Source organism: Erinaceus europaeus, chromosome 4, assembly GCF_950295315.1.
Source record: "Erinaceus europaeus chromosome 4, mEriEur2.1, whole genome shotgun sequence".
Taxonomy (NCBI): Eukaryota; Metazoa; Chordata; class Mammalia; order Eulipotyphla; family Erinaceidae; genus Erinaceus; species Erinaceus europaeus.
In genome coordinates, this window is record NC_080165.1 from 27,107,897 (window position 1) to 27,220,983 (window position 113,087).

General features: G+C 48.6%; 3 protein-coding genes and 1 pseudogene across 7 annotated transcripts; 1 reads left to right on the plus strand and 3 right to left on the minus strand.

Annotated features, from left to right (window-relative positions):
- Positions 1–7,455: 7,455 nt before the first annotated feature.
- SULT4A1 (sulfotransferase family 4A member 1) lies at positions 7,456–31,873 on the minus strand. 4 transcript variants are annotated; one of them, XM_060189123.1, is made up of 8 exons: positions 31,631–31,873; positions 17,294–17,424; positions 16,880–16,960; positions 16,224–16,350; positions 12,996–13,090; positions 11,582–11,720; positions 9,400–9,467; positions 8,890–9,026 (listed from the first exon to the last, which is right to left on the minus strand). In XM_060189123.1, exons 1-7 carry the CDS (start codon positions 31,797–31,799, stop codon positions 9,427–9,429), a joined length of 783 nt encoding a protein of 260 aa, XP_060045106.1. In that variant the 5' UTR covers positions 31,800–31,873; the 3' UTR covers positions 8,890–9,026; positions 9,400–9,426. The 4 variants fall into 4 exon arrangements, 2 of the variants coding, with proteins under 2 accessions (XP_060045105.1, XP_060045106.1); XR_009549426.1 differs by having other exon boundaries at positions 8,946–9,026; positions 9,400–10,400; positions 31,631–31,872; XR_009549427.1 differs by lacking the exon at positions 8,890–9,026 and adding an exon at positions 10,268–10,400 and having other exon boundaries at positions 31,631–31,872.
- Positions 31,874–49,898: 18,025 nt separating this feature from the next.
- Positions 49,899–59,121, minus strand: PNPLA5 (patatin like phospholipase domain containing 5). Its single transcript, XM_060190877.1, has 9 exons — positions 58,732–59,121; positions 57,874–58,106; positions 57,067–57,132; positions 56,719–56,928; positions 56,280–56,340; positions 53,776–53,961; positions 52,739–52,871; positions 50,734–50,850; positions 49,899–50,296 (listed from the first exon to the last, which is right to left on the minus strand). Exons 1-9 carry the CDS (start codon positions 58,973–58,975, stop codon positions 50,191–50,193), a joined length of 1,356 nt encoding a protein of 451 aa, XP_060046860.1. The 5' UTR covers positions 58,976–59,121; the 3' UTR covers positions 49,899–50,190.
- A 774-nt stretch (positions 59,122–59,895) lies between these two features.
- Positions 59,896–70,244, minus strand: LOC132538174 (patatin-like phospholipase domain-containing protein 5; annotated as a pseudogene).
- A 12,108-nt stretch (positions 70,245–82,352) lies between these two features.
- PNPLA3 (patatin like phospholipase domain containing 3) lies at positions 82,353–108,940 on the plus strand. 2 transcript variants are annotated; one of them, XM_016187714.2, is made up of 9 exons: positions 82,353–82,706; positions 85,497–85,729; positions 86,700–86,765; positions 91,496–91,705; positions 94,467–94,527; positions 99,364–99,585; positions 100,969–101,095; positions 105,294–105,392; positions 106,655–108,940. In XM_016187714.2, exons 1-9 carry the CDS (start codon positions 82,538–82,540, stop codon positions 106,890–106,892), a joined length of 1,425 nt encoding a protein of 474 aa, XP_016043200.1. In that variant the 5' UTR covers positions 82,353–82,537; the 3' UTR covers positions 106,893–108,940. The 2 variants fall into 2 exon arrangements, with proteins under 2 accessions (XP_016043200.1, XP_060045107.1); XM_060189124.1 differs by having other exon boundaries at positions 106,978–108,940.
- Positions 108,941–113,087: the final 4,147 nt, after the last annotated feature.

The following is a 113,087-nucleotide window of genomic DNA, read 5'->3' on the forward strand; positions in this document are numbered from 1 at the left end:
CCCAGGACAAAGAGACCACTAGCCCCAGATACCAACCCTCCTCATGCTTCTGGTGAAAATGGAAGGCACAGTATCTATGGGATGGCAGGGCTTGGGAGTAAGATTCATTCTTGGTGGCTTCCTAGATATTGAACTTGAGGGTCAATTCAAGGCAGGACATGAATTAGCATCACTTAAACTTAGCAAGGAAAGGTTCCCTAGAGGACAACCAACCAACCCAATGATGTTGGAGACAAGGATATGAGGTGCGTAGGTCAAGACTGCAGAGCAGCCTGGCCCGAGAAGGCCCATGTGCTGAGTCAAACCATGTCTTGCAGACTTGTCGAGATAACCAGGTAAGGGCAAGGTTCAGTGGACAGGGTGAACATCGTGGCCATCCGTGCTTCTCTGGCCATCTCCTATAAACTATCTGCTTGACAGCAAGGACAGGTAGAAAGGGAAGGAGACGAGTGTTGAGACTCAACACAGTGGCACAGCTGGTAAAGTGCAGATATTACTATGTGCAAGGATCTGGGTTCAAGCCCCTAGTCTCAATTTATAAGGGTGAGGGGGGGCTTCACAAGTGCTGAAGCAGTGCTGGGAGCGTTTCTCTGTCTTCCTCTTTATATTCCCCCTTCCTTCTCAATTTCACTGTCTCTATCAAAAAGAAAGAAAAAAGTAGGAGCCAGGTGGAAACCCACTGGGTTAAGCACACATAGTGTGAAGCGCAAGGACTGGTTCAAGTCCCCAGCTCCCACCTGTTGGTGGTCGCTTCACAAGCTGTGATGCTGATCTGCAGGTGTCTTTCTCTCTCCCTGTCTTCCCTTCCTCTTTCAATTTCTCTTTGCTTATCCAACAATAGCAGCAACAACAATGGAGAGGAGCAGTGGATTCGTAGTGCAGACACCGAGTCCCAGCCATAACCCTATAGGAAAAACAAAGAGGAGCAGCAGCAGAAGAAGAAGAAAATGGGGTGGGGGGAGACAGGCTACTAAAAATGGTGCATTTATCATGTAGGTACCAAGTTCCAGGAATAATCCTGGTGGGAAAAATAAAATAAATAAAAAAACTTTATAAGCAAGTGGGAAGAAGATATCAGCCTTAATCAGCACAATCCTAGTTAAAGAACGTCATCACTGAATGGCCACCCAGGCCCTGAGGCAGGCAGGGGGACTTGCACAACAGGGCTGTGAGGCCCCTACAACTTCCTGAATGGTTCTCCCCCAGCAGAATAAGATAGGCTCCAAGCATTTGAGTTTTAAAAAAAAAAAAATCTGTAAGCTGTACATCCAGTGGATTGTAAAGGGAAGCACTGAGGACAGGAACACCACGAAAGTCTGTGGATGGTCAAAAAAGTCTTGTTGGCTGCTGGGAGTCATTCCTTCTGCAGAGATGGACTTGCTTGAGGTATTTTAAGACTTCCGCACCCAGCTGGTGCCTAGCACCGCAGAGATATGTAGGGATGACGACTTTTGAGAGGAGAAAGTGCACTTTCTGGTGGATTTTTCATCCTCTGAACACATTTAGCAGTCCTTGGTTTTTAAAGACAGCTTTTAATAGAGCACAGACTCCTTCTGTCAATGGTGAGGGGACAGATTTAGCAGCCCAGACATCCGGTACCAGCTTACTTACTGGGATGCAAGTGTGAGAAGCAAATTGTCATTTGATGTGGTTATTTGGCACGTGCTTACCACGCCTTGGTGCCTCTGGGATTCTCATTGCCGTGGCTGGCCAAATCCATCCCAGGGGGAAAACATCAGCTCCCCCTACCCTCAGGGGCTGAGGCGATGGGCAGTCTGACCCCTTAAACCAGAGGGTGGAGGGGTGGGAGGAGGAATGCCAGGACCACAGGCTGAAATCATTTGGTCTGGTCCTGCCCAGGCAATCACTGGCGGACCTGAAATTCAGTAAGTGCCAATTTTCAATATTATATGGCCCTCAAATGATGGTATAAATGTCCAAATGGCCTTTGGCAAAAAGGAAGAAAAACGAAAGAAGGAAGAAAGGAAGAAAAACAGAAAGGAAGGAAGGAAGAAAGAAAAAAAGAAAACTTCCCCACCCGACTTAGAGTCAGAGAACTTTATAGCTGGGTGGAATTTTGAGACATCTGATCTGAGTCCTTTTTTTGTATACTTGGGTTTTTTTTTTAATTTTTTAAAATTTTTTATTGTCTTTATTTATTGGATAGAGACAGACAGAAATCAAGAAGGAAGGGGGAGAGGGACAGAGACAGAGACACCTGCAAACCTGATTGACTTTTCTCCCTGAAGATGGGCACTGGGGGCTTTGAAACCGGGTCCTTGAACATTGTAACGTGCCTTCAACCATGCACGCCACCACCCAGACCCCACCCCCCCACCCCAGTCCTCTTTATTATGAGACTAAAAAGGGCTTTCCCCTGTGTCCCCACAATAGGACAGTGTGGCCGTCTGGCCCCTGCTTTATTTATGCTGTACTCCACACACCCCCATTTCCAACCTGGCTAATCCTTGCTCTGTGCATGAAGCCGCCTCCCTCACAGCCTATATGTGACCACTTCTGGCTCCAAATCTCCACCATGCTGACTTTCTGCACCTCTCCTTTTGTTTCCAGTTTGATGTGGAAGCACACATTTAAACTATACCCAAGCAGAAAGCTCTTGCTAAACCCTAATCAAGAGACTTTCAGATCCATTTGACAGAAAATTAAGGTTGAGAGAGGGTGGGTAACTTGCCTGAATCACACAGCCAACCAAAGACAAAACTAGAGGACTGTGAGATAGCTCACCCAGTAGAGTGCATGCCTTCCTGTGAACAAAGACCAGAGTTTGAACCCTGGTACCACATAAGAGAACCATGGATGTGACACTAGGGGGAGCCCCATGAATGGTAGAACAGTCTCCTACTGAGATAAGAATGGCAGTATCAGCCAGAGAGCAGTGGGGTCATTGTGCGTAAGCCCCTAGAGCCATGACAGAACCAGGTCCTTACATCTTCCTCCAGGTCTTTTTCCACATGTGTGGATAACAGATGAGAAGCCTGAAGGAACAAGCTCTGGGGACCTGAGCTTAAAAGAGGTTTTAGGCAGTTGGGCGGTAGCCCAGCAGGGTAAGTGCAGGTGGTGCAAAGTGCAAGGACCGGCATAAGGATCCCGGTTTGAGCCCCCGGCTCTCCATCAGCAGGGAAGTCGCTTCACAAGCAGTGAAGCAGGTCTGCAGGTGTCTATCTTTCTCTCCCCCGTCTTCCCCTCCTCTCTCCATTTCTCTGTCCTATCTGACGATGACAATAATAACTACAACAATAAAACAACATGGGCAACAAAAGGAAATAAATATTTTTTAAAAAAAAAAGGAAGAGGTTTTAAAGCTGCCTGCATCCCACCATCCAGCCAGGTGAGCTCAGGCAGAGACAGTGAGGGCAAAGGCAGGAAATTCTCACGGGCTCTGTGTTGGGCTCCAGCCTGGATCTGGAGAGACACCTAAAACAGTCTATCCCACAGCTTATCGTGATGTAGGGAGCACAGACTTCTTGAGAGGGTGTCCCCAAGAAAGGGAGGGCACAAGGCAGCACATGCCCAGGAAGTACAGGTCTAGAGAGCCAAAGGCATGGTGCTGTGGGCCAGCTCAAAACCCTCTCAAAAGCCTACTCCTAGGGCAGAAGCAGACACCCAGAGCATAGAAGGGGCAGCGTGGTGATTTTCAGAAGAAATGCAGTCCACTTGACAGTGAAAGGGACTGCTAACCCAGCAAAGGCTAGGCAGTGATTCTAGGCCAAAGGCAGACCTGAGGAAACACTGACATAGGCTGCTTCTGGGGTGTCACTATTCCCCCAGGAAAGAGAACTACAGAGCAGTGACGCAGAGGTGGAGACAAGATGGATAGCTGGGGAGTGAAGGGGCGGGGTATTCACCAGGGGAGGGGAGGGCTGGGCATCGAGGGAAAGGGAGGCCCAAGATGAGGGCAGCCCCATACCGAGGACCTGCAATGTGGCCAGAGAAGACTGCCAGCTCATTGCAGCAATAGGGAAGCTTCTCAGAGACTGGATGTCCCACCTCAAGAGGGGGCCAGTCTTCACCTGGGTTAGCTTGGAGCATTTAACCAATATGCCTCTCAATCTTAAAATACTCATTCTGGGGGCCAAGTGGTGGCACACCTGGTTAAGCACACATAGTACTAAGCACTAGGACCCACGCAAGGATCCAGGTTCAAGCCCCAGTCCCCACCTGTATGGGGGAAGTTTCACAAGCAGTGAAGCAGGTCTGCAAGTGTCTTTCTCTCTCCCCCACTTCTCTCAATTTCTCTCTGTCCTATCCAATTAAATGAAAAAAAAGACCACCATGAGCAGTGGATTTGTAGTACCAGCACTGAACCCCAGCAATAACCCTGGAGGCAAAAAAAAAAAAAAAAAAAAGACAGCAGGAATGTATAATAGCATCTGGGAACGAGAAGCCTCCCTCTGCCCACTGCAGACAGCAGTCACCCCACTCTGAAAGGAGGGAAGGCTGCCCCACATTTGGCCCCTGGACCTTACTTGTATGTGCAATGCTGTGAGCTGAGACTCAGCCACGAGGAGGTGCTCATAGGCAACACCGAGTATGGATTCTTTGTTCTATGACCCTCCTCAGAAGGGAGTTGGATGAAGACCAGTGCTGCAGATCAGGACTCCAGAGCAGAGCAGAGGTGACTTACCTGTTTGGGTATAAGGGTCCTTCCTGATACCCTCTTAGATGGAATTAGGTGCTGGGAGAGAAAGCAAGGGGTGTGTTCCCAGGGCACAGACTGACAGAGCAGGAGGAAGGGCAGATGCTCTCTGTGTGGTGGGGGGAGGGCACAATTCACAGCTGAAGGTGAGGAGTGGAGACCTCTTTTGGAGCAGTCCCCCAAATGCTCCACTGGTCTAGGAAGTCAAAGGTAAATAAGCATTGGCTTCAAGAGCCAGTCAGCCAGGAGGCCCATGGCACTTCCATACAACCGGCCACCTCGCTGCCACCTTGCCTGGGACACCTGCTCTTCTCTCTCAGGGTCTCTCCTCATGCTGATGCAGACAGACCCTCTGGCTCCTCCATTCTCCAGCCTGCTTTACCATGGCCTTCAGAGCATCTTGACACGTCTTGACGTGTCTCCTTGACAGAGCACACTAGATAAGAACATGGGGTAACAGCCCTCCTTCCCTACACACTAACACTAAGAACCAGGATGCTGGGGCCAGGTGGTGACGCACCTGGTTGAGCACACGTTAAAATGCGCAAGGACCCAGTTCAAGTCCCCCCGGTCCTCACCTGTAAGGGGAAAGCTTCACGAGTGGTGAGGCAGTGCTTCAAGTGTCTGTCTCTCTCCCTCTTCCATCTTGATTTCTGGCTGTCTCTATCCAATAAATAAAGATAATAAAAATAAATAATTAACTAAAAAATCAATAATAATAAAGACCCAGGATGTTAGGTCAGTAGGAACTGGCAATTTCTAATATCGGCCCCATTGTCTTTTTTGTGAGGTGAGTTTGTCACTCAGTTGGGTAAAGGCCCTATAGTCCACTCATAGCATAGCTAGGGTATCTTTCAAAATGCAAACCTTGCAGTTTGGTAAATGGCTCAACTGGCAGAGCATCAGATTTTAACACCTGAAGTTCCTGGTTTGATCCTAAGTGCTGCATGTATCAGATCAGTGCTTTGCTGTGTGTGTGTGTGTGTGTGTGTGTGTGTAATGTGTGTGTGCACGAGTGCGCCTCATAAACCTTAAAGGGGGGGGCACCAGGCAGTGGTGCAGCAGGTTGAACGCACGTTACCATGCACAAGGGCCCAGGTTAGAGCTGCTGCTCCCCACTTGAAGGGGAACACCTCACAAGCAGTGATAAAGGTTTGCAGGTATCTCTTTCTTTCTCCCTTCCTATCTCCCCTTCCCCTTTTATCTCTATTCTATCCAATTGAAAAAAAAAAAAGAAGTGACCCGGGAGATGGCATAGTGGATAAAGTACTGGACTCTCAAGCATGAGGTCTTGAGTTCAATCCCCAGCAGCACATGTACCAGAGTGATGTCTGCTTCTTTTTCTCTCCTCCTATCTTTCTCATTAATAAATAAATAAAATCTTTATTTTTAAAGGATTTTATTTATTAATGAGATAAGAGAAGAAAGAGAGAGAAAACCAGACATCAATCATTCTGGTACATGTGCTGCCAAGGACTGAACTCAGGACCTATGCTTGAGAGTCCAGTGCTTTATCCACTGCACCACTTCCTGGACAATAAATAAAATCTTTAAAAAAAAATTGCCACAGGGAGTGTAATCTGTAATACCAGCACCAAGCCCAGCATAACCCTAACAATAAAAACAATAAATAAAAATTAAAATGCACAAACCAGGGGCCCTGTGTTACCATGTGACCACCCAGGTTCAAAGTCATGGTACACCGCATGTAGTCCTACGGCACTGAGGGGAAGCTCAGCGTTTCTGGCCTGTGGTGTCTCTTCCTCTATCCCATTCTGACAAAGTCAACCCAGAACAGGACAAGGAAAAAAAAAAAAAGGAATGTACACTGGAAAGCATTCCTCCCAGAATGTTCCAGGGCTTCCTACTTTATACAAAATCCAAAGTCTTACAAGCTAGAAGGCTCTCATGGCTCCAGCTACCCATCCCCCAACCCCACCCTACCAGGCTGAGTTCCAGCGATTCCAGCACCAGGCCACACCATCTCCTCCCAGGTGGCTGCAGGCCTGAATATGTTGTTCTGTCACAGCCCTACTGTGTAAGCAAGTCCACCACCCCCCAACCCAGTTCAGGGCTGTGTAAGCACCCTAGAGGGCAGGGTTAACTGGATGAATGAGTCTATAAAGCAAGGTGAAATACCCACTAGGTGGGGCCCAAAACCTGGGTAAATGAGCAGTGGGAATGTGAGACCTGACTGGCCTTTGACTCTTTGCTTTTACTGAGTCTGCTTCCCCTAGTTTACAGTGCTGAGTCCTTGTGCTCTGGGACAAGGCAGAATGGACACTCCACTAAGTGACCTAGGGCCTGGGGTCATCCGTTGCCAAAAGTCCATTCTGAGACTTCCCCTGAGACCTAAATAACTAGTCCATTCTAAAGCACAGCTTCCCAGAAAGCCTGAGCTTTCCTCAGGTAAGACAATTCCTAGACTTCCTCAGGAGCTGGGAAGACAGAATATGCGACAGTGGGGGTACAACCCCCCCCAGGCCTAGCCCACTGGGCTTCACTGTGGGAAAGGGACCTTCTGGCACTGAGGCAGTGTCTGAAGAGAGGACACCTGGTCCTTGCGTGCACCCAATCCTCTCCTGGACTTTCTCCCTTCCCATCACCCTTCCTTTCATTCCATTTCATCCAAGACATGGGAGGAGAAGGCCAGTGAATGAGGGCAAGTCAAGACTTGGAATGTCAGAATCTGAGCACATGGTCCAGCTGTCACTCTGTGCTCAGCTCAGAAGATAGGTGTCAGAGTTACAGGACACCTGCCCCCCACCCCGCTCCATCAGCACACAGTGGACACAAGGTCTGGGTCACGTCTTTATTACAGATGAAAGCAAGCAAAGGGGATGGCGAGGCACTCAGTGACAGCAGTACAGTTGGTAAGGTAGAAAAATAGAAAAGCAAGCCCACGGAAAGCAGCCTCCCTCAGACACACAGAACAGGTTCAGTCAAGGCCCACACATAGTCACGCCCCCACCCCGGGCCCCACCCAACTGGGGCCCCATCTCAGCTGTCCTCCCTTATACCAGCTATGCCTGATCCAGTCAGGAAGCCACTCGGAACAGGGACCCCTGAGGGTAGCCACCCCTCTGACCACCAACTATGCCACCCAGTCCCACTGTGGTGGGGAGATGCCCTTGACTGGTCCCTCCCTCCCAGGCCTACTTTCCAAACCTGGGGTAAGGAAGTGAAGCAGGGGGACAGGGCCACAAAGACAGCACCTCTCTTCCCTCTGACACTGAGTTCAGGCCAGACAGGCTGAGGCAGGGGCCCACTGCAGCCTGTGTGGATCAGGGCGCTAGAGTGCAGTGGTTCTCCCATAGCTGAGAGTCGAGGACACAGATGGAACAAACTGAAAAGGAGTCAGAGACTCAGGGCTTGGAGACATTTACTGTTAGGCATCCGCTTGCTAGTGTAAGCAGGGTTCTGCTTTGGAGGAGACAAGATCGCCTGTACGTTCAAGCTCGGTGGCCAGTCCTCAGGTGACAGCCTTGGCCTGGCACCTGCTGGCCGTGGAGGCCGGGAGCAGTGGGTGGGGGCAGGCAGGTCACCCGCTGGCTCTTCTGTGGCAGGTGGCGGGGAGTGCCCACAGCAAGTCTCCCAAAGAGGGGCACTGTTTCTAGAAATACCCTAGTGAGCAGTGTCCACTCTATTTTAGAGAGGTTCCAAAGACCCGGGTTCCATCAGCATGAACAAGCCCCTCCCCAGCCCTACTGCCCCCAGCTCACCCCCATCCTCACCTTCATTCCAGAACCGACTACGCGGCTGTACCAAATTACAAAAATAAAGAGTCGACCCTGAGATCTTCCTGCCGAGCTGGGTGTGGCTCGCTCCAGAGTCCCCTTGGAAATGAACTTCTATTTGGTTTACTGACATTTATTTTGATATCCAGTGAAAAGCTCTATAAAATACAATAAATAATGTGGGGGGCTGTAAAAGGCAGACATTCTAGCTGCATATGTTACAGACTATACTTATGATACAGGCCATCAGAACTGCTATTCCATGTATGTGATAGAGAGAGAGAGAGAGAGAGAGAGAAAGGGAGAGAGAGAGAAGAAACTTCAGATTCCAAAGGAGAGACAGCGGCTCTGCATGGGAAATCACCCACTTCCACCCTTTCTCCCGCTGCCCCTTCCCTCCCTCAGGGCTTACAAGGTGGCCAGAGTCTGTCCAGAAGTGACAAGTGAGCGCATACGGGACTGGGAGCGAGCAGAGAGCCTGGGGACCGTGAGCATGCAAGTTTGTGGCTGCTGCTGTGATTAAAAGTAAAAGTCAAACGTGAGGTCGCACTTCCCCATCTTCTGTTTATATACCAGGTCGAACTTCTCGTTCATGGAGACGGTGAAGATGTCCTTCCATAGCCCGACTCGTCCTGAAACACAAACAAGAGCAGAACTGGATGGATCAATTGCTGCCAGACCAGCGAATGAAGCCCTTCAAAGGACACCTTGGAAGTGGCCCTCCAGCTCCATTCCTGGGACCCTCTGAATTGGGCCCACATGGGGCAGGACAGGGCTGTGAGCCAGACACACCACCGAGGCCACGTCCCGAGGAGGGTCATCCTGATGGCCAAGGACTGCTTGCTGTGCCCAGCACACAGGGGTCTGAATCTCAAGCGTGGGTCACCCCTGTTCGCTGTGGAGGCCTGTGCGGCAGGGCCGGGGGAGGCCGAGTCCCAACACCCCACCCTGAGCCTGGAGCGTGTCTATGGGGGGAAACTGGGGCTCCGTGATGCCATTACTCACAGCTCAACAGCTCCACCGAGGCGTCATTTACTTCTGGAGAATTTGGAAAGGGGGTGGGGGTGAATCATCTAAAAAGGCAGGACATGTTATGCTAGGTACAAAATCTCCTGAAACGGGTTAACAGGGGAGCTTTAGAGAAGCCTGCCCTTGCTGGCAGCGAGGACTCTCGAGGTCAATACCCAATACTCCTGGGCATGGCCCCAGGGGCTCTGCCACAGCTACAGATGAAGAGGTTTGGGCTGGAGTGAAGACTTTCCCTGGCAGAAAAGAAGGAGCTGGAGCCTTCAGCTAATGACTCTATTCTACCTGTTCCTTTGTGAAGACTTAAGGGCTGAGAGCTAAGAAGTCACTGAAGCACTTTCCTTGCTAGCCAGTAGGCCTGGCCAGCTATGAACTCACGGCCCTGAAAACATCACTAGTGGAGCCTTCACCCCACACCGCCACCAATAGAAACCATGAACACCTCACCCCAGAGCTGTCTCTAAGCTGTCTCTGGGACGGGGTGCTAATTTAGGAGTCCCCACTGCTGTCTGCCCCTCTGAGAGCAGGTCTGAGGCACCCAGAAAATCTCCTTTATTCACTCCACTGTTAACAACTGTTCTTGTGCTAGGTCTTCCGGTAGGAAACTGCAACCTCGCAAAATCTGAGCTAATATATCCAGCGTGGCAGGGCTTTTCTCTTTGATAATGAGAAATTATGTATCCATTCTCGAGAAGGGAAAAAACAAGAACAACTGTGCTTGCTACCGTCTAATGAGACCTAAGGGACAAAACCAGAAGGCTCTAGACCAAGCCCACCGTAAGCATACTTTTCCATGATTATGATGCCCGGCTGAGGCAGCCAAGAGCTCATCAGAGGAGTCACCCACCTGGTTTAGGATTTGGAAATCAAGACAGTGCAATTATGCTGTGATATGAATCAAATCTAAGCAATGCAGCTGGCTATTCAAGCCCTGCATTCTCACCAACGCAGGGAGGTCTTCTGAGCAAAGAGGCAATGTGCTAAAAGAAAACAAAATCAAAGAACTGAAATAAAGCAAAACCAAGGTAAACAATGACAAAGCAAACACATGGGCAGGCAGTATGTTCTGGACACTTCTTCACCACACACAGGAGCCAAAAGGGGGCGGGAGGGAGGGGGGAGGGAAGGTCACAGTCAAGGATAACAAAACACAGCAAAAGCAGAAATTAAAAAAAGAGCAAATAAATTTCAAATAATAAACTGTTTGTGGAGATGCAGCCAGGAACTCAACTGCAATGTGGACTGGTTTCACTTATCTCCCTGGATGAACCGACTGCTCTGCCTTGGCCGGGAGACCCCTTCCCTCCACCTGCAGATCCAGCCCTTCAGAACAAGGAGCATGGGAGCTCCAAGCCTGACCTAAGTCCTGCCCTGCTAGAAACCTGCTGGGATGGGTCCAGCTCTTCCTCCCCTCACTAGGTGATGTCCCTGCATCTGAACTGCCTTCCTGCCCCACCCCAGTACCCTTGTGCCCTAAAGAGGCTCCAGATCTGCGTGGCCAGGGCCCAGTCTGAAGTGCACAGCATCGAGTACCTGCTTCGACTCGGACTCACCAAGAGGGCAGCTTGCATGCAGCCCAGGAGTGGGGTTGCTAATGCCTGAGCCATACCCACTCAAGCTGCTTTAGGTGCCATGAGCCATAATAAGGAGGAGAGTGGCCCAGACTGACCTGGAGATTCTTGCCCAGGGAGCTGTCCCCATCTCAAGCTGCTTCAGGCCCAGAAACATCCTGATGCCTCCCTCTGGGAAGCTGCCGAGCCACAAAGTGAGGCCTGAGCCCCCTGCTCCCATACCCACTTCTCCACACTGAGCTACCAGTACCCAGGTGCCATGGAAAACCCCACCCACTTCTTCCAGCTTTCACGAAGGCCTGGGGACGGTTGAAGAAGCTATCCAAACACTGATATTTCACAGCCTTGGGCTACCCAGGGCCCTCTGCATTGCCATTTGGAAGGAACTCTGCCCTTGAAAACCAGACAGAATGCCCTGAGCTGCCCCAAGCACCCAGTGTGCAGGGCCCCACACACCAGTCAGCAGGGGATACCCACTGCTTCTCTGACCTCTCTGCCCCCCCCCTGCCCCTGGCAGAGCAGAGGGCTCTAGAGAGGCAAGTCACACGGCAGCAGGATGCAGCACAGAGGAGAGCCACCAGGACACATACCCCGGCCCACAGGCAGGGCCTCGGCATTGCAGCACTGGTCCACCAGCTGGTGGCAGTGCTCAATCAGCGACTCCAGCTGTGCCTTGTCACAGGACACCCCCAGGAATCTAGCCAGCTGTTCCACCATTGTCACCAGGTCCTGGAAGACAAGAGCAGAGAGCACAGGAGCCCATCAGACAAGGCATCTGTACTGAGCACTAGGCCGTGCACACCTCAATTCCAGCCACCTCCCTTCTCCCCTCAGCCTGGTGGGAACTGTGCTTGGACATAAACCAGAGGGGAAGAACAGCCCAAGAGCTCTCAGCTCACCAGTGTGAGATCTGAACTTCAAACCTAGGTCCTGCAGGGAACCAAGAAGCAGTGACCAGGAGATGGCCAAGTGGCTGTACCCAAAGCAACACCTCGGCATTTTCTTCTGCCCTTCCTTCCACGGTATCAGACAGAACCCAGACTAGCATGCTGGTGAGTGAGGAAGTCCCACGGGGGCCGAGAGGCCCATGCCAGCGCTCCTTACCCAACAGGAGGGGCTAACTGACATGGTTTGGCTGCTAACATGAAGCCACCTCTGGGCTCAACTAGGTCACCATCCTTGATCACAGGAGGCTCAGTCCTGGGCGTGCCAGGCACACCTGCAGGTGTCACCTTCTCCCTGGGAAATACCACCTCTCTATATAAGAGCCATCAGGTGCACTGCTGGTGCCAAGTAGTCCCCAGGCACTGGCATCACTATCTTGGTCACACTTGGGAAAAAGCTGGAGGCTGCTGCTTCTCTGGTAGGTTCCTAAGGTAAATGAGCTTGTCCTGTGTGTTGTCTTCAATATGCTCAAACACACGCCTTGGACAAATACCTAGCACACAGCAAGTCCTACTGATGCACTTATGTCAGTGGTGACAACGTGACAAGTGACAAGTGTTGTTCCTTCTTCCAGACAGTGAGCACCCAAGGGTGGGCCTTGCCTCACTGTGCCCTCGCCTGGCCTCACCCAGCCCTGCTGTACTCTGCGTGCCAGGCTCCCAGAGTCAGAGCACAGGGCAGTCCATAGGCTGGCAGTGGTCCGAGACAGGCAGGCCAAGGCTGAGGCTGTACTCTGCCCATAGCCCTCTGCTCTAAGTGGGTCACCTTTGGGGGCAGCAGAGCAATGGGGTGGGGGTGGAAGTGGGGGTGCTACTGTCCTACTTCTGCTGTTAGGATAGGATGATGAGGGCTAGGATGATGAGGGCTAGAAGCACCGCCTGCCACCCCAGCGTGAACTGCCGGGGACGACAACAACCTAGAGCCTAAAGTGCTGCTCATGAGGACTGGGGAACGTCCAGAACCGTCAGCCTCCACTTTCTCCCTAGCAGCCCAGAATCTTGTGCTTTCACTGGAGGGTGCCCCCTTCCTGCCCATCCCTTAGAAGGTCCCTACACTCACCCGATGCATGTCTTCATACTTAAGGAAAAGCACATTCGAGTCCATGCGGTGCTCCCAGAACTCCTGCACGTGCTCGAACCAAGAGCCATAGCCCACTGCCAAGGCAAAGGGACCATAAGTTGCAAAGCTGGGAAGAGGCGTGCTGTGGGGTGGCCTTGCCCCATCAGCCATACAGACAAGCTCTTCTCATACCCTGTGTGACCTTCCTTTCAGGCCACAGTTCTTGATCCTCATGCTCACTTCTAAACACCCTGAAGAGGGACTCCTGGGCAATGGCCACTGCTCATCTGGGTGCAGACAAGAGGCCAGCAGCAGCGCCCAGGAGATTCCCTCAAGAAGACAGAGTTCTCACAGGAGCTGGGACAGAAGAACATCATCTCTGCGGGGGCATGGAGGCTACAGGGCACACCAAGATGGGTCAGAGCATGGGGCCCTAACAAGGAGGAAGTCCAGGCAGAAGGCCAGCAGAAGCAGGGCACAGCTGGTGACCTGACACAGAACAGCAGGCCCCACCCACATGAGCTGGCACTTCCATCTCTCTGAGGGCTCTGGCCTGCTGTAGGGACTCACAAGCAAGTCACTGCTACACTGATGGTACAGTGTTCTCTGTAAAAACAGATCATCCTTGGGGCGGAGTGATGGTTCACCCCTTAAGTTCACGCGTTATACCATGAGCAAGAAGCCAGGTTCAAGCCACCAGCCCCCATCTGCAGGGGGGAAGCTTCACAAGCCCCACATGTCTAGCCAGCCTAGGCCCCCATTTCAGTCTGCCTTCTCACCAGCAGGTGGCAGCACAGCCACAGTCTGTACATGCCAGCCAGGCCCAGCACAGATGTGTGCTGTGCTATGAGCACTGCCCAGGTGCACTGGCCACTGTCCCCACCCAGTCCACTTATCAGTGGTGTCCCACATGAATGGCGATGACCCTCACCCTTTACTGTCCCATTAACTGTGTCTCTGTGTGAAAATTGGGGACTTTGGGGCACAGTGTTCTAGAAAAGATGGGTGGCCAGGGTTCCTCCTAGACCACTCTACTCCTGGGAGGTCACCATGCTCCATCAAGTGTAAGGAGAGTAACAGCTCCCCCTGCTCTCCCCCAGGGTGACCCTGCCCTGCCCACAGAGCACATCTCCCTCCACGTGGGCAGAGGGCCCCAGGTACCCCACCAGCCTACAGTGGCAGGCCACAGTATCTAAATTTAGGATTCTGTCAGCAGGTCCTCCAAACTCACTGCTAGTGACTGGTGCCATGCCCGCTCTCCAATTCCTCAGCACGCTGGTCGGAGCACATACACTGTACCCCCACTGAACTGCCTGGGACCACATAAGAAACTTGGGGGAGTTCAAGAGATTTGTATGGAGGCTTTCGGTGGGGGGGGGGGCATGGCAGGTGTATGTGGCCTCATCAGTGTTGGGCAGGAGCCTGTTGTAGAACTGGGCAGGGAAGCCCTGGACCATATGATGCTTTGAACCCAGTAGACACAGGTCACCCCGTGCAGGTGCTGTGTCTTAAGAAGTGAATGCATGCTGGGACTTAAGAACAGGCTCTGGAGTCACAGGAATGGCTGCTCCAAGTGTCTGGAGAAGTGTGAGGGGTTGGAGCCAGACTGGGGTGGGAAGAAGCCAGAAAAGAGCCTTTGGCTGGATCCAGGGGACATCAGGGTGTGGATGCTGCAGCCTCCTCCCCAGGCATGGCTAAAGCAGATTCAGTTACAGGGAAGAAAGCAATTCCAGACCTAAGTGTTGTGGGCTGCTCTGTACATGAGTGTACTGATTAGGGTCTGGTCATCAACCAGATTTTCAGGTGTCTTTCTCTCCTCCTCTCTGTCTTTCCCTCTGCTCTCCATTTCTCTCTGTCCAACAACAACAACACTAATAACTACAACAGTAAAACAACAAGGGCAACAAAAGTGAATAAATAAAGAAATCCAGAAGTCCAGTGTCCCAACATTAACTGGAACCCAGTGTAGCTCCAATCCAGCTACACTGGGTTCCAGTTAATGTTGGGACACTGGACTTCTGGATTTCTTTTTTTTTTTATTTTTAAAAAATATTTATTTATTCACTTTCGTTGCCCTTGTTGTTTTACTGTTGTAGTTATTAGTGTTGTTGTTGTTGGACAGAGAGAAATGGAGAGCAGAGGGAAAGACAGAGAGGAGGAGAGAAAGACACCTGAAAATCTGCTTCACTACTTGTGAAGCGACTTCCATGCAGGTGGGGAGCTGGGGGCTCGAACTTGTATCCTTACGCCGGGCCTTGCGCTACTTCTGGATTTCTGTCATGCATATTATCCAAATCTGTTTGCAGAACCCAAGTGGACAATGAGACTGTTTGCAGTCGCAAAAGGTCACCCAGAGAAGGCATAGGTGACCGTGGATGATCTCAAACCAGCAAGCTGAGCACCATGGTGAAGAAAGGCCGAGCCCACAGTGAGTGGGCGACCCTCAGGAGTGGCACGGAACAGTGGCCTCCCTGCTGCCAGGGCAGGCACATGAAAGGCGCTCACCTCCCCTAGAGGGCCACAGAAGGCGAGTGCCTTCTCCTTGTGAACAGCTTCTAGCAAAAGTATTGCTTCCTCCCACCTCCAGAGTGTGCCCCGCCCACTGATGTCATCTGGGGCTGGGGGCAAAAACTACCTGACGACAAGCTCAGCTGATAGCCTGTGGGGCTCCTACATGAAGTTCCATCCTCCCTCTGGCCTCTGTCAGCAATAACAGACTCCTGGGCCTCTGCCTGTTGTTATTATTTATTTCTACCACCAGGGTTATCACAGGGGCCCTGTGCCTGCACAATTCCTTTCTTTTTTTGATGGAGGGTGAGAAACAGAGATAAAGAGGGAAAAACAGACACACAGAGAAAAGACATTACAGCACTGCACAACATGTGAAGGCCCCCGCCCCCCGCAGAGGGATAGGGGACAGGGGCTCAATCCCAGGTCCTTGCACATAGTGATGTGTGTGTTGTACCACGTGCATTACCACACGGCTGCCCTGGGTTACTGTTACTGTTTTCATCCTCACTCTGCTCAGATTCCAACTGGAAAACTTCTCAGAGAAACAAAAGGTTGGAGTTGGATGCCTGCTCTGCCAGGCACAGAAGACACTTGGGTTGACCGTTGCGAGAACCCTCACCCCTTGGTCCCTTGCTTATCAGTGGTGAAACGGGCCTTGGTTAAGAACCGGGGCAGCATGGGGAAGTAGGTCCTATGGGCACAGACTGGAACACTTACATTTGTCATTCATAAACCTCCGACAGAACTCCTGGAAGGTGCCTCGGTAGCTCATGGTCCGCAGGGAGCGGTGGAACTGGTAATAGGACACTACGAGGTCCTTGGGGTTTCGAGCCATGTATATGACCTGTGATGAAGGGACAGGGTGAGTCACCTGTGATGGGGCTGCCCTGTGGGCCTCCTGTTTCCACCCCTGCTCTTCTGTGCTACACACAAACACTGTTTCCAGCCTCAGAGTCAGCCCCACATGAACCCTGGCCTAGTGCTGCCCTGCTCTCCCTAGCTCAGCCGAGATGCAGTCTCACTTGGGCGACAACACTTGGCTAAATAATTGAGTGTGTGTTCTATTTCTGTCTTCTAGCACTGCTTTAAAATCAGCAGAAGATAGACATTCCTAATACAGGTGATGAAACTGATAGACCTCTCAAACCTAATGCAGTTGAGAAGATAGGAACTAGCAGAGACAGCAAAATAGCTGTGAGTCCTTGGCCTTAGATGGCAGGAGGCTGGCCAGCTCCAACGTCAAAAGAGTAAAAGCCAAAAGGAAAAACAAGGCAAAAATTCTGGTGATTTCAGGTCAAAGGCTCCCAGGTTCTCTGGGAATAGGGATCCCGGCAGAACACGCTGTTAGGGGTTCTCATCCAAGAGAGGGCTACCTTGGAATCACCATTGTGGAGGTCAGAAGGCAGGAAGCGGTAGGGGAGGTGGCTCTTGATGAGACGGGGAGATGTCAGTTCCTGTGAAGGGTCAGAGAGGGAGAGGTTGTCAGAGATGCAGGGGATCACAACAGTCCTTCCTGGAGAGTGCTCAAGGGAGCCAGAACCAGCACTCATTTAGCAAACATCCCAGCTGAGACACCAGAAGCCCCTGCCTGAACCCTATTCAGCTGATATGCCTCCAGGGTCACTGCCATGGCTCTGTCTTGGTCTCTTGGAGTACCAGAAGCTCCTCACTCACACCTGCCCTCCCCCATCTGAGCCCCTGAGTCCCTCAGGACCACTGCTATTCAGGCATAACTGCAGAAACACCCCCAAAGAGGTCTGAGCGGCCAGGCCCCCTGCTCACTGTACCTTGATGATGTCCAGGCCTGGCTGAGGGTACTCCAAGACTGGCAGCTGCTCATCAATGTTCATTAGGCCAATCTCATCGGGATCAGCCCCCTGGCTCACCAAGTAGACCACCTCCTGCAGCAAGCTCGTGCCTGGAGGGAGAGACCAGTCATTCATAAACCTCCGACAGAACTCCTGGAAGGGGCCTTGGTAGCTCATGGTCCGCAGAGAGCGGTGTAACTGGTAACAGGACACCACCAGGTCATTGGGGTTTCGAGTCATGTATATGACCTGTGACAGAGGGGCAGGGTGAGTCATCTGTGATGGGCTGCCCTGTGGGCTTCCTGTTTCTGACACTCCGTGATCAGAGGCGGCCCATCTCCCGCCTGAAAATGGAACTGGAGGGCCACAGGGAGCTCCCAAGGGCACCTTGTTTCGAAAGCAAGGAACCTTGGCCAGAACCCCACTTCTCTGGGTGACCACAGGCAAGCTGAGCTTCCTGAGCTCCTGAGAGGCGGTCACAACATTTAACGCCTACCACCCCAGGGCTCCTGAACTGTCACAGAATAATAATAATAATAATAAGTAAATAAACAAATAGTGACACTTAAGACAGTGGGATGCTGGAGCAGCCCTGAAACCGGAGCTCCTGCTCTGCATGACCAGGCGAAGGCCGAGACACAGTGTGCCCCAAATAAACCAGGCACTACAGGTGGACTGTTGCATACTGCCTCTACTCAGTGTCTCACGCAGTCTATTGCTCACTCTCTCCCCTGCACTCTCTTCCCTCCCCCTCCTCCTTCCTCGCCTCTCCTCCAGGTCACTCCTGGCCTGCCCCGCCTGCCCCACTCACACTCAGTACTCACTGCATCAGATGGGTTGACTGGATCTTAGGGAGTCCCCAGCAGACCTCACAGAAGCTAGGCTGACCATCCATCCAAGAGAATGAGCAGGGACAGTGTACCCCTATGCTCACTCCCGCTCCTGTGCAGACCCCACTCTCTCCAGCCTGAGCGCAGGTCACTTGAGCACCCAGCCACATGTGCGTTCTAGGCAGGCACGAGTCCGGCTGGTCAGCTCCTCTAGCCCCTCCAATTCAGTCTCTGTGCTGGCTCTTCTCCCCATCTGTCTTTAACCAAGAACCAATGCCAGGCCTACCATGAGTGTTGGATGGCACCCTGCCCATGGGAGACCCTGATGGTCTTGCACCTGCCCAGACTAAATCGAGGTCCCCAGGTCTTACAGCTGACTGCACTCGGGGCACCCAGGCCTGCTCTGACCATCGCCCCTATTTACAGAAAGAACCCCGCTCCCGCTGCTGAGACCATCCAACCTGCAGCTCAGGCCAGCTAAACTGGGCATCCCTGCCCTTAGAAACCGGACTGTGGGCAGGGTGCCCCAAGAAGGCTTCTCCCTGCAATATCTCAGGACTCACCCTCAATGCTCCCTATCACCACCTGTGGCCCCATCAAAATGACCCGGGCAGATGTTCTCTGAACCGTAACATGCTTCACATCGACAATGACCACAACGATTCCACAGTTGCACACCGACCTCATCATGGCCTCCCTCTGGCCTTGGTAGCCTCCACCTGGCCCCTCCAAGTCAATTTCCTAGTGGAGCAACTCTTGTCCTTACCTTCTCCAGGTGACTTCACTGTCAACAGTAGGGTACAGTGTGTACCCACTAGGTGGGGACACTGGGAGCAAGAAGACATGCACTGGTCTCCGCAAGGTATCACACTGGCAGCAATGAGTGACAAAATGATGGCGGAAAACACCTGGAGAGGACAGTCACAGTGATGGGTCCCTGCCCACACAGGCTACTCTGCAGGTGTCACCAAAAGCAGTGGAGCTCTGCAGCCACATAGCCCGGAGCAGGCTGGGATACCCCGGGAGCAGCATGTCCAGCCTCACTTCCCGGTCTGTCCCCTCTAAGCACAGCACCACAGCCCTAAGCCGCCACCCTCCCCCACGAGGAAGTATCCTCTACCCACTCTCTTACAGCGCCTCCCCTGGGGCTCAGCGTCCCAGGGCCCAAGACATCAACAGGTTGCCCTTCCACCTAGCCAATTCAATTCAGGCCACTGTCCCCAGAAACAGTCCCAGTCTCATCAGGTGCCTGTCCCCAGCATATGGGGTGGGGATGGGCGCAAGAAAAAGTACACTGGGGCAGGGAACACGGCAGATGAGGTTTGCTCTTCTCTGGCTGTTCTAACAAGGCACCACTGCAGAGCCGGAGGGTGGGCCCCACACAGGGCATCACTGGAGGCTCCGGGGAGAAGGCAGTGCTGGCCTTTCTCAACTGCCAGTCACTCTGTACCATTCTGGCTTTCTCCTCCCCATAGCCAGGAGCCCTCTGAGTACAGGGTGCTGGCCTGGCCTGGAAAGACTCTTAGGAGGCTGCACAGTCACAGAAAGTGGTGCATTCACAACCTTGGGGGTCAGAATGAGGCATCTCTGGGAGCTGTAACCCAACAGGTGCTGAAGGGCCGAAGGCAACCAGCTCAGAGTCTCCATGGAGATGAGTTGGGTCTGGCAGGATGCAGGTTGAGTCTGTGACCATCTGCTTTCTCTCCTGTGGTCCTCCAACCACCCTCGACATCTTGGTCAGGTCCTCTGCTCTGAGAAGCTCCAGCCCAGGGCCATACCCCACTACACACACCCACACACACACACGCACACACACACGCACACACACACACACACACACACACACACACACACACACACACACGCAAACACACCTGCCAGGGACTCACACCAAGAGACAGTGTGGAGACATCTACTCCATAGGACCAGGCCACAGTCCTCACTCAGAATGGAGTGTCACCGCCAGGATATCTCAGCCCTTTGCTCATTCAACAGAGACACTGGAAGTGCCTCCCCTTCTGGAAAATGGGATGACATCCCTACCTTCTGCATGCAGAAAGGGGTGAAGGGGTGGGGAGTGAAAGGAGGAGAAGAGAGCAGAGAGGCTCCAGGTAGTGAGTGTCAGCTCAGCACCTAAGGGGGTGGTGGGGCAGGTTCCACTGAAGACATGCACAGAGCCCTACCACAGCCCTGCTTAATGGGGACTCCTGCTTCTTCCCCCAGAAAAAAGAAAAAAGAAAAGAAAGAAAACATGTCCAGACAGTACTAAGGAAGCTACATCTCAAGCTTCAGCTGAAAGTCACAGAGGTGTGACTGGGGACCCCTCAGGCACTTTCTAGGGAAGGTGCCTCTGCCCTCTGCCCTCTGCCCTCTGCCCTGGGGGCCAGGAGCAACCCGGAGCTGGGGTCAGGAAGGGGTCTGAGTGTGCAGTGTTTGTGTTACTGCTGACACAGTCTGTACCCCAGTCTTCAGCTGTGCTGAACACTCCCAGAGCACAGCCTGGACCAGCCACCCCCACCCAGGGAGACCTACCTTTGCCAAGGCTTTCTGCCTGTAATCCTTCCCCATGGCCATCATGCTCAGCACTGCTGGTGCATCTGCTGCTGGAGGTGCACTGTCCCTTCGGGGGGCACTCGGTCCTCTACCTCTAAATCAGGTAACATTTGGTCTCCCACCTCTCATCTCCCCAAATTCTGCCAGCTCCCCTGATCCCCAGTCATGACCTCTCCTCTATAAAGTTCAGAACTTTCTAATCAGAGATTCAAGAGGCAGAAGAGCACACATGTTCCCCCGGCCTGCCCCAAGGAACCAAACACATCCCCACGGGACCCCACCCACAAAGGCAGGACAGTCCAGCTCCCTGAGAGCCAGCAATCGCTGAGCGCTTGAAGCTGCACCCACTGAGCCTGCCCAGCTCTCCCCACTTGCAGAGACCTCTGGGACATTCCCCTCAGGAAGGCGAGCAGGGGTGGGCCACCTCACGTGACACACCTGTTCCTGTCCTCAGCTCTCACATGCCTGGTCCCAGCTCTCATGATAATCCTGTGTGCCACAGGAGCAGGACAGGATAGAAGTCATCACGATCACATGGCCGCAGATGCACTGAGAGCCCGGATGCCCATCCTGCTCACAGCAAGGTGCTCTGGAGTCACCCCTGTGACAGCCAGAGATGACTCCCAGGGCCCCAGGCTCTCACACCAGTCTCTGAAGCCTGCAGGTGGCTGCTGTCATCAGATGTCACATGTGAGGAGCAGGTTCAGAAATAAACCCCAAGGACAGAGAGATGGCACATAGTAAATGCAAAACCAGCTTTCTTGCCTGGGACCCCAACATCCCAGGTACCACCATAAGACAGAATTGAGCAATGCTGTGGTTTAAAGAAAAAATTATATATAATCACAAGACCACTGGCATTGTCAGGCTATGAACACAGGCCCCCACACTGTCTTACTTCAGAACTGGAGCGCTTTGGCACATACATGGACCTCCACATATCACATATAACATACATGTGTATACACACACCTACACACAACCCTTACATCATTGACAAATACACAGTACTCACACATACAGGCACTGCTGAAAACCCTGCAAATAGCTGCAGAAGGAACAAACAAAAATTCAAAGGGGACAGTGGTGGTGCACCAGGTTAAGCGCATGTAGTATGAAGCACAAGGACCCGTGCAAGGATCCTGGTTCAAGCCCCCAGCTCCCCACCTGCAGGGAGGTTGCTTCACAAGCAGTAAAGTAGGTCTGCAGGTGTCTATCTTTCTCTCTTTCTCACTATCTTCCCTTCCCCTCTAAATTTCTCTCTGTCCTATCCAATAAAATGGGGGGGGGGTGGCCTCCAGGAGCAGTGGATTCATAGTGCTGACACCGAGTCCCAGTGGTAACCATGGAGGCAAATAATAATAATAATAGGACAAATAAATATATATATTTTTAATTCTGCTCCTGAAGGTGGGGCAGGACACAGTGCCTAGGTCTCATCACAGCACACACACACACCCAGTGCTGGAAGAGGGACGGGAAACTCTCCTGCACAAAGTCCACCATCAAGCAGCGCTGGCTGACTCTCTTAGGGGGAAGGACCACAGAGAAAGCCCCACCAAGACCAGGAAGCCAGGCGTCTGCCTGAGGTTTCAGACGACAGGGATCTCCCCATAAAACCCTCCTCTAAGGCAGAGCACAAGCAATGGCACTCTACCCCTGGGCGAGAAAAGAGGATGTGAAGAGAACCCCTCTATACCTCAGACCAAAAACTGAAGGGGTGGAGGAGCAGGAAAGACACTCCGGAAACTCAGTCCCCTTGCTAAGCATAAGGTGATCTATAGCAGTTGAAACAGGGGCTACACAAGGTGAGCAGAACCCAAACGTAGTCCAGCTCTGAGCAGCCTGACTGGGTGCCACACAATGGCGGAGGAGGGCAGGCCTATTTCCAAGAGTAAATTTGATTGTCCTCAGTCTCTAATGTGAGCACACAATGTCCAGCATTCACTCAAGACATAAATAAAATTCTTAACAAAGTGAGAAAAAAAATCATTCCACTGTCAATAAACAAAACATAAATAAATCTGATCAATATGTTCAAAGTGTTCACAGGAAAGCTAGACAACAATGCACAAACAGATGGGCTATTCCTGGAGGAACAAGGAAGCCAGAAGAAAAACCTCTAAGGGAAAGATGATAATACCACACCATGTAACATGCTCATCAGTAGACCTGATGCAGTGAGAGAATCAGTTCCAAAAAACCCTGAAGATTGAGCAGAAATTACCTAAACTAAAAGAAAGGGGGGGAAGTAAAAGATTTTTAAAAAGACTATCCAAGAGCTAACAGGGTCATATCACACAATCCAACAAACATGTAGCTGGAATCACAACAGAGGAGAAAGAATGGCAGAGGAAGATTAGAAAAGCTAATGGTAGGGGCTGGGCATTAGCACAACCAGTTGAGTGCACATAGCACTACGTGCAAGGACCCGTAGCAAGGACCAGAGTTCGAGCCCCTGCTCCCCATATCCAGTGGGGGTACTCCACAAGCAGTGAAGCAGGTCTGTAGGTGTCTACCTCTCTCTTTCTATCTCCCCTTCCCCTCTCAATTTCTCTCTATCCTATCAAATAAAACGGGAAAAGAGAAAAACAAAAAAGGAAAAAATAGCTGCCAGGAGCAGTGGACTCATAGATAACCCTGGTGGTAATAGAAATAAATAGGGGGCTGGGCGGTAGCTCAGCAGGTTAAGCACACATGGCGCAAAGCACAAGGGCCGGTGTAAGGATCCTGGTTCGAGCCCCCTGCTCCCCACCTGCAGGGGGTCACTTTGCAAGCAGTGAAGCAGGTCTGCAGGTGTCTATCTTTCTCTCCCCCTTCTTATCTTCCCTTCTTCTCTCAATTTCTCTGTGCTATCCAACAACAACAACAGCTATGACAACAATAACAACTACAACAAGGGCAACAAAATGGGAAAAATGGCCTCCAGCAGTGGATTCGTAGTGCAGGCACCAAGCCCCAGTGATAACCCTGGAGGCAAAAAAAAAAAAAAAGTACAGGACATACATTAAAAAAAGAAAAGCTGGGGGTCGGGCGGTGGCGCAGTGGGTTAAGCGCACGTGGCGCAAAGCGCAGGGACCGGCGTAAGGATCCCTGTTCGAGCCCCCGGCTCCCCACCTGCAGGGGAGTCGCTTCACAGGCGGTGAAGCAGGTCTGCAGGTGTCTTTCTCTCTCCCCCCCTCTCTGTCTTCCCCTCCTCTCTCCATTTCTCTCTGTCCTATCCAACAACGAACTGCGTCAACAAGGGCAATAATAACCACAGCGAAGCTACAAGGGCAACAAAAGGGGGAAAAAAAAAATGGCCTCCAGGAGCGGTGGATTCATGATGCAGGCACCGAGCCCAGCAATAACCCTGGAGGAGGAAAAAAAAAAGAAAGAAAGAAAGAAAAGCTAATGGCTCAGAATCTGTCTAAATTAATGAAAGGCATGTGGGAAATCATGTGAAAGCATACTCTGCCTAAACCTTAAACAAGGACTGAGACACTAAGAGTCATGAGCTAGGCAAAAAAAAAAAAAAAAAAAAATTCATATACATACATACATACATATACATATGCATGGGTCTAAGCCAGAAAGCACACCGAGGGCGATCCTCAGAGCTTTTTATACATTACTAGGATGCAGCGACGAGCTGTCCTCTTCTCACTGGCAACTGGAGTTGGATCACAATCTAACCACATTTGGGGAGGGGGAAGGAGAGATATATGGGAAGTGAGGAGGGTGACTGGGTGGTCAAAGTTAACTTTGAAGAAAAAACAGGACATAGCTATAGTCACATAGACATACAAGGATCAGGGGTCTGCAGCCATACAGAACCAATAAACGTCTACAAAAAGAAAGGCTGAATAAACACCGAAGGACTACAAGCAAATGGGCATTTCTCACAGGCATTAAACCGCAGATCCTAGAAGTTCAAAGAACTCTAAATCAGATCATTATACTGGAGTTGGGGAGTTGGGAGGAGGATTAGACACACATATTCAAATAAGTTGAAAATTGAAGGCAGCCAAGAGTAGAAAAAATGCAAATAGGGTGTGGATACTGGTGTGCCCAACAGAGTACATATGATACCATGTGTAAAAAGCCAGGTTGAGGGGCTGGACGGTGGCACAGCAGGTCAAGCGCACATGGCACAAAGCTCAAGGACCAGCATAAGGATCCTGGGTTGAGCCCCCCACTGCCCACCTGCAGGGGGGTCACTTCACAAGTAGTGAAGCAGGTCTGCAGGTGTCTATCTTTCTCTCTCCCTCATCTACAAGTGAAACTGCACACCAAATGCTGATGCTGTCTTCCCTTCCCCTAAGCAAGGAAGCAATCTTGAACACCGGGATTTTCAAAAGTTCAGTTGGGGAAGTCAGGCATGTGCCACAGCGGGTTAAGCACATGTGGCACAAAGCGCAAGGACCGGCCTAAGGATCCTGGTTCGAGCCCCTGGCTCCCCACCTGCAGGGGAGTCGCTTCACAAGCAGTAAAGCAGGTCTTCAGGTGCTTATCTTTCTCTCCCCGTCTTCCCCTCCTCTCTCCATTTCTCTCTGTCCTATCTAACGACAACGACATCAATAACTACAGGGAAAATAAATAAATATATAAATATATATATACATATACACACACACACACAAGTTCAGTTGGGTAGAAAAGTCAGCACCGGCAACTGGCAATATCAGCCAGCCCTGTCATCCAGATCCCAGGCCACCTCTCCCATGTAGTCTTCCAGTAAACCTCCTCTGAAGCCAACTTCTGGGCCTCTGACCTGACCTGACCTAAGCCAACAGCATCAAAATTAGGGAGCTGGCATCCCACCATCATTGTAGGTCCCTAGAAAATAGCACCACCCCATGGGCCCACCTACAGAGAGAGTGAAGGCATCCAGCAAGCCTGCCACCTGCATTTCCAGGTATCCTCACATTCTCCCACCCACCCCCATTGTCAGACTCACATGATTCATTGGGCTCAATCCTCTCATTCTCCATGAGCCAGCTCAGGTCACCCCATGACAGAACAGAACCCAGCCGGGCACTCACTCCCACCAGCTGGTCACGCCTGCCTTCTCATAAGCGACAGCAAGACGTGGGTGCAATTCAGCACTGGCTGGAACCACAACACCAGGAGCCAGGCCGCATGCTACAAAGCAAAGCTCTGAGCCTTGGAGGCTTGTTGGACTAGCTTCGCGAGAGGAGACAGATGACCCGGGACTCATGGTTGAGCAGGCGAGAATTCTACCACTGAACCACCAATGCCCTGGAGGGAGGGTGGTGCTTTATGTAAATGTAGAAGTGATTTATGTAAATAGACCACAGCTTTGAGTGGGATCAAACCAATCTCTATACAGGCATACCGGTGCTTGGTTAAGCAGAAGCCAGGGGAAGCTGGCATACTACCCAACATCTCCCCCTTTCTTTTTAACTATCTGCCATAGTATCAGGAGTGTGGGGCACTTTGTGAGGCAGGGAGACTGATAAGAGGCACACCTTTTGGGGTTCTACTGTCCCTCCTTGCTCAACCTCTCCGTGGAGAGAGAGACTAACAGGATTGACACACCCCTCAGGCTCAAGCCCTTCCAAGCTCAACCACATCCTCACAATTCCCCAACATCTCCCTCTTACTTAATGTCCATATATAACTGGGTCAATGTCTGTAAAAGGCTTCATCTCTGTCAGGGAAATAGCAGTGTAGGGGTGAACAGAAACCTATATCATACAGGCGTTTTCAAAAGAACTGGCATACGACATGGATTAACAAAATAGGAGAACAGCAAGAACCAGTGTGATGCCAAGGGTAGGCCTGAGGGGGGCGTTTCCTGCCTCAAAGGGCAAGGCCTAGCAGGCGAAAGGAAATTTTTTGCCTCTGGGGGCATCTATTGCCTTTTGGGGCGCTTCATGCCTCTGTGGGCATCTATTGCCTCTTGGGGCGCTTCATGCCTCTGTGGGCATCTCTTGCCTCTTGGGGCGTTTCCTGCCTCTGTGGGCATGACCTAGTAAGGAGGGAGAGTTTCCTGTCTCTGGGAACAGAGCCTGCAGGCGAGAGGACATGGCCTATAAAGTCCCAAGGCAGCTGGCTGCAGTCAGTCTTTGAGAAACCCAGCAGCGTAAAGGGAAGCTGCTTTAAAGTTGTATAAAGTGTCCAAGAGCTGTACCAGTAAGTCCGATGGAGGAGTCAGTCCAAAGCAGATGACCACGGAAGAAAATGCCAGGGGATGAAACGCTGCACGTCTGTCTCAATGGGGAATGTCGGCCACTGGAATTCCGCTTTTCTGTAGAGAGTGAGCTTTGGAGTCTGTGAATCTGTTTCTTCAGGTCGTGCCAGGTCACATCATTGGTTTCCAGTGGTGCGTTGTAGTCATTCCATCTTGTGGGCGATGTCAGAGAACAGGGGTCCAAATGGATTTCCGGGAATTCCATTTTGAGTAGATGCTTTTACATGTGAAGACTTGACAGCTGAAATTCACTTACTTGTCAAACAAAACTTGTAGCAGATAGAAGTTTACTATAATTGATAACTCCATTATAATTGGAAGTCCTTTCTAGTATGATTTTAAAGTTGTTTAAACAGTTTAAACTCAATAAAATGCGGAAAGGTAAACAGAAGAACCACGGTTAAAAGCCTCAGGCATGAGAATCATTAACATAATCATTGCACTATCTGCCCCGCCCATAAGGATTAAATGTTTCAGATTTATGCCAAGACTTAAAAAAAGAAATCAAAGGAGGGAAAAACAATTTTTGGGATTGTTTCTGGATGTCTCTAGAAATCACGGCTGCGTCCAGCTTTTTTTTTTTTTTAAGTCACTGTCAAACAAAAATTCAGTCATTCAAATCATTCTCTTACGAAACGCAACTTGAACCAGATTATCCAGATCTCACCATGTAGCATCAAGAGTCCCCAGAGGGCGTCCTAGTCCAAAAAGCTCCTCGAAATTCCATTTAGGATGCTTCTGACTGTTCCTGCTGGATTGCTTCAGGCACCCATTTTTAAAAGCGTCTTCCCATCAAAGAAAGAATCGAATCAGGAGAGTAGAACTAACCACGTGTCTCCATTCTTGGGGACTGTCAGGGTACTGGAGAATGCTCCTCAAATTAGAGTAGTCCTTCTCAGCGGGAAACATGCGAGAAGAAGTCCAGAAAGTCCCAGGGGAAATCCCCATGCATATCCCAAGCTCTACGACGGTCATAAAGAACCAAATTGTGGCCCGGAGCAAAATGTAGTCCTTTTCCTAGGGAAACATGGGAGAGGGAATCCAGAAAGTCCAAGGAGAAATCTCCGTGCATCTCCCAAGCTCTATGATTAGGGTCACAAGAAACCAAAGTTCCCGGTCAGGGAAACAAAGTGTGGCCCAGAGCAAAATGTTCCAGAGACAGAGTAACTGTCTCATGATGAAACAGTAGAGGCTTTGGAAAACCTCTTCATAAGTAGAAAAATAACCCATGGGAGGATGGGTAGCCAAGTTTACTTATCTGGGGGATGGGTGAGTTAGGTCCCACATCAGTGCCAGTCCCTGTTCAGGCGCCATTATGTTGGACTAGCTTCGTGAGAGGAGATAGACTACCCGGGACTCATGGTTGAATTGTACGTAGTATCTCTTTATTCATGCAGGACGCAGCACAATCTAAGCCGAGCTAGACTAAACTAAACTAAAAACTAAACTAAACGAACAATGATGTCCTTATATATACTTTCCAAGTAGCGTGTGAACAGGATGTGACGTAGAGAGGGTGGAGAGAAAAGTGACTGGTGAAAATCAGGGTGTGACAAGGAGAGGGGGTGGAGCAGATGAGAATTCTACCACTGAACCACCAATGCCCTGGAGGGAGGGTGGTGCTTTATGTAAATGTAAAAGTGATTTATGTAAACAGACCGCAGCTTTGAGTGGGATCAAACCAATCCCTATACAGGTATACCGGTGCTTGGTTAAGCAGAAGCCAGGGGGAGCTGGCATACTACCCAACAGAGGCTGATCGCCAGCAGAGGCCAGGGCCATCACACACACACACCCTCATGGACAGATTCCCTCCTAGATGCTTCCAGACACAGGCTTAGCAACAGAGCCTGGGACCAACAAGGCAAGGAAAGCATACAGGACAGTGGCAAAGGGAGGGTCCTCCTAGGAAGTCTCAATGAGCTTCCAGCGTCAGGATCATGGCACAGATGAGTGCCATCCCCAGCAATGAGGGGACAGCAGGCACCTGTGTGTTGTACGCAGTGGTCACAATGGCTTCTGAGCACTTGCAACACTGTGAAATTCAGTGCAAGAAATTCAGTTCAGTGCAAGAAGCACTGAGGAACTGAATTCTGACTTTTTTAAAAATTTTTTAAAAATTTTATTTATTTATTTTCCATTTTGTTGCCCTTGTTGTCTTTTTTATTGTCATTGTAGTTATTACTGCTATTGTTACTGATGTCATTGTTGTTAGATAGGACAGAGAGAAATGGAGAGAGGAGGGGAAGACAGAGGGGGAGAGAAAGATAGATACCTGCAGACCTGCTTCACCACCTGTGAAGCGACTCCCCTGTAGGTGGGGAACTGGGGGCTCGAATCGGGATCCTTAGGCCGGTCCTTGCGCTTTGCACCATGTGCACTTAACCCACTGCGCTACCGCCTGACTCCCAAATTTTGACTTTCTATCATTTCAATTTTCATTTCAATTTTCATTTCAATTTTCATTTCATTTCAATTTTCCCCATCTTAATAGTTGTGTGTGGTCTCTACTGACAGAGGTGCCTCTACTGAACAGCAAAGTCCTGTCTAAATGCATCATCTGAGCTAAAGAGTGAGAAACACAAGCAGAAGCCCCAAGTAGTGCAGTGCTATGGGGAAGCACCAGAAACTGAGCAATGGGGTCTGATATGGGGCCTTTCCCAGCAGAAATGCCCTAGGCCCAAGGACCCTAGTTCCCCACCAGTAGGCAGTGGACCACCTGCAAGTGCGTTACCATCTCCCAGGCCTGAGCACTGGGAATCCAGGGGATCCATGGTTCCCTGCTGTTCCTGCCACTCACTCAACCCAGCACCAACCACCCATGCTGCCTGTCCCTGAGGACTGGCTCACCGAGGACCAGCACCAGATGGAGCTGTTCGCGTGCCCCCAGCTCCAACACATGCATCAGGCATAGGCGGGGCTGCCAAGTGCAAGGCTGCCCCCAACTCACCTGACCTCAAATTGCCTCAAATTGTTGGGATGGCAAGGTGGTCCCCCAGGCCCCTGTAGAGTATAGCACAGTGAGGTGTCATGTGCTCAGGCCACCCAGTTGACAGCAGGGTGAGGAGACCCTCTGGGGTTCTCCATCACCAAGAGTTGGTTTACTCTTCTTGTTAAAGAGTGGAGTGTATTTTTACTTGTCTTTAAAGAAGCAAATTACAAACAAGCGGTCAGTTGTGATTCTCTAGAAAAAGTTCTCAGAGTCTCACTTTATTCCCCATCAAGGTACACCAAAAGGTTCCCAGCAAAATTTCTGCAGGCACCCAGTGTAAGGTCCCTGTAAATCATTCCCACAAGTCACAAGCACGTCTTCCTAAGTGAGGCTTAGGCATGGGCCACCCTACCCACCGCAACTCACCTCTCCAGCCTATCTCCAGGCTGGGAATGCAGGCAGTGAAGCAGAACACTCTCTCCCTCCTCTACATCCCCCCAAGACCTGAAAAGCCCCCCTAAACTGACATGAGACTTCTGAATGCAAGGGTCCAAAGTGCAGCCACTCCCAGTAGGGGCCTACCTGTCTGCCTGACATCCGCAGCAGCTCTGAAAGCAGAACACCCCAGAATCCACAGGCAGTCCATTTGGGTTTGAGGGAGGAATAGGGGACAGGAAAGACAGCAGCAGCAACAACAAAAAAAAGGTCCCTTTGCCTGTCTCCTTCCTTTCCAACTTCCCAAGGACAAGAGTCAGAAGACAGACTTTTTTTTTTCTCCCTCACCCCCTAAATCATGGCTGACCTTTCTCCCCTGACAGCCTCTTCCCAAGATTCCTAAGAGGGTCAGGCCTTGGCCTTGGGTGCCTAGGAGGCAGCCCAGCGTCAACTCCCCAAGTACAACTCTGCCAGCACTCTGCCCCCTGCTGGTCCAGCAACACCTCAAAGCCGGCCACCTCCCGCGGTTGGCCAGATACACACTGCACAGCTTCTCCCGATGCTCATGGTGTCTCCCTTCCTCTCAACACACTGTCAACAAGGGAACCCTTTCCCCTGCCCTTCCCCAGGTGTATCCACAAAACAGAAAAGCTGCCTTGTTTCCCCACAAAACTCTGAAGGAACATCTCCTACATCAGGTCCCGGCCCCAGGCCCAGCTGGCTTTTTATCTGGACTATGCCACTCATCAGCTGTGTGACCTTGGGTATGCCACTTTCCATCTCTGAACCCCAGGGTCCAGACTGTAAAAACGGAGAGAACCATTGCTACCTCGGGTGGCTGTCATGGCTATGACGTCAGCTAATGCTGGGAAATGTGCGTGTACGGTGTGTGTGTGGGGGGGGGGGGGTCCTGTCTGACACCTGGCTGACCCAGAGTGTGAAAGCAGGAACCTTCCCTCAGAAGACCCCCCCTCCCCCACCCGCTGCCCACGCAGGAAACCCGGGTGAGCACTGGCCTGCCGCCCCTTTCATGAAATCCCATTCCGGATCATCTGCGGACTCTGCACGCCCCAGAGGCTGAACTGGTGCCAGGAACAGAGAGGTTAAGTGACTATCCAAGGTCACACAGCCAGCCAAGGAACGGACCGAGAGGATGCAGGCGGGGGGGGGGGGGGGGGGGGAACGGCCCTGGGCTGGTCCTCCTGACAGCTGCGGCCAGACCGGTTCCATCTCCACCGGACCATGTCCAGCTGGGCCGCGGGGCCCACCTCTGAAGGACTCCGGCTTCGGTTTCCCCGCGTGCTGGCCGGCCACCCCCCCCCTCTGCCCCGTGGGCGGCGGGCGGGGCGGGGCGGGGTTGCGGGGCTCACCGGACTTGGGGTAGGTGACGATCCACACGTCGCTGGGCCGCACGGGGAAGTTGGCGATCTCCTCCATCTTTCCGCGGCAGAAGGGCGGCAGCCGCACGCCGTGGAACTCGAAGTACTTGCTCTCGAACTCGCCCGGCGTGCTGGGGGTCTCGGCCTCGCTCTCCGCCATGCCGCCCGCTCCGGCCCCGCGCCTCGCCCGGCCCCGCACGCGCCCACCCCGCGCCCGCCACCGGCCTCAGCTCCGCAGGCGTGATGTCACGGCGCCGCCCGGCCGCGCCCCGCCCCGCCGGGGCTTCGCGGAGTGACGTCACGGTGCCGCCGCGCCCCACGCCGGCGCGAACGCGACCCTCCGCGAGCATGACGTCATGGCGCTGCCGCACAGTTGCAAGTGGTCCGGGCTACCCCAGATCGCTGCACCCGCCAACACCCCCTCTCCATCCCACCTGTGCTCGTTCGACCTGTTGATGCTGGCCTTCATAAGCACTCAACACCAACTCCAGAGCAAGTCCTGCAAGAGGGGACTTTAAAGATTTATTCAACAAATATTTGGGGAAATGTAGCAAGTCCTGGTCCAGTTTCCCATGGTGGGGAAGCCAAAACTCTGGAAGCTTGATTTCAGGTATTGGCAGGTGCTATGAAACGAATATGCTTCATAACATCTGAGGTGGGATGAGGAAGGGTAGCAGAAATGGGGCTTGGACTGCAGATTCCAGAACAATCCCAGGCTCAAAGAGACTCGGGATAGTACCCCCAAAGCCTGCATTTCATTAGGTATTTCTTATGGAGACTACAAGTTGGGAACAGCCAAATTTTAAAGAAGTTTATCTATCTTGTAGTCAGTCTATTAATGAACAGGTATGTGCCTGGAACCGAGTGGGGTGGGGGACAAAAGAAGACAGAAAGTAAGTCTCAGTCTAATCCTTTAAGATTCAGTGTCCTTGACTGTAAAACACGAATGGTGGGGCTCTAGGGCCAGAGGATAAACAAGATAATTCCCACCAGTAAGATTCCAGAGCAGGCCAGAGAGAGGGGTCCTATTCACACATCCCATTTTTTGCTCCAGAGTGAGATGTGTACAGTCTAGGTAGAAGGCAGAGAGGCAGGGGCCATGTGACAACCAACAGAAAAAAGAAAAAGAACAATTAGCCCTGGCTCTGCAAGCTTGTCAGTGTCTCTACAAAAATAAAAGAAGGGGGCTGAGCAGTGGCACATCAAGTTGAATGCACATGCTAAAAAATAAAAGAAGACATCCCAAGCACTGGGGAAATAGTTTAGAACAATTAGGTAGTGGCATAATAGCAGCTGACCAAATGCTGGAGAAATTGGACAGGCAAATAAATGTGCTGATGTGTCACATGAAGGCTCTCATAATGGGAGGAGGCAAGAAAGAACCCTGGCATTAGATTGTAATTTGAGATATTGCCAGGCATTTATTACTTTTTTTTTTAATTACCTGTCAGGGGAGGGGGTGGGATATGGAGACTGGGTGGTGGGAATTGTGTGAAGTTGTACCCCTCCTACCCTATGGATTTGTTAATTTATCCTTTCTTAAATAAAAAAAAAATACCTGTGTCTTCACTGTCAGGCTTTTAGTCACTAGCATTCAAGTAATGTAGATGTACCCGGTGCCCAGATCTTGGTATCTGAATATTTTGCCAACAAAAGAAATCAGTAACATGGGAAAACAGTATCATGACTATGCAAAAGACTTTAACACCTGAGGCTCTGAGTTCCCAGGTTCAACCCTAGCACTACCATAGGCCAAAGCTGAGCAGTGATATGGCATCTCTCTCTCTCTCCACCCTCATCTGTATCTCACTGACATGAATAAAATATTTTAAAAACAAAAGAAATTAGGGTTTTGGGGGGTAAGGTCAATTCCAAAGTTTTTTTGGGGCAAAAAAAGTAGCAAGATCAATCTAAAACTTTTTGTTAGGCAAAAAAGAAGAGAAAAAGTAGAAAAGGGGGTGTTACTGGTCACTTCCATCAGGAATGTCATCATAAGCCTTCTTGCAGGCTTTCCCAGGACCTTGCTCTCACCATAAAGCAGCAATGGTAGGGACTGCCTCATTCTCTGAAGGGAGGCTGGAGTATCCTACCTACCCTGCCACTGGAGGAAGACTGGTCCTGAAATGAGTGCAATCTGCAACGTTCTCAGCTGTGACCATGAGCTGCGAGCTCAGACCAATAGGGACTCAGGTTACACAGGCTCTGGCGCTAAATATATATATGCCTTGGTTGGGTGGATGAGGTAAATAGTTAATTTTACCCATAAAATTTTTTTTAAGAATGGGAGCTTCTCACTGCCCTAATCCAACTTTCTAGCCCTTTTCTCTACTCTAACACCATTTTCTCAGACAATATCTTTATACAACCTCATGTTAGCTATCAAACTCAAACAAAAACTACCTTAGTCTTGGGCTCCTAGAAACATGCCTGAAATAGACTTCTGAGCATTCTTCCACCCTAAAATTCCTAATCTCATCTGCTCTGTTCCTTCTTTTCAGTTCCTGCTCATTAACCATTTTGTCTCACTTTATATTCTGCCACCTTCCAGCCACCAAGTTGCAGATGCTATCAAGATCCCATCTTGATTTCTTTGAGCAGATGGCCTCACCAATGTGTCCTGAATATTGCCTCTCCAGAGTTCTAGCCCACTGTGGAGAGATGGAAACAGGCTGGGGGTAATGGACTGACCTGCCAATGCCCATTTTCAGCAGAGAAGCAACTACAGAAGCCAGACCTCAACCTTCTGTACCCCAAAAACATTTTTTTAATTTTTACTTATAAAAGGGAAACACTGACCAAAACCATAGGATAAAAGGGGTACAACTCCACACAATTCCCACCACCAGAACTCTGTATCCCATCCCCTCCCCCTGATAGCGTTCCTATTATTTATCCTTCTGGGATTATGGATCCAGGGTCATTATGGGGTGCAGAAGGTGGAAGGTCTGTCCTGGAGCCCTGCTTCCCCAGAATCCCGCCCCACTAGGGAATGAGAGAGACAGGCAGGGAGTATGGATTGATCTGCTAATGCCCATGTTCGGCAGGGAAGCAATTACAGAAGCCAAAAACAATTTTAATCCATACTCCCAGTGGGGGAGAAGTGATAGGAGGAAGAAGTTAAGAGGGCTCTGAACTCCAACTCCATCAGGGCCCACAGAGAAAGGGTCCTTTTTCCAAACAAAGGCAACATTTGGATGTAGTGATAGGTTTGTGTGTGGCTTGGAGGGGAAAAGAGAACTGGACCTGGAAGAAAAATGGGGGCAATTATGGACAAATGTAGATAGATAGTTGCAGAGATGATAATTAACCTTAGGAGAACTGTAGAGGCTTACAATGGAAGGATTGGGGATTCAGAACTCTGGTGGTGGGAATGGTGTGGAATTATGGCCCATTAATGATATACCCATTAATTATGACATGTAATTTTGAAAATCAATATTAAATCACTAGAATTTTTAAAGATATTTTTATTATAGAGATAGTTAAAAAGGACAAAAGAACTAGTTTACAGAGAGAGCAAAGCAGGAACAATTTGTGCTTAGTATATATAAAAAAAAAAAACTTGGAAATAACCCAAGTTAGTAGGTTAGATGTTTTCATACAATAGACTACTTAGGAGACATTTTAAAATTATTTTTAATTTTTATTTATTTATTCCCTTTTGTTACCCTTGCTGCTTTATTATTGTAGTTGTTATTGTTGTTCTAACTGATGTCATTGTTGTTGGATAGGACAGAGAGAAATGGAGAGAGGAGGGGAAGACAGAGAGGGGGAGAGAAAGATAGACACCTGCAGACCTGCTTCACTGCCTGTGAAGCGACTCCCCTGCAGGTGGAGAGCCGGGGGCTCAAACAGGGATCCTTATGCCGGTACTTGTGCTTTGCACCACCTGTGCTTAACCTGCTGTGCTACCGCTCAACTCCTGAGACAAAATATTTTTAAAAGACTATTGATATATACAATAGCGTGGATAAATTTCAGTCAAATATAGAAAAGAAAAGAAAACCAAATGCAGAAGGCAAGATGTATGCTTTTTTTTTAGGTATAGTTCAAGAACAAGCAAAACAAATGTATAATGAGTAGTGTTAATTTGGAGCATTAGGAAGAGGTTGATGGGGAAGAGGCAGGAATATTATCCAGAATGGTGAAAAGGTATTTGGATCTCAGTGATGGTTACATGATAAGACAGAAGTATAGCTAGATACAGTTTTAGGTATGGATATGGATCAGTGAATAAGCATAGATAGATACATAGATACAGACATGACTGTGACTGTATGTAGGTATAAACTTGGGAATAGATACAGGTATGGATGTAGACAAAGATGTAGCTATATAGATGTGTGCCTGCTTTGTGGGCAGTGACAAAGCACCATGGTCAGAAAAGCCCTCCACCATCTTGAAATTATTAAGAGTTTTTATTTTAGATTTTTGCTTTGGCATTGAAGTCTGCTGGACAATGGAACATGTACTGAAGGCTTGGTGCCTCACTTCACAGTTTCACCTCCTGCCACCTGCCTTGGACAAGGGCTTGATGCCAATTCCCCTAGAGTTCCTCTAGAGTTCTTGCCCTGCCCAACTCAACCACTCTCCTCTCTCCCTCCCAGCAGTCACGGACCTGGACATAGCTGTGAAGAGAGTCAAGTCCAATACACACCCTCTCGTGGCATCAAAGTATAGGATAGGGTCATAGCTATTCTTGTCATCTGTGTCCTAGACTGGCAGAACCCCAGTGCATTTGAGTCAGCAAAGGTAACCCTCCCTGCTAAACCTAGTTCATCATTTCTCTACTGACTCTTTTGCTTCTCACCTCCATCAATAAAAACCCTTGTAATTATGTCAGGCATACCCAGTAATCCTGGACAATATGTTCTTAGATCAACTGATTAATAACCTTAATTCCATCTGTAGCCTTAATCCTCTCTGACCTGTGGCAACATATTCACAGGTTTTGAGAAGTAGAATGTGTCTGTCTTTGTGAGTTACATTACTTGTAATTTCTATAGTTTTAATTTTTTCAGGAGAAAAATCTCTTATAGGAAAGCCTTACCAAAAAAGTGAGACCAGAAGAGGCATGCCAAAAATAGAAAGGAATCAAGTCCTATACATCTGCAATGAATAATTGAAAAGTGAAATTCTAAAAATGCTATTTAGAATAACATTCAAAAATCATTCATGAGGGGCAGGAGCTGGGTAGAGCACACACTTACCATGCACAAGGATCTAGGCTAGAATCCTTGGCACCACATGGGTGCACCATGCATAAGCCTAATAAATAGTGAGCTAATGCTGAGGTGTCTCTCCTCTGTCTACCTTGTATCCTGTCTCTCTCTCCCTCTCTGTTTCTTTTCTTTAATATTTGTTTACTTTATTGATGTAAATAGAAAGATTCCGGGGTGGAAGAGAGACAGAGAGACAGACAAGAGCACACTCTGCTCTGGCTTATGGTGGTGCTGGGAATTGATCTTAGGACCTTAGAGTCTTGGGCATGAAAGTTTCTTTGCATAAACATTATGCTGTCTCCCCAGCCCTATCCCACTCTGTTTGTATCTGAAGTTAAAAGAAAGAAATCAAAGAAGTTACCAGGAGCAGTGGAGTCATCCAGGTACAAAGCTCTAGCACCAGAAAAATATTACTAAATACTTATGTATATATCTAATAAAATATGTGTAAGATTTTGTATACCAAAAGCAACAAAACATTGATGAGAGAGATTAAAGTGAATTAAAGAAATTGAGACTTACACTCTGTTCATGGGCTGGAAAGTTTGTCACTGTTGAGATACCATTCTGAAATTCATCTATAGAGACTATATAATTGCAAATAAAATCCAAACAAACCCTTTTGTAGAAGCTGACAAGATGGTTCTAAAATCTATGTAAAAAAAAAAATCTCAGAATAGAAAAAACACATTGATAGAAAACAGAAAAGTTGCAAGTATAACATTACCTTATTTTGATAATTAAAAATATATATCAAGGCAGTATGGAATTGGCATATGCATAGGCATATAGGTAAATAGTCCAGAGCAGAGAGTTGAGAAATACACATAGATTTGTGAGTGTTGATAAAAGTTTCCTTAAAGGCAGGAAACGGCTTCCTATGAGCCAAAACTGCCCACCAGTTGTTCTGTCCTATGGGAGATGAATGTCCTATCTCTACAACTGTGTAGGAGGTTGGGTAGTTTTCTGTTTTGAAGAGTCTTCCTAAATAAGGTGGATCTGGAAGTTCTTTGACATCTGAGATCCTTAAACTGACTGGGAAATTTGGAAGCATGCACTGTTCACTGTCCATGGTGCTGAAAATACTCTCACTGTTAAAGCCTTCCCAGTCTAGGACTAAGTAGCCATAACTTCTGGTTGTCCTAGTTTTAATTCGTTTTATTTTCCATCTTGATACATTTTTCCTATTGTATATGAATTTATTGTTCATTATCACAATGTAAAATATTTAAACTTATAGATAATATCATAATAAACTGTGTATTCATGTCAACAGTTATCAATTCATTTCATGCCCAAAGTTTGGCGTCGTGCGAAGATTATAGTGGTTTTGAAACCAAAGAAAGACTCAACACTGGCCGCCAGCTATAGACCAATTTCTCTCCTCTCCGTGTGTTACAAACTCCTTGAGAGGCTGCTTCTGTCACGTATTTCTCATCTTACAGAGAAATTCCTATCACCCGCCCAAGCTGGTTTCCGCCCAGGAAGATCTACCTGCGAACAAGCCCTGGCCCTCTCAACTTACATTGAAAATGGATTCCAGAAGAATTTAAAGACGGGTGCTGTCTTTGTTGATCTCACAGCAGCCTATGACACGATCTGGCACTCTGGTCTCCTAGTCAAGATCTCAAGATGCCTGCCTCCATGGGTGGCCAACACTATATCATTTCTTCTCCAAAACAGAAGATTCCGGGTGCATCTGGGTGACAAGTCTAGCAGATGGAGACTTGTCTCAAGTGGCCTCCCCCAGGGCTCTGTTCTGGCTCCTACGCTATTTAATATTCACATCAATGACCTCCCAGAAACTTCTTCAAGGAAGTTCATCTACGCCAATGACATCTGCTGTGCAACTCAGGCATCCAAGTTCGATATCCTCGAGGAAACACTCACAAAAGACATGTCTCCAATATCTGATTACTGTAAAAAATGGCGACTAATCCCTAGCACTGCAAAAACGGTATCATCTGTTTTCCATCTACACCATGCCTCGGCCTCTCGTGAGCTTAATGTGCAACTTGGCGAATCCGGCATGAAGCCCAGCCGGTCTATCTTGGCGTTACTCTCGATCACACTCTGTCATTTCACAAACATCTCATAAAAACTGCAGCAAAGGTGGGCGCGAGGAATAACATCATTGCAAGACTGGCCAGCTCCTCATGGGGCGCGAGTGCTTCCACACTACGATCATCATCTCTGGCATTATGCTATTCCACTGCAGAATACTGTGCCCCAGTATGGTTCCGTAGCCCCCATGTCCACTTGGTCGATTCCAAATTATATTCCTCCATGAGGATAATTTCTGGAACCATCCGTTCCACCCTGGTTCCATGGCTGCCAGTTCTTAGCAACATCGCCCCGCCAGATATTCGTCGGGATGCGGCATCATCTAAGTTCATTTCCCACATCTACGCTCGACCGGACCTGCCAATATACGTGGATATCTTCGCCCACCCTGTCCAACGCTTGACGTCTCGTCACCCAATCTGGTCCCCTACGCCTACACTGAACTTCTCTGTTCCAGTCTCTTGGAAGCAGAGTTGGCAGTCAGCTGAGGTAAAGAACAAACACCTCATCACAGACCCCTGCAAGCGTCAACCCGGCTTTGACCTAGCACGTTATGATTGGGCCCTCCTCAATCACTATCGAACAGGCCATGGCCGGTGCGCCGCTATATTCCATCGCTGGGGAGCCAGAGACGACCCGAATTGCCCCTGCGGCTACAGACAGACTATGACCCACATAGTCAACGACTGCCACCTCTCCAGATTCAAAGGAGGTCTTGAAACTTTACATCAGGCTCAACCTGACGCTGTTGACTGGCTACGGAAGAAGGGCAAACGCTAGAAAAAGAATTCATTTCATAAACTTATCTACCACTCCCCCGGTGATTCATTTTGAAAGAAATCTCACGCATCATTCTAGTCACAAATATTTCAGTATAGATCTCTAAAAGACGAGAACTCTTTGAAAACCTATTAGCAATACATTAACACAACAATGATTATCATTGGTATCAACAAACATCTGGCTCCTGTACATGGAGATGCCTAGTGTAGAGGGATTAGGAGCTGGAGTCAAGGTTACCCCAGTAATATTACATCTGCTAGCCACAAATGACATAGAATAAGTCTGAGACACAGGGCACTGTCTCAGGTGACCACATCTGTGGAGTGGTTCCTGTGAACACTAGTGTCCATAAAGTACAAATCCACACTCCTGCTCATAATGGTCTAAGTCAGGATTGATGACATCAGAAGCTCTGCTGAAGAAGTACTTACTATGGACCACTATCAACCTACCTCCTCTGTACCATCATTCTCTCTGCTCTGGGATGATTTTCTGCTGACCCAAATTCTAGGTTCAGAAATCCCTTTAGGTTGGGAGTATGGATTGACTTGCCAATTCCCTTGTTCAGCGGAGAAGCAATTATAGAAGCCAGACCTTCCACTTTTTGCACCCCACAGTGATCCTGGATCCATACTCCTAGAGGGATAAAGAATAGGCAAGCGGGGCTGAGTGGTGGCACACCAGGTTGAGCGCACATATTGCAATGTACAAGGACCCAGGTTTGAGCCCCCAGTCCCTACCTGCAGGGGGAAAGCTCTGCAAGTGGTGAAGCAGGGTTGCAGGTGTCTCTCTGTCTCTTTCCCTCTCTGTCTCCCCCTTCCTCTCTATTTCTGACTGTCTCTATCCAATAAATAAATAAAGATAATAAAAAGACTTTTAAAAAGAACTTTGAAAAAAAGAAGAAAAGAATAGGCAAACTATCAAAGGAGGGGATTAGATATGGAGCTCTGGGGTGGGCATTGTGTGGAAATGTACCCCTCTTATCCTATAGTCTTGTCAATATTTCCATTTTATAAATAAAAATTAAAAAAAGAAACCACTTTGTTAAGGAGAGATGGGATTTATGGGTAAAGTCACAGATGGTTGAATTTCTTTCCACACTCTACACAGCACTAAAGTTCTGTGTCCCAAACCTCTTAACTCCCAAAGACAAACACTATAGTCCTCACGAGTCTTAGACACAGTTTGCTTGCTTCTACTGTTTACCAAATTCTTGTGTATCAGATCTCTAGATTCCACATATGAGTGAAACCATTTGGTAATTGTTTTTCTTTTCTTTATATATTTCGCAGGGCATAATCACCTCCAATTCCATTCATTCTATCCCAAAGAACACAATATTGTCTTTTTTTATATCATAAGAATGCTTCATGGAGTATATATATTCCATAACATTTTATTAGTGATTTAATAGTAATTTCCAAGATAATAGGGCATAGTTCTGCATCACTTCTACCACCAAAGTTCTGTGCCACCCCCAATGATAACCACCATAATTCTCCTAAGGTCTTAGTAGTGTGTGTGTGTGTGTGTGTGTGTGTGTGTGTGTGTGTGTGTGTGTGTGTGTGTGTTTCAAATGTATATGGTTCAATTATTTATTGGGACAGGTCCACTCTGTGGGGTGCCCCCTGTCACTGTGTGCCCTGGTCACTCTGCCCTTGTCAGAGAGAGACAGGAAGACAGGAGCTAAGACATATCTTGAGTCTGGAATTTCATGTGGGGGACTGTGGTCAGCAACTTCTATGAATACAAGTTCAGGCACTGCTAGTGAGCTATCTGGAGGGTACCTTGCAGAAGACAGAGAAGATGCTCCATGCTTTTCTCAGAGACTGGGAGTAAACTGAAATGATGGGGTGGGCTGTGTCTCCTCTCAGGTCCTTTCACTGTGCTGTAATAGTCCTCAGGTGATTCTCATGGTCAGCTCCACTCCAGTATCCTTCATCATCTACCTTACACTAGGTCCACCTATTATGGTCACCAGGTAGGATATGGCAGGGTGAAGAGAGAGAGAGGTGAAAACCAGATCCAGGCTGCATGGCAGTCTATGGGGACACCAGAGGCCCCTGACTTCTCTCCACATAGCTCACTTCTCTTCTCCATAGGAAAATGTGGGGTAGGCTCTACCTCCACCTTCTCCAGTCCCCTCTCTCCCACTACTCAGGAGCACTCCAGTTCTGCAGACTCCCTGTGCACCTTGCTTTCCCTGTCCTAGCCAAGCCCTGCAGAAAAACTGAGCCAAGGATGGCTGGGAGACTGGGGCAACAGAGTCTGGCACAAGGGAGGAAGAAAGTCAAGGAATAAATATGTGAACCGGGGGGTGGACAGTAGCATAGCAGGTTAAGTGCACATGGCACGAAGTGCACAAACCAGCAAAGGATCCCAGTTTGAGCCCCTGACTCCCTACCTGTGGAGGGGGGGCACTTCATTGGTGGTGAAGCAGATGTGCAGGTGTCTTTCTCTTCCCCTCTCTGTCTTCTCTTCTTCTCTAGATTTCTTTCTGTCCTATCCAACAACAGCAGCAATAACAATAATAATAATGGCAAAAATGTAAAAAATGGCCTCCAGGAGCAGGGGCTTTGTAGTGCAGGCACCAGTGATAACCCAGGAGGCAAAAATGAAATGAAATAAAGCAAAATAAAATAAAATAAACTGTGAACCAAAGAAATACTGATTCATTTGTTTAATCATTTTTCACTTATATCAATGAATCAGAGACTCAATTGTGAAGAAAACTTATAGTCAGGTGGCTATGCACTAGCATATGCTGAACAACAAACAGAAAAATGTGGCAGGCAACAGGATTATCCCTGTGTCTCAGTGCTGTGTACAGAGAGGTTGGCATTGTAGTGGGACAGGCAGGGGGAAACTGCCCTGCCCAGCCTGGGAGAGGTGAGAAAACCTGCTCAGCAATTTAAGTCCAGCCGACCTGGGAGCTCATCTCCTTCCTTTCTCTCTCTCTCTCTCTTTATCTCTATCTATCTCTATCTCTCTCTTTCTCTCTTTCTCTCTCTGTCTCTCTCTCCCTCTCTCCTCTTTGTTGTTGTTCTTGAATAATTTCATTTTAGACTTTTACTTGACTACTGTGAATGCTTGAAAGTTTCTCCAGGCATATTTCTATACATGATACACAGATATTTTCAATAGTTGTGCTAATGAATTTGCATGTTTTCTTAATTTTATATTTATTTATTTAATAGAAACAGCCAGATATTGAAAGGGAAGGGGGAGATAGGGAGGAAGAGAGACAGAAAGACACCTGTAGAACTACTTCACCACTTGCGAAGCTTTCCCCCTGCAGGTGGGGACCAGGGGCTCTAACCCAGGTCCTTGCATATTACAACATATGTGCTCAACCAGGTGTGCCACCACCCAGCCTCCATGTTTTCTTATTATGACTTTGCTCATTTTATTATCATCCTAGACAAACTGAAATACTTGGTATATTTTATTTATTTTTATTGGGGGATTAATAGTCTATAGTAAACAATAAATACAGTTGTTGGTATATGTGTAAACTTTCACAGTTTTCTGCAAAACACTCTAGCCCCCAGCCTATGTCCCCTTCAGCATTGTGCACCAGGACCTAAAACTGCTCCCGTACCCAGAATCCTTTACTTTGGTGCAATACACCAAACCCAGTCTATGATCTGCCTTGTGTTTTCCCTTCTGTTCTTATTTTCAAATTCTGTCTATGAGTAAGATTATCCCACATTCATCCTCTCTTTCTGGCTTATCTTGGTTAACATGATTCCTTTAAGCTCCACCCAAGTTATGGTGAAGAAGGCGAAGTCATCATTTTTAATAGCTAGTTGTATTCCATTGTGTATATGTACCACAACTTTTTCAGCCGCTCATCTGATGTTGGACACCTAGGTTGCTTCCAGGTCTTTGCTATAAATATGCTGCTGTGAACATAGGTATAAACAAATCTTTTTGGATGGGTGTGTTTGGTTCCTTAGGATATATCTCAGGAGAGGAATTACCAAGTGAAAAGGAAGGTCCATTTCTAGCCTTGTGAGGGTTCTCCAGACTGCTCTCCACAGGGGTTAGACCAATTTATATTCCCACTAGCAGTGCAAGAGGGTCCTTTGTCCTCACAACAGCTCCATCATTTGTTGTTGCTGTCATTTCTGATGTATGACATTCTCAAGAGGTGAAGTGGAATCTCATTGTTGTCTTTATTTGCATTTCCCTGACAATTAGTGATTGGAGCATTTTGTCATATGTCCATTGGCCCTCTAGATCTCTTCTTTGGTGAATATTCTGTTAGTACCCCCTCCCCATTGTTGGATTGGTTTTTGGGGGGTTTCTTTTTGTTGTTTGTTTGTTTGTTTTTCTTTCTGAGTTTGCTGAGCTCTTTATAAATTTTGGTTATTAGCCTTTTCTCTGATATATGGCATATAAAGATTTTCTCCTATACTATAAGGAGTCACTTTATTTGGGTGGTGGTTTCTTTCACTTCATAGAATATACAACATGCAGCGTACCTGCCCCAGCATGTGGGAGAGGTGTGCAGGGTGAGCAGCCACAGATAAACTGGGTATTGCTAATTTTGACCACTGTGGAAAGGAAGAACACTGAGGAAAGAGGACATTATAGCTGGGAGGAAGAAGAGATGGGGCAGGCTCACAGTCAGTGGATATGCCCCAGAAGTTTTCTCAGTTGAGAGCTTGACTCACCCCACCAAGCAATGCATTTGCAAGAGACAGAGTTGATAAGAAACCTGCCCATCTGGCTGCAGACCATGCCCTTGACCGCTGCACTCTGAACCAAGCCCATCAAAAGGCTTGAACTTAGATTTTTTCCAACAATTTAATTTGTCCCTTGGGCTCTGTGCATGCATAATTAATCTTCAATGCCTAGAGGCCATTTTTTTAATATTTTTTTTTCTTTTATTGGTAGAACAGAGAGAAATTGTGGGGAGAAGGTGAAATAGGCAGAAAGAAACACACACCTGCAATATTACTTCACCACTTGAAGAATGAGAAAGTTTGGGGGCAGACTCACCAGCAGTACTGTACATGCCTAGACTCTGGATTTAATCCCTGGCTCCACATAAAAGGAGAAAAACAAAAGAACACAATGAACCGTTTCAGGCAGACTGGCTATGGCTAAACTATCACTCACCAGCCTGACTCTGTGGATGAATGCATGACTCTGTGCTGTTTCTTAATTCATTCCACCTGTGAGTTCTGAGGTCCTAGCAGAGGTCAGTCCTCAGGCTATCACTGAGAACCCAATGTGTGGGTGCTCACTGGCAAGAGCTGATATTCAACAAGTGAAAGATGGTGTGAGGAAAGCCAACTTCATCCTGGTGTTAGCAACCTAAGAAGATGGCTGGCTTATGTCTCAAAGGACATTTAGTCCTCAGGTCACAGCCTGGGGTTAATCTGAGTGAGGAAATACGGGTCATGGTTCAGTGAGAGAAAGAAAAGAGGTCCAGTCACACGACCACTGGATGGACCAACAGAGCACAGTCACCTGATGAGGGTGGCTGTTCCCTTTAGAAAGAACTCTGAGACTCATTGCTATGCAACCTCTGCTGAACAATGTGCAAGATCTCTCTGATGGCAAGTCTCAGTGTTTCCTTCTCCCTCGTTCCTCTCTACACTTCGGTGGCCGCTTCCTAGTTAGGTGACACGCAGTTCATGCAAACACTCTCCCCTCCCACCCCCATTTTTTATTTGGGATTGATAGTCGGTTACAGGATTGTAAGATTACAGAGTAAAAAGTCCACATCACACCCACCACCAGGTTCTGTGAACTCACACTCCCACATTCCAAAGATAGTCACCATAACTATAAGATCATCCCTTATTAAGAGGCAGTCAGAGAAAAGTCTGAGTGGGATAGTTAGTGAGAGAGCATGGAGAACAAAATGGCGTTTCTGATACTTGTTCTCTCACGTCTTAGGGACAGGGACAACACTAACTCATCGCCAGACCCAGGCTATGTGGCACACTCATTGCAGCCAGAGAGGATCAGCCTATGTGTTTGTCTTTTCTGCTAAAAAAATCTCTCTGGGTCAGAGAGGGAGGCCTTTCAGGCCAACAGGGCACAGACAGCTAGCTGGTGCTTCCTGCCTCACCCATGCAGGGCATGTAGGGGGCAGTGCAGGGGTTGAAGGATGCAACACACAGGAGGCCAGCTCTGATGGCCTCACTCCTCATGCCTCACCCTGTGGGATGGTTTGGAGCTGCCTTTAGGGGCAATGTCCGTGTTCATCTGTTCATGGGTGAGGGACCCTTGGTGCACACTGGGTTGTTGGGTAGGAGGACCTGGGCCAGGAAACTGTGACTGTCCTTCCTGTAGGCTGTTGATATGGCTGCCTGAGGTGCCGGCTGACTTCAGGTGGATGCACTGCATGCTGACAGACGCAAGCCTGCACATCTGCTCCAGGACTAAGAGCCAGCTGCTCAGGCTGCTCAGGTGAGGCAGACATGCTGGCTCCTCGCAGTGACCCCTGCTGCGCACTGTGCAGGCAGCCCTCTGTCAGCCTGTCCCTCTGTCCAGCCACGCAGGCAGCCCCAGGTGTACAGGACAGCCCCTTTGTACTCACCCCTGCATGAAGGAGTTCTCTGGCCCCGGGCTCTATGTGGGTCAAGGTTGTCCGTCCCTCCATACTCCCTGGACACCCTTGGCCTCCCTTCTCCACCTCACAGCACCGTGCTCAGCAAGAAATGGGCACAGATCCAGGGCATAGCTGCCTGCCCCTCCTGGCTCATGCAGAGAGGGTCCCTCCACAGGGCAGAGTGATGCAGGACGGTGGCCCAGGGCTCAGAGTGGGGCTGGACTGTCCCTGTCCTTCATCCCCCCACCCCCAGGCTCTGAAGATGGACACTCACAGCCCTTTGCTTCCTGCACAGCGCCTGTTCACCAGCCCATCCTGTCTGGGGCAGCTCTGCTCTTGAACATGACCATCAATCAAGCCTGCCCATTAGACCTGAGGGCACCAGGTTGGACAGACAGTGACAGGCCTCCCCTGACACTGTCCTGGCCCCACCGACAGGTCCCCACCTCTGTCCCTAGTTCCTGAGTGCTGACCTTTCTCTGGAGCCAGTCCCCTGCTCACTGGCATTTCTGGCCATGTGGAGGACAAGGGTCAGCTTGCCTGTCCCCTGAGACTGCCCAGGCCTTGTGGGTGGCTGGCCTCCAACAGCCAGAGAGGCCCCAGAACCCATCCTCCTGAAGGATGTGCCCTGGAGCGGTGCCCTGGGGCTTGGGTACTTGTCTCCTGGAGAGGATCACACTCATGGGATGTTCCCTGTCACCTTGTCCCCTGGTCACCTGCCCTTATCCCCTCAGAGGAAGACAGAAAGGCAGGAGCTATGACACCTCTTGGGTCTGGAATTCCACATGGGCACTGTGCTCAGCATTTGCTATGAAGAGGGTGTCAGGAGCTGAGACTGAGCTATTTCCTCAGAGCCTTCATTGGAACTGTTGGCAGGCCAGGTTTAGATGACAAAGAAAAGGCTGTTTGCTCCTCTCAGAGATCTAGGAGCCCATAGAAATTATCAGAAAGGCTGTTTCTCCCCTCAGATCCTTTCTCTGTGCTACATTAACCCTCAAGTCAACCTCATGGTCAGCCCCACTCCAGTGTCCTTCATCATCAACATCCCACTGGCTCCCCAGGCAGGAGACAGGAGGATGGGAGGACAGAGGGCTTTTCTGAATCCAGCTGCATGTGTCTGGTGAAACACCCCAAAGCCTCTGGATGCCGACACCAAAACCCCACTGCTCTATTTTAATTTAGGTTACTTGTTTTGCCACCAGCACTGGGATCACTAGGGTTATTGCCTGCACTGCTCCACTGTGCCCAGCAGCCATTTCTTTTATGTGTGTGTGTATGAGAGAAAGAGAGAGATACTCAGAGAAAAAGGAAGACACCCCAGCACTGCTCCACCACTATTGAAGTTTCCCCTCTGCAGGTGCTTTCATGTGGACCCAGGGATCAATCCCTGTTCCTGGTACATGTTAACATGTTCTACTGAGTGAGGCTCCCCCTCTACCCTCTCTAGTCTCCTCTCTCCCACTAGTCTCCCACAACTCCTGCAGCCTCCCTGGGCACCCTGCTCTTTCTGTTCTGGCCAAGGCTTCCAGAAAAACTCAGCCCCCAAACTATAAATTTATATAGATAGTTATAGAAATGACTGTCAACCCATGCCTGTGACCATGGAAGAACTACTGCAGTTTCCAGTGGAGGGAATGGGGACACAGAACTCTGGTGGTGGGACTGGTGTGGAATTATACCCATTATCTCATATTTTTATAAATCAATATTAAATCGCTGAAGGGAAAAAAAAAAAACTTCAACCAAGAAGGGCCAGGTGGTTGTAGCAGCAGAAACGGGCATGAGGGAGGAAGGAAGCCAAAGAATAAATATGTGAAATAAAGAGATACTGAGTCTTCACCATGTGATTTATTTACAGTGAGTTATAGGCTTTGTGGACACACATTAAATTTAGGTGGGAGCTTGGGGAATAAATTCTTAAGTACATGCAGGAGGGGGTAACAACACTATCATCACAGGACTTGGGAAATATAACTGAATGTAACTTCTTAGTAAGGACAGAAATGAGCCCAAGGGGAAATCCTGGAACAGACACTGAGGCTGAGGCTCAGTTGTACAACAGAAATCAGTCTGAGCTTTGTCCTGGAAGAGCAGGAGCCATGTGGGCAGACTTACCTCACCCATGCCCAGAGGTGTTGACAATGTCTGGGGAGAGCCAGGCATACCCTGATGCCCTATTTCTTTCCCCTCCCCTCATCACACTTGTGCCTGAGGGTTCCGGGGAGTTCCAAGGAGGGGGATCCAATTAGGGCTTCGGACTTTATCATGGCATCCCAGCAGAGGCCTCTCTACTTGGTGCTGCCTCAGCCTCTGTTTTCAGCAGCCCCTTGGTGACCCAGGAGGGGACCCAGAGAGGATCTCCTTCCTGCCTTGCTCTACAGACAAACCCCCAGGGAAGGAATAAAGAAACCAAGGAGGTGCTTATCCACTGTGAAGAATGTGAGTGCAGTCTGTGAATAGTCCAAAGTTGCCCATGTAGACAGGTGACCTCTATATAGAAATCACAAATAATAAGAGCCAAAGAGAAGTTACCAAAGTATTATAAGCAACTTATATTCAGCCAAGTAGCATAAAAGAAGATGATGGAGAGGAAGATGGGGTGGCTGGTTATTATTCCACAGCTGAGGTACCAAGCTTGAAAAAGGGCACAAGATGGCCCAGGACAAGCTCCAAAGACCCCACAGGAAAGGCCACACAGGAAGCTTGTATACACTGATACAGAGCTGTGCCCAGGAGGGGAACATATACAGAGGAACAAGAATGCTATCAGAGACCCCTAGAGCCTCAGACTCCTAACCGAGAATTGCAGGTGGCCAGGCCTCCCGTATCCACTGGGGGGGGGACACTGAGGGACCCCCAAACTAAAAAGCAGGGAGTAGGGACAGAGACTTCCACCCATTCAGGCAGAGTCACTGGGACCTAATGTCTCATAACTCAGGGAAATTAAGCCCCTTCCTGCTGCAGGGGACAATGTCTGCCTGCCTCCACCCAGGTGATAACATTGGGGTTAGAGGCCAACTCAGGGGATCCTGGGGATGGGGGACAAGTGGAAAGCATGGGGCTCTCCTAGCCTCTCCCATTTTAATTCCTTCCCAGTGCTCACACCCTTTGTCTTCCCCTCATTGCTCCTCACTCAGCAGTGGGCTTCTCTGCTCTCAGCTCTACACTAACACCCCAGAGCAGACTCCTCTCACACTGACTGACCACCCCCACAAACCAGCCCTGCCTGCCCTGCCCACATACCCCAATTTGCTGCTCTTCTAGGGGACTCCAGTCACAATGAAAGACATGTCACCTTCCTTCACCTTAGGGCCTATGAGGTCACTGTTACCTGGACTTCCAACTGCCCATACCCACTGTTGCCTCTCCTCCTCAGACTTCAAACACCACCTCCTCAGAGACCTTGCTAGCATGGGGTTTCTTCCTGCCCTTCTCACTGCCCTGACACCCCTCAATCCACAGCTCTAAGGCCCTAGGGTGATGCTCTTGGCTTTTTTTCATGTTTGTGTTCAGCATCTGCTGGCAACACCCACTCAGATGTAAACTTGGTTCACATTATGTCCCCACAGTGACAGAGAACACTCCATCAGGGTGGCCATGCCCAGAGACAAGGTGACAGGGAACATCCCATGAGTGTGATCCTCTCCAGGAGACAAGTACCCAAGCCCCAGGGCACCGCTCCAGGGCACATCCTTCAGGAGGATGGGTTCTGGGGCCTCTCTGGCTGTTGGAGGCCAGCCACCCACAAGGCCTGGGCAGTCTCAGGGGACAGGCAAGCTGACCCTTGTCCTCCACATGGCCAGAAATGCCAGTGAGCAGGGGACTGGCTCCAGAGAAAGGTCAGCACTCAGGAACTAGGGACAGAGGTGGGGACCTGTCGGTGGGGCCAGGACAGTGTCAGGGGAGGCCTGTCACTGTCTGTCCAACCTGGTGCCCTCAGGTCTAATGGGCAGGCTTGATTGATGGTCATGTTCAAGAGCAGAGCTGCCCCAGACAGGATGGGCTGGTGAACAGGCGCTGTGCAGGAAGCAAAGGGCTGTGAGTGTCCATCTTCAGAGCCTGGGGGTGGGGGGATGAAGGACAGGGACAGTCCAGCCCCACTCTGAGCCCTGGGCCACCGTCCTGCATCACTCTGCCCTGTGGAGGGACCCTCTCTGCATGAGCCAGGAGGGGCAGGCAGCTATGCCCTGGATCTGTGCCCATTTCTTGCTGAGCACGGTGCTGTGAGGTGGAGAAGGGAGGCCAAGGGTGTCCAGGGAGTATGGAGGGACGGACAACCTTGACCCACATAGAGCCCGGGGCCAGAGAACTCCTTCATGCAGGGGTGAGTACACAGGGGCTGTCCTGTACACCTGGGGCTGCCTGCGTGGCTGGACAGAGGGACAGGCTGACAGAGGGCTGCCTGCACAGTGCGCAGCAGGGGTCACTGCGAGGAGCCAGCATGTCTGCCTCACCTGAGCAGCCTGAGCAGCTGGCTCTTAGTCCTGGAGCAGATGTGCAGGCTTGCGTCTGTCAGCATGCAGTGCATCCACCTGAAGTCAGCCGGCACCTCAGGCAGCCATATCAACAGCCTACAGGAAGGACAGTCACAGTTTCCTGGCCCAGGTCCTCCTACCCAACAACCCAGTGTGCACCAAGGGTCCCTCACCCATGAACAGATGAACACGGACATTGCCCCTAAAGGCAGCTCCAAACCATCCCACAGGGTGAGGCATGAGGAGTGAGGCCATCAGAGCTGGCCTCCTGTGTGTTGCATCCTTCAACCCCTGCACTGCCCCCTACATGCCCTGCATGGGTGAGGCAGGAAGCACCAGCTAGCTGTCTGTGCCCTGTTGGCCTGAAAGGCCTCCCTCTCTGACCCAGAGAGATTTTTTTAGCAGAAAAGACAAACACATAGGCTGATCCTCTCTGGCTGCAATGAGTGTGCCACATAGCCCGGGTCTGGCGATGAGTTAGTGTTGTCCCTGTCCCTAAGACGTGAGAGAACAAGTATCAGAAACGCCATTTTGTTCTCCATGCTCTCTCACTAACTATCCCACTCAGACTTTTCTCTGACTGCCTCTTAATAAGGGATGATCTTATAGTTATGGTGACTATCTTTGGAATGTGGGAGTGTGAGTTCACAGAACCTGGTGGTGGGTGTGATGTGGACTTTTTACTCTGTAATCTTACAATCCTGTAACCGACTATCAATCCCAAATAAAAAATGGGGGTGGGAGGGGAGAGTGTTTGCATGAACTGCGTGTCACCTAACTAGGAAGCGGCCACCGAAGTGTAGAGAGGAACGAGGGAGAAGGAAACACTGAGACTTGCCATCAGAGAGATCTTGCACATTGTTCAGCAGAGGTTGCATAGCAATGAGTCTCAGAGTTCTTTCTAAAGGGAACAGCCACCCTCATCAGGTGACTGTGCTCTGTTGGTCCATCCAGTGGTCGTGTGACTGGACCTCTTTTCTTTCTCTCACTGAACCATGACCCGTATTTCCTCACTCAGATTAACCCCAGGCTGTGACCTGAGGACTAAATGTCCTTTGAGACATAAGCCAGCCATCTTCTTAGGTTGCTAACACCAGGATGAAGTTGGCTTTCCTCACACCATCTTTCACTTGTTGAATATCAGCTCTTGCCAGTGAGCACCCACACATTGGGTTCTCAGTGATAGCCTGAGGACTGACCTCTGCTAGGACCTCAGAACTCACAGGTGGAATGAATTAAGAAACAGCACAGAGTCATGCATTCATCCACAGAGTCAGGCTGGTGAGTGATAGTTTAGCCATAGCCAGTCTGCCTGAAACGGTTCATTGTGTTCTTTTGTTTTTCTCCTTTTACGTGGAGCCAGGGATTAAATCCAGAGTCTAGGCATGTACAGTACTGCTGGTGAGTCTGCCCCCAAACTTTCCCATTCTTTAATTCTCTCTTTCTGGGGTGGGCAGGGTGGGAAGAGGAGGAAAGGGGAGAAAGACACTCAGAGAGAGTCACCACCCATGGAGCTCACTGCATGGCATTCCTGGTGCTTATGTATGAATCTGAGATTTGAACATAGGACCTCACACATGATAATGTGTGTGCTCTAATGGGGGAGCTATCAGCCAATTCCTAGGAGGGCTTTCAGTTTGAAATACAGGAAGTCAAAAGATACGGACCAAGCAACACTGTTCCCAGATATTTCCTCAAAGAAAGCAATTCCTTTTTCTTAGACTCAGGCAGGAGGAGCAAGTCAGTTAGAGACAGGAGAGGGGTCAGAGTACAGCCCAAGAGGCCTCTGTTCAATTCATGAACAGGATGATGACAGCTGCAACACCTGCTACATACCCAATTTCATATTTTGCAGAGTGGACAAGTGGACACCAGTCCCTCTGATTCTCACAGCTACCAGCAGGCTCAGCCACTAGAGCACGAGCTGACTTTCCTGCCACCACCTCACAAAATGTCTAGTCTTCCTGGGCCTGCTGGTCCTCACCTTTTGCTCCGGAAATAGATATACTCAAAGGGCAACACACATGGCAACAGCAAATAGGTCAGTGTCTTCCCAGGTCTTGATCGCCAGAAATGGGCCCAGAGGCAGGAGTCCCTGGTGCATGCCTTCTGTAGAGCTACAAGAGAAGCCACCACAGGTCCCAGCCTCCAGCCAGCCCCCCAGGTTTCCCCACAGGACAGGAATGCTGAGCTCTCTACCCCAAACACACCACACCCACTCTTGGCTCCTGCTCTTTTAAGAGTGTGAAGGGGGCAGGTCTGGCTCTTCCACAGAGGAGATTGAGAGTAGACACATGACTTGCCAAAGACCACCAGCAGCAGTGGCAGGGCCTGGAAGGCCCACCCAGGCTCCACAATTCTCTTCAGCTCTCTGGGACCTCCAGGAAGCTTGATGTGTTCCCCAGAATGGGACAAGAGTGGACACCACACATCCCTTGAAATAATGACACAGAGTGGCCACTACTAGCAGTGGGGGCTATTCCCAGGCAGCCCAGAGTAGGTGGGATGGACACCATGGCCCAGGGCAGAGCATCCGGCAGGGCCAATCCCACTCTGGTCAGTGCTGGTGGGGGCAGCACAGTGCACAGACCCAGCTGCCACTGACCTGCCTCATGTCCTGGAACATGTCCCCTCCCTCGCTGAGCTGTGTGTCCCTCCTCTGAAAATGGGGGGACCAGCAGGGCCTACCTCCCTGGACTGTAGGTAGGGCTCAGAGCAGGCCTGTGAGGCCCAGGCCAGTTGACACACCCTTTGCAGCTGGGGTGTGCTGGCATGGGCCAGGGGGGTGGTGGGAAACCCAGGCTGCTCAGGACCACCCGAGACATGCTCCTGTGTGTTTGCAGGGACCCTGCCAGCCGCCAGGACCCCAAGCTTGTAGCTGGGATCTCAGTGCAAAGCCAGGACCAGGGTGGCCAGCCATTGTCTCCAGAGCTGAAAGGGGGAGCCCCTGCACGCTGCACCCCTCCCCCCAAGGTGCAGAATCTCCAGCAGGTGAGGAAGAGCAGGAAACAGGGATAGTACCAGCCTCCAGCTCTGGGGACAGCTTCGTGAAGTCAGACACGTCCTGCACCTGCATGCTGGGCACTGCCAAGTCAACAGTCAACTCCTCTTTCTCATCTCTTCCACGGCAGGCAGCCTGGCTCCTATCTGCTGTACTCACAGGCTTCTCACACACCAGTGTCCACATCACAGGCTCCTTGGTGACTCCTGGGGTGGGGGTGCAACATCTGCAGCCTCCCAGTGATGAGGACCCCCTGGTTCTCCCACACCATCTGTGCCTTCTCACCTCAGTGACCACAGCCAGTGCTGGGCACCTGATAGAGGAAGGGTGGGCCCAGGGCAGCTCACCCAGAACAAACCCTTCCTGCTCTTTCTGCTTCTGCTGCTCTCTGTGCACTGATTCCTGTCTAAACACAGCCCAGACTGTGAAGTTTCAGTCCTGGGCTCAAGTCCTGGGCTCAACCACTTCTGATACTATGTACTATCCTGTCTGTCTGTCAGTTTCTCTCTCTATGGAAAAGTAAACCCATCCTTGCTGCAGAAATTCTTCTGTGATTCAATGAGATCAATATCTGAGGCTGAGTGCAGGTGGTGGACCACTCACAGTATCATGTGTAAAAACACAGTTTCAAACCTCATGTCTCTGCATGCAGGGGGGAAACTTCATGAGTGGTGTAGCACTGTTGCAGGTGTGTGTCTCTCTCTCCCTCTCCATATTGCCCTCTTCAATTTATTTATTTATTCATTTATTGTATTATTATCTTTATTTATTGGATGGATACAGCCATAAATCAAGAGGAAAGGGGGAGACAGAGAGGAAGAGAGTCAGAGAAGACACCTACAGATCTGCTTCACCACTCATGAAGCTTTACCTGTGCAGGTGGGGACCAGGGTTTGAACTCTGGTTTTTACGCACTGTAACATGTGCTTAACCAGGAGTGCCACCACCCAGCACCCCCTCTCTTCAATTTATCTGTGTCCTATCAATAAAAAAATCTTCCAGGCATGGAGAATTAATTGCAGGCACAGAGCCCCCATTGGTAAATAAAATGGCACACACACAGAATATCCTCAGGTTCATGCCCAGCTGGGGCATGCTGAGCTAAGGCTCTGACTTTGGTGGGTAAGGGTTATGGTGCAGGGGTCAAGGACATGACCTCTGCAGCCAGATGGTCAGGGTTCTAATCAGCTCTGTCTCCTGGAAGAGCATTGCTTGGTGGGGTGAATGAAGATCGCAGTTGATAAAACCTCTGGGGCATACTCATTGACTCTGAGCTCTTTCTCCCTCCTGCTCCCTCTTCCTCTCTCTCTCTCTCTCATTCCCTTCTCCCCCACTCCTCTCTACTTCTCTATTAGTCTTCTTCTCTTCATCTAGAATGCCCCATTCCTTCAACTCCCATTCTTTAAAAAATTTTTAATCTTTTTATTATTTATTTATTCCATTTTGTTGTCCTTGTTTTATTGTTGTAGTTATTATTGTTGTTATTGATTTTGTCATTGTAGGGTAGGACAGAGAGAAATGGAGAGAGGAGGGGTAGACAGAGAGGGAGAGAGAAAGACAGACACCTGCAGACCTGCTTCACCACCTGTGAAGCAACTCCCCTGTAGGTGGGGAGCCGGGGGCTTGAACCAGGATCCTTACACCAGTCCTTGCGGTTTGCGCCACGTGCGATTGACCTGCTGCACTACCACTTGAATCCCACACCTTTTTAAATTTTTTTACTTATTTTTTTAATATTTTATTTATTTATTAATGAGAAAGATAGGAGGAGAGAGAGAAAGAACCAGACATCATGGGAGTTGGTTGGTAGCGCAGTGGATTAAGTGCACATGACTCAAAGTGCAAGGACCGGAGTAAGGATCCCAATTCCCCACCTGCAGGGGACTTGCTTCACAGGTGGTCTGCAGGTGTCTATCTTTCTTTCCCCTTCTGTCTTCCCCTCCTCAATTTCTCTCTGTCGTATCTAACAACAACATGAATAACAACAACAATAATAACTACAACAATAAAAAACAACAAAAGGGAAAATAAATAAATGAATATAATTTTTTTTAATTTCAAACAACAACAACAAAAAAAACCCAGACATCACTCTGGTACATGTGCTGCCGGGGATTGAATTCAAGACCTCATGCTTGAGAGTCCAATGCTTTATCCACTGCGCCACCTCCCAGACCACTCAATCCTCATTGCTAACACAGTCATCACAGCTAGTCAACACTCACTTTATCTGTGGTTTCTCACCCTGCAAATCCATTCCCCACCCCTGCCATGTGTTCCTATATTCCATCATCCCTGAACCTCCCAGCATGGCCTCTGTCTGCTTGGTCCCACCCCCCCCAAACACACTGCTTAACATGTATCATGTTAAGCATGGGAACACATGTGTCTCCTGCTAGGCCCCACACCCAGCTCAGCAGCACAGAGCCCATGCTGACAGCGCTGGGTGAGGAGAGGACCCCAAAATGTCCACTCTTCATAGTAGAGTTCCCGGTGCTGGGAGGGCCATCAGCTTCTCACCTACCATGTCTCTCCAGGAACCTCAGGGTATCCAGGTAGCCTTGTCTGCAGCTGTCAGCCACCACCTGCAGGTGCAGAGAGCAGGCTGGGCTAGGGTGACCCTATTCCTTGTCCAGTGGCCACAGGCCAGACCTCAGCTGTACTGGGAGAAGCCTAGCCAGTCCCCTCACCCCCTGATGAGCTCAAGGACCATAGGGGACCCATCCCTGGGCAAGGAGGGCCATGGTTCCCTTCCCTCCACTGACATATCTTGGTTAGGAATTCTGGCTTCAAACTCTACCCTCTGCAGTTCCATGCCTTCTTCTGAATATCTGACATGACCTGGGTCCTCAGGGACACTGCCTGGTCCCCTATGGCCCAATGTCAGCTAATTCCCTGTGCCCCTGGGATGGTGCTTTCCAGAGGCCCCTCTTCAACCCCCCACAAGACAGAGGCAGACCTACCTCAAGGTTTGGGGGCATGAGGGAAGCAACCCCCCAAATGAGGTTTAAGGCATAGGCCTGAAGCTTGTTGTTTATGGTTGTGTGGTCTTTAATTAAGTTCAGGTTGCTCTCGGGACAGATGTCCACATTGCCATGGAAGGGAGACACGGTGATGGTGGCAGGACAGTGTGAAAAAGGCAGGTTGTTGCTCAGGGCCCCATCGATGTAGCGCTGCAGTCAGAGAAGGGAGCCCCACAGTGCCTGCTCATGGACTCCCTGACACCCCAGCACACCCCACTCACCAGAAGGAACCACAGGTTGCCCAAAGCATAGGGTGGGGGTTCACACATGAGCCCACAGAGTACTCACCTCCCCTCTGAATTCGGGGGGAATCAACCCACAGTAGAAAGGAAAGTACATTGAGCAGACCAAGGCCTGGGAAGAGAAGTGGGGGGAAAGTTGTCACAGTCCTGTCAGAAGCTGCTCTGGGGAGGGTGGTCAAGCTCAGAATCTGCCAACCTTGTGGAGTGTCAGCACACTGTGCAGGACAGGGAGCAGGGCCCTAAGGAGGTGGCTTGTACCCACCCAAGCGCTCCACCAAAGAAGGGAACTGAACCCCAAAGCTGGTCCTCTCTTTGCTCTCTCTGCAGGATCCTTGCTGACCAGAGATGTTGCCAGGGTTTGCATACCCAGAGACAGATAGACAGACAGACAGACAGACAGACAGACAGAGAGAGAGACAAAACCCACCCTCATCCATCTATCTGACAGGAACTGTCCCAGGCATGTTCCCAACATGAGCCCGACTCTTCTTCCCAGCAGAGGCCTCCAGAAGCCTGTGGTCTTCAGGAGGCTTCACAGATATCTGAATGCTCTTGACACTTGAGGCTGGAGAATGTTCTCTGGAAAGTGAGGCTCTGTCTTGAGCATCTTACCAGGCACACCAGCAACCCTGGCCTCTGCCCACCTGGTGTCAGGAGCTCATGCCTGGGTGTGTGTACACATGCACACACACACAGCAAGAAAGCAAGATACCACCTCTAGGCTATTCCCTCCCTCTGTGTCTCCACTGTCCTTTGAGTTCCCTGTTAGCACTCTGCCTCAAAGGGGTCTGTCCCTGCGTAGCACCAGAAGCCACTCTGGTCAGACTGCAAGCTACTCAGACCCTATGCTCACCTGGATGATCTCCTCTCGGCTGGCAAAGTCAGTGATGATCACATTCTGTCTATCATACCAGCGGGTGAGCGAGATGCCCAGGCGCTTGGAAGCCAAGATGTGCACATTGGAGGGGAGCATTTTTTGCAGCTGCTGGCGGATGTGCTCTATGGGCATGAAGGCGGGGTGGAAGATGCCCAGGCTCAGTTCCTCCACCTGTTTCTGCAAGCTCAGGAGGTGGAAGCAGCCATATTCTGCAGGAGAGACGAAAGTGGGAAGAGGAGAGGACATGCTCAGACACATAAGGGGCTGCACATCTGGTGGTATCCCTGCAGGGAAATGGGGGAAACAGCATCTCTCCATCTTGGGCTCAGAATTGCTGTGTCTGCCCCATATTCAAGGACTGTTCCATCTTTCTGACTCTCATATGTTCTCTCTCTCTCTCTCTCTCTCTATTTGTCTCTCTCCCTCCCCTGTCTCTCTGTGTTTCTTTTTTAATTTTAGATAGAGACAGAGAGGGGAAAAAAAACCATGTGGGAAAGAGAGACCCCACAGCACCTGACAATGCCAAGGTCCTATATGATGGTGAGGACTTGAACCCTTGTTGCCACACTTGGAAAGTGTGGGCCCTACTGAATGAGTGTCTCAGTACCACTTCCATCCACACACACACCCATAAGTGACAGCAGCCCAGCCTGGAACCTGGAAATGGGGTGACCAGAGTCCACGCTCAGGACCCCAGAGGATAGGATGGGAGCTGACTGGGAGGTGGAAACATGGGCACAGCACAGACCCCAGGTCTGAGCCCTCACTATCTGTTCTCCCCCTCCCCTGAACTCAGGCCAGCACCCCAGGACCTCTGACCTGTCTGGGACATACCAGCCGACTTGCTACTGATGACGCAGACTGCATGGAGCGCCCCTGACGAGGAGCCATAGAAGCAGCGGGCGCCATGGAGGATTCGTGGGGCTCGCTCCTGCAGACATTGAGTCACGCCCACATGGTAGAGCCCCAGGAAGCCAGCTCCTGCGAAGCAAAAGCTCCAGCTGCCCTCCTTGGTGAAGCAGCGCACTGCAGAGGGGGGTCTGTGCACACGAGGAGGCCGCACCCTGCGGGGAGGCATCTCTGGTCCAGTCTGCAGCTTGAGGTACAGACAGATGTGCAGCTCTGCCAGCAGGCCCTGCTACCTCTCGGTTCTGCCTCACTTCAGTTCTGTGCCATCTGTTCAGTCAGTGAAGTCTCAGTCAGCACCCACGCCTCCGCTCCACCTACCTGCCCTGGAGCTCCCCAGGTGTGTCCAGAAAGCACCTCTTAGAGTGGGTGCTTGGCCAGCCCCAAGTCTTGTCATAGTCCCAGATTCCTGGATGATGGTGCCCTGAAGGAAATGAGAGAAACTCTCCACATTTCTGATGTCTCCCAGGAACTATATCCCCACCTCTCCTGTCAGATAAGGCACACTGAGACAGCCAGGGAAAGTGGCTTCCAAGAAGCATCTGAGCTGGACCCACCGTATGGTGTCTTGGATGACACCTGGACTTGATTCTGACCCCCAACCCCACTGCCTCAGGAGCTGGGGAAGTGTGGGAGGAGAGTGTCCTGGGCTCCTGGCTCAGCCCCTGTCCACCTCTTCACCCTCTCTGGACGGCAGCTTTCAGCAGAGAGCCAAGGGTGTCAGCAGGAAGCCCTGCATCCTCCCTTCTCTCTGATCATGCCCCCTGCCCCGTGCCCCCACCAATCTCTAGGCATCAGGATACAGCTGGCTTTGGGGACACAGCCACCCTCTACCCTCTACCATTTACTGCCTGCCCTCTACCACTTGCTGCCTGCCACCCCTGTACCCGCTGCTTTGGGGACACTGAGCCCTGCAGAGGCTGAGGAATCTAATGACCAGGGAGAGCTCCAAGGAGACTTCCCTCACCCTGAGAATGGGGCACGGTTCTCAGAGTAAGGCCAAGGTGGCGCCCGAAGGAACTCTGTAGGTACCCATGGAATGGGGAGGAAGAGCTGGGGTGACACTGCATGTGGGTTGGAGTAATCCCACCCTCATCCCAGGGTGTCCTGAGTGTCCACCATGGGGTACTGGCCACATGACCTAGATCCTGGGCAGGAAGTGGCAAAAGTGATGGTTATTGCATGATGCTCTCTGTGCCAACAGACTGAAACAAGGCCAAAACATTGCTCTGTATTGTGAAAGTCATCTACCAATTGCCTGAAGGATGGGTTTAATGGGCATAGGTGACACCATGAAGATTTATTTATGGTCAGTGAAAGGAAAAAGCTATAGGGTGGGAGAGGAAGCATGAATGAAGTAGCAGAATAAAGGGATGGTGAGCAACATGAAAAATGAGACAGACAGACAGAGAGAGAGAGATTGTGATATTACTGCCAGTTTAGCTTTAGTTAATACCCCACTTGTGGGAGTCGGGCAGTAGTGCAGCGGGTTAAGCGACGTGGCACAAAGCACAAGGACCAGTGTAAGGATCCCGGTTCATGCTCCTGACTCTCCACCTCTAGGGGTGTCGCTTCACAGGTGGTGAAGTAGGTCTGCAGGTGTCTATCTTTCTCTTCCCCTCTCTGTCTTCCCCTCTCTCTCCATTTCTCTCTGTCCTATCCAACAACAACATCAATAATAACTACAACAATAAAACAACAAAGGCAACAAAAGGGAATAAATAAATAAATATTAAAAATTTAAAAAACCAAAAAATCCACCTGTAATATATTAATGTGTGACTTCTGAACAGGTACACACAGAACTTGGAGGTGGGTGTGGTATGGAATATACCCTGTAATCTTACAATCGTGTAACCTACTACTAATCCCAAATGAAAAAAAAGTGCTCTCAGAAACCATGTGTCTCCTAAGTAGGAACCAGCCACAGAAAGGTAGAGAGGGACAAGCAAGATTGAAACACTGAGACTCATCATCAGAGATATCTTGGACATCGTTCAATTAGTAATTTAATATTGATTTACAAAATTACAAGACGACAGCTGCACAACACTGCACAGTTCCCACCAGCAGAATTCTGGACCCCCAACCCCTCTATTAGAAGCTATAACAGTTCTCCCAAGGTTGCAGATATGGAACAACTATTATTTCTTTTTTTCTATTTAATTTTATTTATTTATTTTGGATTGAGACAGAGAAATTGAGAGGGAAAACAGAGATAAGAAGAGAGACGCCTGTAGCACTGTTTCATTGCTTGTGAAGTTTCCCCTCTGCAGATGGAGACATGGAGACTGAACCGGGGTCCCTGTGCTTTATAATGTTTGCACTCTATCAGAGGCACCACCTGCTTCCACTTTTCTCTTCTTCACTCTTTTTTAAAATTGATTTAATAATGATCAACAAGACCATAGGGCAAAAGGGGTACAATTCCACACTCTTCCCACCACTGGAGTTCCGCATCCCATCCCCTCCATTGGAAGCTTTCCTATTCTTTATCCCTCTGGGAGTATGGATCCAGGATCATTATAGGGTGCAGAAGGTGGAAGGTCTGACTTCTTTAATTGCTTCTCTGTTGGACATGGGCGTTGGCAGGTCAATCCATACTCCTAACCTGTTTCTATCTTTCCTTAGTGGGGCAGGGCTCTGGAGAGGTGGGGTTCCAGGACACACTGGTGAGGTCATCTGCCCAGGGAAATCAGGATGGCATCATGGTAGCATCTGCTACTTGGTGGCTGAAAAGTATTAAGATATAAATCAGAACAAATTGCTTACTAATAATGAACCTAAAGGTAAAAATAGAGCAGATGAGATTTAGGGGTCTCCATTTTGGAAAAAGCTAGAAGTTATTTTAGGTATATTCCAAGGGACCCATGACTTTACCAGTTTTTGCCTGAGCCTGACAGATAACATGCAGGTGGACTAAAGGTATTATCTGGGGAGATGGTGTCAGAGTTGGGAATAGGACTAGAAATCTGGATCAGGGAAGAGAATAGCTCCCAAATATTGGAAAAGTGTATAAATACTGTCAACTGTAAACCCTGTCAATCTGATCAGGGGCCCATATTCAGCATAAGAGTCTGTGTAACCTCTGCATCCTTGTAGGTATGAGCTTACATTCTGTGGTCATAGCTAGGAACATTCTAGGCTGCACTCATTTCAGGATCCATCTTCCTAGAGTAGCAGAGTATTTTGACCCAGCCTCACCTCAGGGAGTGGGGCAGTCCAGACCATTGTTGTTCTGCATTGAGGGCAAAGTCCTGCAGAGGCCCACAAGAGGTTCCATAATGCTGTTTCTGATGGAGATGACCAATGATGGTGGAGAGAGATTTGATAGAGGTCTAGGCCCATCATATCTATGTGGGAATCCAAGGATTCTCTAACTAGGGTCCAGTTCATTGGGTGGCCTAATAGTGAGTGACCAGAAGAACCATCATTAAAGTATGCTGGACTCTTGCCCTTATCCAGCCTTTATAGTCCTTACTTTGTCTGACGAGGTTACCCTTAGAGAGATAGAGGAAAGTGAAATAGGAAGTAGGTGAGGAGGGTATCTAGGTCTAAGTAGAAACTATTTGCTTAAGTACTTTATGGTGTCTTTTTAGGTCTTTCTACTTGCTTGCTGCACTTATTGATTCACTGAAAACTATTGTTCACTTTTCATTTAAGGTATATATATTTCTCCTAGCTTATGGATACTTGTTCACATGTGTGAATCTTCCTCGTGGGCCCTGATCTATATCTAGGTTTTGTGGCTTTGTTAGGAAGTGCACCACCGAAAATGGAATTAAGGGGTCTCATGAGCTAGGAAAGGTCTCACTACAGTAATGGAGTTGAAGGTTGACATCCCACATTGGATCGACCTTCTCGTGGTGCATCCCGTGAGTACCCATTCATTGGGGAAACTGACGATCCTTCCTAGCCGACTGAATCCACATGGATCCCAGTCACTTTCAAAGCCAGCAACAAGCAGCTCCTGACAGCTTTCAACCTGACGCTGTTGACTGGCTATGGAAGAAGGGCAAATGCTAGAAGAAGAAGAATCCCCCACACCTGGCGTCTTTGGACACTGTCTGAAGTGAAACATGTTGAGGTGGTACTGGTTGCATTGATTTGGATGAGATCTGCAGATACAGTATCAGATAGTATGAATCAAGAGGAGCATGAAGAAAAAGAAGCCATGCCTCCAAAGCCTCTGAGTTCTAAAGAGAACAGTCATCCTCATCATATGACTGTGATCTGGTGGTCCATCAGATCACATGATCAGTCAGTCATGTGACTGGACCTCTTTTCTTTCTCTCACTGAACCATGACCCTTATTTCCTCACTCAGATTAACCCCAGGCTGTGACCTGAGGACTAAATGTCCTTTGAGACATAAGCCAGCCATCTTCTTAGGTTGCTAACACCAGGATGAAGTTGGCTTTCCTCACACCATCTTTCACTTGTTGAATATCAGCTCTTGCCAGTGAGCACCCACACATTGGGTTCTCAGTGATAGCCTGAGGACTGACCTCTGCTAGGACCTCAGAACTCACAGGTGGAATGAATTAAGAAACAGCACAGAGTCATGCATTCATCCACAGAGTCAGGCTGGTGAGTGATAGTTTAGCCATAGCCAGTCTGCCTGAAACGGTTCATTGTGTTCTTTTGTTTTTCTCCTTTTACGTGGAGCCAGGGATTGAATCCAGAGTCTAGGCATGTATAGTACTGCTGGTGAGTCTGCCCCCAAACTTTCTCATTCTTTAATTCTCTCTCTGTATGTGTATGTATGTATGCATGCACGTGTATTTGTGTGTGTGTGTGAGAGAGAGAGAGAGACAGGAAGAGAGATAGAGAGAAGAAAGAGGAGACAGACACTCAGAGAGAGTCACCATACTGCCATTCACCACCCATGGAGCTCACTGCATGGCATTCCTGGTGCTTACGTATGTATCTGAGATTTGAAAATAGGACCTCACACATGATAATGTGTGTGCTCTAATGGAGGAGCTATCAGCCAGTTCCAGGAGTTTTTTTTTTTTTTCTTTAATGGAGATTAATGGTTTACAGTCAACAGTAAAATACAGTAGTTCATACATGTGTAATATTTCTCAGTTTTCCACATAACACTATAACCTCTTCTAGGTCCTCCTCTGCCGTAATGTTCAAAGACCCCCCCCAATATTTTACTTTGGTACAATACACCAACTCCAGTCCAAGTTCTGCTTTGTGTTTCTGCTTCTGATCTTATTTCTCAACTTCTGTCTATGAGTGAGATCATCCCATACTCATCCTTCTCTTTCCAGCTTATCTCAATTAACATGACTCCTTCAAGCTCCATCCAAGACGAGATGAAGAAAGTGAAGTCACAATTTTTAATAGCAATGTAGTATTCCATTGTGTATAGATACCATAAAAATATCAGGATCTCAGGGCTATAAAAGTCAAGAGACATGAACTATGCAACACTGTTCTCAGCTATTTCCTCAAAGAAAGCATTTTTTTTTTTTTTTAAAGAAAGCATTTTTTACCCTTAGACTCAGGCAGGAAGAGCAAGTCTCCTAGAGACAGGAGAGGGGTCAGAGCACAGCCTAAGAGACCTCTGTTTAATTCATTAACAGGATGATGACAGCTGCAACACCTGCTACATGCCCAACAACCATATTTTGCAGTGGACAAGTGGACACCAGCCCCTCTGATTCACACAGCCACCAGCAGGCTCTACCACTCTTCTCTTCATGGGCACTGTTCTCTGCCACCACTGATGTGACCAGGTTTCCTGGGCCTACTGGTCCTCACCTCTTACGTGGGAAATAGACATACTCAAAGGGCAGTGTCTATGGCAACGGCAAGTAGGTCAGTGTCTTCCCAAACTGCGATCACCAGAAACAGGCCCAGAGGTGGGGGCCCCTGGTGTGTGCTTTCTGCAGATCTATAAGGAAAGCCAGCACAGGATCCAGCCTCCAGCCAGCCTCCCCCCATGACCCCTCATCTCTCCCCACTTCCCCAGGACAGGCAGCCAGCCCTATCCCTTTAACCCAAACACACCACTCAGCTCCTGCGCTTTGTTGAATGTAAAGTGGGCAGTTGTGCTCTCTTACAGAGGAGACTGATGTTCAGAGTGGAAATGTGACTTGCTGAAAGACTACCAGCAGTAAGTAGCAAGTCAGGAAGACTACCCAGTACCACCCAATTATCTCTACCTCTCAGGGAGCCCAAGAGTCTGTTTGTCCCCATGAATGAAAAAGAAGGGACACGACACCTCCCTTGGGATGATAACACAGGGTGGCCATTACTAGCAGTGGGGGCTATTCCCAGGCAGCCCAGAGTAGGTGGGATGGACACCGTGGCCCAGGGCAGAGCATCCAGCAGGGCCAATCCCACTCTGGTCAGTGCTGGTGGGGGCAGCACAGTGCACAGACCCAGCTGCCACTGACCTGCCTCATGTCCTGGAACATGTCCCCTCCCTCGCTGAGCTGTGTGTCCCTCCTCTGAAAATGGGAGGACCAGCAGGGCCTACCTCCCTGGACTGTAGGTAGGGCTCAGAGCAGGCCTGTGAGGCCCAGGCCAGTTGACACACCCTTTGCAGCTGGGGTGTGCTGGCGTGGGCCAGGGGGGTGGTGGGAAACCCAGGCTGCTCAGAACCACCCAAGACATGCTCCTGTGTGTTTGCAGGGACCCTGCCAGCCGTCAGGACCCCAAGCTTGTAGCTGGGATCTCAGTGCAAAGCCAGGACCAGGGTGGCTAGCCATTGTCTCCAGAGCTGAAAGGGGAAGCCCCTGCATGCTGCACCCCTCCCCCCAAGGTGCAGAATCTCCAGCAGGTGAGGAAGAGCAGGAAACAGGGATAGTACCAGCCTCCAGCTCTGGGGACAGCTTCGTGAAGTCAGACACGTCCTGCACCTGCATGCTGGGCACTGCCAAGTCAACAGTCAACTCCTCTTTCTCATCTCTTCCACAGCAGGCAGCCTGGCTCCTATCTGCTGTACTCACAGGCTTCTCACACACCAGTGTCCACATCACAGGCTCCTTGGTGACTCCTGGGGTGGGGGTGCAACATCTGCAGCCTCCCAGTGATGAGGACCCCCTGGTTCTCCCACACCATCTGTGCCTTCTCACCTCAGTGACCACAGCCAGTGCTGGGCACCTGATAGAGGAAGGGTGGGCCCAGGGCAGCTCACCCAGAACAAACCCTTCCTGCTCTTTCTGCTTCTGCTGCTCTCTGTGCACTGATTCCTGCTTAAACACAGCCCAGACTGTGAAGTTTCAGTCCTGGGCTCAAGCCTTTCTGGCTTTGTGAGCTAACCTGACCAGCTCTCAGTTTCTCTCTCTGTGGAAAGGTAAACTCAGCCTTTCTGCAGAAATTCTTCTGTGATTCCATGAGATCAATGTCTGAGGTTCAAGACAGGCAGGACTTAGAGCAAGGGCTCATTACATCCTTTTAGCTTTGGTGGGTAGGGTTCATGGTGCAGGGGTCAAGGGCACGACTTTTGTAGCCAGATGGCCAGGGTTCTAATCAGCTCTGTCTCTTGGAAGAGCATTGCTTTGTGGGGTACATGAAGCTCTCAGCTGAGAAAAATCTCTGGAGGCATACCCACTATGAGTGCTCACTTGCTTCCTCCTCTCTCCTCTCTTATCTCTTTTCTCTACTCTCTTCTCTCTTCTCTCTCTCTCTCTCTCTCTCTCTCTCTCTCTCTCTCTCCGCTCTTCTCCTCTAACCTCCATCTATAATGCCTTTTCCTTCAAACCTAAGCCTTTCCATAGTGGTCACACTAGTCAACATCCAGCTTATCTGTATGGTTGCCTACCTTGCAAGACCCTTCACAGCAGGCTAGAGCAGGTGCCCCTTCCCCTGTGTTCCTACACCCCATCATCCCTGCACCTCTCAGCATGGCCTCTCTCTGCTTGGTTCCCCACACACACACACACACACACACACACACACACAAAGACATCACACACACTGCCAGGCTTTCAGCATATTAAGCATGGACACATGTGAGTCTCCTGCCAGGCCCTGCACACAGCTCAGGTAACACAGAGCCCATGCTGACAGTGCTTGGTGAAGAGGGGTCCCTGAGATGTCCATTGCTTGCACCAGTCCCTGGTGCTGGGTTGGAGGCTAAGTCTCCAGTACTGCGACCCCACCTACCATGTCTCTCCAGGACCTCAGGGCATCCAGGTAGCCTTGTCTGCAACTGTCAGCCACCACCTGCAGGTGCAGAGGGCAGGCTGGTGCAGAGGGCAGGCTGGGCTGGAGCAGCCCTGCCCCTTGTCCAGTGGCCACAGGTCAGTTTTCAGCTGCACTGGGAGCAGCCCAGCCAGTCCCCTCACCCCCTAATGAGCTTAAGAACCCTAGGGGACCCACCCTGAGAAGGTCACAATTCTCTCCTCTCCACTGACACCTCTTGGTTAGAAGTTCTGATCTCAAATTCTGCCCTCTTCACCCTCCTTCCTTGCTATGAAAATGTGATGTGGCCTGGGACCTCGGGGACACTGCCTGGCTCCCCTACATCTCAATACCAGCTAGTGTCTAGGCTTCTGGGATGGTCCTTCCTAGAGACCCCCCCCACCAAGTCCCCAACAAGACAGAGGAACTGTAAAATCTGGGTGCTGGCAGGCCTATCTCAGGGCTGGGGGTGATGAGGGAAGTAAGCCCCCAAAGGAAGTTCCTGGTATAAGTCTGCAGTTTGGCATTGAAGGCCGTCAGCTCCTGCATGCTGGCTGAGGTGCTCTCGGGACAAACGCCCAAATTTCCAGGGCATGGAGACACAGTGATGGTGGCAGGGCAGGTGGCAGGGTGGTCAAGCTCAGAATTTGTCAACCTTGTGGAGTGTCAGCACACTGTGCAGGACAGGGAGGAGGTGGCTTGTCCCCACCCAAGCGCTCCACCAAAGAAGGGAACTGAACCCCAAAGCTGGTCCTCTCTTTGCTTTCTCTGCAGGATCCTTGCTGACCAGAGAAGTTGCCAGGGTTTGCATCCCCCAGAGACAGACAGACAGACAGGCAGATAGACAGACAGAACCCGCCCTCCTCCATCTATTTGACAGGAACTGTCCCAGGCATGTTCCCAACATGAGTCCGACTCTTCTTCCCAGCAGAGGCCTCCAGAAGCCTGTGGTCTTCAGTAGGCTTCACAGAGACCTGAATGCTCTTGACACTTGAAGCTGGAGAATGTTCTCTGGGATGTGAGGCTCTGTCCTGAGCATCTTCACCAGCTCCCCTGGCTTCTGCCCACCTGGTGTCAAGAGCCTGTGCCTGGGTGTGTGTACATACACACAAACACACGCAGCAAACAAGCAAGCTACCACCCCTAGACCACCCCCTCTATGTCTCAACTGTCCTTTGTGATGCCCCTGCTAGTAACCCGCCTCAAAAAGGTCTGTTCCAGTGAAGCTCCTGAAGCCCCTCTAATCAAACCAGGAGCCCCCCAGACCCTATGCTCACCTGGATGACCTCCTCTCAGGTGGCAAAGTCAGTGACAGTCGCATTTTTCCCATCATACCAGCGGATCAGGGAGATGCCCAGGCGCTTGTGGGCCAGGATGTGTATGTTTTCAGGAAGGGACGCTCACAAGTGCTGCTGGATGTGTTCAGTGGGCGCGAAGGCAGGGTGGAAGATGCCCAGTCTCAGCCGTTCCACCTGCTTCAGCAAGCCCAGGTTGTGGGAGCAGCAAAAGTCTGCAAGGGAGCAGGGAGAGGGATCACATGCTCAGACACGTGGTCCCCAAGGTTTCATACCCCTGCTAGGAGCCAGAGGGAACAGTGCTTCCCCATCTTGGGCTCAGAATGGCTGTCCTGCCCTTATTGAAGGGTTCTTCCCATCATACCTGGCAGATTCTCTCCCTTCCCACCCCTCTTATCTTGAAAGATAGAGGCAGAGAGAAGCCAAAGGAGAAAGAGAGACCCCCACAGCACCTGCCACGTATGCAGTTTCCTCATGATGCTATAAGGACTTGAACCCTGGTCCTGGCACTTGGAAAGTGTCGGCTCTAATGAGTATCTCAGTGCCAGCTCTGTCCACACATACACGGAAATGACAGCTTACTGGCATTGAGCCTGGACCCCTCCATTGTGAAATGGGTAAGCAGAGTTCCATGCTCAGGGCTCCCAGAGGATGGGATGGAAGCTGACTGGGGGTGGAGACATGGGCACAGCACAGATTCCAGGTTTGAATCATCACACTCTGTGTCTCCACCTCCCCTGGGAATCAACCCAGGACCCCAACACCCCTGACCTGTGCTGTGTGGGACACACCAGCTGATTTGCCATTGATGATGGTGAGGGCATTGAGCACCCCTGACAAGGAGCCATAATAGCAGCGGGCGCAGTAGAGGATTCTTGGGACGCTCTCCTCTAAGCACTGAATCACGCCCACGTGGCAGAGCCCCAGGAAGGCAGCTCCTGCAAAGGAGAAGCTCCAGCTGCCCTCCTCAGCGAAGCAGCGCACTGCAGAGGGGGGTCTGAGCACACGATGGGGCCACACCCTACGGCGAGGCGTCTCTGGTCCAGTCGGGACCTTGGGGTGCAATGAGATCCGCACATCTGTTGGCAGCCCTAGCCAGGCCCCTAGTACACCTGCATGCACTTCTCAGCCAATGAGGTCCTAGGTAGCAGACATTCCCCAGCCCACTCTGTGTATACCTGGTGTGCCCCAGAACCACCTACACCATGGGGACGCCCACATACCAGCCCCCAGTTGCTTCACAATCCCAGGTTTCTGGGTGATGGTGCCCTGAAGGAAATGAGAGAAACTCTCCACATTTCTGATGTCTCCCAGGAACTATATCCCCACCTCTCCTGTCAGATAAGGCACACTGAGACAGCCAGGGAAAGTGGCTTCCAAGAAGCATCTGAGCTGGACCCACCGTATGGTGTCTTGGATGACACCTGGACTTGATTCTGACCCCCAACCCCACTGCCTCAGGAGCTGGGGAGGTGTGGGAGGAGAGTGTCCTGGGCTCCTGGCTCAGCCCCTGTGAGCCTTTGTCCACCTCTTCACCCTCTCTGGACTGCAGCTTTCAGCAGAGAGCCAAGGGTGTCAGCAGGAAGCCCTGCATCCTCCCTTCTCTCTGATCATGCCCCTCCATGCCCCTCCATGCCCCCATCAATCTCCAGGCACCAGGAGACAGCTGGCTTTGGGGACATAGGCTCCTCCCCTCAGCCCCCTACTGCCTGCTGTCCCTCCTCACAGCTGTAAGTAGGAACTCCTGTGCCTGCTGCCTTAGGGACTCTGAGCCCTTCCCAACCCTCTTATCTTGAACGATAGAGGCAGAGAGAAGCCAAAGGAGAAAGAGAGACCCCCACAACACCTGCCATGTATGCAATTTCCTGATGATGCTATAAGGACTTGAACCCTGGTCCTGGCACTTGGAAAGTGTTGGCTCTTATGAGTATCTCAGTGCCTGAGGAACCTCATGACCAGGGAGAGCTCCAAGGAGACTTCCCTCACCCTGAGAATGGGGCATGGTTCTCAGAGTAAGGCCAAGGTGGAATCCCAGGGAACTTTCTAGGTTCCCATGGAGTGGGGAGAAAATTCTGGGATGGCACTACCCTAAGGGTGGGGTAAGCCTATCCTCATCCCAGGGAATTCTAAGGGGGAACTGGCCACATGGCCAAGAGCCTGAGCAGAAAGGAGCATGAGTGATGGTTATTTCATGATGCCCTTTTTGCCAAGAGACAGGACAACATTAAGCATTGCTCTATATTGTGAAAGTCCTATGTTAATGACTGAAAGATGGTTGCAAAGGGCACAGGTGACACATATGAAGGATGTGTCTACTACAGCCAGTGGAACGAGGGACAAAGAGCTGGAGAGAAAGCATGGTGCACTGCTGAGAAGGGAGACTACACAGCTTGGCGGGAGAAGCAGAGCTGGACCCCAACTCTGGCCAGCTGGATATGAGCAGCTATGTAGGCTCTCCCCTCTCCCAGGCTGGACAGAGGCAGATCATGTGTAACTCCCCTAATTCTTCTTGGTCCACGGTCCAGTGTCTACTGGCCTTTCCCACAAAGGTGGGAACTGAGTGTCCTGATGCCAGGCATCTTGCTTGGCAGAACCTGAGAGAGTTCAGTCATCAAATCATAGGACTTTAAAACCTGTCATACCATCCTCTATTTTATTTCGTTTTGTTCAACTTCTCCAGAGCCTTACCCCACTAGGGAAAGATAGAAACAGGATGTGGTATGGATGGATATACCTGCCAATGACCATGTCCAGTGGAGAAGCAATTACAGAAGCCAGACCTTCCACCTTCTGCACCCAATAAAGAATTTTTGTCCAATCTTGTCTCAACTTAGGTCATGTCACCTTCCAGACACCAAGCTACAGATGCTACCATAACTCCACTCTGACTTCTCTGGGCAGACGACCTCACCAATGTGTCCTGGACCCTTGCATCTCCAGAGTTCTGGTCCACTAGGGAAAGATATAAACCAGCTGGCCTTTGACAAAATCCAACATCTGTTTATGATCAAAATGCCACAAAAAATGGGAATAGATGGAAAATTACTCAAAATAGTAGAGTCTATCTATAGCAAACCTACAGCCAACATCACACTCAATGGTGAAAAACTGGAAGTATTTCCCCTCAGATCAGGTACTAGACAGGTCTGCCCACTATCACCATTACTATTCAACATAGTGTTGGAAATTATTGCCATAGAAATCAGGCAGGAACAAGAAATTAAAGGGATACAGATTGGAAGAGAAGAAGTCAAACTCTCCCAATTTGCAGTCAACATGATAATATACATAGAAAAACCTAAAGAATCCAGCAAGAGGCTTTTGGAAATCATCAGGCAATACAGTAAGGTGTCAGGCTACAAAATTAAATTCAAAAGTCAGTGGCATTATCTGTGCAAACACTAAGTTAGAAGAAGATGAAATCCAGAAATCAATTCCTTTTACTATAGCAACAAAAAAATAAAATACCGGGGGTTGGGCGGTGGCTCAGTGGGTTAAGCGCACGTGGCACAAAGTGCAGGGACCAGCGTAAGGATCCCGGTTCGAGCCCCGGGATCCCCACCTGCAGGGGAGTCACTTCACGGGCGGTGAAGCAGGTCTGCAGGTGTCTATCTTTCTCTCCCCCTCTCTCTGTCTTCCCCTCCTCTCTCCATTTCTCTCTGTTCTGTCCAACAACAAAGCAACAGCAACAACGGCAATAATAACCGCAATGAGGCTGCAACAACTAGGGCAACAAAAAGGGGGAAAAATGGCCTCCAGGAGCGGTGGATTCATGGTGCAGGCACCGAGCCCAGCAATAACCCTGGAGGAGGAAAAAATAATAATAAAATAAATTAAATACCTAGGAATAAACCTAATAAAAGAAGTGAAAGACTTATATATTGAAAATTATGAATCACTACTCAAGGAAATAGAAAAAGACACAAAGAAGTAGAAAGATATTCCATGTTCATGGTTTGGGAGAATTAATATCATTAAAATGAATATACCAGACCTTCTGTCTTCTGCACCCCATAATGACCCTGGGTCCATACTCCCAGAGGGATAAAGAATAGGAAAGCTATGGGAAGGGATGGGACACAGAATTCTGCTGTTGGGAATTGTGTGGATCTGTACTTCTCTTATTATATGGTTTTTGTCAGTGTTTCCTTTTTATAAATAAAAAATAAAATAAAATGAATATACTACCCAGAGCCATATACAAATTTAATACTACCCCCATCAAGATCCCAATCACATTTTTAGGAGAATAGAACAAATGCTACAAATGTTTATCTGGAACCAGAAAAGACCTAGAATTGCCAAAGCAATCTTGAGAAAAAAGAACAGAACTGGAGGCATCACACTCCCAGATCTCAAATTGTATTATAGGGCCACTGTCATCAAAACTGCTTGGTACTGAAACACTAATATACACACTGACCAGTAGAACTGAGAGCCCAGAAGTAAGCCTCCATGCCTATGGACATCTAACCTTTGACAAAGGTGCCCAGACTATTAAATGGGGAAAGCAGAGTCTCTTCAACAAACGGTGTTGGAAAAAATGGGTTGAAACATGCAGAAGAATGACACTGAACCACTATATTTCACCAAACACAAAAGTAAATTCCAAGTGGATCAAAGACTTGAATGTTAAACCAGAAACTATCATATACTTAGAGGGAAATATTGGCAGAACCCCTTTCCACATAAATTTTAAAGACATTTTCAATGAAACTAATCCAATTACAAAGAAGACTAAGGCAAGAATAAACCAATGGAGCTACATCAAATTAAAAAAGCTTCTGCTTAAAAAAGCAAAAGAAGCCAATACCCAAACAAAGAGATCCCTCACAGAATGGGAGAAGATCTTTACATGCCATACATCAGACAAGAGTTTAATAACCAAAATATATAAAGAGCTTGTCAAACTCAACAACAAGAAAACAAATGACCCCATTCAAAAATGGGGAGAGGACATGGACAGAATATTCACCACAGAAGAGATCCAAAAGGTTGAGAAACACATGAAAAAATGCTCCAAGTCTCTGATTGTCAGGAAATTGCAAATAAAGACAACAATGAGATACCACTTCACTCCTGTGAGAATGTCATACATCTGAAAAAGTAGCAGCAATAAATGCTGGAGAGGTTGTAGGGACAAACCCTCCTGCACTGCTGGTGGGAATGTAAATTGGTCCAATCTCTGTGGAGAGCAGTCTGGAGAATTCTCAGAAGGCTATAAATGGACCTACCCTACGACCCTCAATTCCTCTCCTGGGGATATAATCCTAAGGAACCCAACACACCCAACACACAATCTAAAAAGATTGTGTATACCAATGTTCATAGCAGCACAGTTTGTAATAGCCAAAACCTGGAAGCAACCCAGGTGTCCAACAACAGATGAGTGGCTGAGCAAGTTGTGGTCTATATACACAATGGAATACTACTCAGCTATTAAATATGGTGACTTCACTGTTTTCAGCCCATCTTAGAGGGAGCTTGAAGAAATCATGCTAAATCAAATAAGTCAGAAACAGAAGGATGAATATGGGATGATCTCACTCACAGGAAGAAGGTGAAAAACAAGATCAGAAGAGAAAACACAAGTTGAACCTGAAATGGAGTTGGTGTATTGCACCAAAGTAAAAGACACTGGGGTGCGTGGGGAGGAGAGTACAGGTTCCAAAAAGGATGACAGAGGACTTAATAGGTGTTGTATTGTTATGTGGAAAACTGAGAAATGTTATGCATGTACAAACTATTGTAATTACTGTCAAATGTAAAACATTAATCCCCAATAAAGAAATTAAAAAAATAAAATAAAAGACTGGTGTAAGATGAGTACAATTCCATATGATTCCCACCACCAGAGTTCTATTTACCATCCCCTCCACTGGAAGCTTCCCTATTCTTTATCCCTCTGGGAGTATTTTGGGACCAAAATTCTTTATGGGGTGCAGAAGGTGGAAGGTCTGGCTTCTGTAAATGCTTCTCCACTGGACATGTCTGTTGGCAGGTTACAATCCTTTTGAACAGAGACCTGTATAACAAAGATGTTTAATAAACATTCTGCCTTTACCACTTCAGAAAAAGTTCTTTGGTCCACCCTCTCAGAGGGATATAGAATAAAGAACTTGGCAGGGGTAGATAGCATAATGGTTATGAAAAGAGACTCTCATGCCTGAGGCTCTGAAATTCCAGATTCAGTCCCCCACACCACCATAAGCTATAGTAGATCAGTGTTCTGGTAATAAAATAAAATAAAATAAAATAAAATAAAATAAAATAAAGTAAAATAAAATAGTGGTCTAGGAGGTGGTACAGTGATAAAGCTTTGGACTCTTTATTTCCCCCCAGCTTTGGACTCTTAAGTAGTAGGTCCTGAGTTTGATCCCCAGCAGCACAAGTGCCAGAGTGATGTGTGGTTCTTTCTCTCTCCTCCTATCTTTCTCATTAATAAATAAATAAATAATTTTAAAAATATAAATAAATAAAAGAAAAGGAAAAAACAAATTGATTATAAATAAACTGGAAAAAAAATAGGGGGGAAGCTTCCCATGGAGGGGATGGTATACGGAACTCTGGTGGGTGGGAATTGTATGGAATTGTACCTCTCTTATCCCACAATCTTGTTGATCATTATTAAATCACTAATTTAAAAAAATTTGAAACAGAGGTTTGTGGGTTAAAGTAATCTGAGTCCATCAATGAAACAAAAGAAGATATACGTGGAGAAGGTAGAACTTTTCCTTATATAAAGTGCTAAGCACTATAGAAACCAATGTGAAAATGGAGAATCGTTTTTATAAGAGTCAGGTAGTGGTTGATTCACTTCGGTGATAATAAATGGAGACCAAATTTGGGGGGTGGACGGGGGAGACTCTGAACAGGATATTTACATAGTTGCAAATGCTCTCCTTCATAATCACAATTAAATGCAAAAGTAAAAATAGGTTACAACAGATGAAGCTTGTGCTATCCAACCCTCAAGGCCAATCTTCCTGTATCTGAAGTGCCCTACCATGATCTAAAACTGGCCTAAGGAGACTTAGAAGACAGACATAATGTAATTCTTTTAAACAAGGACAGAAATGGGTCCAAGGGGAAATCCTGGGGAAGAGACTGAGGCTGATGATGAATTGCAGAACAGAGGGGTGTCTAGTCTCTGTCCTGGGAGAGCAGAGGCATTCAGACAGACCCTTCTTGCCCATACCCAGAGGAGCTGCCAGTCTCTAGAGACACCCAGGCTGGCCCTAGTACCCACTCTTTTCCCCCTACATGCTCTCCCCTTGCCGGGCTCATCCTTACTAAGTGTTTGTGTGAATTCTGAGGAGGAAGTAATCAGGGAAGGCTGCCTGGAGGAGTTTAGGCAAAGAAAGGGAGGATTGAAGAAGGCAGAGAACCAAGGAGGACATTCTAGAGTAATGGTGCAGAGCAGGACAGAACAGAGAATGTCAGGAGTTCAATGAGGGACCCCATGAGATACGACTCCATGAGAGATCACGGGGGGGGGGGGAGGGTCAAAAGGAGACTTGCAGGGGTGGGCAAGGCCAGGCAGGGGGCTGAGCAGGGATCATGGGCACCAGCAGCAGAGGCCAGGCCAGACCAGAGTGGATGGGGAGAGTGGCACAGACTCTGGACTCCAGCCAGGCAGCCATACCCACCCCAGGTCTGCCCTCTAGGACCCAAGCAAACTTGTTGATCAGGAAGCAATGGGGGTGAAACAGGGCCACCTCTGTAGACTGGGAGAAAGTGGCAGAAGGGGAACGGGTGGGATACAGGAACCATCAACAATACCAGGTGACTGAAGGTCCCTGGCTTGTGCCCTTCCAGGTGACTATCCCCAAGCGGCTAGATCCTCACTTACCACCACCTACAGTGAATCTGCTATATGTCTCCCAGCCACCTCCAGCTCTTGACATATGCCATCTGTCTTGGCTTTGCACCTCCAGCCTGGCTCTCAAACCCAGCTGGAATTCTCTGACACCTAGAGCAACTTCCTCAATCTTCCCTTCCAGGTCAGCAGTGGAGGCGCTGGGTCTCCCACACCTCACCTCTCCTCTCCTCCCTATACTGACTTGTTACCTCTCACCCCTTCAGCTGCAGCTTATCCACTGCCTCCTACACTGCGGCACCAGGCTAAGTAGATGTTTATCCTTCCATTCACATACGTATAAGGCAACTCTTCCCAGAATGAACTCTCCCAGGCACCTCATGATCTCTCCATGCTCACCTCCTCCACTGCTTGCTCCTCACCCTTGGGGTGACCCTGTGTTGTTCTCCCTCTGGGTCTTGGAGAGCAGGAGCTGACCGGAGCAGGGCAAACATTCCAATTCGCCTCTCCAAGGCTGGACCACGTTAGGCAAGTCACTTCCCCTCTCTGAGCCAGTTTTCCTGGTCAGGCTAGCAGCATCTCCCTATATCACTGCAAGTAAACAAAGTTACCTTCCAAGCTACCCAGAGAAATACTGAATATTTGTATACAAAGCAGGTAGATTGTACAGGGAAAGATTTCTTTCTTTTTTTTTAAGATTTTAAAAATATGTATTTATTTATACCCTTTTTTGTTGCCCTTGCTTTATTGTTGTAGTTATTGTTGTTGTTATTGATATCCTCATTGTTGGATAGGACAGACAGAAATGGAGAGAGGAGGGAAAAACAGAGAGGGGGGAGAGAAAGATAGACACCTGCAGACCTGCTTTACCGTTTGTGAAGTGATTCCCCTGTAGGTGGGGAGCCTGGGGCTCGAACCAGAATCCTTATGCTGGTCCTTGTGCTTGGCACCACATGCGCTTAACCCACTGTGCTACCGTCCGACTCCCAGGGAAAGATTTCTTACTGCTGCTGGTGGTGGAGGTGCTAGGACCTTGCCAATGCACAATTTCGCTATTTGGAGCCAACTCTTATGATTATTTTTATTGCAGAGAAAGAGAAAAAACATAGCATCAGAAATCTCCCTAATGTCATCATGTTACTCCAATGTGGTATTGGGGCTTGAACCCAGGTCATGCATTAAGGAAAGTCACATTCCCTACCAGGTGAGCTATCTTCTGGCCCATGGGGGAAAATTTTTTTATAAGAGCAGTTATAGAAAGGCAGGCAGTGGTACACCAAGTAGAGTGCACATATTACCAAGAGCAAGCACCCAGGTTCAAGCCCCGAGCCCCACCTGCAAGGTGGGGCAGTGGAGCAGTGCAGCAGTTCTCTCTTGGTCTCTCTCAGTCTCTCTCTCTCTCCCTCTCTCTCTCTCTCCCTCCCTCCTTCCCTCCCTCCCTCCCTCTCAATATTTCCCTTCCCTCCCAATTTATCTCTGTCAGATTAAAGGGAGGAAAGGGAAGGGGAAAAAATGGTCTCTGGAAGCAGTAGATTCATCATGCAGGTACCAAGCTCCAGAGATAACCCCAGTGGTAATAAAAGGAATAAGAGCACTTAGGATGTAGCTCATGCTCCTGCAGGTGTGAGACCCTAGGTTTGATCCCCAATGTCCTCCCACAAAAGAAGAAGGAGAAGGAGAAGGAGGAAAAGGAGAAGGAGAAGAAGGAGGAGGAGGAGAAGAAGGAGAAGAAGGAAAAGGAGAAGGAGACAAAGATGACAACAACAACAAAGGGGAAAGGGAAGAATAAGGAGGAGGAAGAGGAGGGAGAGAAGGAAAGAAGAAAATATTGCCCTGGGAGGTGGATAAAGCATTAGATTCTCAAACATGAAGTCCTGAGTTCAATCCCCAGCAGCACATATACCAGAGTGATGTCTGGTTCTTCTCATTCTATCTCTCTCTCTCTCTCTCCTACCTTTATCATTAATAAATAAAGTCTTTGAAAAAAAGAAAAGAGGAAAAGGAGGAGAGGAGAATGGAAAAAGGAAAAGGAGGAGGAGGAGATGGAATCCTCAGCCGCAAAAAGGAAGCACACAGAGAGACCTTACCCAACATAACTGAGTGGGACCAACTCCACCACCAACACACCACAAACACCATAGAAAATTCTCCAGCTCAAAGAAGGGAGCATATCCTGCCCAGATCCATCCCTGAGGCTGAGGAAGTGCATCTGAATTTCACTGTGAGGAAGAGTGGAGCAGCTGACTGAGTGTCAAAGGCGCGTAGACAGAACAGAAGCACATGAGCACAGAAGTGCAGTCTGCATCAGGGAAGATACACAGAAGAGGGCCCAAGAGGCAGCTCAGGGGTGGAGTTCTGGTTTTACACTCATGAAGCCCTGGGCTTTGCTCTCCAGAAACACACACAGTGGAGCTGTACTCTAAGCTCCCTATCAATTAAAGTTTTTTAATTAAAAAAAATCCACAAGGAACTCCAACACTGACAACCCTGGGAAGCAGAGGCAGAGGCACGTGTTGGAAGAAACACATACTTAACTCTCATGCCTTTAATTTGACCGTGTGTGTGTGTGTGTGTGTGTGTGTGTGTGTCGATGAGCTTTAAAGAACAAAAACCTAGTAGAACTGCATGGTGTCCTTTTCCCAGAAAAGGAGGCCACTCCAAGTTGACAGCAGATGGTTTTTAACACACTGGGAACTTCCTTCTGAGGCTTCTGTTGGGTGAACAGAGATGACTAGGTTGTTGCTCTCCATCTCACACACCCTCTAGCCAATCTTAAAAGTTTACAAGGGGTGAGAGGAGAGGTGGGGAAAAATGTCCATCGGTGTAGTGAACCTGCTAAGTCACACACACAGCCTAGGATTAAGCCTGACCCCAAAACCTATAGAGAAAGCTTTCTAGTATGACTCTCTCCCCAGCTCCTCTCTCTCCAGTCTCAAAAAGTCAGTCCAGAACAGTGAATGAAGCACTGGTTACAATGATATTTTTATTATTTTATTTTGAAAGCTTATAGAAAGGACTTCGGGGGGGGTTAACCCCTATGCTTTTCTTAAATATCTTTGAATAATTAACTTGCCTGCATCATAGAAACTAATTGTCTTGACCTTTATGTATCTTATCATACCAACCCCCTACCATGGAGACAAGCTGACCTTTAAGAAACCTGTAATTTCTGACACATGTGACAAATGTTCTTTGTTTAACTCAATATAAAAGCCTGTACCCATCTCCAAATAAATGGATGTTCGTACCAGAATATCTCCTGATACCTCTTTCTATATCATGCAGTCACTAGAACTGGTGATGGAGGGTCAGAGGCTTATCCCCCACACACACACCTCAAATGAGCACCAGCACATAAGTGCAGCAAACTAGTAGAAAGACCTAAAAAAAAAAAAAAGAAGAAGAAGAAAGAGAGAAAAACACAATAAAGTACTTAAGCACATAGTTTCTACTTAGACCTAGATATCCTCCTCACCTATTTCCTATTTCACTTCCCTCTGTCACTCCAAAGTTAACCTAGTCAGACAAAGTAAGGACTACAGAAGCTGGATAATGGCAAGAGACCAGCACACTTCACTGATGGTTCTTCTGGTCACTACCAGGCCACCCAATCATCCAGGCCCTATTTAGAGAATCCTTGGATTCTCACATAGATATGATTGGCCTAGACCTCTAATACATCCATCTCTCACCATCACTGGTCATCTCCATTAGAAACAACATCATGGACCCCCTTGTGGGCCTTTCATGCCTGAGGTTCCAAAATCCCAGGTTCAATCCCCAGCACCACCATAAACCGAAGCTGAAAAGTGGTCTGGTAAAATACATACATACATACATACATACATACATACATACATACATACATATTAAACAATTGTTGGAATCAAACTATTTACAATCCTACTATCCTAGAACTACCTAGTTGCCCAAGAGGAGGTAATTATGATTCATACTGTTGAGGGCTGGGATGACAGCATAATGGTTATGCAAAGATTCATACTGGTGGCTAGAGTTGTCACTATACCAGCTTGATAGCAAAATGAATTGTTCATTATTGCAAAGTGTTCCTTAGGCTCTGTGTATTATTATTATTATTGCTAACAGAACCCACATTCTATCACAAGGTTCTGAAATTAAGCAAAAAGAGCCACCAGAAAGCAGATGCTTGTGACCCCTGGGAGTCAGTGCTGTATGAATCACCTCTATTTATGAAGCACCTGCATGATAAGGCTGCTGACCCATATCTTACCAGAGCCCCTATGGCCTGGGACTCTGGTCCACTGGGAGGAGACAGAACAGCCCTCCAGAGGGTCAGTTAGCCCCACCCCACCCCGCAGCTCCCTGATCCCCACTGCTCCAGACACAGAGTCTGCAAACGCTGGGGTACTTGAGAGACTCTGCAGCTAGAGCCAGGCACAGCCTACGTGTCCCAGTGATATTCTGAGTCCTGATAGCAGCTTCTACCAAGAAGGACAGGGAAAGGCAGCACACCATGCATGGTACACTAGCCCTCGAGGCCATCAAAAGGGAGCCTCTGTTCACAGCAATGACCTGGGTCACCCAGCATCACAGACAGACAGCTGTGACACAGGGTCAGTGTGAAAATCCCTGTAGCCCGACACTCGGGACAAGGGCAGCATGGGCACTGTCTTAGGGCACTGGAGCCCGTCTGACTCACAAAGAGGTCTGAGCCTCTCAAACTCCAGTCATGCAGTGCCTGCCTCTCCCCTCACCCCCTGCCTGGCATTCTTGATTTTACTTAAAAGTGAAATTTTGACACAGCAGCATCATGTCATCATCATTAAATGCAAACACAGGGCTGGCAAATTAGCTCACCTGGGAAGGCGCCTGGTCTGCATGAGACACAGGTTTAAATCTGACCCTACTGCACTGGAGGAAGCTTTGGTGCTGTGGTGTCTTTCCCTCTAGTCTCCTCTGTCTCTTTCTAAAAAGGAAAGAAAAACAAAAAATACATTTAAAAAACCTGGAATGGTGAAGTACTGGCATAGAAAAAAAAGGGGGGCAGGCAGTGGTGCATCTGGTTAAATGCTCACATTAAAGTGTACAAGGGACCCAGGTTCAAGCCCCTGGTTCCCACCTGCAGGGGGTAAGCTTCACAAGTGGTGAAGCAAGGCTTCAGGTGTCTCTCTGTCTCTCTCCCTCTCTATCTACCCTTCCCCTCTCAATTTCTCTCTATTTCTACCCAATGGTAAATAAAGAAAAAGAAAAAATACAAGTGCAAAGCTGAAGGTGACTCGTGCCTTGTAAGGGTGAGGCTCTGGGTTCAATCCCCAATAGGTATGTAAATAAATAATGACCAGAAGCTAGCTCACCAGGTAGAGAGCACAATTCACCATGTGTGAGGACCCGGGTTCCAACCTCAGATCACCACTATGCAAAAGGGAAGGTGGTGTGGTACTGTGATGTCTCCCCTCATTCTCTATCTACAAGCAGACAAGTTAGATGAAAACACATAAATAAGTAAATAGCAAATTAAAGAAAGAAAAAGAAACATCACCACCATTTGCTATGAGCTGAAAACAGCCTACAAAAAAGTGCAGAAAACCAGCCTAGGGAGGTTATCCCATTTCATGTTTCTCAAAAGGAGGAGGTGCCGGAAAATAATTCACTTGGATACTGTGCTGCTTTGCCACCTGAGAGACCCTGGTTGGAAAAAGGCCCCACCAGATTGAAGGAAGCTTCAGTGCATGCGCAGCCCCTGCCTTCTCTTTCATAAAATTTTAAAATACAGGGTCGGGCAGTAGTGCAGCGGCTTAAGCGCACATGGCGCAAAGCACAAGGACCAGCGTAAGGATATCGGTTCGAGCCCCCGGATCCACACCTGCAGGGGAGTCGCTTCACAGGCGGTGAAGCAGGTCTGCAGGTGTCTGTCTTTCTCTCCCCCTCTCTGTCTTCCCCTCCTCTCTCCATTTCTCTCTGGCCTATCCAACAACGAACGACATCAACAACAACAATAATAACCACAACAAGGCTACAACAACAAGGGTAACAAAAGGGGGAAAAAATGGCTTCCATGAGCAGTGGATTCATGGTGCAGGCACTGAGCCCCAGCAGTAACCCTGGAGGCAAAATAATAATAATAAAATAATAATGTGTCACAGAACGGTGACAAGAGAGTAAGGCCACTGACTGCCTCTTCCTGACTTTTGGGGTCGCAAAGGAGCTGGGGAGGGACCTGCTTCTCCGGTGATACCCGCTGTCATCTATCTACCTCTCCGTTACCCCGCCCCCGCGCAAGTGTAGGGATCATCTCCAGGCGCATCCGAAGCGCAGCGCGAGGCAGGCCAGGCGGAGGAGAGGGCTGCCGCCAGCCTTCTCAAGGTCCGAGGGGCGGGGCTGGCGATGACGTCCCGCAGGAGTGGCCTGGGCCAACTTGGAGGTGGCCGGGAGCGCGCAGACCCGCAGAGACCGGGAGACCGCGCGGGCCCAGACGCAGTCTTGCCTCTGGCGTCATGTACGACGTGTCCTTCTCGGGCTGCGGCTTACTGGGCATCTACTACGTGGGGGTGACCCAGTGCCTGAGCGAGCGCGCCCCGCACCTACTCCAGAACGCGCGCATGCTGTTGGGCGCCTCTGCAGGGGCGCTGCACAGCGTCACCGTACTCTGTGGGATCCCAATCGGTAAGTCCCGGGGGCGCCCCCGGGCGGCGGAAGGAGGCGCCCCGGACTGGGACCGGGCTGAGCACTGTGGCTTGCAGCCCGCGCCTTCTCACCGCGCATTCGCCGCCGCTGTGCCCCCTGGCCCCGGACTGGGAAGGGGCCGCCGTTCTTCTGGCTGTTGGCACCCAGAGCGCACCCCCAGCCCAACTCCCCGCTGGCACCCGGGCTAGAAGAAAAGCCCTCATCATGTCCCCGGAGCCTGGTCTCCGGAGCGTCGTGGGGAGGAGATCGGGGACCCTGGGGGATGAAGCGGAGCCAGTCCCTGCGTTCTCCCACCAGTTCGCAGAGACACTGGGCGAACCCGGCTGCTCTGGGGCGCAGTGTCTTGGGTTACACGGGGCGGGGCGGGGGGACGACGGACCGGACCGGGAGGGGTTGACTGGTGCCCTAAGGTGGGCGCCCCTGTCTGGGGACCAGCGGGACGGCAAACACCTGGAGCCCGGTCATTTTATAGGCTGGAGTTTGAGGGGGAGGAGGGAGTGGGTGGGCAAAGGGTGGCTAGAAAGTTGTATCTGTTTCATTTCCGAGTTTGAGACCCTTCTGGGGGCAGAAGTGGGTCCCTAAACATACCCCAAGCCATGCTCTCCCCCACCACACCCTTGCTAGTACAACATATGCATCTGAAGCTTGTTCTGACTAGAAGTCTGTCTCTGTGTGGGTGCTCCTGCGAAGCGAAGACACAGAATTTGTTTCCAGCTAATCCCTTGGACTGGGATTCTGAGGCAGTGGGCAGAGTCTGGAGAGGTGGCTTGGTGCTGTTAGCACTCAGAGTGCTCCAGATGGGAAAATAGGGCATCTTATCTGCTCCTCTTTATCTGTGCTTTCTCCACAATTAACTTAGAGGTATATGGCATGGCCTACAGGAAATGTCTTTGCTCCTGCTGATCAGAAATCCCCTGCCAGGAGCCCTGATATTGGATAGAAAGTATGAACAGACCCTGGGATCACTAGGAGATGGGGAATAGGAGAGAGGCCACCACCCCCAACCCCCTATCCTCACTCTCCAAGGCCTGCTCCAGCCATGGGAAGGAAGCAAAGGGCAGACTTGGAGCCTGAGGGCAGGATTAGGGCGGTTTATCGATTTACCTGGGCTTTAACTGCATGAGAGCCAGCTATTGTGTTCCAAGCTGACCTGCAGATATCCACTAGCCCAACTTTGACTTGGAATCAGATTCAAATGCAAGAGTCCTGGGGCCCTGCAGCATTCTGACTTCAGTGGAGAGAAGGCTCCTACCTGGAGAGGCACAGCTGTAACCCTGGCTGTGCCCTGTGGGACTGGGGGGGAAGGCTCGGGCATCACCAGGTCCTTGAAAGTGAGATGGAGGTTGGGGCAAGAGTTGCTCCTGGAATACGAGGAGACCTCAGTTTCCTATTTAGCCTCCTGCCTTCCTTGGGAGCAGCTGAGAAGTTTATCCCAGGGACTTGCACTGGACAGAGATCTTTACAGTGCTTTGAAGCCAAGGCTGACTTGGCATCCTGAGAAATATAGCTGGCTGGATCTCTGGATGGGTCCTTCATGCCAAGCTAAAACCGGTGAGCCAGAGAGAGCTAGGCCCGTGGTGAGGTCAGATAGAACAGGAATGTGCCAGGTACCCACTGGAGAGGCTGGTCATGCTGGCTTTAGAGCCCTAAGGCTAAAGCTAGTTACTTAGCAGATTCTGGATGCAGTACCTTATAGATTGTGGCTTCTTTTCTGTCTCCAAAGTTTAAAATGCTCTCTGAGAACTTGAGAGTTAACACGTGACATGGAGGCTCTTCAGTTAGTAAGAGGTGGAGACAGCATCCCAACACAAACCCAGTCTATACTCCTCTCTGCCCCCCCCCCCATTTTATTGGATAGGACAGTGAGAAACTGAGAGAAGTAAGGGGGGACAGAAAGGGAGAGAGAAAGATAGACACCTGCAGATCTGTTTACCACTCAAGAAGCATCCTCCTTGTAGGTGGTGAGCTTGGATCCTTCCTCATGGTAATGTGTGCTCTTAACTGGGTGTGTTCTCCCTTTTTTCCTATTATTTTTTCCTTTCCTCTCTCTGCTCTCTACAATATTAGGACCCTTCTTGCTAAAGCTCTGGTGCTGGTGAACCTTTTGGGGAGGGTGGCCAGACTCTGGAACCTCCTGAGAGCAGTGCCACTGTCCACTGGAAATACAGTGTAAGCCCCAGATAGCATCTCCTATTTTCTGTGACACACACACACATAGAAAGAAAGAGAGAGAGAGAGAGAGAGAGAGAGACAGACAGACAGAGAGAGAGAGACAGAAACAGAGACCAGAGACAGAAAAAGACACAAGGCAAGTCAAAGCTTCTTATGCCTGCAGAACCAGAGTGTTATCATTTCCACATCTAATCAATTGGAAGCATTATTAAAGTATTTCATTTTGGCCTGGGGAGCACGCATAATGATTACACACACACACACACACACACACACACACACACTAATCTTTCATGCCTGAGGCACCAAAGGTCCCAGGTTCAGTTTCCAGCACCACCTTAAGTCAGAGCTAAGGAGTGCTCTGGTTTAAAATAAAATGATGTTTCACTTTACATTCTTGTTCTTGTGCGAAGTCATTTGAAATCCGGTGTCGTTTTCTACACCTTTGGTTTGGACCAGCTACATTGCAAGGTTTCAGCTTTTCAGGCCTTGAGAAAAGTGGACAGCATCTGTGTTATCTGCTCTCCTATCTTGCCGCTAAGCATCACCATCTTCTGGGTTGTATGTTCCTTTCTGTATTTGTCTCCTTGCCCCCAGACACAGTTTTGGAGATAATCATGACCATAGTCCAAACTGTCAAGATCTGGAACATTGGCATCCTCCACCCATCTCTCCACATAAGCAAGTATCTTCGTAAGAGACTTAGCGAGGAACTCCCAGACAACGTCCACCAGCTCACTTCCGGCAAACTGTGCATCTCGCTCACCAGAGTGTCCGATGGGAAAAATGTTCTGGTTTCTGACTTTGAGTCCAAGGATGAAGTAGTGGATGTAAGTGTTCTGCTTAGCTCGGTGTTGTCAAATAGGAAAGGCTGTTTGATTTTGGAAGCAACAGAAAGTACTGTAGACTAGCCATCATCTATTAAGATTCAAAAGGAACTGGTTGACTTGCTGTGCCAGAATGGCATGAACTCTGGGCACAGGTCCAGGTCTGGACCCTAGCTTTCAATGTGTGTTCTGAATGTTCCTGTACAATGTCAGTGTCAAACAGTCCCCCCTTCCCCTGCAGACTGAGCTCAGAGTCATGTTCTCCAGGGACGCTGTTCACCTGTGCCTCCTACCAATTGATTCATGTTGTTCTGTAATGAACACATTAATCATTTACAGTAGAAAACACGACTGAACTGGCCAGATACTGTTTAGGCATTTTGCTTGAATAGCAATTCACTTAACACAGGTCTATGCAAGTAAACAGACTGGTACATGTAGTCTGTAGCATCTCTGTTTCACCCTCTATTTGACCTAGTTTCCAGAACCATTTCCTAGGTAGGCAGCCCCTGTCTGTCCCTGCAGGAGCCCATCTATGAGGACCAGGGCTGCATTATGCTTGCTGTGCTCTGCCCTGGAGCTACCCAGTGTGGGCCTGGGGTTAGCAATTGTCATCCAATTTGCAGACTCTCAGGTACCTTGGACCTGCTACTTCAGAGCACTGAGTCAGTGGTTTAAGCATTCTAGATGATGCTAGTGAATTTCAGCATTTCATCCAGCCCAGTGTGACTCTGATGGGAAACAGACAGAAGCTGAAGTTCGGTGGTGTGAACACACTTACTCCTAGGCCAGAAACACAGGTGCCAAGGTTGGTGTATTGTTCAATTGTCTCATTTATTAAAGCAGCCACTTTGTGCAAGTGACAGCTGTAGGCGAGTCACTCTGCTCACTTAAAAAGGCTTGGAAAGGTCACTGGGAATAAGAGGCAGGCAGTGCTGCCACTGGTTACATATACTCTTCTCTGTCTTCACAGGCCTTGGTGTGCTCTTCCTTCATTCCCTTCTTCACCGGCTTAATCCCACCTACCTTCAGAGGCGAGGTGAGTGAACTTTGAAAGCACGTTGGCACTGTGCTGCCTGCTGTCTGCAAGGTTCCAGGCCAGGGCACCCTAGAACCTGTCCTCAAATGCAGAACCTCTTGCCTTTCTTGGCCTTCAGACAGGGTCTCCCCTGCTGTGCTCTTCTGGGCTACAGGATGTCGGATTAATTATCTAGCTAGCTGGAAGGTAAGCTGATTCGCTCAGTTTCCACAGCAGCACCACAGATGGGATCCGGTGGCCTAGCTAAAGTGTAAGTAAGACTCTTCAGAGCCTGCTCCTGGTCCAGGCAGAACTTTATGCTTGAAAAGGGGTTGAAAGTGTTAGTCCCTGCTGGGCCTTCCTTTACCCTGTGCAGCCTATAGCTTTGAGCAGAGGCTTCCAGCAGTGCTTTGGTTTGATTCTGTTTAAAAGATGTCTGTGGGCTGGTTTTCTAAGCCCTGCCAGGGCCAGTACGATAGAATTTGAGGCGCCTGTTCTACAGGCTCTAGGCTAGATGCTAGGATCTTCTGGGTCAGTGAGCAGTGGATATGAGCCAGTGATAATTCTCTCTCCCCACCCTGGGACTTCTGGAGACAGTGGAGGCTTTCGTGTCTGAGGCTCTAAGGTTCCAAGTTCAACCCCCAGCACCACCATAAGTCAGAGCTAAGCTGACACCAGTGCTCCGGTGTGTGTGTGTGTGTGTGTGTGTGTGTGTGTGTGTGTGTGTGTGTGAGACAGTCACAGCTGGAAAGTACTCTGGCTTCTAGCAAGTGTAAGTTAGGGGTGCAAGTCAATATGTTGTGGCTTATAAGAGACTCAGAAGGGAGATTACTGGTAGCCTCTCTTATACCCAGAGCCACCACAGACAGATGCAGTGTTGTCCCCACTTACAGATGAGAAGACCAAGGCATAGAGCAACAGAGACATCTCAAACTTCTGCAGTCTCTGCCTGGCAGATAAAGCTAAAATCAAACCACTATTGTGGCCTGTGGTAGTTGGATCCCTTTAGACACATTTCCTGACCTCTGAGGTTGATTTGCAAACCATGAATAAATAGGACTGGGTAGAGGGAATAATGGTTATGCTAAAAACTTTCGTGTCTGAGGCTCTAAGGTTCCAAGTTCAACCCCCAGCACCACCATAAGTCAGAGCTAAGCTGACACCAGTGCTCCGGTGTGTGTGTGTGTGTGTGTGTGTGTGTGTGTGTGTGTGTGTGTGTGTGTGTCATAAAAAATAAACAAAATACTTTTTAAAAATTGGTCAATGGTGGACCATTGTTGGAGAGTGTGGGAATTACATGAGCTAATGCAGTCAAGTACTTGCCAGGAACTTGGCTTATGGCTTGGGCGAATGTGACAATTTCTTCTTCATCATCATCACAGTCACTGCTGCTGCTTCTGTTATCATCACCTTCTTTCCAGTCCCTAGACTATTCTAGCTATGGTAGAGACACCCTGACCTGGTCAATGTGCTCAGATGAATTCCACTGACCATCAGAACAGCCTGGTCTTGGGATGCCCCTATGTAAACTCAGAACATGCCATCATAAAATTAAGAATGACTACCAGAGAGGTAGTCTGGTGGGTAGAGCATAGGACTTGCATGCATGAGGCTGTGGGTTTGACTTCCAGTATCTCATAAGCCAAAGTAGTACTCTGGTCTCATTCACTTTCTTTGATAAAATAAACAATAAAGTGTAAAGAAAAGAAGGAAACATTTTCTTTTTGTTTTGAAGACAGAGAGAGATAAGAAGAGATGGAGAAAGAGACATCTGCAGCATTCTCCACCACTTGTGAAGCTTCCCTTCCTGCAGGTGGGGCCTGGAACTTGAACACAGTTTCTCTTAGCTGGTAATATGTACACTTTACCAGATGCTCCAGAAAAGAAAAATTCTATGCAACAAAGGAATTACTGGATTTAAGAATACCTCCTGATGGCTGATAGATAGCTCACCTAGTAGAGAATGTATACGCAACCCTCCAAACTCAAAGGGTTGGTTCAAGCCCTGGCACCACATGAGAACACAATGGCACTGGGGGGGAAGCTATTGTCGAATAGTGCTGAAGACTCTCTCTCTCTCTAATAAAAAGAAAACAACAACAACAACAACAAAAACTCAGCTAGAAGATTATAAAATAGTACATGCAGGAAATCCCCATGTGGATAGGACTTGAACCCAGTACCTGGACATGGTAACATGTGCATTGTACCAGTGCTAAAATAATTTTATTTTGGTAAAATTGAGGTAGTGTTCTATATGCAGTAGAATACACAGACTTTGATAATATAATTTGATGAATTTTAACATATGATTTTCCCCATGAAACTGTCATCAAAATCAAGAAATAGAAACCCCAAATTATCATCCCCAAATTTCTTTTGTGGTTTTGTGGAAATATTTCACCTGTCCTCTATCCCCAAGCAATAATTAATTTACTTTTTTTTATAGATGAGTTCACATTTCCTAGAAATTCTTATAAATCATACATGTTTCTGATTTCTTTCATGCAGCATAATGATTCTCTAAGTTTATTAAACTGTTTATCCAATGTTACTAAGTAATGTTTCAAAATATGTTCATGTCATAATTTACAAACTATTGGTTTTGATTTGTAAATAAAGTTGCTGTAAGAAAAGAAAAGGAGGAAAGAAAGAAAAAAATTACCTCTGTAGAAAACCACACGGGCTGGTTGGTGGCGCACCTGGTTGAGTGCACATGTTACAATGCACAAGGACCCAGGTTCAAGCCTCCAGTCCCCACCTGCAGGGGGAAAGCTTTAGGAGCGGTGAAGCAGGGCTGCAGGCGTCTCTCTGTCTCTCTCCCTCGCTATTTTCCCTTCCCTCTCAATTTCTTTTTTTGTTTTTTTTTAATATATATTTTTTTTATTTATTCCCTTTGTTGCCCTTGTTTTATTGTTGTAGCTATTATTGTTATTGTCGTTGTTGGAGAGGACAGAGAGAACTGGAGAGAGGAGGGGAAGACAGAGAGGAGGAGAGAAAGACAGACACCTGCAGACCTGCTTCACCACCTGTGAAGCGACTGCCCTGCAGGTGGGGAGCCGGGGCTCGAACCGGGATCCTTATGCCGGTCCTTGTGCTTTGCGCCACCTGCGCTTAACCCTCTGCTCTACAGCCCAACTCCCCCCTCTCAATTTCTGACTGTCTTTATCCAATAAATAAATGAAGATAATAATTTTTTTAAAAATTCAAAGAAAAGAAAGGAAAACCTCCAGCCTGCTCCCTTCTCAGTCCGAACTCAAGAGTCCTGACACTGAGCCCAATGCCTCTTTCAACGAGTGAGTTTCTCACACCTTCCTGTAGCTTCCTTAGAGACTGTGTAGCTGTGGTCAGAACAATGCTATGTTTAGTGACATCTGGTCATTTTGACACAAGGCAAGAATCTCTTGGTAACTGAGGCACAGCTGAGCCTGTTATTTCTCTCCTGGCTCTCAGATGCCTCCCTAAGAGAGGAGGGGCTGGACAAAATCTTCTAGTTGAGCCATGGGAAGACAAACAAAGAAACAAACAAAAAATAGTGCCTGAGAGCACTGTCCATCCTGACCCAGGCAGAACCCACAAGGGTGCCCATTAATTTGCATAAAGGAGGACCTCAGCCCTGGAATTCCAACATCTGGGCTGTGATGGTGATGGGTATGGGAACCATTCTTGCCATTGATTTGATAGAAAGACTGCCCAAATTATACCTGAACCTGCCTGCACCTGCTTGGTGGTGCACACTGAGATCGTTTAAGGACACGGAGGCAGGGAAGTGCATGTTCAGAATCACCTGTCCCAGCTGCCACTTTGCTGTGGATGACTGATGAGGACAGACAGTTCACTGTGTCATGTGAGTTTCCAAAGCGCCTCTCTTGTTAAGGTTGGAGAGGGAGAGAAGATCACAAGTTAAGTTGTAGGCCAAGATTTCCCAAACAACCAGTTGGTCTAACTCACTGTGTCTCTGTCCCTCTTTGTGCCACTCTGTCCCCAGTGTACACATTACTTTGATCTAGCTGGCCTCCTTATGCAGATTACATGGACATACCTGTGAGTGAGTTCTACCTGTCTCTGGATGGGCCAACACTGCCATGCACTGGTTTGTTTTTTCTTTGTTTGTTTGTTTTTGTTTTTATAACTTCTCCCTCTTTTTTATTTATCTACATATTTTTATTATTTGTTGGATAGAGACAGCCAGAAATCAAGAGGGAAGGGGGTAGTAGAGAGGGAGAGAAACAGAAAGACACCTACAGCACTGCTTCACCACCCACAAAGCTTTCCCCCCGGCAGGTGGGGGCTGGGGGCTGGAACCCAGGTCCTTGTGCACTGTCACATGTAGGCTCAACTGTTTTTTTGTTTGTTTGTTTATTGAAGCCAGGACTCTTATGCATGCAGCCTTTTCATTTAGATAAAGACGAGAAGCCACATCATAGAGTTTCCCCCAGTGCCATGGCACTCCCACGTGGTGCTGGGACTCAGACCTGGCTTTGGGCATGGTGAGTCAGGTTCTGTACTTGTGATCTGTCTCTTCAAGCCCATCAGATGCTAAATCACACAACAGTGCAGAGCAACCCCGAGTGCTACCTGAGAGCCTGGGGTGGTGAGGATAAGCTCAGTAAGTGTGAGTTGAAAGGCTGATTCCAAAGCCCCCTCCTCCTGCCATATGCCCCTGGAGATCTGAGAAGACTCTGCCCACAATCTAGAAAACTCTGACCCAGGGCCTCTGACAGTGATGTCCTTTTTTCCTCCCTGGAAAGCAATACATAGACGGAGGATCAAGCAACAACATGCCCTTCTTTGATGCCAAGACAACCATTACTGTGTCCCCCTTCTATGGGGAGATTGACATCTGCCCTAAAGTCAAGTCCACCAACTTCTCTCTTGTGGAGGTGAACAAGTTCAGCCTGCGCCTCTGCTTGGGGAATATCTACCTTTTGACCAAGATACTGCTGCCCTCAGAACTCAAGGTGAGTGTGGGGGTGTGTGTAATGGGGTGGGGACAGCTCCTCAGGGCTCCCCTCTCTTCCAGGAGCTTCACCTGACGTTCAAACAGAAACAGACCCTATCTTAGAGTGAGAACTCACAGGAGGGCTACTGGCCCTTGGGGCTCAGTCTTCATCAGTGGAAATGTTCGAACCCAGATCCCACTTTCAGGGGCTTGTGTTATAGTCAGGGTGTGGCTCAGTCACTGGGGGGTGAGCTTTATTCCCTCTGGTGATTGTGATCTTGTCAGTCAGAGTTCAGGGCGCCAGTATGCCGGGCTAGCTTCATGGCGGGAGACAGACGACCAGGGACACATGGCTGAGCGGAGAAGCAATATTTCTTTTTTCACGAGCAAACGATTCAAAAAACTAATCTAATCTAATCTAATCTAATCACAACCCAATTCTGTCTTGCCTCTTTCTCCTCCGGTGGAAGAGTCAGGAACCAAGGAAGTACGTAGGATAGGGGGTAGGGAGAAGGAAGAAGTCCCAACTAGCAAAGACTAAACCAAAATCTCCCGGAGGCAGGGGGAGTGAGACCAAACCAATGTAACAGAATGACCATGTAAATAGACCACAACATCAAGCAATGTAACAGAAGGGATCCCAGAAGCAGAGCTAGAAGCATACCAACAGTGATCTGCAGCCAGGGTCAAGAGCCACATTGCAGTTGGTGGGTTGATTTTTCAAAACTTTATTTTAGACTTTATTTTATAGGAAAGAGAGTAATTGAGAGGGGAGGGGTAGATAGAGACAGAGAGACACCTATAGCACTGCTTCACCACTTATGAAGTTTACCCCCTGCAGGTGGAGACCGAGGACTTAAACCTGGGTCCTCGTGTGCTCAACCAGGGTTGCCACCATCCTGCCCTACTGATTTTTTTTTTTTTTAATTATTGCTGGGGCATGGTGCCTGCACAATAAATTCACTGCTCCTGGCAGCCACTTTTCCTTTTTTTTTTTTTTCCTTTTGACAGAGAAAGAAAAAAAAATTGAGAGGGGGGAGTCGGGCTGTAGCGCAGCGGGTTATGCGCAGGTGGCGCAAAGCACAAGGACCGGCATAAGAATCCCGGTTCGAACCCCGGCTCCCCACCTGCAGGGGAGTCGCTTCACGGGCGGTGAAGCAGGTCTGCAGGTGTCTGTCTTTCTCTCCTCCTCTCTGTCTTCCCCTCCTCTCTCCATTTCTCTCTGTCCTGTCTAACAACAACAACAACAACAATAATAACTACAACAATAAAACAACAAGGGCAACAAAAGGGAATAAATAAATAAAATAAATATTTAAAAAAAATTGAGAGGGAGTGTATTGCACCAAAGTAAAGAACTCTGGGTCGGGGGTGGGGGATGATGGTGGTTCAGGTCCTGGAACATGATGGCAGAAGAGGACCTAGGTGAGGGTTAGAGTGTTATGCGGAAAACTGAGAAATATTACATATGTACCAACTACTGTATTTTACTATAGACTGGAGACCATTAATCCTCCTAATAAAGAAAAAATAAAAATAAGAAAGTAAAAGAAATTGAGAGGGAAGAGGAAGACAGAGAACAGAGATAGTGAGAGACACCTACAGGCTTGTTTCACCATTCATGAAGCTTCCTTCCCCCCTGCAGGTGGGGACTTAGGTCTTGAACTTGGGTCTTTGTGCATGGTAATGCGTGAGTTCTACCAAGTGTGTCACCATCCAGCTCCAGGTTTATCTGTTTGGTTTTTATTTCCAAAATAAACCTCTCAAGATGTTGATGTCCTCTCTCTCTCTCTCTCCCTCCCTCCGTCTCTCTCTTTTTCTCTCCTTCCCTCCTTCTTTCCCTCCCTCCCTCCCTCCCTCCCTCTCTCCCTCCCTCCCTCCAGCAGGGCTTGTTGCTGGCACTGTGAATCTACTGCTCCTGGCAGCCATTTTTTCCATTTTATTGGATAGGACAGAGGGAAATTGAGAGAGGAAGGGGAGGGCTCTCATTTTGTTAAGGTATGGAGAGTATCTCATCTGTGATTTCCCAGACAGCAAGAGGAGTCTAGGATTGAGCATAGGACCCTCTGTGTTGAAGGCAGTTTCCATGTCATGCTGTGTCCTCAGTGTCACCCTCATCCGCATAGGTCTTTCATGCAAATGATGTGAACGCCTGCTTGGGCTAAGGGTGTGGCCTGTACAACTAGGGCTGGACTCCAGGCACTCTGTCTGTGCCTGGCACTTTCCTTGCAGTGCACTAATGCTGCACACAGTTGTTTGATCACCGCAAGAGTCCTTAGCAGTGTTACAAACAAGAACATCCACAGACTGTACATTAGCACTTCTGCAGGGGGAATGGAAGCCATGCAGCTAGCTCAAGTGTCCCAAGCACACATGTACCCAGAGCTACAAGGTTCTCAGAGACTGTGTACTCCCACAGGCCAAGCTCCCAAAGACAGGGCCAGCTGGCCACAGCTTAGTTAATACATAGACAAGCAACGAGTTCTTAGTGACAGCAAGAACAAGCTTCAGTGTCTCCTAGGGTGGAGGCTCATCCGAGGACCAGAGAGATTAGAGAAACTGAAGTCTATGGGACTGCAGTACACCAAGGGCTCCTGGGAGGGACCCTGAAGGAAAGCAGCTATATTCTCATCCACCCCCTCTGTGGCCTGTGCTTAGCACTGGAAGTGGCACATATCTTGGAGGTACGGAAATCTCTGCAACCTACAGGTGGTGCTGAAAGGAGCAGTGCTTAGTGATGTCCTCTGCCTCCACAGTGAACTCACTCCCTTTGCTTCCAGGTGCTTGGGGAGATTTGCCTTCGGGGGTATTTAGACGCCTTCCGGTTCTTGGAAGAGAATGGTATGTATGGGCTGGAGTGGGGGGGGGGGGCTGTGCCCTTTGAACTCACTTCCTGTCAGCAGATGAAGTGGAGACAGTCTCCAAAATCCAGTGCTCAGTGGCTTTACCTGCTTTCTTTTTTTTTTTTAATCTTTTCTCAAAAGATTTTTTAAATTATCCTTATTTATTTATTTACTTGGCTAGAGACAGCCAGAAATCAAGAGGGAAGGGGTGATAGAGAAGGAAAGAGACAGAGAGACACCTGCAACCCTGTTTCACCACTTGTGAAGCTTTCCCCCTGCAGGTGAGGGCCAGGGGCTCGAACCTAGGTCTTGGTGCACTGCAACATGTGCGTTCAACCAGGTGCATCACCGCCCGGCCCCTTTAATTATCTTTATTTATTTATTTATTTATTGGATAGAGACAGCCAGAAATCAAGAGGGAAGGGGGTGATAGGGAAAGAGACAGAGAGAGACCTGCAGCCCTACTTTACCACTCGAAAAGCTTTCACCCTACAGGTGGGGACTGGGTGCTCAAACCTGGGTCCTTGTGCACTGTAACATGTGCACTCAACCAGGTGTGCCACCACCTGGCCCATACCTGTTTTCTTGCTCAGGCTTATAAGAGCATTTTTCTCTGCTTTACATATGAGGAAGCCAAGCCTGGCAGACCAGCCAGGGATCTTTCACTGCTTGTAAAGAAACTGTTTCTTGCATACACATTTCCACTGTTCCTGGACCAACTTAATTTTATTGTTGTTGTAGCAGAAGCTTCACTGCTGTGGGTTAATTTTACAGGTGGAGAGAGATAAAGGGAGAGACACCACAGCACTGAAGCTTCTTCTTTCAGCACTGTAGTGCTCCCATGTGGTATACATGGGGCTCGAACCTGAGTTTCACATGTGAAAAACAGGTGTCCTCCAAGGTGAGCTATCTCACCAATCCCTGACTTTTAAAATTATTTTATTGTAAAGAGAGAGAAGGGGAAAGACTGAGGAAGAAAGAGAGACACCACAGTACTGTTCCACCCTCCATGAAGCTTTCTCCACAATCCCCTGCCAGCTCACTGGTATTTCCAGGTGGTGGTGCTTGGGCTTGAACCATGGTCCTCATGCATGGTAAGAAATGTACTCATTGCACCTGGCTGAGCACATATGTTATAATGCTTGAGGACCAGAGGTTTGAACCTGCAGGGGGGAAGCTTTGACAGTGGTGAAGCAGGGCTGCAAGTGTTTCTTTTTCTCTCTCCCTCTATCTCCCCCTTCCCTTTAGATTTCTGGCTGCCTCTATCCAATAAATAAAAATAATTTTTTTAAAGGAGTGCACTCGGTAGTCAGGCGGTGGCGCAGCGGGTTAAGTGCATGTGGTGCAAAGTGCAAGGACCGGTGTAACGATCCCAGTTCGAGTCCCCCGCTCCCCACCTGCAGGAGAGTCGCTTCACAAGCAGTGAGGCAGGTCTGCAGGTGTCTGTCTTTCTCTCCCCCTCTCTGTCTTCTCCTCCTCTCTCCATTTCTCTCTGTCCTATCCAACAACAATAACATGAAGAACAACAATAATAACTACAATAATAAAATAATAAGAGCAACAAAAGGGAAAATAAATATTTTTAAAAAGTCTTTTTAAAAAAAGGCGTGCGCTCTATTGAGTGAACTATCTCCCATCCCTGAGAGACGGACTTTCAATGCCATGGCTACAGTTCCAGGCCTCTGCCCTGCCTGTCCCCTGTCTCAACACTTGTTCTGTTTGCTTTCTTTACTGTCTGAATTCTTGTGAACTTTAACTTGAACAGGGGAGGGAGTAGGGCTTCAGGCCCCCCAGTGAAGCCATCAGAGTTGCTGTCTCCAGCATGGTTTCGGCTTTCCCACTGGGCTGACTGTTCTTTCTGGGGCCAGGTCCTGACTGTGAGTCTTTCAAGTCAGCCAGGCTGCCTGAGCTGGATACCAGGACTGTTGGCGTGGAACCGAATACCAGCTGTGTTTGGAGCTGTTTTTCTCCTATGCTAGATGTTGGTTCAGATAGTGATCCTTATGACACTCCAGTATTGAACAGGCCACCTCCCTCCCTGGGTTCTGTGGCCGGGGGAGTTTGGGTTAAGTGTAACTCTAACTCTGGGTCCCTGAGCCTGGCTGGTTTTTGTTTTGTCTCTCTCTCTTTCTCTCTTTTTTGTTTGTTTGTTTTGTTTTTTAGAAACAGAGAGGGCCAGAAAGGCAAAAAAGAAAAGGACTGAAAGAGGCTACAACAACACTAAAGCTTCCTTCAGTGCGGTGGGAGCTGGGCTCAAACCTGGACAGAGCAGAGCACTATTCAAGTGATCTATTTGGCCAGCCCCAAGCTGGATTTCAGATCTGTGTAAGGGCCCAGGCCAGTCCCAGGCTCCAGGCTCCTGCAGACACATGAGGGCTTGGACAGGTATTGCCCAACCTCTGGGAGTCACTGAAACATACTAAATGGAAAATCTTTTTTTTTTGTGACAGCCTACCTAATGGAGGCCCAGAAAGATCTGTGGTGTAATGGGAGCAGGAGGAGAGGGCAGTGCAGGCAGCCAGTGGTACAGCAGTCCCTGTTCTAGCCTGTGGTGGGCACTGAAAACTAGTTGTCCCCAATTATTTTTTTTTATTTTTATTAGTGATTTAATATTGATTTACAAAATTATGAAATAACTGGGGTATAATTCCACACCATTCCCACCACCAGAGTTCTCTACCCCCATTCCCTCCACTGGAAACTGCTGTAGTTCTCCCAAGAACACAGATATGGGTTGACTATTATTTCAATAACTATCTATTTATATATATATATATATATATATATATATATATATATATATACATTTTTCCTATGGCTCTGCTCTTTCTTTCTTTCTTTCTTTCTTTCTTTTTTATTTTGCCTCCAGAGTTATTGCTGGGGTTCAGTGGCTGCACCATGAATCCACTGCTCCTGGAGGCCATTTTTTCCCCCTTTTGTTGTTTTTGTTGTTGTAGCCTTGTTGTGGTTATTATTGTTGTTGTTGATGTCATTCGTTGTTGGATAGGCCAGAGAGAAATGGAGAGAGGAGGGGAAGACAGAGAGGAGGAGAGAAAAACAGACACCTGCAGACTTGTTGCACCGCTTATGAAGCGACTCCCCTGCAGGTGAGGAGCAGGGGACTGGGAGTCCTTGCGCTTTGCGCCAAGTGTGCTTAACCTGCTGCGCTATTGCCCAACGCCCCCTTCTTCCTTTCTAAGTCATACCTACACCTATTACTACTTCCGAATGTCTTTCCTCTTAATCTCTTCTCTCTCAGCTTCCTGATGGAACTGGGTAAAGTGTGCGCTCTGGCAGATGATAGCTATCTAGCTGTCTCCTACTCCTCTCCCATCCCACCATGCTGCTTTTTTGTTTTTTCCCTCCAGGGTTATTGCTGGGGCTCGGTGCCTGCACCACGAATCCACTGCTCCTGGAGGCCATTTTTTCCCCTTTTGTTACCCTGGTTGTTTATTTTACCATTGTTGTGGTTATTATTATTATTATTGATGTCATTGTTGTTGGATAGGACAGAGAGAAATGGAGAGAGAAGGGGAAGACAGAGGGGGGAGAGAAAGACAGACACCTGCAGACCTGCTTCACCGCTTGTGAAGCGACTCCCCTGCAGGTGGGGGGGCCGGGGGATCAAACCGGGATCCTTCTACAGGTCCCTTGCGCCACTTGTGCTTAACCCCCTGCGCTACCCCCTCCCCCACCATGCAACACTCTGTGGTGGAAGGTTTCACCTTGTTCTGGAGTCAAATTCTACTCTGCCACATACAGACTGTGTGGCTTTGGGCAAATTGTTTAACCTCCTTGTGCTTCTGATTTCTCAGCTGAAAAGTGAAGACAATGATAGTGGTGGTATTGAGTGGTTGCCCCAAGGCCTGACTATGGAGTTCCTAACTCAGAGCCTGCAATGCAGACTTTATCAAAGACTTGGTTATTGTTATATTACATTCTATTATATCAACATTATATTACCGTTAGGTTTATTGTATAACAGAATCAGGGTCTTGTGCATGTGTGATCTCACTGCTCCAGGCCATTTTTACTTTCTGATAGAAAGAGAGAGACTGTCTGGGCTGGGCTGTACTGTGGCACACCCGGTTAAAGTGCACATAGTCCTGTGTGGAAAGACCTGGCTTCGAACCCCTGCTCCTCACCTGCAGCAGGGACACTTCATGAGTGGTGATGCATTCATAGTGCCAGCACTGAGCCCTAGTGATAACCCCCATTGCAATAATAAATAAATAAATAAATAGGTAAATAACCAATAACAGCAGCCAGAAGGTGGTTAAAGTATTGGAATCAGGCTCTGATTTCAGTGCCTGGCATCACATGTGCTAGAGTGATGCTCTGGTATTCTTCTCTCTCTCCCTTTCCCTCTCCCTCTTTCAAAACTACATAAATCTGTAAAGAAAAAAAATTAATTAAATGGGGCCAGGTGGTGGCACACCTGGTTGAGCACACGTTACACTGGTCAAGGGCCCAGGTTCAAAGCCCCTGGTCCCTACCTGCAGGGGGAAAGCTTCACGAGTGGCAAAGCAGGGCTCTCTGTCTTTCTTCCTCTCTATCACTCCCTCCCCTCTCAATTTGTCTCTACCCCATAATAAATAAATAATAATAATAAATCAATTACAGTCCTCACCCTTTAGTTTCATGAGTTCACATGTGACCACAGACCTCTCCTAGCCAGTGAGTGATGGAGCCTGGTATAGTGGACTTTGGGGACACGGGCCTGCACCATCCCTGGGGTGCTCACCACCTCCCTCACTCTGGGGATGGTTGGGTGGGTGAGGAATGATTTTATTGCCTAGGCTCACCGGGCAGGTCTGTCCTCATGTGTCCACAGGCATCTGTGAGGGGCCCCAGCCAGGCCCAACCTTACGCTCAGCAGTGTCGGGGTGCCCAGCATACTCAGCAGTGTCGGGGTGCCCTGGGAGCCTGGAATGTGCAGAGGCAGCAGCCCCGGAGATCTGGCCTGAGGGGGATGAGCTGCTGGACCACCTCCGCCACAGCATCCAGCCCTGGGATGAAAGCATCCTGGATATCTTGTCACCCAGACTCATTTTAGGTAACAATGGCTGGGAGGAGAGGGGACTGGGACTTTTTGAGAGACTGTAAGGGCTGCATCCTGTGCAGTGTGGGGGAGGCAGTGCATGTGGGGAGAGAAGGGTACAGGCCACCTGGCAGCCCCTGGAGGACTGCTCCCCCAGTGTTTCTCTACATGGGGCTCCTGCACCTTGCTGGCCCCCTCCTCCCCACATCATGGCTGAAAGAAGACACATTTCAGTGAGCCTCTTTGGTACTACCCATACTCAGGCTCACTGGGTTCTCTAGGCCACTTTTTCTTTCTCCAGAAACTTCTAATTTCTTTCCTTCCAACACACCCATGATTTGGAGCTTCACAAAGTGCTGGTATGCTTGCATCATGCCATCAAACAGTAGATAGAGGGGACCAGGTGGTGGCACACCTGATTAAGCACACACATTAAGTGTGCAAGGACCTGGATTCAAGGTCCTTGTCCAAACCTGCAGGGGGAAAGCTTCCCAAGTGGTGAAGCAGGGTTGCAGGTGTCTATGTCTCTTTCCCTCTCCCCTCTCAATTTCTCTCTGATCCTATCCAATAATAAATAAAATAAAAAAGATTAAAAAAAAAAAAGCAGTAGGTGGCCAGGGGAGTCCACATCAGCTCTGATTAGGCATTTGAAGAGAGACAAAGCCAAATGCCTCATCACTTTCTGGCTCCCTGGCCCCAGAACTCTAATTCCCTAAGAGTCCATTACCCACCACTGCCCAGGCTGGGTGATGAGAGGTATCATGAGATCATCACTGGGGCAATAGCTGAATAGGGGTTCAGGCAGGAGATGGAATCCAGCAGAAGGTATAAGAAAAAGCTGCTCATGGTGTTGGGTGGGTGGGTAGGGGGAGAACAGGACTTGTGTATGCTTCCAGAAAGGGCTGTCAGTGTCGAGAAGTGGGTAATTGGGGCCCAGAAATAACTCATTGGGTAGGGTGTGCACCTTGCCATAGGCACTGTATAGGAGGAAGCTCTGGAGTTGTGATTACTCTCTCTCTCTCTCTCTCTCCCCGTGTGTGTGTGTATGTGTGTGTGTGTGTGTGTGTGTGTGTATTTGACACACACAGCCTTGAATAGTGAAATCTCTCATGCTCAAGGCCCCAGTTCTACAATAATAAATAATAACTAAATAATTATTAGTTATTTGGAAGCTTCATGTCTGGAGGACACCTCAGGCTGTCTGGAGCCACATTCCATACCCAATCTTCCCATCTCCCCCGCTGTGAAAGGAACAGCCTGCACAGGACCCCGTTGCCTCCTTGGTTGATGCTTCTGATTCTTGGGCACCAGGATGGATTGGTGTGTGTCAGAGGATATCCCTGCAGCACCTAGGTGAGGTGGGTTGGTTTTCACATGGCTATCACTGGTCTCTTTCAGCACTTCGAGAAGTAATTAAAAAGCAAAGCAGCTACAAGGACTACATTGTCTTCCCTGTGAAGGTTCTGTCATATGCAGTGCTGCCCTTCACGCTGCCTGTGGAGTCAGCTATCACCATGGTCCAGAGGTGAGCCCGGGTGGCCTCTGACAGGGACAATCGACACCAGAGCTTGAGCTCAGCACCTGCCTCCTGGGACTGCAGGAAGGGGCTCATGAACCTCCCTGTGAGTCTCTGGTCCCCCACCTCCCTTCTCCCTTTACAGCTTTATCACTTGCTTTGGTTTTGCACTTGTCTGTAAATGGTGTCTTCGGATGGACAAGAGGCAAATGTGTATGTGCATGCTGAAATCCTGGGCTTCAGATTTACTGTGGTGTGTGTGTCTGTGTGTGTGTGTGTTGCACCAGAGCACTGCTCAGCTCTGGCTTACAGCAGTACCAGGGATTGAACCTGGGACCTCTAGAGCCTCAGAAATGAAATTAATCTATTATTATGATTATTATTAAATTAATCTATTATTATTATTATGAAATTAGTCTATTATTATCATCATCATCAGAGCACTACTCAGCTCTGGCTTATGGTGATTCTGGGGATTGAACCTGTGCCCTTTGGTATCTCAGACATGAAAGTCTTTGGAATAACCATTATGCCATCTCCCCAGCCCAAGCCCTCCTTCTCCTCCTCCTTCTTTTTTCATAGAGATAAGAGAGGGAAGGAGAGGGAAAGTGAGGGGAAGAGGAAGGAAGATAGAGATACCTCAACAGTGATCTACCACTCATGAAACTTCCTCCCCTCTTCAGTTGGGGACTAGGGGCCTGAACCCAGGTCTTTGAATACTGTAATGTGTGCACTTAACCAGGATGTCTCCACCAGGCCACTCCTAGTCCATCTTTTAAAAGTTAGTTCATCCTGAAAATCCATCTCAGATCTCTATCCTTGGTGAGCCCCCTGCCCTCCTGGACCAGTTACCTGCTCCCTGAATTGCATGGGACCTGGCTGAGGTCTTTGTGGGCATTTGTCAGGATATCTCAGGATATGGGAGCTTGCTGAGTCTGGAGGTCTGGAGTCTTTGGTGGCCAAGCTCCTCAGCTCCCTGATGAGCAGTGGCCGTCCAGTGAGGCTGTGGGCAGGGAGTGAGACATCCCTAGGAAGATACTTGCTGTCTCCTCCAACAAGCTGGGTCCTGGAAACCCAGTGCTTTCCCTCTTGTCTCCATGCCAATCCCTGGCGCTTTCCTGAACCAGAAATGAGCTAACTTTGAGGGCTTTTATGAGGACTTGTCTCTGGTGTGAAATTCCAAATCCACTTTCTCAGAATTTATCAAATTGATACATTTTTACCTGAACTGTGGCTATTTTTCTGCTTTTGTTCAGTTTTATTTAGGTTCATCTTCATATAGGTGGTTGTGTGTGCATTGTGTGTTTTGATTTTATTATTTAAATACTATTTATTTTTAAAAGGCAAAAACAAAGTCAGAGGGACTGAACAGTGGTGCATAGGTAAAGCCCACACATTACCATAAGGACCAAGAATCAAGCTCTGTTTCCCCCTGCATTGGTGAAGCAATGCTGCAGGCATCTCTTTTTTTCCATCCCTATCTTTTAAATTTTTATTTATTTTAAAGTCTGTCGTGTCAGATATGAGAATAGTTGTTCCTGCCCTTTATTGTGGTCCATTGGCTTGTATAATAGTTTTCCATCCTTTCACTTTGAGTCTGTGTTTATCTTGTTGAGTTAGGTGGGTTTCCTGCAGACAGCATAGGGTTGGTTTGTTTTCTGATCTATTTTCCTGCTCTGTGCCTTTTAATAGGTGAATTCAGGCCATTGATATTTATTGATATTATAGATTGAAGATATTTTAATGCCATTATTGTAGATTTGTTTTTCTTTTTCTTTTCTTTTCTGTCTCCAGGGTTATTGCTGGGGGTTTTCCCTTTTGTTGCCTTATCATTGCTGTTATTATTGTTGTTGTTATTGCTGTCTTTGTTGTTGGATAGGACAGAGAGAAATCAAGAGAGGATGGGAAGACAGAGAGAGGGAGAGATAGACACCTGCAGACCTGCCTCACCACTTATAAGGCAACCCCCCTGCAGTTGGGGATCCAGGGGCTTGAACCGGGATCTTTATGCTGGTCCTTGCACTTTATGCCATGTGCGCTTAACCCACTGCGCTACTACTTGGCCCCCTATTATTGTAGAATTTTAGAGTGTTCTAATATATGGCATATTTATGGTGGTCTGACTGTTTATAGGAGACCTTTCAGAACTTTTTTCAGGGAAGGCTTGGCGATAGTTGATTCTTTCAAATGTTAACTGTCTGAGAAGGTTTTTTACCTCCATCTACTTTGAATGACAGTCTAGCAGGATACAGTAGTCTTAGGTGAAAGCCTTTCTCACTGAGAACTTGATAGATATCTTGCCATTCCCTTCTGGCCTGTAGTGTTTGTGTGGAGAAATCTGCTGCTAATTTTATGGGTTTTCCTCTGTAGGTGACTCTTTCTCTTGCAGCCTTCAGGGTCCTTTCTTTATTCTTATTCCTTTGCATTCTAAATATGATATGTGTTGGTGTCTTTTAAGTCTGGGTTAATTCTGTTTGGGGCCCTCTGGGCTTCTTAAATCTTTATGTCTTTGATGTTGTCTAGACTAGAGAAGTTCTCAGCTATTATATCCTAAAGAATGCTTTCTTCCCCTCCCTTTCTTCCTCTGCTAAGTCAATAGTGCGTATATTATTTCTTTTGAAGTCATCTCATAGGTCTCTGTTGTGGTTTTCAGTATGTCTTAATCTCTTTTTGAGATCTCTTACTTCTTTTTTAGTGTGTCTAATTTGTCCTTGATCTTGTTAATTCTGTTTTCTGCCTCATTTATTCTATTCTCTCTCCCGTTTTCTTGAGTTCAGCTATTTTGTTACCCTGTTCTGATACTGTTCAGCTAGTCGTGCTCTTAGCTCAGCTATTTCAGCTTTCAGCTCTCTAATTATGCCGAGTTAGTGTTTTCTTTCAGAGTCTCATTTGTTGTTTCCTCGTTTCTGCTGACTGTACTTGCGAACTCGTTCCTCACTCCTGTGACTAATTCCTCAACTAGCATTTGGATGTTGCACTCATTCTTCTGTGCTTCTGCTTTTGGGGGGCTTTTAGCTGGGGTTTTTTCCTGGTTCATTTCTCCAATGTCTCCTCTTGGTTTAACCATTTTATATAGTATGTTATGAGGTCCCTCTCAGTACTTTTTAAATTACTGATCACTCTTGCCTGGATTGACTTGTGTCTAAGTAAGAGTTCACAGTTGTGGAAATTAATAGTTGTTTCAATGTTATCTCAATCCCTGGGTTGAAGCATAGTGGCTGTTAAGGCCTCTTTTTTTTTTTTTTTCTTTTCTTCCCTGTAGGGTATGGGAACCTGAAGGCTTTTTAACTATAAGTAGGCTTTTTAGCTTAATCACTCACTCCTGACCAAGAGATAAATCAGGGTGGAGAAGAGATGGCAAAGTGGTTATGCACAGAGACACACATGCCCTGAGGATCCAATTCAGCTGCTCCTGAAGCAGTCAGAGCCAAGCTGGAAGTAGCACTTGGCCTGTGAGTTTCCAAACAAGTCTTTTTTATACTCTGTGGGTTCTGTGGCAGTTATTCACCATGTCTCCCCAGTTCATCAGGAGAACAATGTGGAAAGGCTCCCACTATACAGCCCCACCTCTAGCCAACCAGGGTGTAGATCTTCTCCTGAGTTTTCCAGCCAGTTCTCTGCCCCCCAATGTCAGCACGAGGCAGTAGCAATGGAAACTCACAGTTGCATTTGGTGAGCCTTAGGGGAGTCCTCTTCTCTCCTCAGCAGTCTTTTTGCTGGTAAAACAGACTGGAGGTGGCACTTCAACCAGTAAACTGCTGGACTGTTACCAGCAGCTTGGGAGTAGATACGAGCTTTAGCTCCAAGAATCTCTCCTTAGTCTCCTCTCTGTCCACAAGCTACATGTGTTTGCACTCACTGGTGATTTGGTGGGTTCCCAAAGTAGTTCTAGTCCTGTCTTATTTCAGTCCCAGGTGGTCTCCTTTGATATTCCTAGTTGAAGGGGGAGAGGAGAGGAGCATCTCTTTTTGTCTCTTCCTCTCTCCTCCCCCCTCTGTCTCTCTGATCTATCAAAAAATGAAAAGGGGAGGGGGAAAACACCTAAGCAAACAGTGGAGTCATAGTGCAAGCACTGCACCCCATGAGAAAGAGATGCTAAACTCTGGCATATGGTGGTGCTGAACTTGTAGCCTCTAGGGCCTCTGGCATGAAAGTCTGGTACTCTCATGCTGAGATGCCCCTGGTCTTTGCATTGTTTCCCCTCCAGGCTGATGATGTGGCTTCCAAGTATCTCCAGTAACATCCAGTGGCTGCAGTGGGCCACCTCCCAGGTGTGCTGTCAGGTGATGAAGCGGCTACTCCCCAGGTAGGTTTGGTTGTGGGTGTGTGAGCCCCTCACTCTATCATTCATCGAATCAGGCCTCATGCTGTCCTGGAGATGTCACTGTGCCCCCATAGGTAGCAAGCTTACCCTTCAGCCCCTTGTGGAGAGTGGCTGCCACCACCCTGCATGGGGTTCTGTGGATCCAGTCCTGGTGGCAGCTGGGGTTGAACTAGCTGAAGACCTGCCCCTGCTCCAGGCACTCTGCCCATCGTATTACCCTAGAGAGTGCAGCTGCTCTCTGGATTCTGAAAAAAAAGTCAGCAACCAGGGACCTTGCACCATGGATAAGTCCACAACCTGAACCTGATAATTGTGGGTACCGGCTTCCTTTCCAGGGGGATCACCCTCATTTCCTTACTAGGCTTCCAGGAGACCTTGGGGAGGAGCCCCTTGCACAGTACTGGACACCCAGGGGGACTCAGGACACTCAGTTGTGACTGTTGTTGGGAGACATGGAGGGATTTAGGATGGGAGAACAGAAAGCTCTGGCTTGTGTGGGGAGGCAACTACAATGGTCTGGTAGGGGAGGCTGTGCCACAGGCCTGGCCGCAGAAGCCACCATCTCCAGTCCAGGCCAGGGTGAGGAGGGCCTGCCTGGTCCTCCATAGAAAATGTGGGGGCTGGGGGCTGGGCAGTGGCACAAGGACCTGGGTTCAATCCCCTGGTCCCCATCTGCAGGGGGGGAGTTTGATGAGAAGTGAAGCCTTGCTACAGGTGTGTCTCTGTCTCTCTCCCTCTCTATCTTCTTCCTCACCTCTCAATTTCTCTCTGTCCTAGCAAATAAAAAAAAAAGGGAGAAGTGGCTACTGGGAGTGGTGGATTCATTGTGCAGACATCAAGCCCCTGGGATAACCCTGGTGGCAAGAAAGATGGAAGGATGGAAGGAAGAAAGGATGGAGAAAAGAGAAAGAAGGAATGATGGGAAGGGACAGGTGGGGCCCAGAGGTGTCTATCAACTGTAGCACCAGTAGGAGGTGCCACCTGCAACCCCAGGGAAGCCTGGTGAAGGGATCTCAGCTATAGCAGGGTGCCTTAGCAGCTAGGCAAGTGTATATGGAGGGAATGAATAGGCCCAGTTGTGCCTGTGGCAGTCCCACAAGATATGCTAAAAGGAGGGAGGGCAGGATGGTGACCCCAGCCCAGCACTGGAGAGCAGATACAGCTTTGATTTGGGGCCAGGCCCCATCACCCTAACGTCAGTGCAGCCAGAGGGTTGCTGAGCCAGCGTTCTGCATTTGTTTTAGTTCCTCAGCTCCGGCAGGCAGCCCACAGCCCTCCCCACAAAAACCAGAACCCAGTGGGCAGCCCTGTTCTCCCTTCTCCTCTGAAGACCCCAAGGTCTGGTCTGTGAACTGTGCTGTGGACACCAGAGCCCACACTGCCTGGAGCTCCATCCTGCAGGCAAGCCAGGCATTGCTGGGCAGCAGAGTCTCTACTGGATTTGGGGTCAAGGGCAGTGCCTCTTCCCCTCCTTCTCAGTAGAGGAAACTTTTGGAGACTTCTTGGAGGCACACTTAGGGGGTCCTTTGGGACCTGCAGTGCAATGTCTGCAACCTCCACTCTCCAGCCTCTCTGCTGAATTGGCAGTTGGAGACCACCGATGATCCACCTGCTTTTACGAAAAGTAGCTGGGAGGCTACTTGTGGTCCAGAGGATGAGAAAAACCTCATCTTGAAGCATCTGAGTCATTTAGCTCAGCTGACTGGGCCATGGCACCAGGACCTCTCTCAGCAAGGAAAATCCACCCTGCCTATCTCTAGCCTTCCACAGCCTTGAGTAAGGGCTATAGGACCGCTGGTGCTTGCACAGGAAAACCTGGTGATCAGTGAATGGGCTGCCTTCTGCATGGTCCTAGGGGTTGAGAGGAGAGAAGCATAACTGCATCTCCCAGTGTAGAAAATGGTAGTGTCCATTCTTCTTTTTCCTCAATGCCCCCCCATTCTCTGTGCACTCCTTCCTTACTGTAGACTAACCAGAAATAGCTAATTCCCCCATGGGTCATAGGCAGTTGCCAAGCACAGTGTGATGGTACTCATGGTACCTGTTTTTCATTCTTTTTTTTTTAAGCAGCTGCTTTATTTTTTTTAATTTTTATTAGTGACATAATGTTAATTTACAAAATTATGAGATAACAAGGATATAATTCCACACATTTCTTATCATCAGATTTCTATGTCCCCACTCCCCCCAATGGAAACTGTAGTAGTTCTCTCAAGATCATAGATATTGGATGACTATTATTTCTTTTTTTTATTTTTATTTATAAAAAGGAAACACTGGCAATTACAGAAGCCAGACCTCCCACCTTCTGCATCCCACAAGGAGCTTGGGTCCTACTCCCAGCAGGTTAAGGAATAGGAAAGCTATCAGGAGAGGGGGTGGGATATGGAGTTCTGGTGGTGGGAATTGTGTGGAGTTGTACCCCTCTTATATTTTGTCAGTGTTTCCTTTTTATAAATAAATTAAAATAAAATAAAATAAAATTTAAAAGGTCTGACTTCTGTAATTGTTTCCCCACTGAACATTGGCGTTGGCAGGTCGATCCATACTCTCAGCCTGTCTCTCTCTTTCCCTAGAGGGGCGGGGTTCAGATAGACAGAAATCACTAAAATTCAAGCAGAAATAAAGAACATCGAAAATAAGAGGACCATACAAAAGATCAGTGAAGCCAAATGTTGGTACTTTGAAAAATTAAAATTGACAAACCCTTAGCCAGATTCACTAAAAAAAGGGGGGGGGAGAAGACTCAAATAAATAGAATTGTAAATGATAGAGGAGATATCATAACTGACACCAGAGAAATCCAGAAAATCGTGTGAAACTTTTATAAAGAACTATACACCACCAAGCTAGAGAATCTGGAAGAAATGGAAGAATTCCTAGAAACATGCCCTGCCAAAACTGAACTAGGAAGAACTACAGAACCTAAATGCACCAATCACAGACAAAGAAATTCAAACAGTTATTAAGAATCTTCCCAACAAAAAAAGTCCTGGACCAGATGGCTTTACAAACGAATTCTACAAAACCTTCAGGAAACAGTTAATACCTATACTTCTAAAGCTCTTCCAAAAGATCAAAGGAACAGGCACACTCCCTTCCACCTTCTATGAAGCCAACATCACCATGATACCAAAAGCAGATAGGGACACAACAAAAAATGAAAACTACAGACCAATATCCCTGATGAACATAGATGCCAAAATACTGAACAAGATCCAGGCCAACCGGATACAGCAGTATATTAAAAAGATAGTTCATCATGACCAAGTGGGATTGATCCCAGGAATGCAAGGCTGGTTCAATATATATAAACCAATCAACGCCATTCACCACATCAATAAAAGCAAAACCAAAAACCACATGATTATCTCAATAGATGCAGAGAAAGCCTCTGATAAAATCCTGTTGGTCTGCTTCTAAATTCTGCTTCTAAGACCCCTTCTGTTGCATTGCTTGCATTGTGGTCTATTTACATAATCTGTGTTTTGCCCCACTGGTTTAATCCCCACTGGTTCATTTGCTTTTTCCTTCGCCCCACCCCCTATCCTCTTCTGACCTGACACTTCCACCTCAGGAGATATATAGGACAAGATTGTGATTAGAGATAGCTAGATCAAACTGCATTCCTGCTCAATAAAGATTGAACTGCGTTCCCAGCTCAGCCATGAGTCCTTGGTCGTCTCTCTCCCGCCCGCGAAGCTAGTCTGGCATCTGGCGCCTGAAACAGGGACTGGCAAAATCCAACACCCATTCATGCTCAAAACACTACAAAAAAAAATGGGAATAGATGGGAACTTCCTCAAGACTATTATTTCTATAACTACCCGTCTGTATTTTTATATATTTGCCCATTTTTCTCTATGGAGAAAAAAATTTTTTTTTCCTCCAGGGTTATTCCTGGGCTCGGTGCCTGCACCATCAATCCACCGCTCCTGGAGGCCATTTTTTTCCCCTTTTGTTGCCCTTGTTGTTGTAGCCTCGTTGTGGTTATTATTATTGCCATTGTTGATGTTGTTCGTTGTTGGATAGGACAGAGAGAAATGGAGAGAGGAGGGGAAGACAGAGAGGGGGAGAGAAAGATAGACACCTGCAGACCTGCTTCACCGTCTGTGAAGCGACTCCCCTGCAGGTGGGGAGCCGGGGGCTCGAACTGGGATCCTTAGGCTAGTCCTTGCGCTTTGCGCCACATGCGTTTAACCCACTGCCTGACCCTCATATGAAAATATTCTTAAGTTATCCGATAACCTGCCTTGTTATTTGTGGTAAAAAGTAGAAATTGACATAGTACAATGTCAGAAATAACCTATGTGTAGCCCGTTTGATGCCAGGAAACATGTTTTTGTTTGGTAAACACATAAAAACTTGGTTCAATGCAATGGGCCCAGTCTTGAAAGAAAAAAATTAAGTGTGTGTGTTAAAAAAAAAAAGTCTGGGAGTCAGGCGCGGGTTAAGCGCAGGTGGCGCAATGCGCAAGGATCAGCATAAGGATCCCGGTTCTAGTCCCCAGATCCCCACCTGCAGGGGAATCACTTCACAGGCGGTGAAACAGGTCTGCAGGTGTCTGTCTTTCTCTCCCCCTCTCTGTCTTCCCCTCCTCTCTCCATTTCTCTATGTTCTATCTAACAACAACATCAATTACAACAATAATGACTACAACAATAAAACAAGGGCAACAAAAGGGAATAAATAAATAAATTTTTAAAAAGTTTGAAAGGCTATCAAAATGCAGAGGTGGTAATCACTATACCATTATCCTAATTATATTTTCACACTTAAATGTGTTTTCCAGATTTTTAGGTGAACATGTATTTTTTTCATTGGAAAATAGTTCATAATAAACATGTTGTTTAAATAATGTGAATGTACTGTTTCTTGTCTCTGCATCTTTTTGAGCTCTGTTGTAGTTCCCCTAAACTTTGTGTCCTTGTCCCCCAGGGGACTCTGCTCTCCCCCAAGACACTATGCAACAGGTCTGCATCTAGCATCCCTTTTGGACCTCAGATTCCCAAATTGCTCCTTATCCATCCTGGGTGCCAAAGGAAACCAGGAGCAGAATTCAGAGGCAGAGAGGTCTGAGCACTTCGAGCTTCCCACCTCCAGGATCCCGTTCTCCTCAGACACCCTCCTGGTACAGTAGGCTAGCAGTCAGGAAAGTTAGTCAAGGGGGAAAGTTTCCAAACCCATCTTACAAAGAACAAAACGCTCCAAGTTGGCCAGGTAGGTGTGAACTCACTCAAACCACCCAGGAAAGGGGGCTGGGCAGTGACGCAGCGGGTTAAGTGCAAGGACTAGCACAAGGATCCCAGTTCAAGCCTCCGGCTCCCCACTTGCGGGGGGGGGGGGTTGCTTCACAAGCGGTGAAGCAGGTCTGCAGGTGTCTATCTTTCTCTCCCCTTCTCTGTCTTCCCCATCTCTCTCCATTTCTCTCTCTCCTCCCCAACGATAAAAAACAAGGGCAACAAAAGGGGAAAAAAAAGCCTCCAGGAGCAGTGGATTTGAAGTGCAGACACCAAGTCCCAGCGATAACCCTGGAGGCAGAAAAAAAAAAAACCCACACAGGAAAGACCCAAGAACAAAATGTGAGGTAACAAAGCTCATTGTATGTTCTGCCAAAGATAACTCTATTGTCTCATACCTGTCCAACTCAGCAAAGAGCTAAGCCATAGATAAATGCCACCTAACATAGGTGAGGGGAAACGAAGCCCACTTGTCCAGTACCACAGGTGGTGCACAGAGGAAAGATGAGTGACTGAAGGTGGTCCCTGATTCAATAAAATGCCACTGTAATAAATCAGCATTGTGCTTCTGGGGTGCCTCCCCGAGGTTCTCTGTATGCATTATGGGTAAGCACATGTGCAGAGTACTATTAATTATATATGCCTCAACCTGTCAATCCATGATATAATCTCAAACTTCTCCCAAACTTTTACTTTAAAACACACTCTGCCTTGTACTTCAAGACTCGTCTCCTGCCTGTGAAGCGAACCCTCTCATTCTATGAGAGTAGCTTTGCTTACTAATCCTGCAATAAAACACACCAAGGCTTTAGTGTTTATTATGCCAGCAGATGCAGCCAGACTCATGTCTACAAAAGTCTGGGCCCTAAGCACTTGACTGGGCAGGGGAGATAGTATAATGGTTATGCAAAGAGAGTCTAGTGCCTGAGGCTCCCGGGTCCCAGGTTCAATCCCCTGTGCCACCATAAACCAAAGCTGAGCAGTGCACTGGTTAAAAAATAAATAGGGAGTCGGGCGGTAGTGCAGTGGGTTAAGTGCAGGTTGCGCAAAGCGCAAGGACTGGCATAAGGATCCTGGCTAGAGCACCCGGCTCCCCACCTGCAGGGGACTCGCTTCACAGGTGGAGAAGCAGTTCTGCAGGTGTCTGTCTTTCTCTTCCCCCTCTCTGTCTTCCCTACCTCTCTCCATTTCTCTTTGTCCTATCCAACAACAACAATAACAACAACAATAATAACTACTACAATGATAAAAACAACAAAAGGGAATAAATAAATGTAATAAATAAATAAATAAGAGGGCGGGCTATAACACAGACGGTTAAGCACACCTGGAACAAAACGCAAGGACTGGAGTAAAGATACGGTTTGAGTCCCCCAACTCCTCACCTGCAGGGAGGTTGCTTTATGAGTGGTGAAGCAGGTCTGCAGGTGTCTATCTTTCTCTCTCCGTCTTCCCCTCCTCTCTCCATTTCTCTCTGTCCTATACAACAATAACGACAGCAAATAACAACAATAATAGTAACAACGATAAACAACAAGGGCAACAAAAGGGAAACCATGGCCTCCAGGAGTGCAGGCATCGAGCCCCAGCAATAACCCTGGAGGCAAAAAATAAAATAAAATAAAAACAAGCAAAATAAAACAACACAGAGAAACAAAAACTCCAAAAACAAAAACAATAAATAAAAAGCTGGGTAGTAGTGTAGCAGGTTAAGCACACATGGCGCAAAGCGCAAGGACCGGCATAAGGATACCGATTCGAGCCCCTAGCTCCCTACCTGCAAGGGGGTCGCTTCACAAATAGTGAAGCAGGTCTGCAGGTGTCTGTCTTTCTCTCCCCTTCTCTATCTTCCCCTATTCTCTCCATTTCTCTCTGTCCTATCCAACAACGATGACATCGATAACAACAATAATAACTACAACAACAAGGGCAAGAAAAAAAAAAGGGGGGGGTAATGGCCTCCAGCAGTGGATTTGTAGTGCAGGCACCGAGTCCCAGAGATTACCCTGGAGGCAAAAAAAAAAGTTTTAATAATAAAATATAGTTATGGATTTTCCCATAATAAGTCACAGTAACAAATTTAACAAATTATTTTTCTTTTCCTGATAAAGAGAGCACAACTTGTTAGGGTTATCAGTAGACTCTTGGGCAGAAGTAGCAGATTCTAAGGCTGCTGCCCAAGGCCACTTTGATTATAGCAGGAGAAAGCCCCATTTAGGCTGAGAGGAGAGGGGGAGATTGCTGCCAACTGCATTTCTTTCAACTAAGAAGTTAACCCTTGCTTCTCTCTTGAGAAGTTAACTCTTGCTTGCCTTAATTTTAATCAGGTGCCAGCATGGCTTATAAAGATAGATTCATGTCTCCCAAATATATTTTCATATTTCAGGCTGTGAGCAGGGCTATTAAAGGCCAGTAGTGGTGGGTGGGAGGATGGTTG

Coding starts and splice junctions, on each gene's coding strand:
- SULT4A1 (XM_060189122.1), bottom strand. CDS start 31,799: ATGGCGGAGAGCGAGGCCGAGACCCCCAGCACGCCGGGCGAGTTCGAG. Junction 16,961..17,293: donor CAGGCCTGGACATCATCAAG/GTACAGTGAGCA, acceptor GACCCTTCACAG/GAACTGACATCTCCCCGTCT. Junction 9,027..11,581: donor GGCCCTGCCTGTGGGCCGGG/GTATGTGTCCTG, acceptor TTTGTGTTTCAG/GACGAGTCGGGCTATGGAAG.
- PNPLA5 (XM_060190877.1), bottom strand. CDS start 58,975: ATGCCTCCCCGCAGGGTGCGGCCTCCTCGTGTGCACAGACCCCCCTCT. Junction 56,929..57,066: donor CCCCCGAATTCAGAGGGGAG/GTGAGTACTCTG, acceptor CTCTGACTGCAG/CGCTACATCGATGGGGCCCT. Junction 50,297..50,733: donor CAGCTGCTCAGGCTGCTCAG/GTGAGGCAGACA, acceptor CTTCCTGCACAG/CGCCTGTTCACCAGCCCATC.
- PNPLA3 (XM_016187714.2), top strand. CDS start 82,538: ATGTACGACGTGTCCTTCTCGGGCTGCGGCTTACTGGGCATCTACTAC. Junction 91,706..94,466: donor TGCTGCCCTCAGAACTCAAG/GTGAGTGTGGGG, acceptor CTTTGCTTCCAG/GTGCTTGGGGAGATTTGCCT. Junction 99,586..100,968: donor GTCACCCAGACTCATTTTAG/GTAACAATGGCT, acceptor GGTCTCTTTCAG/CACTTCGAGAAGTAATTAAA.